We start from the raw sequence: 108,323 nt of genomic DNA, 5'->3' as shown, positions 1-108,323 counted from the left end.
AACCTTACAGGTATTGAAATTTTACAAAACATAGTTTTCGCAAATGTTAAGTAAATAGTTACAATGCTAATATTTTACCGCTATGTCTGTTTCACATTTTCATCACCTAATTATAACATCTAATCTTGCCTCTGGTATTTTATAAAGAGAGAAAATTAATAGAGAGTAGTGTTGAGTTTGGCTTACTGAGTTTATTCAGCCTCTACGGAAAATTAATCTCACACCATGATGCGTAGTTATACTACACTGAACAAAAATATAAATGCAACACTTTTGTTTTTGCTCCCATTTTTCATGAGCTGAAACATTTTCTACATACACAAAGGACCCATCAAATATTGTTCACAAATCTGTCTTAATCTGTGTTAGTGAGAACTTCTTGTTTGCCATGAACATCCATGCCACCTCACAGGTGTGGCTTGTCAAGGTGCTGATTAGACAGCATGAATATGGCACAGGTGTATGGGGTGCCGTTTGTAAAGTGAAACATGCTGAAATTAATGGCAACATTTTTCCACATCTAGCTCAAAACCTTACAAAAACATGTTTTTTCAAGTCATTTTTTACAATATTTAGTAAAATGTTTGTAACTTTTCAAATTTAACCACAATTTTACATGTTAAATCTAAATGTTAAATCTAAATAATATATTTAAATCTAAATCTAAATGTTAAATCTAAATAATATATTTAAATCTAAATCTAAATGTTAAATGTTAAATCTAAATGTTAAATGTTAAATCTAAATGTTACAGGAAACTAAATATTTAGCTAACATGCAAATTAATTGTACGGATCAACGGAAATGCCAAAATGAAAGCTTTACGAAAACCTCCGGTGCAAAAGTGTGCTGGTAGTAGTCAGATTGTGTCTGCTCTCCCCGGATGGTCACTTCTCACCGCCATGAGCGGCTTCACTTCTTGCCTACCAGCCCTTGCAGGTTTTCGTAAAGCTTTCATTTTGGTATTTCCATTGATCCGTACAATTAATTTGCATGTTAGCTAAATATTTAGTTTCCTGTAACATTTAGATTTAACATTTAGATTTAAATATAATATTTAGATTTAACATTTAACATTTAGGTTTAACATTTAACATTTAGATTTAATATTTTACATTTAGATTTAAATATAATATTTAGGTTTAACATTTACATTTAGATTTCAATTTAATATTTAGATTTAACATTTAACATTTAGATTTAAATATAATATTTAGATTTAACATTTACATTTAGATTTAAATATAATATTTAGATTTAGCATTTAGATTTAACATTTAACATTTAGTTTGAGCTAAATGTGGAAAAATGTTGCTGTTAATTTCAGCATGTTTCACTTTACAAACGGCGCCCCATACAGGTGTGCCTTAGACCAGCGGTCCCCAACCCAGCGGTCCCTGAGTCGTTTGGTACCGGGCCGCGAGAGTTGAGACTCAGGTGTGAAATGTATGGTTCTCAGGGTTTTTATCGGTTTTCAGCGTTATTGTGTTATCGTTTTTATCGTTAACTCGGTTTTCCTGGGTCTTTTCACGTGTGTTATGAATAAATTTTCTTTTTTTCGGTACCGGTACTAGTTTTATTTTGTTGTATTTATCCGTGACACCTTAAAGGCCGGTCCGTGAAAATAATGTATGTGGCACGGCCTCTCTGTGTGAGGATCTAAACGTATTCTACGCTAGATTCGACACAGCGAACACCATGAGACCGGACAGTGTGCTCACCGCGGATGACGTCAGTGCGCACACTGTGTCTGAGGAGGATGTGCGGAAGTGCTTCAGGAAGGTGAACGCACGCAAAGCTACTGGTCCGGACGGGATTCCCGGCCACGTCCTCAAGTCATGCGCGGCTCAGCTGGCTGGAGTGTTCACGCACATCTTCAACCTTTCCCTCTCTCTGTCTGTAGTCCTAGCCTGCTTCAAAATGGCCACCGTCGTCCCTGTACCCAAATCCTCCACCATCTCCTCACTGAACGACTGGCGACCTGTAGCCCTGACCCCCATCATAAGCAAATGCTTCGAGAAGCTGGTCAGGGACTTCATCCGCTCTGCACTACCCGACTCACTGGACCCTCTACAGTTTGCATACCGCCACAACAGGTCCACTGATGATGCCATAGCCCTGACACTACACACTGCCCTGTCACACCTGGAGAAGAGAGACACGTATGTGAGGATGCTGTTTGTAGATTACAGCTCAGCATTCAATACCATCGTTCCCTCGAAGCTGGACAGGAAACTGCAGGATCTAGGACTGAGCAGCTCCCTCTGCAGCTGGATCCTTAGCTTCCTGTCTGACAGACGCCAGGTGGTCAGACTGGGCAGCATCACCTCATCCCCCGTCACACTGAACACTGGTGCTCCACAGGGGTGTGTACTGAGCCCTCTCCTGTACTCACTCTACACCTACGACTGCACGGCCACTGACAACTCCAACATCATTGTGAAGTTTGCGGACGACACTACAGTGGTGGGTCTTATCACCAACAGTGATGAGACGGCTTACAGGGAGGAGGTCAGCGCCCTGACCCACTGGTGTCAAGACAACCATCTCACCCTCAACGTCGCAAAGACAAAGGAGTTGATAGTGGACTTCCGGAGGTGCAGAGAAGTACACACCCCCATCACCATCAACGGCGCTGCTGTGGAGAGTGAGCAGCTTCCGGTTCCTTGGTGTACACCTGGCTGAGGATCTTACGTGGTCAGTACACACAAACAAAACAGTGAAGAAGGCGCAGCAGCGCCTCTTCTTTCTCAGGAGACTGAAAAGATTCGGCATGAGCCCCCGCATCCTCAGGACCTTCTATCACTGTGCCATTGAGAGCATCCTCACTGGATGCATCACCACCTGGTATGGCAACAGCACCGCCTACAACTGCAAAGCTCTCCAGCGAGTAGTGCAGTGCTCTGAACGGATAATTGGAGGCGAGCTTCCCTCCCTCCAAGACATCTACAGGAAGCGGTGCCTGAGGAAAGCGGGGAGGATCATCAAGGACTCCAGTCACCCCAGCCATAAACTGTTCAGACTGCTTCCATCAGGAAGGAGGTTCTGCAGCATCCGGTCCCATACCAGCAGACTGAGAGACAGCTTTTTCCATCAGGCCATCAGACTGCTGAACACGTCATAGACACCTCAGCTTCACTACTGGAACTTTAACATTATGCACTCCATACTGTACAGTAACGCCACTGTTTGCACATGTCTCAACTCTGTATATTTTATTTTATATATTTTATTTATTGTTTATTTAATTTGTAAAATATGTGTACACACACACACACACACACACACACACACACGTAGAAAAAATATTTAGTATACACATCCAGAAATGCATACACTATTATATATTGTACATATATTTATTAGTTTCAGATGTAGCCATTCTTGTATTTTGCTTGTTTACATTATTGTATTTTGCACAACTCTGTTGCTTGTGAAGCTCGCACACAAGAATTTCACTCACATGTGCTGTACCACTGTACCTGCACATGTGATGTGACAATAAAAGTGATTTGATTTGATTTGATAAACCGGTCCGTGGCGCAAAAAAGGTTGGGGACCGCTGCCTTAGACTGCCCACAATAAAAGGCCACTCTGAAATATGCAGTTTGATCACACAGCACAATGCTGCAGATGTCGCAAAACCAGTCAGTATCTGGTGTGACCACCATTTGCCTCACAAGGTGCAACACATCTAATGGAGATGTGTTGCACCTTGTGAGGTAAATGGTGTGCAATGGGCATAGAGTTGATCAGGTTGTTGATTGTGTGCTGTGGAACGTAGGTCCACTCCTCTTCAATACTTGTGCAAAGTTGCTGAATATTGGGAGGAACTGGAACACACTGTCATATACGCCGAGCGTCCCAAACATGCTCAATGGGTGACATGTCTGGTGAGTATGCTGGCCATGCAAGTATGGGATGTTTTCAGCTTCCAAGGAATTGTGTGCATATTCTTGCAATATGGGGCCATGCATTATCATGCTTTAACGTGAGGTTATGGTCATGGATAAATGGCACAACAATGGTCTCAAGGATCTCGACACGGTATCTCTGTGCATTCAAAATGCCAACAATAAAATGCACTCATGTTCATTGTCCATAACCCCATCACCACCATGGGCCACTATTTTCCATGGCTGTATAAGAACAAGCATCTAGCCATGCAGTCTGCCTGTGCAACATTCTGCTTACCCAGTCAGAAATACTGTCATTGCATCCATTCAAATATTATTTTAAATGTCATTTCTGTCAGTGTCAAACCTTTAAAACGGTATAATTGTTGATTGTAACAGAACTTAAGCATACGGGAAGTATGCTTAAGTTCTGTTCAGTTTGTTTCTCTCCTCACCCATGACAGGCTGTTCCTGCAGGTGAACTCCCAGGTGGAGATGTAGATTGGGCAGGTGTTACCTCTGGCTGCACACAAACATTTTACAGTTCTTGTTATTATTAAAATAGATACATAAACACATAAATCACTTAAAAGATACAACAGAGTAAATAAAAGCCTACATTCAGTGTTTCCCCCCATGATGTAGAGTGCCTTAAGCTTTTTTGGCAAGGAAGGGTCCAACTGCACTGTGACAGCCAGGTTAGTGAGGGGGGCAGTGGCTACGAGGATCACCTGAAGGCAGAAGACAGAGTTGTGTTGATAACTGGTGTGCTCTTGTTATTTATGACATAATTATAACATTATAACATATGCATCTTCTTTTTTTAAATAAAAATGTGTTGAGACAATTTTTCAGTCGGAGAAATTTGTGCTTTACTAAGATGAAAGTTTATATAGAATTTTTCGTGTGCATATGTAAAGAGGAAGCAAATGTACCATCAATGAAGGCAGCTTACTATTGGTCAGGTGATGTGATTTCATGTGTTAGAGTTCAATTAATTTGAACGCCACATCACCATTACACCATTTTAAGAAAATGGAAACGTCAAGGCACCTCTATTGACACAATGTTGTCACTGAACCAAGCCACAAAACATTTACAGAATATGAGTCTGATAGATGCATTTAGATAATAAAGCCATTCCACTTCCCCAGACAGGTTTGACAAAGCCATCTAACAGCAGATCCAAGCCTAGAGCATCTGGATCCGGGACATCCCCCAGCCCGTCTTTCCCATGGTAATCACCCGCATGCTATTTGCGGGCCAGCAGAGGCTTTGAGCAGCCACGATACACTGGAATCTGTATTGTAGGTTGCATTTAATAGCAGGTCATCCAGCATGCAACCATGCAGTCAGATCTGTCACCATATCCATGTATAAGGCTCTCCCACACTCTGCTCAAAACTTACATCCAGCCTATTGCAGATTTTCAGGACACGCAGCGTGTTCTTGAGGACGTTCTCCAGGGGTGTATTGCCATGGCAGCAGGTGATCCCCAAAATCTCCACATCAGGGTTGGCGAGGGCCACCATGATGGCCATAGCGTCATCCACCCCAGTGTCCACATCAATGATGAGTTTCTTCTTCATCCTGTGTTTTTCTTTTCACATTGTCATAAGCTTTTACTTGTAGAACAACCTTATGTTTATAGTAATTCCAAAATATGAACATGAAAAACCAATGAAAGACTCCTTCAACGGGTTTTACGGCCAAGGTACGAGAATATACTTTAGATCCCTTTTACAGCTTTGCCTTTAGGCTAGTTTTCAGTGCTATAATGTATGCACTATTCAGTGTTCAGAATTGCATTCTAATGTTACCCTAAGTTGACCTGAAGTAACAATAAAATGTATAATGCTCACCTGGTGAATGGATTCTGACAGATGTTTACAGCTTACTGATATGAGCCACTGCAGCTGAATGCTGTGATCTGAAGAGTGGATAGAATTACTTAGAGAGAGGCTGCATTAGCTTTTGGCTAACTCTGCCCAGTGGGAGGTGGGAATTCCTTCATAACCTCTGCGGTGTAGAGCCCTTAAATTGTAATTCCGCCTCTCATGAGAAGGAAGAAAAAACTTGAAGATCATAATTGATGTATCTGTGCTTGCCAAGTATTTGGGAAGCCAATTACTCTCACTTTATAGAAACTTGTGTCTTGACTCTAGAATAATGTTTAACTCACCGACTGTAAGATACTCAGGTCCTGTGGCTGCAAAATAAGTGAAGGTCATTACCCCTCTATCACCATTCTTGACTGTTGACATGAGTTATTTGTGCTGATATGTTTGGATTGTTTTTTATTTGACTCTGTGCATAATGGCCAAACGTCTCCAATCTGGTTCCATCTGTGCAGAGCACATTGTTCAAGAAGAAACGTAAGCTATGCTGCCATGCTCTTTTTAGAGAAAAGGTTTTTTTTCTCGTAATCCTTCTATAAAAGACAATTGTTTGGTTGTTTTCTAATTATACTGTCATGAAGTTTAACATTCAACATACTAACTGAGGCCTGTAGAATCTGAGATGTAGCTCCTGGCGCTTAACAGTGTTTTTGAGGATTGCACAGTTTGACCAAAATCTTTTACATCTTGTGAGACAGGTTTGGGCTTGGTGACGCTAGCCCTGACCCGAGCCTAATTCACAGCATTCAGGAGGTCTATGGAGTTAAGAGCAACAATGTTAGCAGCAGCTAACATCTGCTTCTGGCACTCCTCTTTTAGTGATATTATGGAGTTCTGCTGGGCCAGTCACATCTTATTGATCAGCTCTGCTAAATCCCTGATGAGTGGTCTCTTTGTGCCCTCAATCTAAGATGGAGAGGAAAGAAGATCAGATCATGTGAAGCAAACTGAACAAATTATGAAGAGTGAAAAGGTGATCAATTATGTTTATATATGGTGAAATTATATCCAAGCCCTTTTATAAAAAACTTTATATATGAAGTTTCTTATAATACTAATGAGGTCGATATTTAGATATAGAGCGATTAAAAGAAATAAAAGAAACACTTTGAAAACACGTCAGATTTCATTGGCCAAAGGTAATCCAGGACCGCACATGTGCCGCCCAGGTGGGGAGGTAGGTGGGAATGGTTGAATTTGGCGCCTCTACCCCCCACTCATCTCTCCTTAACCAGACTCACCAGAGAATTGGTTTTAGCTTCTTTCCACGCTTTAAGAAGGTTAAGGTGATATATTTGGGTGGCTCCTCCCCTGTCCGACCGTACCACTTCATAGTCTACGTCCCTCACTCGCCCTGTGACCATGAAGGGTTCTTGCCACTTTGCAAGTAACTTTGCGCTGAAAAAAAGTTAGCAATACAAGCATCTTCCGGTGAAAATTGTCTATGAATAGCACCTCTGTTGTGCTGCTGTCATTCCTGGGCCTGGAGCAAATTCTCTCGTGATTACCTCCCCAACATGTGCAGCTTTGCTGTCAGGCCCAGAACCTATTGAATCTAATTATTAGGTGGGCTCAGACCTTCCTCCCAGTTTTCTTTATTCAAGTCCAACAAGCCTCGTGGCTTCCTGTTGAACAACAACTCAAAGTGAGAAAATTCCGTGGAGGCATGGGGCACCTCCTACACTGCAAACAACAGAGGGTCTAACCAGAGATCCCAATTGCATTCATCCTCATGAGTGGAGGACTGGACTTTAAAGTCTTATTCAGCCGCTCCACCAATCCATCAATCTCAAGGTGGTAGATGCTGGTCTGAACAGATTAATGCCCAGTAATTTGTATAGCTCTTTCAGTGTGTGGGACATGAATAAAGTTCTCCGGTCAGTCAGTATATCTTTCAGGATGCCGATGTGGGAGATGACCTGAAAAGTGCCTGCGCCGCACTCTTTGCAGAAATGGTGCGCAGCAGCACTGCCTCTGGATATCCGCATAATATGCCGCATAATCGACTAGAACAAATACAAAGTGATATCCTTGTGCACTCTGATAAAATGGCCCGATAAGGTCCATGTCAGTGAACTCAAACGGGACCTCCATTAACAGCAATAGGCATAAAGGCACTTTTGGAATGGCTGGCTGGTTCAACAGCTCACACCACAGACACATAAGCCCACATGCTTGGCCATGAAAACTGGACCATTATTCACCGTGGGGTTATAGTGAGCGACCTGGAAAATCAATTCCCAGCAGCTTTTAGGCACCAGCAACTTGGTGTGCTCTTTTTCAAAGAGAAAAAAATCAGTTTTTATTTCTTGTTATGAACCAAACTCACGCATTCAGCATGCATAGAAACATTCTATTTGAGTGCATTGGTCAACATTTTCTTTAACTTTTCCAAGTCAACTTTCTTCATGATGATGGCCTTATGGTCTTTCTTCAGCTTCTGGATGTAGTCCACCACCATCATGCCTCGGGTGTAGGTCCCCTCTAACTCCACTGCCACCGCAACCTGAAGGAGAAACACAAGAAACTGTTAAACAATACTTGAAATTTTACTTAACCTGATAAAAATCAGGAGTTGCTTACCTCTTCGCTCTCAGTTATCAATGTATCATCGATGGCAGCAGCTAAGGCATAGACGTCACAGGAATTGAAACCAGTTCCTGCAGTAATCTCCTTCTGATAGTCAGCTGATTGGGCTTTCTGTCAAATCAGTACATCAGAGGTATTTAGACATTTTGTGATTATCAGTGTAGGGACTAGGGATGGGTATCGAAACCCGGTTCTTGTTGAGAACCGGTTCAAACTGTTTCAATTCCTTGGAATTGTTTGCCATTTTTGCAAATGATTCCCTTATCGATTCCAGTCGCCCCGAATGACGTCACCACGTTGCGGAGCGTCATTTACCTGGCAGAAAACATGGCGCCTAAGCGGCTCAAATGCTCAAAAGTTTGGTCATACTTTACGAGAACGGATGACAACAGGGCAACTTGCAATACTTGTAAAGTAGAATTTCATTTAAGGGAGGAAACACTACGAATATGCAAAAGCATTTGCTCACAAAACACGCGATGACCTTAAATGAATGTCGTGTTTTTAATTCCGCTCCGGACTCGTGAATCTCAACCCAGCAGCAGCGGTAACGTTTCCACGTCCTCTCCCGTTAATGCGGCAGGTAAATAATCAACTAACAGTGCATATTATGTTAGCACGATCTGCCTTATTACAAAACCTGCCATTACTGTGGTGGCTCAGATGCTGGCAGTTCTCACTGCAGTCTACCGGTAGCGTCTCCTTTCAGGCCAGGATAGACGAATGTCACCGAGCAGTGACTAAGTTTGTGGTAAAAGGCTTGCACCCATTTGCCACAGCAGATGCCCCCGATTTTCGGTAAGTGAATGTGTTTAATTGTAGGCAGGAACATTACTGGGAATTCTTGTGTAATTGCTACAGAATAATTTGTTATACTTTGTTATTGCTACAGAAGAATATTTATTTTATTATTTTACATTTACAATTTTTTTTCCTGGGGACCCTGTGACACCCCATGGAAGAGCCATAGGCTGTGGATCTCTTAAGATCTCACTGTTGGGTTTGTAAGGCCATGTTACTCCTAAATTTCTATCTTGTTCAAAGAGAAGATATAAAACAAAGTTCTAAGCTAATCGACCTTAGTGTTCTCCTTTTTTTAAAAATAAGAATCGATTAGAGAATCGATAAAGAATCGAATCGTTAAACAGAATTGAAAATGGAATCGGAATGGTGAAAATCTTATCAACACCCATCCCTAGTAGGGACTAACACGTTATTAAGTAACGCGTTACAGTAACTACGTTATTATTGTGGTAACGAGCATGGTAACTAGTTATTATGCCAAAATCAGGAACGCGTTAATCGTTACTGGGATTTAGATAGGGTCGTTATTCGTTACTTCTTGCGGTGGCTATCGTGGAGCTTCAACAGATTCAGTAACATTAGCAAGTGGTGGAGGCCAGCAGGTGGTTGAGGGAAAGGGGAGGCAAGAGGAGCAGAGACCCGAGGTGGCCGCCGGTCCGAGTGTCAGGTGAAATGACCTTCAGGTAAGAAGTTATGACCTGCAGTCTATCTGGGTCAGATATAAACCAAGTTAAGGTGGAGTTTATTTTAGTTATGCTGACTTTTTTGTACTGGGTACTAGCTAGCATGACGGAGTTTCTATACAGCTGGGGGGTGCTATGATGTTGATGTTGAACTTTATTTTGTTCATAAGGTTAATTATTAGAGTTTCCACCCGTCCCTAGTAGGCTAGAATCATGGCGGCGGTCAACGACGGTCCAGGCGTGGGATTTCTCTCGTGGAAATATGCACATTATTTTTTCCTTTCTATTGGTACGTGGCACAGTGCACTTGTGGCAAGTAAGCAAGCTAGAGGACTGACAATCTTGCTGGGTATCCAGTTACGGAAGCAACACATTAACAAGAGAATTCTGAGTAAAACCAAAGTTACTTTCCCTAGTAACTAGTTACTTTGAAAGTAACGAGTAACTTGAAGTAACTGAGTTACTTTTGAACTAGTAATGTAACTAAGTTACTAATTTAAAGTAACTTACCCAACACTGGTGATTATCTGTAAGCCAGTGGAGGACCAAGGTCTAAACAAAAAAAGTTGCCACTAGAGGGCTTCAACCAACACCTGTAGACTCCTCTTTTCACACTCTGTGGTTACCCTTGTATAGTTGAGAGACCTTGGGGAGTATAATGCAAAACCTTTGGTCTTGTTAGCTTATTAACACCATTTAAATGTCAGTTTAGAATTTGGAAGTGGACGTCCTGGCACGTCAATCTGGCTATGTGCCACAAGCCAGTAGAGTAACCCAGATTTCTTGGAGTCACTGGTTGGGTTGAAGAGTGTTACATCTAGGGACTTAATTGCTCTGCTGGGGGATTTAACCACTTATTTGGAGAGCAGTGTGACCTGGATGGGTGGAAGGCTGTACCAGCCAGGAGTGCATGGAAGATAAAAATTGAATGAGAATTTTGGTCAGGTTCAAAGCGAACCATCAGACAACTCAAGAGGGGTAAGTTGTGCTCTTCTCACACTGTATACAATGGTAGTTTGGTTTCCTATGGTGTTGATCAATGTTCCCTCTAAGCTGCGTGCGTGCGCAATTGCGCACTGCTGGCACAGTCTCTGCGCACAGAAAATCTGTGTTGCACACAGAAAAAAAATCTAACCTGAATTGAAATTAAAATTAATACTTTAACATTTCTGTTTTGCAGGGTTAGTCAGTAAGTGACTGGCTGCTCCCGTATGGGATTAGAACGATGCCACCTTATCCCATAGTCCAGCCAATAATGCCATTCACATTCGTATATACGCAGCTAATCAACGTGGTTGACAGGCTTATACGTGTCAACCATAAGCCTGTGGTTGCGTCCTTATGCGCGTCCTTATGCGCCAACACCGGTGTTTTAGCTAGCAAAGAGGCGTGGCTGATGTGGAGGGAAGCCACGTTAATGACAACGTGTACAACCATTGGAGATGTGAGCAGAACAGACAGAACAATTGACGGAAAAAGTGTGGACTTTATACCAGTTTTTAAATTGTGTTGATCGGCCACGTAAAACCAGAGTTATGATAAAAAATATATGTAATGTTTGGTTTTCTTCCTGAATACTGTCGTTGTTTATATTTACTGCGGGAAGAAACGGTGTTTTATAAGGAAAACGCTGGAAAGCCTGTGAGCAAAAACAAAACCAAAAACCCACCACCCTTTCCTATTGGTGGAAAAATGTACCATGTCAACCAATCAAAAAATTATATGGCAACAGATGTTTAGGAAGGGGGGAGGTTTTAGGAGTGACGTGTTTTGAGATGTGAGAGATTTGCGATGTTTAGGGCAAATCTTGTATAGTTAGTGTGTAGTGTAGTCAGTAGTTTTGTTGTGTGTGTCAGAACAATGAGGCGACTGCTGAATGTTACAGGTGTTACAGGAGTGATACATCTCCTGTTGTCAGGCCTGCAGGTATCAGGCTGTTGTTCTCGTTTATCTCATAGTGGACAGAGATAATTTTTTGGAGTGGCACACTAATTTGTGTGGCATCAGATTTGATGCAGAACAGCTGATTGTTCTGTAAATAGTTTGAAATGTATATTTAAAAAAACGCCCTGGCTGCATTTTTAGGTAAACAGCTGCAAAAAACTTAGTTTTTTGCATAATCCAGTAACTATTTTGAAGAAGTAACTATATAATTAATTGCCCAACGTTGGTCATTATATACTGTATTTTGCAGACAGAGAGTTACAGGACTCTCTCCCAGACCACAGACTCATACTCATAATACAAGTCAGAGCTTTAAAAAAAAATCATAAAATAGAAAGTTGTGTTTTCAAAATTGGAGTTCAAGTTCTTTTTACTTCCAACAGTGTTAACATGCTACACAAGTCATGAACAAGATTCTTTTTTAATTTTCATTGTAAGTGGGTTAAAGCACTTAATTAAAAGTAGTCTAACATAAATGTAAATGCTGTAATTTGATTATTTTAATAAACCATGTAATTTGGATGGATTCGATGCTGGCGTGACCACAGTGCACACGTCTGCTGTTGCTCACAGTGGTCCAAGGGACGCTCAGGAGGTTTGTGTGTTCGCTCAGACACGTGAAAAATTAGAGGGAACATTGGTGGTGATCGTAGGAAAATCTATGCTTCTCTGTTCAGGCTTCTGCCCCACAACCTGAATCAGGAGAGTGACCTTTCTGATGTGAGAATTACACCACTCCCTGTGAGAAAAGCTGCAATCATTCAATCATTTTATCAGTGCGACAGTTTTTGTTTCTTATGTATTATGCTTCTCCCCCCTTTCAGCAAATTATAAATTAAAGAACAAGGATGTGTAACGACATGTATGTAAGTGTCATAACATTCTTTTGGCAGCACAGTGTGTTGAAGCCTGGCATTATTGTGTCACAGCACTAAGATCCTGCTTAGACAAGTTAATCTGGGAGGAGTGGCAGTTTAGCTCACTGGGCTGAGCTGGTGAACACATGACACGATACCAGTCTGAGGTTTAGTTTGATCCGAGGCTCTCTTGGCCTGTCTTCCCCCACTCTCTTTCTGCTGTTCTGTCTCATTTTTCCCATGGCCTATCTAATAAAGGTGAAAAAACTTCAAAATTGTTTAACAGAAATTCCTCATCATTCGCAGCACCTGGGGATCCAGTGCTTCTTGCAACATATTTTCTTGCAAAAATGTATTAAGATATAAATTTGTCACACTTTCTGGGGATGGGATTCTAATTATTGTAATAATATCATTTGCACACTCTTACCATCCTTGAAAGACTTGAAATCTTTTTCATGAAGTCTGCTTTCTGTGTAGATTCGGCAAGCCAGGTGTCACAGAAAGACTACAGGAGGAAAAATTGAGGGTGCAAATTTAAATCACTGTGAAATTATCAGTCAAGCCAAAAACAGCATTATTACAAATATTCAAATATTATTCTAAATGTAATTTCAGTTAGTGTAAAGCCATACAGCTTGCTGTACAACTTGTCTGTTTCCTTACCCACGGAAGGCTGTTCCTGCAGGTGAACTCCCATGTAGCCATGTAGGTTGGGCAGGTGTAGCGGTCCAACACGATGTAAGCCGCCTCTGGGTCGGCTACAAAGTTAAACTCTCCACACACTGTGGTGTTACCTCTGGCTGCACACAGACATTATTAATGCAATTCTTGTTATTATTAATATAGAAAAAAAATCATAAATCAGAGAATAAGTACATCAGAGTAAATAAAAGCCTACATTCAGTGTTTCCCCCCATGATGTAGAGCGCCTTCAGCTTTTTTGGCAAGGAAGGGTCCAACTGCACTGCGACAGCCAGATTAGTGAGGGGGGCAGTGGCTACGAGGATCACCTGAAGGCAGAAGACTAATTTGTGTTGATGACTGGAATGCTCTTGTTATTCATAACATAGCTTTGGGATGAACAAAACCCCTACAAATAAAGGTTTTTTATCTAGAAATTTACTTTTTTAGTGAAATTCAATAGATCATTTACATAGAGTAAACCTTTATGTTTACCTTTTTTTAAAATAAATAAACCATTTCAAGAAAATCCCAAATTCAAGGCACATGTAGTGAAACAATGTTGTCATTGAGTTGTGTTTTAGATACATAAAACTTAATAACAACTGAACTGAAATGAGCAAATCCGCTCTAGAAACTAAGCCGAACTAAACTGAATTAAAAACAAAAATTAAAATAAATAAAGAGAATCCAAAAACTATAATAATTCTGGTATGCATAGAATACATGCATACACAGAAAAATTTTGCTCTTAAATTTTATTTACAGTACATTAGCAACATGTTTAACAAAGCACTCACCTCTCCAGCATTGTCTTTCACAAGCTTGATCATGGCCTGCACAGCTTTCTTCTTCTGCAGCAGATCCAAGCCTGGAGCATCTGGATCCGGGACATCCCCCAGCCCGTCTTTCCCGTGGTAATCACCCGCATGCTGTTTGCGGGCCAGCAGAGGCTTTGAGCAGCCACGATACACTGGAATCTGTATTGTAGGTTGCATTTAATAGCAGGTCATCCAGCATGCAACCATGCAGTCAGATCTGTCACCATATCCATGTATAAGACTCTCCCACACTCTGCTCAAAACTTACATCCAGCCTATTGCAGACTTTCAGGACACGCAGCGTGTTCTTGAGGACGTTCTCCAGGGGTGTGTTGCCATGGCAGCAGGTGATCCCCAAAATCTCCACATCAGGGTTGGCGAGGGCCACCATGATGGCCATAGCGTCATCCACCCCAGTGTCCACATCAATGATGAGCTTCTTCTTCATCCTGTGTTCAACCACAGCATTAAAAACCTGAAGAGATATTGTTTCTAATAATGCAAACTTCATTCCTCTAATATGATCTGGAACCACGTATCCCTCCATTTTTTTAACAGCTTTTCTAACTGGAGCCTATCTGAGCTGTCAGAGGGAGGGAAACAGGGTACACTCTGCACGGACCACCAGTCTATCTATCACACAGAGAGAGAGAAAACTACAAAAATGAAAAAAAAAATGAAACACAGCGTTTTTTTTATTGATATTTAGATACTTTTTACAGCATCACCTTTAGGAGGGTTTCCAATGTTTAAATGCATATGCAGTAATTAGTGTTCAGAATTAAATTCTTATGGTATTCTAAGGTTCATTCTAAAGTAAAATTACTTAAATGTAAAATACTCACCTGGTGAATGGATTCTGTTTACAGCTTAATGATATAAGCGTCCGCAGCTGAATGCGTAAACTGAACATTGGGCAGAATTATATAGGGAGGTGTTGCATAAACACATGGCTAACTCCACCTCAGGGGATTTTCTCTAGGTGTTATAAATCTACCCCAAACTTGGGTTTGTCCGCCTTTTTGTTGTCTTTTGTAAAATGAAATAACTGCATGCTCTTTTTGGAAAGAACAACATTTAATAATAATATAGAGGGGACGGGGGTTCAAACTGTGTAATAACTAGAATTGTCTGACATTGTTAAAATAATATTGTTCAGCTACAGGTGTCTAGAATTAAAGGGGCTACTGAAGGCTTTTCAGTTAAAACAAATACACTTTAAAAAAGAAAAACAAACCATTCAGTTTCTCTATCTTAAGATAAACTCTTGATCTAGAAAGTGGACAATAGAAATAATTAATTACATAATTACATTCTTGAAGGATTTTCATTAAACCCAAATATGGTAGAAATGTATTGAAAAGAAGGAATTTTATAGCCATCTTAAAACAGCTACTCTAGAGAAACCTGCATCCAGCCAGTGCACAGATTTTTAATGTGTAACCTGTATCCAGTGCCGTCAAATAATGGATGTCTTTATCCTCTGTAAGAAGACTTTTATTTTGAAAGAAACACCTTTAGTGCATGTGTTCATTTTCTCATATGATTTGTGACTAAACAATTTGCATCTAATGTAATTCACGTTTCTGCAGACGTGCTTGCAGCATGGTTAATTTAAATAAGACATTTCTTTTATAAAGTCTGCATACAGTTTACACGTGAAGACGGTAGAATTTTATAAAGAGGATAAGCTGGATAAGCTCTTGGCTAACTCCGAAATTCCTTTATAACCTCTCCGCTATAGAGTTTAAGGGTATTCGTGACTTCACAAAGCCTCTTTAAGGCTTCACTTGCTTAAAAAGCAAATTTCTTTCCTCTCATGAGAAAGAAAAGTGAAACGAAATCAGATTTGATGTGTCTGCTTGGCAAGCCTGTGACATTACCTTTGTGGAAACTTGTGTTAAAGACGAATCTGCTGCAGGGCTGAAACATTGGTTGTGAAAAGATCTATTATCTTATGATTAAAGGGTATGTCAAAGCTCTGCATTCTTAACAATTGACTTAATCAGGTAGCATATATCACCTCTGTACTGTGTTTGCAACATACCTTGCTGTTATTGTAGTCGGCTTAACTAGTTTAATGAAACTATTAAGTCAGAAATTCTACATATGTGGTGTGAGATGTGTTGATCATGCAAACATGTGTTAAACTTTTTGACTGCATGATGATAACCTCAGTTTTTACTGGCTTGCAGAAGTTGGTATCAAAGCCTTATTTCCCTTGGAAATGACAATAGACATTCATGAAAGTTTTCACGTCACTCTGTTTGACTTTATCTGTCTCTCACATTATTGCAGAGGAATTTTGGTCCACTGCTATGTACAGCATTGCTTTATTTCATTTATGTTTGCAGGCATTTGTGTTGAGGTCTGTACTTTCACTTTAACACTGTAAAAACCTTGACTGTTCTCTGTTTTCAGCCATTCTGTGGTAGATTTGCTGCAATGCATGGGATCACTGTTGAATGACCCAGCTTTAAGCCAAACTTCAGCTGTTGGACAGATCTAGAATACTTTGATATACAGAAGAGTTCATGTTTAACTCAGTGACTGAAAAACACCAAGGTCCTGCGGCTGCAAAGCAAAGTCCCAATCATTACCCCTACACCACAGTACTTGACAGTTGGTATGAGGTGTTTGGGGTGATTTGGCTTGACTGGTTTCTGTAAAACATTTTGTTGTGCATTATGGTCAGACCCTCTCCGTGAATCACTACCTTATTGTGGTGGAGGAGTTTGTGTGTCCCAGGGATCCCAGGGGCTATGTTGTCTGGGGGCTTTAGCCCACTGGTAGGGTCTCCCATGGCAAATTGGTCCTGGGTGAGGGACCAGACAAAGAGCGATTCAGAAGACCCTTATGAAGAGAACATCGAGGGAACAGTTTACCCTGCCTGGGATAGGATTACCGGGGCCCCGTGCTGGAGCCAGGCCCGGGGAGGGTGCCCGAGGGCGAGCGTCTGGTGGCCGGGCCTTAGTTCATTGGGCCCGACCGGGCACAGCCCGAAGAGGAGACATGGGCCCATCGTCCCGCAGGCCCACCACCCGCAGGAGGCGCCATAGGGGTCGGGTGCATTGTGTGCCGGGTGGCGGCCAGGAGCGGAGGCCCTTGCGGACTGATCCCTGGCTGCCAAGACTGGCAATAGGGACATGGAATGTTGGAATGCTGGAAGGTGCTCTGTTGTCCTGCTGGGAGACTTCAATGCTCACGTGGGTAACGACAGCGAGACCTGGAGGGGCGTGATTAGGAGGAACAGCCTCCCTGATCTGAACCTGAGCGGTGTTTTGTTATTGGACTTCTGTGCAAATCACAGTTTGGCCATAATGAACACCTTGTTCGAACATAAGAGTGTCCATAAGTGCACGTGGCACCAGGACGCTCTAGGCCGCAGGTCGATGATCGATTTTGTAATCGTACCACCAGACCTGCGACCATATGTTCTGGACACTCGGGTAAAGAGAGGGGCTGAGCTGTCAACTGATCACCACCTGGTGGTGAGTTGGATCAGATGGTGGGGGAGGACGCTGGACAGACCCAGTGCACCTAAATGCGTAGTGAGGGTGTGCTGGGAACGTCTAGCAGAGGCCCCAGTCCGCGAGATCTTCAACGCACACCTCCGGCAGAGCTTCAACAGCATTCCGAGGGAGACTGGGGACATTGAGTCCGAATGGACCATGTTCAGCGTCTCCATTGCCGAAGCTGCTGCATTGAGCTTCGGCCGCAAGGTGGTTGGTGCCTGCCGTGGTAGTAATCCCCGAACCAAATGGTGGACACCAGAGGTGAAGGGAGCCACCAGGCTGAAGAAGGAGTCCTATCGGGCTTGGTTAGCCTGTGGGACTCCGGAGGCAGCCGACAGGTATCGACAGGCCAAGCGGAATGTGGCTCGGGCAGTGGCTGAAGCAAAAACTCGGGTGTGGGAGGAGTTCGGAGAGGCCATGGAAAAAGACTTTTAGACTGCCTCGAAGAGATTCTGGCAAACCGTCAGGCGTCTCAGGAGGGGAAAGCGGTGCTCTAACTGCACTGTGTACAGTGCTGGCGGAGCGCTGCTGACGTCGACTGAGAAAATTGTCGGGCGGTAGAAGGAATACTTCGAGGACCTCCTTAATCCTACTGACACATCTTCCGAGGAGGAAGCAGAGTCTGGGGATGAGGGCAATGACCCGCCAATTTCCAGGGGCGAGGTCACTGAGGCAGTTAAACAACTCCTTGGTGGCAGAGCCCCTGGTGTTGATGAGGTCCGCCCCGAGTTCCTGATGGCTCTGGACGTTGTAGGGCTGTCCTGGTTGGCATGCCTCTACAATGTTGCGTGGAGATCAGGGGCAGTACCCGTGGACTGGCAGACCTGGGTGGTGGTCCCCATCTTTAAGAAGGCAGACCGGAGGGTGTGTTCCAACTACAGGGGGATCACACTCCTCAGCCTCCCTGGAAAGGTCTATGCCAGGGTGCTGGAAAGGAGACTTCGTCCGCTAGTCAAACCTCGGATACAGGAGGAACAATGCAGTTTTCGTCCTGGTTGCGGAACACTGGACCAGCTCTTTATCCTCTCAAGGATACTTGAGGGTGCATGGGAGTTTGCCCAACCAGTCTACATGTGTTTTGTGGACTTGGAGAAGGCATTCGACCGTGTCCTTCGTGGGTGTCCTGGGTGTGGTGTTCCGGGCATGTCCCACCAGGAGGAGGCCCCGGGGCAGACCCAGGACACGCTGGAGAGATTACATCTCTCGGCTGGCCTGGGAACGCCTTGGTGTTCCCCCGGATAAGCTGGAGGAGGTGGCTCGGGAGAGGGAGGTCTGGGCCTCTCTGCTTAGGCTGCTGCCCCCGCGACCCGGCCTCGGATAAAGCGGATGAAGCTGGATGGATGGATGGATTATGGTCAGACATCTCCACTTTGGTCTCTTCTGTTTAAAGGATATTGTTCCAGAGAGTTGTAACTTGTTCAGATGAAACTTTACAAACCTGACATTTTCTTTTCCTGGCAGCCTTTCCACCAACAAGATAATTATGGCAACACTTGGCTGCTTCTTAGCCTCTGAGTTACTGTGGGATAAGCTTAGTTTTTCACAAATCAGATTCCTGTGAAAACCTTCTTTTTCAAAAGTCCGTGTAAAGACATTGTTAATTCTGGTCAGAGGTTTATATACACTCATCATGGCCACCAGTGTAATTTTAAGCTTTTAATGATTTCTTTGAACTGTTCTTTTTCCAGTGTGTAATGATTGTACAGCCATGTCTTTATATAAATAAATCAAATATATACAGAAAACCCCACCACTAATATTTGATTGTCCCTAAGCAAAAGCTTCCAAAAGCATCTAACCAAAATCTTTTGGTAGCCATCTACAAGTTCCTGGCATAATTCTGCCTTCAAGAATTTGGTAGTAGTTCTCCTTCTTCATTATTCTGTCCACTTACAAATGTAACAGTACCACTGGGAGCAAAACTCCCACAAAGCATGATGCTACCACCACCATGCTTGACACCTGGGACAGTGTTCTTATGTTTGAAAGCCTCACCTTTACTACCCCAAAACATACCTCTTGTAAATGTGTCAAAACAGCTCAATCTTTGACTGGTCTGACCATAAAGCTTTTCTCCAGAAGGTATTTGGCTTGTCCATCTGGTAAACTGGAAATTGCAGCTGAGCTCAAAGGTGTTGATTTGGAGCAGGAGCTTCTTTCTTTATTGGCACCCTCTCAGTCAATAATGTTGCAAAACACTGTGGACAGTGCTGCTAGTGTTCCAGCAATTTCCAATTCATGGCAGGTTTGAGCCTTAGTGGTCCCTGGGCAGACCTAACGAATTTCCTGAGGGTGATGGTTTGGGACTTCCTCCAGACCTTGGCAAATTGGTCAAACTTGTGGAAATCTACATATCTGGGACTCTGATAATTGTTCAGTCCAGTGAATTTTGTGTAATAAATCATTTTTTATGCTAGCAAGAGTCAGGATAACTAAGGCAAGTTAAGAAAAGTTAATAGGCCTTGGACTTGTCAAGTTAATAAAACTTGACAAGTACAAAATTTCAGCACTACTTATTAAAAGATTTGGATGAGTGCGTGTCAGCCTACAAAAAAGTAAGGAAATTTGTCTATTATCTCTAAGTTGTAATGATGCTTCTTGGCATTAAATCTTATACCACTGAAAAGCCCCAATTTCCCCTATAGTGGTACCAAGTTTGTCTAGGAAATGTATTTTGGGGTTGAGTAGAGTTGAATATGTGGGTTACACCTAATAAAAACTCTGAAAGGTTCTCACTACTGAAAACCAAGCTGTTTCAGGTGAAAAGGAAGCCGTTTAAACTGAATAGGAAGGTGTTTTGGGTGAACAGGACAGTGACCAGTGAGAACACATTTCAAAATACAGATAACATTACATTAATGTCTGCTCAACAGCCTGAAAGTGAAATATATTAGTCTTAAAAGAGACCATCAGAACTCTTTAAAATGTGACAGCCATGGAGCATCAACCTGCTGTAAGTATAAGTGTGGATGTGCTGAATAGTCACACTTTGGCATCTGGACATCAGACACCAGAAACAAGAAATCCCAATAGAGTTTGTGTATAATCATCTAGCACTCCCTCTTGTCTAAAATTGTCTGGATTTTTGTTTTGAAAGACTCAATACATTGCAGGGCACAAGTGAAACATTTTTACGACATCCTCTTCATTGCCTCTTATCTCAAAGAATGCATGTGAAAAATTCAGGGTATCAGATAAAATTTCATTGTAGTTGAGGTACCGTCACACAGTCCTCTTTTCAGATTGTAGGTGCAGCTAGCATGGTGCAACTTAGCATGGCCAGGAGGTCTAGACTTGTTGCTATCCTACAACAGTGTTCGGATGGTCACTACCAAGGCCAAAAAATTGTTCTCTTATGCTGCTAACAAGCTGTTGAGTAGACATCAGCGTGGTTTTCGCGGTATTGAAATGTACTGTTTGTTTTTCTCAACTTCCTGTTCAACTGAAATCTTCTCAGTTTTCATTAGTGTGTGTGTGTGTGTGTGTGTGTGTGAAAGTGTTTTAGTAATGTGTGTGAAATATTCAGTAGAGTGTGTGAGAGCGTTTCAGTAACAACGTCCCTAAAGCCCACTCATAAAATCTTCCCTGTCAATGCCAAACAGCTTGTTCTGCTATCGACACCTGTTTCGTGTCATTTGTTGGATTTCACGATTAAAGTCTGGAGAAACAACACATATTAACATTTTAACAATTTATTCACATTACAAACAGGAAAAATAAAAAGTTTTAAACTGTTTTGTCAAAAACAGTATTTCTAGTTGGCCACTTTCCTTAGAAGCAACAATATAGTCTTCTTTTTTCTTTACTGTGAACGACTGTGAATAAATGCAGTTCAAGTCTGTACAGCCCACCCAAGGCTGCCCGAGGTTGTCATTGCACAATAACAGCTATGCAAATTACCTGCTAGAGAGTTTACCCCACAGCCATTTAACAGGACTGATGTTAAAAGTACAATATTCAAGGGTGTGCTGATGGCTTGCTGCGGTAACCACATGAGCACATGAACAAACTTTAGTACATCATTTCAGTGTAGTTTTTTACCTTTCAGATGTATTGTTGTCAAACTGCTGGGCGGGTAGCCAGCGTGGACAAGCAAGTTTGTGACTGGGATAACTCCAGAACGAGGCGATGTAGGTTTTTCAAATTGATACCAAAATTTAAATAAAATAAAATTTTTTGAATGACTTCAAACTGAAGTGATCTGGACCTAAAGATCAAGGTCACAGGTGTGAATGCAATAACTTGAGAACAAAGCAACAGAATTTTTACATTAATACCACAGGTGTATCATGTATCATTAATTTATATCATAAAATGACCACTGCAACACAGAAAGGTCATAATTTTTAATAGTAAAAATATAGAATAAACACTACAAATATTATTAATACATTCAGCGTTTCAGTTCAGTTGTTTAAGCGCATATACAAATACAGTATGACATCTTTCATTAGCTGATACACCCCTGTCCCCTCGGGACAGAGCTGCACCATAAGGACATAGCCTCCACATGTCCTCAAGAAAAGAACTGATCCTTTCATAACTAAAGCCAAATTTCAAGTTCGTTTGATCAGCAGGGAACCTATGTGTCTTCCCCAGAATCTTCTTCATCTTCTGAGTCATGTTTAGGCTTGGCAAGGTTGGCCCTGACTCGAGCCTGGTCCACAGCATCCAGGAGGTTTTTGGAGTCAAGAGCAAGAGTGTGAGCAGCAGCTAACATCTGCTTCTGGCACTCCTCCTTTAGTGATGTTATGGAGTTCTGCTGGGCCAGTCGCATCTTATTGATCAGCTCTGCCAAATCCTTGTTCAGCAGTTTCTTCGTGCCCTCAATCTAGGATGGACCAGAAGGAAGATCAGATCATACAGACAACAGGAGGTAAAAAAAAGTATAAAGACTGAAAAGATGATCTAGTATGCTTATATATGGCATAAAGTGTCAAATGGTAATAATCTCTATATTGACACACATAGAAGCCAAAAAGCCTTTTTGCACTGAGTATTTAACGTTGTTTCACAACATAACTTCTGTTTATGTGAATCTTCAAAGAAAATCCCTCTGCATCTGGTCTGCTGGCTGATATGCATACACTGTCACAAAACATAAGGCAGACAATATTTGAAACCTACCTCTGAGGTGACAGAGGAGTGCAGAGAGGGCAGGATCTCATCAACACTTTGAATCAGGGTCCGGAGAGAGATACCCACTGCCTGCAGGTGGATGATGGAGAAAAGCGAAGATGAATGGAGTGAGAGATGTGGAAGTAAGGACGAGGAAGGATAAAATGATCAATTACTCAAATACAAACAGTCTTCCTTGTTTTAAAAGCTGGAACTCATGTTTAGTTGTGTAAACTCTCCATTACGTGATAGTGAGCTTTATGTGTGCATGAGCTAAAACAACAGCGCCCTCTACTGTCAGTGGCTCAAACTATTCCTGAAAAAAGGTCCGTGTATCGTACAGTTACAGCACTAATGATGGACATGATGAGTTTGGGAGTTGTCTCCAATGTTCCCTCTAATTTTTCACGTGTCTGAGCGAACACACAAACGCCCTGAGCGGTCCCTTGGACAGCAGCAGACGTTTGCACTGTGGTCACACCAGCATCGAATCCATCCAAGTTACATGGTTTATTAAAATAATCAAATTACAGCATTTACATTTATGTTAGACCACTTTAAATTAACTGCTTTAGCCCACTTACAATGAAAATTAAAAAGACTTAAAAATTAAAATAAGTTAAACTTTGTTTTTATTTTCTGTAAAGCTCTGACTTGTATTATGAGTCTGAGTCTGTGGTCTGGGAGAGAGTCCTGTAACTCTCTGTCTGCAAAATACAGTATATAATGACCAACGTTGGGCAATTAATTATATAGTTACTTCTTCAAAAAAGTTACTGGATTATGCAAAAAACTACGTTTTTTGCAGCTGTTTACCTAAAAATGAAGCCAAGGTAGAGCTGGGCGATATATCGAGTTTTTTAAAAATATCGATATATTTTTATACGAGATATAAGATGTGACCATATCCTTTATATCGATATAGTCTATGTTACGTTATAATTATACTTGCAGAGCCGCAAGTTTGCCTTTCTTTCGTCCACTTTCGTCTTTACGCAACGTTACTCGGCCTCGCCTCTCCTTCACTGAACACAACTCCCCCTCCTCCCCCATCGCTTCACCTGCAGGAAGCGACAAGATGGACACGGCAAATCTCCGTTAACGAGTTACTGCGCATCGCCCCGTGCGTGGGGCTGGACGGCGTCAACGTGTTAGCTAGCTAACCACGCTAACGAGCTAACCACGCTAACGCCATGCAGCCCAGAGGTGCTGCACGGACTAAAATCCTTTCATTTTCTCAAAAGTTGACAGCGCGCCTTATGTATGAATTCTGGTTGTGCTTGATGGCCGCGAACCGATTTTATGTGGAACACAGCGCTCAGCAATCTGTCAAAAAATGTTTTAGTACGACTTTGGTAAGCTACGGAGCTGCACCGCTTGATGGATTGTCGGAGCATTACGGCTGAGCCTCGCGGAGTGATACGTACTGTGCTTCAACGTAATATTACCTTACTGTGTATAAGGACCATAAATGGCACCTGTTAAGAGACGTGGTTGCGAAGCGGATTACAAACTCCAGGCTGTCAGTCACGCAGTACAAGTTGGGAACAGAGCAGCTGTGAAATCTGTCTTTGTTATAGTGCTCGTCTTTTACTTTACATTTTGACTGCACATTTGTGAGCTTTTTGTTATGCACAAAAACAACATTGTTTTCTTTTATTTATGGAGCATTATTATTTAATAAATGCTCATAATTTATTTTTGAGTAAATTTTATGTACATCTGCTCTATGTTAATAAAAGTGCCTGTGTCACATCTGGGACACAGCTTTGACTAAGAACTCTCTTTTTGTTCTTACTTTATGGCTTTAAAAAAAGATATATCGAGATATATATCTTATATCGCCATCCAGCTAAAAAATATCGAGATATGAATTTTGGGTCATATCGCCCAGCCCAAGGTGTTTTTTTTAATATACATTTCAAACTATTTACAGAACAATCAGCTGTTCTGCATCAAATCTGATGTCACAAAAATTATTTGTGCCACTCCAAAAAATAATTTCTGTCCACTATGAGATAAAGGAGAACAACAGCCTGGTACCTGCAGGCCTGACAGCAGGAGATGTATCACTCCTGTAACACCTGTAATATTCAGCAGTCGCCTCATTGTTCTGACACACACAACAAAACTACTCACTACACTACACACTAACTACACAAGATTTGCGCTAAATGTCGCAAATCTCTCACATCTCAAAACACCGCCGTCACTCCTAAAACTTCCCCGTTCCTAAACATCTGTTACCATATATAGTTTTTTGATTGGTCGACATGGTACATTTTTCCACCAATAGGAAGGGGGGGGGGGGGGGGGGGTTGGTGTTGTTTTTGCTGATAGGCGGAGAGTGACGCACTCTCGCAGTTTTTACTGTTTCTTCCCGCTAGTGATGGGATTTCCGGCTCTTTTTAGAGAACCGGCTCTTTCGGCTCCGAACAGGCTCTTCAGGTTGTTTTGTTGCTTTAATTAATTTATTATTAACAATAATATAAAATTATGCACAAAAGGAATTTATTTATATATGTATATATATAAATATATTCGGTGGCCCCTAGAGACAAAGCACGTACAAACTCCAAAACACACTAGCATTAACTGAACTTCCAAAACAGAGCTACTTAGATCACTTAAATTACACAATTGAAAGCATATGTGTATTGTTTGTGTATTTATACACAAGCACTCATATATATTTAAATAATTTTAAAAAATGTTCATTTACCTGTTACTACCACACACCAAATCTGGTCGTTGGTACTTGCTGGCTTGTGTAGCCTCTAGGTAACAAAAGTTCAACACTGCCCCTAGCATCCTGGAGCACTTCTGTTGTATTTTGTACGTGTTTTGAGTTTTTACGTGTTTTGCAGTTTTTATGCGAGAGAGAGGGTGAGAGAAAGAAAAAAAACCCCACGGCTCGCGTCGTTCACATCAAAGATCCGGCTCTAAGAGCCGACCGACACATCACTACTTCCCGCAGTAAATATAAACAACGACAGTATTCAGGAAGAAAACCAAACATTGCATATATTTTTATCATAACTCTGGTTTTACGTGGCCGATCAACACAATTTAAAAACTGGTATAAAGTCCACACTTTTTCCGTCAATTGTTCCGTCTGTCCTGCTCACATCTCCAATGGTTGTACACGTTGTCATTAACGTGGCTTCACTCCACATCAGCCCGCTTTGCTAGCTAAAACACCGGTGTCGGCGCATAAGGACACTGTCATAGCCTGTCAACGACGTTGATTTACTGCGTGTATACGAATGTGAATCGCATCATTGGCTGGACTATGGGATAAGGTGGCATCGTTCTATTCCCATACGGGAGCAGCCAGTCACTTACTGACTAACACTGAAAAACAGGAATGTTAAAGTTTTAGTTTTAATTTCAATTCAGGTTAGATTTTTTTGTGCGCAACACAGATTTTCTGTGCGCAGAGACCATGCCAGCAGTGCGCAATTGCGCACGCGCGCAGCTTAGAGGGAACATTGGTTGTCTCATTGTTGCCCCTCTAGTGCACCTGTTGTTAATTTTAATAACACTACAAATGTCCCATGTTTTAAATGCTGGAACTTATGTTTAGTTGTATAAACTCTCCTACACCTGATAGAAAGCTTTATGTCTGCTTGAGCTAAACCAATGGCGCCCTCTGCTGTCAGTACTGTGTGCTCTGAAAAAAGGTGATCCTCAGTGTATCATAGATACTAACATAGACCTACCTTGACAGCATTGGGATACTCAGAAGCCGGCAGTGTGTTGACATCATTCTTCAGCTGGACCACCTGTTTCACCATCGCCATGACGCTGGTGTAAACCTGATCACCTGATCGGTCCAGCTCAGCTGTGGGACGAGGCTGCAGCAGTACAAGAAAGCTCTTACTGACACGTAGCTTCATTTAAGCTTTAAAATGTCCACATTTAAACCTTTTCAACCCTTTCTTAACTATTTTCGATGAAAACTTTATTGTGCACTTTTACCTGTGCAGCTGGCATTGGAGGTTTCTGTGGAGGACCTGAAACACAGAAGAGAATCTAATAAATCAAAGCCATGTATCAGACTAGTAATGCCAACAGCACAGGATTTTGCACACTCCATGAACAGCTGATGCTTAACAATTTAAAAAAAAAAAAGGATTATAAATGTTGGAGTAAATTTGAAAGGTACTAATTAGTTAATTAATTAATTAATTTTGTACGTTACACTGCAGTTAAGAAAAGTGTATGTACGCTGAAGACACCTAAAAATTTAAAGTGGACTCACCGTTTTTTGAGCTGTTGTGAGGAAGCTGCAAATAACAGAGAAACAGTGACACAGATACTCTTTATCAACTTAACAGTATTCCAGAAAATCTGAAGCATTTAGGAATCATGGTAACTCCGCCAGGAAGTGGGAAATCACTTAAAGTTGCACAGTGGGTTTACTCACTGCTGAGGTGGTTGCATAGCTATAGCTAGTACTGTAATGACTCAAACACTGCAGAGCTCCAAATCTCCTCTGGTATTAACATCAGCACAAAAACTGTGCATCAGGAGCTTCACGGCATGGGTTTGCATGGCCGAGCAGCTGTATTTTCAACTGGGTTTCTGCCTCGCGCTGATCAAAGCATGATTTGCACAAGAGGAAAAGAAGAAGAAAGTACCTCGATCTGTGTATCTCGTCCCACAACAGGACCCTACAGGAAAACACATTTAAAAAGAAGCTTTAGTGCTTTATGTGTAATCAATTATAGTCCCATGAAATAATATCAGACATGTATCACTTCATTTTGTTACACTGCTAAACTCCTGTGGTTCAAACCTGGCTGCATTATGTGTGTGTTTGTGTGTGTGATCTCTCACCAGATGTTTCTCTTCCTGCTCCAGCCACTTTTTGTCCATCATCATTTCTCTTCTTTGTCTTTCCAAAGTTTCTTCCACTCTCTCTTTCTCCCATGCTGGGATGCTATCCTTTGGAGGTACCTACACATGCACAAACACACACACAGACACACACACGTCCTTGACATGTTACTAATTTTATTATACAGCGCAGATAGCTATTTAAAACCTCATGTGTTTTTTGTAACTTTTTCTCAGTTGCTTATGTAAAACAGTTTTTCCCCTTCAATGATTTTGTCACGTGTTCTGTTTCCTCCACTATATCCTCCAGTCATCCAATTTTAACCCCTTTAGCAGAAGCGCTTCCACCGACGAACGTGACTCTAAGCAATATGAAAAGATCAATAATGCAATTGCTGATAAGAAGCGGTTTTGTGAAGGTAAAATTTCAAAACTGTATTAACATTCACTGAATATGTGTTTCCTGGGTAAGGGGACGCGCGCAGCTGATTCTGAATTTAGACACTAATATACATGTATGTGTACACTATTGTATATCTGTGTGTGTAAGTGTGTTTAGATACCTGTATGTGTGAGCCTTGGGGAAGGGTGCTGCCTGCTGATCTGGAAGGCTAAGAGAAAGAAAGAGGACAATATGTAGGTTAAAACATTTACATAATTCATTCTGCACATAACTTTAAACTGCATACACATGAAAAAAGACATTTTAAAAATCACAATAAGCGTATAGAAAAGATAAATGGTTGAAAATTGCTTGTGAAAAAGAAAGTGATCTGTGTGAGTTAATGAAAGACTGGATTTTCCCCATTTACTTCCACACTATCTCCAGCTTTCTAGGAACCTGAATATGAAGGAACTAGCATGTAGCATCTGCAGATGCAGCTTCATTTATGAGACCAAAGTGAAAAGTTTGACACATTTAATAAGCAGAAACTCTGGTGTATTTCACTTTCAAGATGCGTTGTAACGCAACAAAAATATATGTGTGTGCAGTGCTGTGCAAGTCTTGAGCCACCTTTGGTACCTTTGGTGGAGGCTCCGTGTGGTTGGGATCAAATGCTATCGAGTTGGACCGTGGTTTGTTTCGCCTCTCATCTTTCTCCAGCTCCACCTCCATTCTGTGGACGTCACTATTAAACACAGGCATCATCAGTTTATATAACTTTGAATAGTGGGATCAGTTCTTCTGCATGTACTGGGGGTCATGTGTTCAGTTAGGTGAGTGTGCACCTGAGGGAGCAGGCAAGCTGGCCAAAGCTGGGACGGCCACTGGGCTCATAGGCCCAGCAGCGGGTAAGCAGCGAGTAGATGATGGGCGGGCAGAGCTGCGGTTTGTGGAGTCGAACGCCCGCTTCCAGCTGGGTGATCACCTGCCCGTTCTCCAACCAGAAGAACGGCTGCTGGGCCATTGAGAAGATCTCCCACACACAAACAGCTGGTTGAACACACACACACACACACACACACACACACACACACACACACACACACACACACACACACACACACACGATTAGCTATATTAAAAATAATCTATGTTTATCTATTCACACTGAGACTGGCACTTACACTTTCATCACGCAAATGCGGTTTATAAATACATCAGCAGATTTGTCTCTAAGATGATTCCCAACTAAACTATTATTTCAGACATGAAACTTGATTTAAGCTTGAACATCAGATTTTAGAGAGACACACTCATGATGTTTAGACACTTTTAATTTTGTTTCAAATCAAACAAGGTGATTTGAAACAAAATTAATAATTTTATATCATGCTTTTTCCTGTGACCTGACTGTAAAAAATGGGAAAAACAATTTAATTTCTATAGTAGATATTTTAAAAACAGGAGCGTTATTGTCATCATTTATCTGCTACTTAATTACTTTGGTGCAGTATAAATTTCAGTGGCAGGGAGGGGTCTTTATTAATCAGAAAAGCTGTAAAATTTATGAAAATGCATGTGAAAATTTATGCATTCTGTCACATTTTTCAAGCTGTCCATTGGCCCAGATTGGAGTCTTTGCCCAACCAAATCTGGTGCCCGCGTATGTTTGACATCTCTGCATCACATGAACAAAAGTACTGAGCATGTCTTCAGTCCCATAGGTGTGGGGCTGCAATTATTCACTGAGAGACTTGATTACTAAAAAAATCCCTAATGTAAATTCTTTACTGTGATGCTTTGTTAAACCACGACTATGCAGCACTCAGCTGCCACTGACCACTGCACAGTTGTGAGCCTTTCACCTAAATTTGTGACTAAAACCAGTACAAATGTATTTAGGAGCACGCGTGTGAATAAAATGTCTTACACCATTAAGCTCAAGCAGCCCCTACTTATCTCAACAAAAAGACTCATGAGAAACAACAGCAGCAGTGAAGATGACGCTGTAATAGAATAAAGAGGAGTCTGTATACGCACACTGTTACCGGAGCTGTAGCTGTTACTGGCAAGCTCAGGAAATGTCCAAAACTGCAGCGCTTGTTACTAGTAACATGCTATGGGGCGCCGTTTGTAAAGTGAAACATGCTGAAATTAACGGCAACATTTTTCCACATTTAGCTCAAAACGAGTCCTTTTTTACAACATTTAGTAAAATATTTGTAACTTTTCATAGTTAAAACACAATTTTAAATGTTAAATCTAAATGTTAAGTCGAAATATTATATTTAAATCTAAATCTAAATGTTAATTCTAAATGTTAAATTTAACATTTAACATTTAGATTTAACATTTAACATTTAGATTTAAATATAATATTTAGATTTAACATTTAACATTTAGATTTAACATTTAACATTTAACATTTAGATTTAACATTTAACATTTAGATTTAAATATAATATTTAGATTTAACATTTAACATTTAGATTTAACATTTAACATTTAACATTTAGATTTAACATTTAACATTTAACATTTAGATTTAAATATAATATTTAGATTTAATATTTAACATTTGATGAAAAGTTACAAACATTTTACTAAATGTTGTAAAAAATTACTTGAAAAAACATGTTTTTGTAAGGTTTTGAGCTAAATGTGAAAAAATGTTGACGTTAATTTCAGCATGTTTCACTTTAAAAATGGCGCCCCATAATATGCAGCATGCATACTAAATTATATTCAATTCTAGGCTTTAGTAACATTAGTTTACAGCAAACATACGGTCCGGGGCCAGAATGTGGGACATTGGACAGCTTTGGAAAATGTGAAGAAGTGCATAGATTTTTACCTTTAAGTTTTACAGCTTTTCTTCTTACTGATTGATTTGTATTATTGTACGGTCTTTATGTCCCATATAAAGCACCTCAATCTACATCTATTTAATTAATTGGTAGATAAACGATGAAAAACACATTCCTATTTTGACACCATTTACTACAGGAATTACAGTTTTTTTTAACAAGGAGCATTTTCTTTTTTTGGTGATTTTACGATTCATAACGTAGTTTCAGTGGTCTGGTATGGCCCACTTATGGGCTTTTTGTAGCCCACAATGTAAAATGATGATGGCTGGTTCACTTGTTTCACTGATTTACAAATGATTAATATAAAACATTCTTCCCGTTAGCTCGAAGCTAACGGGAGGTCGAGATCTACTACAGCCGGGAGGAACACCGCTTTCCCGGCACATCGTGCCTCGACCTCCCGGTCAGCTTCGAGCCAGCGTCCGAAGAATGCGGCTAAAAGTTTTGCGAGATCTCGCAAAAGTTTTGCGAGATCCCGAGTTTGTTTTGCGAGATCCCGAGATAGTTTTGCGAGATCTCGCAAAAGTCCGTCTTAATTTTTTTTCTCCCATGTCCCCTGCGGGGCTCCGTAGTATTGTATTGTATTGATAATATTTTAATATTTTAAAAAAATATTTTTCAAAAATGTGTACATGTTCCAGGAAAGTCTGAGCCTCTGACTTGGGTTTTTTAGGTGGGTCACTTAAATATTATTAACAATAATTACTGACAGCTGCAAACACCAGCACGCCTGTTTTCGGCAGCAGGAAGCGTTGCATCAAAGTGCTCACTTCTGAGGAAGTTGATATGCTCACTTTTCTTCATTGTAGCTGCCACATGCTCTTTCAAAGGCTTACAGACAAACATACTCAATCACATTTTCACACTTGCTCATATGCACACACACGCACACAGACACACATACTTAAGCTGGGCATACACTGTGCGATTTTTTCAGTCGCGCGATTCCGCTCCTGCTCAAACTGGGTCTGCAGGGTCTCACACTATACGGCCCGATGCTCTGATGCGACCTGAGTGCTCACACTGTGCGTCCATAAAAATGAAGGTTATAACAGAAAATCTGTCGCTCACTCACCCTCTCTGTCTTTCACTCACACAGACACACACACACACACCACCATCAACTTTGCTAAATTGCTAACGAAAAACATTGATCAAGCAGCTGTGATTGAGCAGCAGTGTAAATCCAACTATTGTCACGGTTGTTGTGGTTGTGATGATTTTGTGAGGCCACATCGAAAAGGTTCGGCTGAGCTTTCCAAAGTTCTACAAGTGCCTCCATCGCTTGTGTCCAGATCACACGCTGCACTGCCGTGCTCACCGACGTTTATGTGTTTGCGCGTGCGCAGTGTGAGCAGCTGCGGTGACACCCTCCTCCCGACCAAGCGATTGATGATTGAGAGCTGGTCGTGAGGTGTTAATCGCTTCTCGTTACCCCACGTATACTACATGATGCACGACGTACGATGAAGGCCAAAATCGGGCCGATCACCAAAACGGTCGCACGACTGAAAAATCGGCTCAAAATGGGCCAAAAATCGCACAGTGTAAGCCTAGCATAAGAAAGCCTTCTCAGAGGACTTAAACCCATTTAATTTATGACTTATTTTAGGTTGGAAACCTATGAGCTGTTTTTAAAGACCTGCCTCTTTCTCTTTTGAATACTTGGTTTTAGTAGTTAATAAGACATAAGTATTTGTTGGGTATTACTCAATTAATTAATGGAATAATCGGTAGAACACTTGATCACTAAAATCGATAGCTGTAGCCCAACATAGGTGTGTAAAATCAGGCACAGTCTGCTTTTACAGAAATCAATCTGCATCTTTATGAACTCAGTTCATGAAATTTCTTCCCCCCTCGATATTTCATGACCAGCTGTAAGAGGTATTACTGCAAAGAGAAAGCATTTGGGAACCACAGTAACTCAGGCATGAAGCGGCAGACCACATTATGTTGCACAGATGGGTCGCTGAGTGCTGAGGTGGGTTATCTTTAAAAACTCCCAACGTTTGGCTGACTCACTAGCTGCAGAGCCTCACATGCCTCAAGATGCCAAAACAACAGCTCCTGTGAAACGGCTGTTGTTGTGATTTGGCTCTAAATTTAAAAAAAAAAAATTGAAGTGGACTCCTCAAGCATTAACATCAGCCCAAAAACTGTGTGCTATGAGAGATGGAAGGACTAAATAACATGGTTCACATCAGTCTACAGCCTGAGGAATTACAAATCAACTGAGTGAAAACCTCAAGCTGTACCGCGGTGAAACTAACTTTAAGCACTACTTGTTTCTGTTCCTGGTTTAATAAAAGCCTGTATTGTGTTCAGACCTACATGTGTAACTGAGAGAATGAATTTTTTTGTTGTTGTTTTTTCTCACCGAACATCCAGACATCACTGGCTGTGGTGAAACGTCTAAAGTTGATGGATTCTGGCGCCATCCATTTGATTGGTAAACGACTCACTGAAGCTGCACACAGAGGAGAAATTGAGATTCAATAAGTTAATGGGTGCAGTTAAACGGGCAAAGCAAAAACATGACATTTATTTTGACTTCTACAAACATTCGAAACTTGTCGATGTGTGCACCTTTATAATACTCTTGGTCGTCTACGTAGCGAGAGAGGCCGAAGTCACCAAGTTTGACGCATTCTGGAGACGCCACCAAGATGTTTCTCACCGCTATGTCTCTATGGCCCGCAGACAGACAGACAGAGAAAATAGAAACCACAAGATGACGCGAAGAATAAAGAAACATCACACCAAAAGAAATCAGCATGCAAACCATTTTCACTTAATATCTGCACAACATGCAGAGAGGCTTTAAAGTTTCTGCAAAATAAAAATGTTTTTATTCAGTCCTGCTGAGCTTCTTTCTTAAAATACACTGCAGGTAATGAAAGCACACTACTTGTGGAAAATGTGCTACCTGTGCACCATGTTGAGACCTTCTAGGTAAGCCAAAGCTTTGCATATCTGTAGACAGTAGAGGACAAGCGTCGCTGTGCTCAGGCTGTACTGGTTCTCTATGAGGTAGTTCCCCAACTGTGAGCGAAACAAGGCACAGTTGCAAGTCACGGTTTAGGTTGTGATACTTTAGGTTTACCATTAGAATAAAAACACAAAAACATACCTCTCCGTGTTCATAGAGCTCCATGACAATCCAGACAGGATCGGCCTCAATGACTCCAATCAGACGCACGATGTGGGGGTGATCCAGATTTTTCATCAAGTCTTTAACAGAGAGAATTCAGACTTTATTAATGTAGAGACAGACAGAGATTACATGCAGCAATGGTTCTTGGTTATATTATGGCTTTTTGTTTATAGATAACAAAAGCCATACTAGCCCCAAAGTCCTGCTTACAATTTTTTTAGCATTACTCCAGCCTAGGCAGACAGACAACTACACAGATTAACCTAAACCTACTGACTGCATGGCTTCAGAGAGAACACCGGGAGCATGCGATCTCCTCACAGAAAGGCCCCAGGCAGGTGGTGGATTCAAACCCAGGACCTCCCCACTATGAGGCAATGGTGCTAACCATCACACCACTGTGCCTAACCTAAGCTCTTTATCTAAAAATACATTTGACTTCTGCTTTTCGTGCAAGTCTTGTTCATACTTTATGAGGAAGATTATAATTATTTTCTTCAGAAGCAAAATCGATAGTTCTCCCCTCTCTTTTCTAAGCCCCTCCTATCAGATGAGCACGGGCAATTGCTCATGTTTGATAGGCTTAAAAATAAAACATGTTCAACTTTACTTTACAGAGGAGAGCCATCATGTGGCATCCCCTAAAAGACCCCACAGCTCTTTAATTGAATGTTATTATATATTTTACTGTCATACAGTTTTCACCCAAAAGTGCATGTTTGATTAACTCTAAAAACCTGATTCCAGAGGAGTTTCTGTTGCTCATTTTGTTTTAACACCCACTGCATGCCCAGCAAAGAAACGTGCGGCTAGCTGGTGAATTTGCAGCTAGTGAAGCGTGATGAGTGCAACAGGACAAGGTTGAGACCAAAACGAGTGCTACATAGAAATGCAAATGTGAATGCTGGATTAAACAAAGAAAATAAGAAGAGTGTTGCTGATGATCATGGAAGAAGAAGCAGGGCATTTCTGGGGGAAAAGCGTAACAAAAATGTCGGCTATTTCGTCCTGTGACCATGAAATTTCAAAATGTAACGCTTGATTTAAACAGTTTAACCATCAGCAAAGGTCCGGACCTCAGGAATGTTTTGTCTATCTCAGAACAGAAAACATCAAAGTTTGTTACGTCTCAAGCTTTGATGTTTTTGCAATGGATGATAAAACCTGCGGCTTCCAGACTCCCACATTTAGCCGTCGGAGTTATTACATGAAACCACAAGCAGACAACAGGAAGTTCACTACATCAGCCTCGTTACTGGTGCAAAAACCTTCAAATGATCTAAACTAGCACATTTCACTCTTGGCTTCTCACACTTTACTCATTACTTCTTTAAGCAAAAATTAGCCAACACTTTCATTTTCAAGTGTATAAGAACCCACCCATATAAGACCCAACTTGGCCCTAAAGTGCTTTTTTTGTATAAATTCCTACGTGCTGCAGTTGCGTCACAAACCCCTGCACATGCTGGCTGACATGTGTAGTGCAAAAGAAAAGGAAACAATCACTGCAGCTGCAATGCACTCACCGGCTTCACTGAGAAACTTTTCCTTTACATCAGCCGAACAGTCCTTACATGTTTTGATGGCCACTCGGATCCTCTCCCCTGTCTGCAGACAAACACACACGCACAGTGGTTTACATTTGCAAACCTTTTTCATATTTTCAGCTTTGGGTTTGATGGATATTTGTGGGATGTTCTTATCAAGCATGTCTGAGCCTTAGCATGAGGCTAGTTAGTCAACACAACAGATGGACTCACTGGGCTTTTATAAACTCCATCGTGAACCTCTCCAAAGAATCCCTCGCCCAGGATCCGTCCCACAACGAAATCCTCCTTGGAGATCTTGTGCCTTTCTGCACACAGAAACAAAGGCACAGGTTGAGAAAACTCCACGTTTCCCTCTTTTAAAAGGTAGGTGATATGCTGTAAATGTAAAGCTGTTCAAACAAGACAAGACAACAAAACAAAAAAACAAAAAGAAAAGCCTACACACAACAGGATGTGTGGTTTGCCAATATTTGTACTTCCTTCCTTTACATGTTACTGGGACACGTTTACATCCTCTGTGTCACACTTTGCAGCAGTATGTTCATTTTCTGAGTCATATAAAGTGAAACTACAATGTGAGCTGTGATAACAGCTCATGCATATAATTTGATGTAAATATTAATAATAATAACCTTAATTTAATTGCAAAATTTTCTCCAACCCAGGCACTTTTTGTTACTTACCCACATCTCCTGGATATTTAAAGGAACATAGCAAACAAGTATAAAAGAAAAAAAAAGGAAAAGCTACCTTTGTTTTTAGTAGTGCACCAAGAAAACAAGTAAATAAGATCTAAATGCCCTAAATTATTTATCAGTCAATGTACTTCTATAAATATATAAAGCCCTGATATCTGTGTTTAATAGTGACATCCAAAGTATGGAGGTGGAACTGGACATGGATAAGAGGTGAAACAGACCATGTTACAACTCGAAAGTATTTGACACCAGCCACAGAGAGCCTGCACCAAAGGTACCGCATACACGCCACTACAAGTACCCAGAAGGTGTAAACTCCTCACTGCAGCTGTCATCTAATAAACTCCCTGCGTAGGTGTAAACCAAAATAAATATACAGTACTATGTAAAAGTCTTGCCAAAAATATACCACCAGGAAAATAGGTGCAGCTATTTATTGAAACATCTGCGCACCTATATAAAAATACTGTAAGTCAAAAACAGAGTTTGTACAATTCCAATTCAATATTTGGTATGACCACCTTTATTCTTCATCATAGTCTAAAGGCAGCTTTACCATTGGCAGTGTGTTTGAGATCACTGACATGCTGAAAAATGAAGCAGTTGTCGACCAGTTGCTTTTCAGATAGTATTTCATAGTGGATCAAAATTTGATGGTACTTGTTGACACCAGCTGGCCAATGAACCAAGACCATTTCTGATGAGGCTCCAGCGAACACATCGATCAACCCATCAATAGCCAGATGCATCTCCCACACCTGCCATTTATTCTTTTTATCCTCCATTTGTCCAGTTTCTTCAGATTTTTTAAGGACACGCTGCACACAATGTTGAGAAATCCCAAGCTTTCATCTTACAGCTCTTTGGGGATCACCTCACTGGTTCATAAATATTATTTGTATGTCTGCCATCCATCCATCCATCCATCCATCCATCCATCCATCCATCCATCCATCCATCCATCCATCTATCCATCTTCATCCGCTTTATCCGAGGCCGGGTCGCGGGGGCAGCAGCCTAAGCAAAGAGGCCCAGACCTCCCTCTCCCCAGCCACCTCCTCCAGCTTATCCGGGGGAATACCAAGGCGTTCCCAGGCCAGCCGAGAGATATCATCTCTCCAGCGTGTCCTGGGTCTGCCCCGGGGCCTCCTCCCGGTGGGACATACCTGGAACACCTCACCCAGGAGGTGCCCAGGGGGCATCCTTGTCAGATGCCCGAACCACCTCAGCTGGCTCCTTTCGATGTGGAGCAGCAGCTGCTCTACTCTGAGCCCCTCCCGGTGCCTGTCTGCCAAACTGTGTTATCTAAAAAATTTTTAATAGATTCAACTAAAGAAATTGGTTCTTTGCCAAGTTATTATGTGAAAACAGAACACTGGCTCATCCCTTGAGTTAGGTGCCTTTTTATGTTTGAATGATTCATAAGTTTGAAGTACCTTAACAACAAAGAAGCAAACAAAAACCCCAAACCAAGTTATAGAACTGGTATAGAGCAGTCAATGTCCAAGGAAAAACATTAAAAGACTTTCAGGAAGCTCAAGGTTACGTTAAAAAAACCTAAAAAAAAAACAAAACTAGATTCAGTCTTTTTGGAAGGGAAATATACAGAAATGAGGGCGGCTCAAGACTTTTGCACAGTACTGTATAATTTTGGTTAAACCCGGGGAAGTTTTTACATGTACATTTTTAACTTTCCACTTACTCACTTTGAATACTCCAGCTTTTCTTAGTTTGCTGTTTTGCAACAGTGTTTTAACATTTTCATTCTTTCTCAATAAGGAAGAGAGCAGCAGGGGATTATATAACAAAATCCCCACAACTGGCCATCGCAATAACACAAACACCTTAACTGACAGATGGTTTTGGCTCATTGGTAGCGATACAATCTGCGTGAGCTTCAGGATCAATTTTGATTTAAAGTAAAATGCTACTCACCACTAATGTCAGCTCCGTCTTCAGGGATTTCAGCATAAATATCAGAATCTAAAGTTAAACGAATAAAAGAAAAACACATTATTAGTATACATACATACATTGCTTTTAAAGTTAAAAGTAAAATTCTAGAGGCTGGATTAGTACTTACTGAAACCTTTACTGTGAGCACTGGAACCAGCACTGGAAGAAGAAGAGAGAAAAATGTTTCTTTCTTTCTGTAACATTTTGTATACAAGCAAACGTTTCAGCAAACATCTGTGACATATCAGCTGTGAGCGGTAGACATATGAAAAAATGAACACAGAGGAGGAAGATCTTAAAATAAACTACACCCACATACGTTATGCTTCTACTAAATTATCCCCACCGAGGGAAAACAATGTGTCACCTTTAATAACATTTAAAAAAAACCCACAACTTTCCAAATTGACTCATCACGCTCACCATTTTGGGATGTCAGGAAGTTTCATTCGCGTATCTCTCCCTGTAAGAGTCAGATATCTGGTTAAGGCATAGGTGGCAGGAATAGGCAATTAAAGGTTCTTTCCACAGTCTCATGCTCTGTTATACTAAACCTTACTGCAATAAGTGGGAAAAACATGGCTTAATTTTATTTTTTAATGTCAAATGTAATATCAAATTCATGGAAAGTGAGAGCCAAGAGGCCAAAAGTAAGTGCCAGGATTAAGCAGGATGAGTGGGTTACATGGAAATGTCACATGTTATCATGTAAAAAAAAAAAGAAAAAAAGAGTGCAATAGACTGGCACTCTGTCCAAACTATACCCGACCTGTCAATCTATGATAGCTTGGACGTACTTGAGCCCTCCCACAACTCTTAGCTAGATAAGTGGTTAAGAAGATGGGTGGAAAGGCATTCCTTCCCCCTGGAATGAGCTGCAGAATGAATATCTCGTAAAGTCTCCAGTATGCATGTGATACCAGCTTATGCAACTCCATTATACAGCTGTTTTTCTGGCCAGGACACACTTGTAAAAGACATTTTTTAATCTCAAGACCCTTACTTTTTGCATGGATGGACATTGCTTTTACCTTTGTTGGGGCTGACAATAAGTGAACGTTCAGCGCCTTCCAGTCGGCAGTAGCCATCAATCAGGTCAGCCAGGTTTTCTGCTACTGCCAGGGAGGAGGTGTTCACTGACAGCGGCTGGAGGGTGGAAGATACATGATATTTAATCTGCACTAAGAACTAAAAAACACTGGGTGCATTAAGATATAGTTAATGCGACTTCTACAACACAACTACTGTTTGTAAAAGCAGTGTGATTTAAAAAAAAAAAAATCCAGATCATAAACCCTATCACTCTCCCCCGGTGATGGGGACAATGATACCTACTGTACTTCAAAATTTCATCAGTTCTTTTTCATTACTTCCCTGGAAGTCTTTGACGATTTGACGCCTCCAGGGAACTGATGAAAAAGGTAGAAATGAAACAAAACACAGCAGTTAAACAAATCAGGAAGTTCAGTGCTACCTGTTTGGCTCCCTCAATGTGCGCTTTGAGCAGAGCTCGCCCATCACTCTCTGCAGTACAGGAGATGCTGCGGACCTGAGAGAACTTGGCCAAACAGATGGGCTGAAAAGATTTAAAAGATTTAGACAATATATTTATATATAAATAGACACACACACACACACACACACACACACACACACACACACACACACACACACACACACACACACACACACACACACACACACACACACACACCATGACAGATTTGTTTTAAGAGATCAAACAAAAATTAATAGAAGTAAGAGAAAGTTCAAACTCACCGTTGAGTTCTCAGTGTGCTGACTAATCCCATCAGGGTCAATAACTAAGTCTATTGTTAAGCTCCAGCCTTGCTACAGAGACACAAAGCACACACATTAATAATTTTGAAACCTCTCTGAGAAGAGAAGAGATCCCATTTTTGTGAACACAAAGAAATGAAAAACATAAATATATAAAGCACTGCACTGCGTTTTATCTTCAAACAAAACAAGTTTTTACTGTTAGAATTCAGTCACCACTTGTTTTATTCAGTGCCAGTATACGTGACAACCAGTGCACACATCAAATACACACCACTAGTTGGCAGGCGAAGCTTTCCTGTGTGAAGCACCAGCACTGAGACAGAGTGGTGAAGAACTTCGCCATGCACTGGTCCTGATTCAGAGCCGAGTAGCCCTGAAATGTCTGCTGGATCATGCGACGCAGCTGCTTGGGCTGATACACAGATGCAGATGGAGACAATCAGGCACATTTTATTTCATCCTGTAACTTTAGGCAGAAATTGTATCGAAATGTTCTGGCTCCATACCTTCATGCTGTCAATGAGCTCTTTGGGGAAGAAGAGGTCGAGTCCTATCTCCTTCCTAATGGAGGAATAAAGGGAAGTCAGACAGCTATAATGAAACAAAAACTTGATGCAACCCCGCATCTCTCTAGTTTAGAACAATATGTAATGTGAAACTTTCACTTTTAGAAATATGCACTTTATGTAGCTTTTTGTGTTAACCGGAGACTGTATCTGGTCATTTTTACTCTTCCTTTTCATTCACCTTTCACCACATATCCACATATCATTTCTCAGAAATAGAAAGCCCTTCTATTTCTGAGAAATGCTGATTAAATAGGTGGCGCAGGCCTATTTAAAAAAAAACAACTAACAAAAACAATAAAGTGGTACACACGCATGTACCACAAAGGCATGAAAGGCCTGAGGTAAAAGGTAAACAGGCAGTAGCATGAGAAGTAGGAAGGTTATGCATGCTAAACTTACTCCAGAAATTCAAAGTTCGACTTTTTCTCCAATCCGTTTGGATTCATGTCTTTGCAGAACCTCCTGTAAGTAGTAACAGTACCATTCATCAGTTTTCCATGAAAGTATGCACAATTATTGCCCAGTTTTTCTTTTGTCCATGAGATGTTACCTGATTTCCAGACAGCCAAGCTGTAGAGCCATTCCATCGCTTACTTTTGAGGCATACTGCTGCATATAATCACTTCGTACCTGAGGGTAAACGTGTAAACCTAAATTAAACCGCTAAGACGAAGGTGCAAAAACACTGACAATTTTACTGACCTGCTGGTAAAAGTAGAGCATGGTGGTTCTGTCATCTTGGAATTTTTTCATAAAGTCTGATGGGATGTATCTGATCCTCAAGTCATATCTGAATAAATAAAGATCACAGTTCACGGTCATAAACTTTATATTATTTTTGAGATATCACAAATAGCAATAATGTCAGCTGGTTATTTGTGAGATATCAGATTCCTGGCTTAGTATCGATACTTTTGTTAGATTTAGATAGACAGAGTACACTTTATTTGAATATTTTCAGTGTGGGATGCTTAGCTCAGTGGGTGCACAGGCGACCAAATGCTGTATGGCTGGAGAGGCCTGCCTTCAAGTCTGACCTGTGGACTTTTGCCACTTGTCTTCCCCTCTCTCTCTCCCCACTTTCCTGTCTCTCTAAGCTGTCCCTATCCAAAAAAGGCTAAAAAAAAATATCTTTACTGTATTTTAAGATTGTACATACCAAGCACATTTCTTTAATGATTAATCATATGAATAAATAAAGTTTTGATTTTATACATTTCAGCTGCATTTTACTCAAAAATATCGCTTCATGTTTGCCGAAGAATCCTTTTTTTGTGTTTTTGAGTGTACCGCCCAGTCAAAACCAGTCAAAACAAAATATTCAGCGATGTGACAGGTTTACCAACCTCCACTCAGCTTCTAGGTGCTGTTGCTCGTAGCGGTGGGTGAGCTCAGCCACAGTGAGATCAGGGTGCAGCCAGTGTATCTCTGAGGATTTGAGGTGTTTGAGAAGGAGGCCGTAGCATTGGGTGTATTTTATCTCTGGACCAACGCAGCCGCTGGACAGCACCGTGCTGATCAGATTCTGGGATTGAAATAATTACAGAGAAGCATATTGAATTTTAGCTTTCCAGTATAAGCTTGATATCAACTTTACAACGCGTGCTGTGTCATGTGAATAAATTCCGTTCTGATGTAGGTTTAGAGAACTCAAGCGAAGGCTAAATGCCAGCGCAAGGCTTGTTTATCAGTGTGTGCATCCTGTTATTAGAAATCCAAAACAGACTTCCTTGTTGTCTTAGAAGAAGGTATGAAGAATACATCTGAGTGCAGTGATGCCAATAAAGTCAGGAAAACTTAGAGAAGAGTAGCTGAAAGCAGGGCGGCAGAACATTATTAAAGCATTTCAGTCTATCTGATAAGCACAGCAGAGTAAAGCTTTTATAGTTTTAGAGTAGAGTATGAAGTAAGAGTAAAAAAAGGTCTACCTTGACAGTCCATCCCTCCTCACAGCGGATGAGTTTGAAGTTCTTGCCCAGGTTGGGGCTGTTGCTGAGGAAACACACTTTGATGATCTTCACCTGGGAGAGGACATCCCTGTGGACACCCGCTGTTGGAGACAGGTCCGAGGAATCTGACTGGCTGGTCAGAGACATGCTCCTCCAGGAAAGGGTGCTGGTGTCTCCCGACATCACGCACTCACTCGACACACACACAGACACACAAACAGCTACTGCACTTAGACATCCATGACTGTCCAAGTTTTCAGTCTGCTGCTTCTTTCTCCCTCACACAGAAAACAGGTAGGGGCGCATTGAAGCTGGGGACATGTAAGAGATCACCGTGTTGTTAGACTTAAAGAGCTTTCATGTGTCAGTAAATGGCTTAAATTCTGCTGCGATGTCTCTGTACTCACCAGTCTTGCACAAGCTTCACGTACGGCTCAATGTTCATGCGGCCTTTGAAAAACGAAGACTATTCAAACCCAGCGACAGAGCGCACACCTATTACTTTGTAAAGCAAAGGTTTGTGTTGTTTGTGTTCTTCTGGAGATTAAAAGAGCAGACCTATAAGAAGTTGTCTGCTGAACAAGAATCATATCAGTTCGCGAAAGAGGAAACAGCACTGACGAGCCAATGAGGAAGTTGAAGTGCAACTACAGAAAAACTGACAGGACTGATGAAACCACTGTGTCACCCCCCATCTTACATGCAATGGCACAGTCCACAACCGCAAGTCACTGCTGTGCAAAAGTGGCATAGCCCACGGGACATTTGCTTCCTCTTCAAAAAGTCAGCAAAAGTACCTCGCAGGTGAAATTGGAAAGTGTGGCCTGATTACTAAACAGGCGATATGTAAAAGGAACAACTTGCATGAATTTTAAATCTAGACACATATGTAGATATGGCTACCAATTCTTTTTTCCTCCACTTGTTAAGCAAGCTAAAAATAGAAAAAGCATCTATCTCAAGGGATAAATCAGCAAAAGAACCATTTTCAATTGTTTTTTTAGGAACTTTTCTGGTGACAGCCTGTCACAAAAACACATAACTCCTTCCCATTTCTTTGGTTGAATATATGAAAAGATACAAAGATACAAAAAAGATGATCCCCACATATCTTAGCATGGTGTGCAGTGTATCCTTGAAAAATGTGAGGAAACTGGACAAGTGGAGGACAAAAGAAGAAATGGCAGGCTTAAATACTCTATTCAGCAGATCAACAGTATCTGAAAGTCGTGTCCTTAAGAAACGGGAAAAAGTCAGACAAAGACCTGACAAAGAAGCACATAGCAAAGCACAGAGTGGAACACTATCAGTCGCAGATTGGTCTCCCCAGAGTCTGTGACTCAACATTGAAGCAATGTGGGATTATCTTGATAGAGAACAGAAGATAAGCAGCCAACATCCAAAGAAGAGCTTGGGATGTCCTTCAAGAAGCCTGGATAACTATTCCTGAAGACTACTTAAAGCAATGTCAGATTAGACTATGCTGAAGAATAAAGGTGGTTGTACAAACAGTCTTTTTGCCTTATATATTGTACTTCCATATATGTTTTCACATATTTTAATAAATAGGGGCACCAACTTTTGATTTTTCTGCAAAATATAAAGAAATTAAATATAGCTCAAGACTTTTGCACAGCCCTGTATGTAGAAGTGCTCACAGCCCCAGCTGTATTTTGGGGCTACAAAAAGGGCCAGTGTAAGATAAATAAGGATTTTATTTTTTTTAACTATGAATCATTCAAAGCTACTGTAATAGAATCAGTGTTAGAATGAACAGAATACGTCCCTTTAAACTGCTTAAATCACCAGCTTGACTTTAGGGACAAAAAAACTTGGATAACCGTGATGGTGTCTTAATGTTTTATCTAGCACCATCAAAAGGTCATCATTTCTGTGAGCAGTAATTAAGCTTAAACTGCACTATGTTTAGTGTCAGCATATCTGAACCTGCTGTAAGTCACCATTTTAGCATAGGTTTTTATTGAACTTCTAACTTACTGTGGAGTACACTAAGAGCTGTCCACCTTAAAATGACCAAAAGTACATCTGACAGTTTTGTATATCTCATCCTGTTATAAGAGGTTCAGCTTATCTATGGAGTTCTCTTGTTTTACATAACAAAAATGTTTGTCCTAAATAGAGGATTTATTTAAAGATGCAACTGGACAGTTTGCAAATGTGTTTAGAGGCAAGGCGTACCCTGTGGTGGCCATGATGGAAAATTCTTTAGCCTCCTGGTTTCAGGTTCTACCTCAGTGGTTTTGCTTTACCTCTGTTGACTTTGAGAATGAATTAGGTGGTTCTCTAAATGAGTATATGGACGTGTGTGGGTTGGATCACATATGCATATGGAATATGTACATGCAAGTACGAGTGTAACCTTTTTGCATTTTCTAGCAGACGCCAACACAAAGTACACAAAGTACACAAGAAAATGTACATTTGTCTGACATTGTCTTATAATACTTCTTGAAAAGCTACATAAAGTGCATATTTCTGCCCGATGTTGACTGGTTGACATTAACTATTTGCCTATCTATTGGTATCTGCATTTACAGCAGTTGAAAAAAGATAACGTGTTATGAGTGTTGACTTTGCATAGTTTATTCACCAACTTCTCTTTTGGCAGTGTTACAAAAACAACAAGCAGCTGCTTATCCAAGCAGAGTTGGACAGAGCGGATGAGGTAATAAATAATAAAGTGATAAGTTTGAGTGATACCTCGGGAACACTTAAGAAATTTGGCACGGTGAATTTACTATAACTCCAAGCAGTGTCTTAAGTAGGCCCAGGTCAGACTGCTGACATTTGTGTTTGCTCTTGATTCTAAGTGATATCTTAGATAGCGGATACACTCAATATGGTCATCTCAAGCACAGAAGCCCCGCCCACCTGCTGTTTAAGCCTTCTGTTTGCCAGAGACAGCCAATCAGCTTAAAGGCAGAGTAGGCGGTGCTAGTTCTACAGTTTTTTGATGTGAAATCATCTCCACAGTGAACTGCACAACAACCTGAAAATCACACCCAACCGATTGGAGAGATGGATCTGTGGATGTAGACAACATCTTCCAAAAGATATCAGTTGGCGTTTTGTTGGTGATGAAGCTCGCCATGTTGTACCAGGTTAACCTTTATCAGGTGATTTTTATGATATTCCAACTATTCAACTTGCATTTGTTTCCCTACTTGTTTGATTTTGATTTTCTTCTTTAGTCTGTTAATTACTTAATCAGTAGAAATGCCTTCTATCTGTACAGCAGCCAAGCCAAAGGAATATGCCAAGTGGAATTTGACTGTAGGCCAGCAGCTTTAAGAACATCATGCACTGAATAGTCTCACAATATGGAGTAATTTACATAATCTACATTTTTAAATTATGTATTTGAACATAATTTATAACATATTTATAAAAATAGGGGGATGGAAGATGGAAGATTCAGTTACTTTTTTCAGACTGGGTGTGTCGTGCTCAGCATCTGTGCCTGTGTTTTCTCCTCTGCAGACTCAGAAGCAGTAAGTCAGCATGCTGACTATCAGCTCTGGCCTGGCTGGTCACTGAGATCTGGGGTTTACTTTATGGAGGATGGTAGCTAGTGGCATTCTGCTCAGACCCTGCGTGGGACTCATAATAACAGATGAAATGAAGGCTTGTGCAGCAACAAAATAAAATTCAAATGAATCGAAGACATGCGAGTTGTAAATATCATCAGCTACTGGCAGCGGCAGAAAAAAGTCACACATTGAAGCAACTTAAAGCTTTTGGAATATATAAATTCTTAGTGTGACATCCTGTTTAGCGTGATCTGTCAATTTTCTTTTTCACACCCAACATGACCCAGCCCAGTTTGCTTTGAAGTCTAAGATCAGTGCATTTGTGTCACACTTTTCTAGAGGTGCAGTCATTTAACATTTTACATTTATTTGAAACAATTAGTTATCGATCATTAAACTACAAGATGCTGTTTTTGCAGATGAAAACGCAGAGATGCAGTCAGATAAAGTTGTGGGATATTAATCTGGCTTTGGTGTTAATGAAACTAACAAGAGGTGCACTAGAAGGGCAACAATGAGACAACCCTCAAAACAGGAATGGTTTTACAGATATTTTTTCCCTCCACATCTTTTCTGACTGTTTTTTCCACTAGTTTTTTATCTGACTAAGGCCAGTGTCACTACTGGTAGCATGAGGTGATGTGGTAGAGCAGGTCATCTACAGGTTTTAGCCCTGGCTGTTCCAGCCTGTATGTCAAATATCCTTGGTCAAGATACTAACCTCAAGTTCCTCTCTGAACACTTAAGCAAAGAAAAAAGTGCTTGTATGAATGGGTGAATGAAGCATGTTATATAAAGCCTTTTGAGTGCTCAGTTAAAAGAGAAAAGCACTATAAGAACCAGTCATTTACCATTTACCTGGTCCCAACAGAGGTTGCACAGGTAGTCCAACTCCTCTAGGATGGCACATCAATATGTCCCATTGCCACAAGGTTTGCTATGTCTCCAAGAAAATAGAGGAGTTTCCAGGAGACAGTTACTGTGGGAGAGCTAACCAGGGCCGTAGAAGGTCATGAACCCATCAGCAGGACCGGTATCTGCTCCTTTGTGCAAGGAGGAACAGGACGAGCACTGCCAGAGCTACAAAATGACCTCCAGCAGGACGTTGGTGTGAATGTCTCTGACCAAACAATCAGACTTCATGAGTGTGGCCTGAGGGCCTGGTGTTCTCTAGTAGGCTTTGTGCTCCCAGCCCAGCACCGTGGAGCCCGACTGGGACTTACCATCGAATACCAGAACTGGAAGGACCACCACTGGTGCCCTGTGATTCACCCTAAGCACATCTGACAGACGTGAAAGGATCTGAAGAAGCTGTGGAGAATGTTACGCTGTCTGTAACATCATTCAGCATGACCAGTTTGGTGGTAAGTCAGTGATGGTCCGTGGGGGGCATATCCATATAGCGACATAACTAAATCCAACAGAACACCTCTGGGACATTATGTTTCCATCCAATCGTCCAGGAAACCATCAGTCATCTCATTAAGAGCAGGCTCTGATGTTAGCAGGGATGCATACAAGCATGTGGGGGCCATACAAACTACTGCGTGCCTTGTGCAAATGTTCCTTTAATTGCTATGAGCCGTGTACGTTTGGCGTTTGTAATGTGTATGTGTGACCCAGGTTGAAAGCAGCTTTCACTTTGTCTAACGTTATGTTTGGGATTATATTTACCAAAAGTTTAGGCGTTTGTTTATTAGTGCTGTTTGTAGGTGAGTCTCCTGAAAATTTCATGGAGTTGCTATGCATATGCAACATTTCCAAATGGATTTTTCCTGTAGTAATTTGTATTGTGTTCATAATTAATCTAAAGTGAACACTTGTTACTTAATTATGCTATGAATCAATTTTCTTCTGTATATTATTTTTATCTATCTTATCTAATAGCCTCTCTGGGCTTAAAGTAGAATAGGGTTTGGACACAGCGGTCCTTCCTGGTTTGCAACACGGGGTCATTTGTAATGAGGAGGCACTGAGGTTGAAAATGAAGCTATTGTAAAACTTTTAAACTTTAAATACAAATGCAAACAGTTTAGCACAATTAGCTGTCAAACGTTTGACAGCTTTCTGTTTGAGTTTTACAAGATACTCATTAATTCATGCATAATTCCTCCAAAGAGTCAGATAGCTATGTGACAATATAATTACATTTTCCTATGCCATTGTGTTTTAAAGCCACCGTGTAGCTGCTGTTATTGCAGGAATTTAGATTCTATTGTTTATTTATAAACAAACAGCAGTTAGGAATCAGAAATAACCCATGAACCATGCTGTCCGGCAGGAGGCGACAGAGTCCAGTTTAGCGCAGTTAATGGGAAAGGGTTTTCCCAGTCGAGTTATGGTTCATTACTGACTGATGAGCATTACAGTTTTTTCTGATTGCTTAAGCACATTTTTTGTAACTATTGGCTAATTTTGCAAAACTCTTCACACAAATAAGAAAACCTGTCACCCAATCATCAAAACATTGTAGTTCTCTTGCAAAAGCAAACACAGCTAGATTAACTCTTCACACCTTCGTAAAAATGGTGTTTCCGTATCAAACAGTACACACAAGCCATCATCTACTAAGCACACAATGCGCCAACTGCACACTGATGGTATGAATACAAAACACATCTGGCTTTTGCTTTCTCTGTGCACAAGGTAGGCTATGTCAGTTTGAGCTCATACTTCTGTCATAGATCCATAAGCATAGAGGGATCCAAACTTCAAGTACTGGTGTTTATTCAAACACATCAAAACAAACACAAGTGTTTATTTCCAAGTATAGGATTATTTGCAATCGCCATAATGACTATATGGGTTACTTGGTCTGCAGTGAACATGCTTCCTCTGCCCCCAGCATCTGGTCATCTAGCAATTCTGTAAAGTAACAATTTCAGTATTTTTACATCAATGGTATTGGTGTGTTTCTCATTGGCATATGGCAGTGCTACAAATCTTTGTGCGAAGTGACTGTACTAACCGATTCTCATTTCAAGATGTCCTTATGGTACTTGCTACAGTGTAGCGGCTCGAGTTAGGCTGGACCCGTTGGCCAGCTACCCTCAGGGTCATTCCACGGTTGATTACATGGTCCACTATTGTAGCTCTGATGTCATCAGCAATTCTATTTCTTACTCTTCCTACCCTTCCTCTCCCCCCTCCTCATCTTCCTCTCCCCCCTCCTCGTCTTCCTCTTGCTCCTCCTTGTCCTTGTCGTCCTCTTCATCCTACTTCTTCACCTCCACGTCCTCTTCCTCGGCCTCCTCTACTTCTCACTCTTTCTGCTCCCTCCATTGTACTCCGCACACACAGCTTACCTGTATTATAGTGCTTAGGCTGATTGCAAAGTGAACTAATTATCTAAAAAAGTTTTCACATGTGAAAGTGTGCCAGACAGTTGGCAAATTAGTGTTAATGATAGCCATACATGTGTATACTTTTGCTAGGAGTGTGTTGGAAATTTGGTAATTGAGTGTTGTGCAGTGAATTGTGCCTACAGTTGTGCAAAGTGTGTGTTACAAAATTGCAAACTGAGTGCAAAGCAGTTTTTGTGCTTTTAGTTTTGCAAACTCAGTGAGTGGTTTTGCTATAAGTCTGAATAGTTTTAGAGATTGTGCTACAGGAATCACAGTTAGGGTTTAAGCATTCAGAAAAAACTGTAAGTGCATTTCCTTAACTGCTAACTGATGACAGTCAAGCCTCTTACAAAATTGTCGCTGTAAAAGCCAGCTAGTCATTTAAGGCCATACAATGAAGACACAATATTTTATGAGTACGTTACCGCGTGGATAAATCACCACATCTGCACGTATCTGTCAACAACGCGGGGAATCTGCTCTGTGTGCTTTAATTAGCCTGTTAGTCATCCTGTGACGTGCAGCTGTCAAAACACTGGAGGAGGGTAAAGGTTAAAACGGAAGTCAGGAGAGTTTACCTTCAAAATAAAGGGTACACCAAGAAAAAAAAATAATTAAAAAATTTCTGTCTAGCAGGTAAATTAAGACAGCTTGGCCCTTAACATCAGTGATTAAAATAGATTTATTTCCACTTTCTGATTTGTTTACTAAAACAAAATGACAGCATTTATGACATCTTTTTGGGTGTAAATATAAAGAAAATATAAAGTAAATTTACACCCATCCTTTATGTATTCTGTCTTAGTCCATCCATCCATTTTCTTCCACTTATCCGGGGCCCGGTCGCGGGGGCAGCACCCTAAGCAGAGAAGCCCAGGCCTCCCTCTCCCCAGCCACCTCCTCCAGCTTGTCCGGGGGAACACCACGGCGTTCCCAGGCCAGCTGAGAGATATAATCTCTCTAGCGTGTCCTGGGTCTGCCTCCTCCCAGTCGGACATGCCTGGAAAACCTCGCCCAGGAGGCGCCCAGGGGGCATCCTTGCCAGATGCCCAAACCACCTCAACTGGCTCCTTTTGATGTGGAGGAGCAGTGGCTCTACTCTGAGCCCCTCCCGAATGGCCGAACTTCTCACCCTATCTCTAAGGGAGAGGCCAGCCACCCTTCAGAGGAAGCCCATTTCTGCCGCTTGTATTCGCGATCTTGTTCTTTCGGTCACTACCCACAGCTCGCAACCATAGGTGAGGGTAGGGGCGTAGATCGACTGGTAAATTGAGAGCTTCGCTTTTACACTCAGCTCGCTCTTCACCACAACAGACTGGTATAGCGTCCGCGTCACTGCGGCTGCTGCACCAATCGTGAAAAAGACCCCGAGATACTTAAACTCATCCACTTGGGGCAGGGTCTCGTGCCCTGAGTGGGCAAGTTCAAGTTCAAGTTCAAGTTCAAATTTTATTCGCCACATGCAGGTTGCCCTGCAGTGGAATGAACCCGCCCCCTGACCTTACACACACGACACAGACATCACATGGGGATACAAGTCAGTGAACGGTTGCATTACAGAAAACCACTGAAATATACACTACAATGGGAAAGTACAAGAGGAAAAAAGAGACCTCTACTCATGCTGGGCTCCTATGGGAGGACACCATGAGAACAGGAAACAAAAAAACTCCTCTGCACAGAAAGCACATAAATGTCCACAGTATAACATTATGGAGCACGTGACCAGCAACAGGGTTGGTAGGGGGTGAGGAGTAATCCTAGACAAACACAGCAGCCATCCTGCCCAACACGTTCTCACTCCCAAAGCGTGACATTTTACGCTAGGTGACAAATCGTCAACATATTACGTTTTCGGCTACCCACCACGTTCCTAAATGACGACCTCGGAAAAAAAGAGGAAATATGAGAACCCTCTGGACTCCATCTACACATGTTCGCTCTTTTTCTTCAAATCGCTTAGAAACACGCTATTTAACATTATTATAGTCCTGGTTAAGATCAGGAATAAGGTTAGGTTTAGGGCTGGAAAACAGGGCTGGAACGTCTATTACCGCGGGAGCGTCATTGCACTGGATTCCAGCCATAACCCGCCGCGTACCATAAGAACGCCGAAGGTCTCCTTTCGCGTTCCTCAGGAACGCAGCGGGACATGACAAAACGTCGACATGTTATGCCTCGGGAGTGAGAACGGGCTGTCCTGCCACTGCGCCGTCTCTCCAGCCGGTTCCGCTTTCTTAATTCTTCGATAAGCCAGGGCCAAGCCAGCTCCAATCAGCAAGAACCCTGTTATCATGGTTCCAAATAGGTAGATATCTTCAGCGTCCTTGATCGACAGTCCCGCCAGGCACACGATCCTCCATTTCTGCCACCCGTCCATCGTGTACGTCCAGGGTAAGTACCTCCAGGGCACTCGGGCTCTCCCGAGCCCAGAGTTCTCGTTGAGAAAAGGGTGTCAATAGCATTCAGAGACCAGTTGATCAAATCCATAATTCTCTTTAGGTTTTAGAGAACAGACTGTGAGAGAGTGTTCCAGGGAAAAGTAATACAAAAAACACAAGACAAGACAAGGACACAAGAAGCTAAGCAGGGAAGATAAGGGAAAGGAGGAGAGGAGAAACGTGCGGCCGCCTTTGCCAAGAACCAAACGAAAAGTCACTCCACCATGGAAAAGACCATGGCCTCATTCTGTCTTAGTGCTTTCTCTAATTAAACAACAGACTTGACACTTTACTGTGTCCTCTAAACTGAATTTTCAGTGGTACTATACAGAAATGCTGCTTTAGCAATACCACATGCACACTATTATGTCAGCCAGCTCAGCCTGTGTCTTGTTGCCAAATATCGACAGTAAATTAAATTTTGTAAATAAAAAAGTATAAATCAAACATGAATTCTAAAAAAAATGTTTGAATTCTTTTGTGTTGACTGTCAATTGTATTTTTTTATTACCTATAGAATTTTTAAACAACAGATACTGACCCTAAGTGCAAAGAGTCCAGCTTTCCCCCAAAAATCGATTCCTCGAAAAGTTATGAAACACTGAGCTCCCCTAAATAAGCTGCTTTTATAGATTAAAAGTATCGGGATCAGTATCGGTATAAGCAATACTGGCCCTGTAGTTACTTTGTATCAGATTCATTTTGTTGTTGTTGCGTTAGACTTTTAATTTGTAAACCATTAAAGGAAGTTGCTTCTTGGAGCAGCTGGTTTGACAATAATGCCGCTGCTACAGTTGTGTTTGAGCAAAGGTGATGCCAACATCCGCTGAAGGAGAGTCAGAGCGCAGACAATGAGGGGCTGTTAGAGGAAGGAAAAGCGGTATTTCTCACTTCCACCTTATTTTTTCTATAGCAGGAAAAAACAGCGCAGAGGATCCAGCCAGTGCGCGCTGATTGTAGTGTTCAAAACAAGGCGGGGCTGACGCCGCCGTCTGATTTTGGACAAACCACAAGTAGGTTAGCGCAGACACTAACAGGGGAGAGTGCTGCTGCTACCCCCCGCCGCTGCTTTTGTTGTTTTTTATGACATCTGAAAGTCAAGCATGAATTCAGCCGAACAGACGGTAACGTGGCTCATAACGCTCGGAGTCCTGGAGTCTCCCAAGAAAAGCATCTCGGATCCAGAGGCTTTCCTCCAGGCGTCCCTGCAGGATGGAGCGGTGCTGTGCAGGCTGCTGGAGCGACTCAGACCCGGGACGGTGGACAAAGTAAGTAAATGCAAGGGGAGAAAGAGGTACAACTGACTAATAATAACCCAGTGAAATCGATATAATATGGGGAAGCAAAAGAAAGGAAAACTGTGTTAAAAGTGTTCATGATAAGAGCTTCATGATAAATATTACATGAGACCAATTAAGCTTCATCCTGCGGAATTAAATATCCCTGGATGTGTAGGGTTTAAAAATAACAATCTTAAAAAACAAAAACAAAAAAACCCCCCACCCCAATCACTTTGCAGAATATAAGATTTTTTTCTCTTACATTTTTTTTTTAGTTGATTGTGAGGAAAATCTAAAATCAGTTCTTGCTACTTGAAAATACGACAATTTGATACTCACCACTGCAGTACAGGCTTCTTTTTTCCCCTCAAGTGTTATTTTCATTTCACAATTAAAAAAATATTCATGTCTATGGGAATATAAAAGCAGGAGGCAGCTTGTGAAGTTATATGTAAATGTGACCCGACTTCTGCATTAATAATATAATATTTTACTGAAACGCACCTAATACCAGCAGAAATACTTCTAACTGCCAATTATACTTAATGCACGATACTTATATCATCATTATTCAACTATGACACTACATGTGTTTTGCTTCATAGGAAGTCAGAGCCAGTTCTAGAGTTTAGGAAGCTTACTGCTTTAATGTACAGGCTTATCAGCTCATCACACACACACACACACACACACACACACACACACACACACACACACACACGCACACACACAGTGGACCATGAACCAGTCAACGTCATATCCTACTTATCCAACCAAAGTAACCTGCGCACAGGGAGGGAGTCGTCCTATCAAAATAAAGGCACGAACCATGTCATTATCTACGGCTTGTTGCTCATTAGCATTATTATTATTATTTTTCTTATTTAGGAGGATAGCTCATAGCTAGTTGTCTTCGGTGAAGACTATGCGCTTATTTTAAGTTAGAATGTTGTTTTTTTTATTTCTGTTAAGCACATTTTGTGATAAGTAGTGTATGATGATAACATTAAAACCCGATGAACTAGCTGAAAAATTACATTATAGTACAAGCTCTGTGTATTTGTTGGCTACTTTCTTATTATTGTTTAACGAAAGCAGGCAGTTAAAGGTATGAAAATAATGCTTTTACTCTGAAAGTTAAACCCGGAAGTTTGACTGATTACCCGAGCTGGCTTGATCCTGGAAAGCAGCAAGTGCATAGGCAGCAAACGGCTGGAATAAGATTGTTTTCAAGCGGACGAAACCTTAGACACCTTCAGGAACTCTTCTGTGTCTATTATGAGTTGACAATTTGGGCTAATTTGGTGTTGTTGTGTTTTTTTCTTCGTGCACAGTTTTTCCAGGAGCCGAGGGGCGACAGCGAGTGTCAGAGGAACATAACCGAGTTTGTTAAAGGCTGCGGGGCTTTCGGTGTGGAGGTGAGTTAATGCACCCGTAATGTGCCCATTAACTGCGGGAAGCCTCGGGTGCAGCGTGTCCTGTGGTTTCACAGAGAGTTTCATTGTTTGAATGGACCCTCTTTTTTTTTTTTACTTAAAAAATGCATTTGTTATAGTAGCTGCTAATGGCACGAGACAGTACTCACGAGCTGAAAGTGTGTCGTTAATGAGTGAATACCTGTGGCTATTTCTCCTCGAGGAAGCATTAAAACACAACGACACAATTGTGTTCACTTGTTTTAATTCAATTCGTTAATTACATATTTATAAACACTGAAAAACACTGGAAGAAGGTGACCTCATAAGAAATAGATCCTAATGGAAGCCCTTTTCAGCTTTATTAATGCTTACTAAAGCTTTGTACATACCTATATGAGCCATTTTGGGGTATTCAGACACTTTTAAGCTTTATTACTGTATAATAATCTGTAAATATGAGGCTTTATATCATCAGGTGTGCGGTTTATGTGATGTTCATGTGGTCCAGGCAAACTTGGGAATGATTTTTCATAAAAATAAACTCGAAAGTTATAGTTTTTACTAGTTAGTCATTGATAAAGTCTTTAGCAAACGCCTACATGCGTGGTGCTTTATATAAAAGTTGCACAGTTTTGCTTTTATTTAGACAAGGTGGGCGTATCCTCATATGATACACTCCTCTACCCATGCTGAAAAGCACCAGCTGTGGTGTTGACTGTGAGGAGCAGAGCCAGTAAAAGTAGGCCAAAATGAGTTGATTTTCAGTCTGTCTCAAAGATGTTTCGAGCCCACAGGCTTGTATGGCTGTTGCTGCCTGTAGACCATTTGTAGTTATGGAAACAAGAAGCAGAGATAAGCGTGGATGCTCTGTTTTCATTTCTGACTTGGCAGCAGTATTCAGACTGCACAACAGATCAATAATTGGGTATGTTTGTTTTCAGGATGACTATAGTCCAGACTAAAGATGCACCAAATGTGAAATTCTGGGCCCATACTAGGGTCTAAAATAAAAAGAGCTGATGCTAGGAGTGATCCATTTTTATGTTTTTTTATTTATTTGTCATTTTTCTTATCACTTGTTTATTCTTTGCTTCCACGTGGGACACAACAGCTAAACACAGGCCATCACCACAGGTTAATATCCTTTATAATGACAGAGAATGACATCAATGTCTGTCGGTTATATTGGTGCGTTGCTGGTCGATACCATTGAGCTGTGGGTGATCCCATTTGGAATAAGAGAAAAACACAGGTAGTTAATGTGTGACTTGATCATTACCATAGTTCTCATTTGGGGCGTGCTTTAAGTCAAAGGGAGTGTGTTGTTGGAGGTGGAGCAGACTTTTCTGCTGATCTGAATGCTGTTTCAACTACTGCCGTTAATATTTGGGAATGAATAAGCAGTTGTTTGGCAAAGAAAGGGTTAAGTATGAAGCTGGATATTGAATTTGTTATAAAATGCTGTGCTAAAAATATCCATACCGCTCTCAGTGTTCAGAATCGCATATTAGGATGTGTGCTTCTGTCTGTGTTTGCACAACGGCAGGCCCAGGAGCCAGGTTATATCCTGGCTCACAGTGAGTGTGAAGAGAAAGCTAGTAAATAGTGTATGATGTGACACACACACACCCATGTACACACTATTGATCTTAGCCGTGGAAAAAGCCATGGGGTCATAATTGAGAAGAGTAGATTACGCAACACAAGAGTCAAGGTTCTAGACGTGTAGCGTGGTTTCGCTCAGGACTTGGAAAACAACTGTGGGCTTTTAGAAGAGGAATGGAAGGAGCATGAAAAGATGAAATGAAGGAGAGTAAAAGAGTGGGCTGATGTAATGCTGCACGCCAGGCAGCCCGAGCCAGTGGGTTTTCCAATCAGCTTGATTAGAGGCATGCCAGCCATGTTGCTGGAAGCCAAGGTCTCCATTACTAGCAGTCTGACTGACATCAGCATTGTAATTCTCTCAGACAGTCCTCGGGACAAGAAGAGGGCGAGCCAGACTGTGTGTGTCCAGCACAAGAGGATTAGAGAGCGGGCAATAAGTGCCGGCTTGAGCGTGGACGAACGCTGAACGTGATTAAGAAGAGCTGCACAGTTAATAAAAACCCCCCCAAAAAACAGTCGTGATCATAGATTGGCGTCTGCTGTTAATTAAACTTGACCAGGGTGGGACAGTGATCCTGTGCATTTTGAGTGCCTTCGCTGCAACAGTAGATCAAGTGCTGCCTATAATCAGGTAAGCTGTTTGACCTATGACAGGTGTTTGTTGTAAGTGAGTTGTGACGGTAGGTGCTCGTCTACAGATGCAGGCGAGAAAATCTACAGGGCAAAGTGTAAGACAAGCATATTGCATGCTTGATTTTTTTTTTTTAAGGATTGTCTGAATTTGTAATTGTAGTACATTTTTTCTTTCAGCCTAATATGCTTCAGTGGAGCTAAAGTAATCCTAGCCTAAATCTTAGGACTCTGGTTGGACAGAAGTAAGAACATTTGTCAGTAACTGCCAAATGTAACACGTAGGATGTCTGTGTCAAATGCATTTTCCTTCATTAGTTAAAGTGCTTTTTTTGTGTCAGGTGTCAGATTGATCAGGGGCCTGCATTAAACTGCTAAAATGTGTTCACATGCAGCTGTAGCACTGTTGCTAAGTCTCATTTTGTGTCTTGGGCCAGTGCCAGTAGGAGAGGTGAACGTGTGAATTAACTTTTGGGTCCACGCTGCTCTTGACTACCAGTCAAGCTTGTATGCATAAATCAAACCAGAGCACTTTCCGAAAAAGGCAACATAAAAGGACAGTGTGGTTTTATTTATTAGATCAAAGCGACTCAGTCTGCGCAGAAACAGAGAATGAAGATTACAGATGTTCTTTCTTTTTAAATAGCTCTATTTTCCAAAGCTGACTTTTATGCCTCAGTATCGCCCCACCTTCACGGCTTGGGAATTTAGAAGTCATTCAGTGTGTGTGGTGTACACAAGATTAGGAGCCTCACAAGTATGTTGATTATGGTTTTGTGTGTCTGTGTGTAATGTGGAGATTAATGAGGGGGGGGGGGGGCTCAGACTTTAAGTAATCCTGGTCCAGACTGTAGTTGGAGTAGGGATGTAAGCCCCCCACTAACTACTTGTGTTTCTTAATTTTTTAGGCAGACATACTTCTTCATTATGTACATTTACAATTATTGAAGTGAACCAAATAGGAAGAAGATATTTTCTTGTAGTCTTGTTTTTTGTTGCCCTTTGTTTTTCAAACCCCTTTTATTTGCTTCCACATTTCTATGTGAGATACATGCACAGCTATTTCAGGAAGGCAGTTTGTGTGATTCTTGATGTCATGCTCTATGAATTTATTATGAATGTGTATTTTCCCCACTTTACGTCAAACCTCTCTATGGTTTATTGCTGTTCTAAAATTCCCTTCATATTCTTTATTTGGTTTTCTCTCCTTGAAGCCTTTCGAGGTCAATGACCTGCTGCAGGGACTGAACTTCTCTAAGGTGCTAAACTCCTTGGTTGCCCTCAACAAAGCTACTGAAGGTAAGATCACTGTGTGTGTGTGAGAGCAGTATTTATTCCATCTCTGCAAACATTTGGACTTTTTTGGAGCATCTTCCTGTTTGGCCACCACATGAATTTAAGATGTATTCAGTTGCATCATGCATTTGCAGATTTGAGTGTTTCTGGGGACACCGTATGTGTGGCACACTCCTCAACCTCAAGGATCAAGTCCTTTGACTCTCTGAACACTCAGAGTCGCTCCTTGAAACTGCTGCAGCCTCAGTACCGCAGCCTGGTGAGTAACCACGTCAAAGATAAGAACGGTAATAACAGCAAACAAACAGCAACAGGGTTAGAAATATTATTGTGTTGTGAAAAAGTTTAATCCTCTAAAGTCCCCTGAAGGTGGTGCCTGCCTGAACACGACTAATAAATAACAGCTTTCTGTTTTCACGTTGTTTTCCGCTCCTCTCGTTCACAGGACATGTCAGAGGGCAGTGGGTGTGGCCAGCTGTTGGTCAGGGCACGCTTCCCCTTCCAGCAGACCAATGAGGACGAACTGTCTTTCTCCAAGGGTGACCTCATTATTGTGACCAGGCAGGAGGAGGGGGGCTGGTGGGAAGGCACGCTGAAGGACAAGACTGGGTGGTTCCCCAGTAACTATGTACGGGAGCTGAAAGGAAATGGTGGGTTAAACTATTACTGCTTCAGATGTTGTGCACCACTGAGGAGAAATAACTCCTTATTGCTTTGGTCACAGAGGACAGTTTGATACCTTTCTGCACATGGGCCTCATGTTAAGATGTTTGACTTTACATATTCCCATCTTCAAGCCTGTCAGCAGATTTAGAGCAGCTTGCTTATAAAATATTTTGAACATTTTGCTTCCATCATGCACGATATGAGCCATTAATATTATATGACAGTTTCAAGTTTTAAAATGCAGTAAAATAAACATTGGAATTGAAAAAAAAACACTGCTAATATCAATTTAAAGTGAGGGTTGTTTCCCCCAAAGCAGCAGCAAAGACACACAACCAGATACACACAAACAGACTTCCTGCATGTCTGTTCTTACTGATTATAACTTCCTGACCTCTTTTAGTTGAATGATTTCTCAAGGACTGGACAAGATATCCTTGGCACGTACTGTAATTGAGATTTATTTCATATGTCATATTTCTTTTTGGGTTTGTTTGTTTTGTTCAGAAATTCCCCTCATTCCTTGCCGTTCTTTAACATAGTTGCATAGTTAGGTTTCTTCACCCTGGAATTCAACAATAATCAACATATATGAGCTTTTTCTGCCTTTATTTTAATACTAACATGGTGTTTCTTTTTTTGACATCTTAGGTTAAATTTGTTGGTTAGTTTTGTTGCTTTTGGGGGAGGAAAGGCAGGACAGAAGGAAGAAAGCTTTGCAATAACACAAAGAAAGGAAGTTCCAGAACTGCTGTATAAAAAGAAACTTCCTGACTTTAACATCACAGCAGAAAACTTCAACCGTGATAACAGCACTCTGAGGAATGGCAGTAAATCCAAATGTCCAGTGGGAGTTGTTTGATGTGTGAGATAGCAGGCTTATACTTGTGATTGCTGTGCCTGTTTGTAGAGTCAACAGCGATGACATAAAGCAGTCTTTTTGAGAGCAATGAACCAAGATCTAGGAAAGTGTCTTTCATAGCTTCCTTAGGTTGCTCTTTAGTTTCTGTAGTCTGTCGGGTGAGTTTAAAAAGTGCATTAAGGCGACCATTATCTGGAACATACTTTTGTGCTGTTGTCGCTCGTCTTGCCTTACTTTGCAGTGTCTACAAATAGTGAAGAGAAGAATACGAGAAGGTTTCTGTTATGGGCCACCCAGGGCTGTAATAACAGTGGCCTGGACAATGAAATGACATGACATTGTCGAGTCAATGAGTTATAGCATTCAATCACTGGTTGACCTACATACTGGATCAGCCACAACATTGTCCTGCAGTTGGAGAATGTTGGAGCTTTCATCCCAAAAAAATTGTTTCTATGTGACATTTTCTGAGGGAGATTTTCTGGGTGCTCTTGTGCAGCGACTGTTGATCTTTTTTTACTAGATGAGACGTTCGGTATCAGTGCGCCACAGTGAAAGGAAGATTTATTGCTTTAGTTGCTGTGTGAGCGATCAGAACTGTTACTTTTTGGTTGTTGACCTTTGCCTTTTGATCAAGTTTGTCTTAAATTATTAGAAAGAAAACTGTAGGGAGTTAAGTTGGTAAAGTAAAACACACAGTGACTTAAGAATGTGTTGTGTTGTTATATGAGCACATCACTTTTATTTTTATTTGACAAAATTTGTATGTCGCTTGTATTTTGTTTTTATCTCTATTTTAAAGCCAGTGACCCTCTTTCTCCATTTTTTTTTCTTTTGTTGATATTTTTAGACAAAACGTTAGACAAGCCAAAGTCTGGGACGCTCAAAAGTCCGCCTAAAGGCTTTGATACCACTATCATCAACAAGACCTATTACAATGTGGTAAGTATCACAATCTTAAGAAATTCTATTTGTGTGTGAGTGTTTGCTCACCTACATTGTGCCAATGGATGGATTTCTTAAGTGTGTGGGCTTTTGTGGACTGTTGCAATCTGTTCTTTTCCACACATCTATTTAATGATTGTGTAGCATGTAATTGTGGAGCTTGCATAGCACCCCTACGTGTGTCATCCTTGTGTGTACGTGCATGTGTGTGTGTGTGAGTGTGGCGCAGATGTAATGTAGGTTATTTCTTCCATTCCACTGGTTTCTGGGGCAGCCTTGCCTCAGGGTTGGCTACTGCTGATGCTTGCGTGAGTGTTTGTGAGTGTTTCAATAATGCAACAAGCTGCAAAACCTCACAAGACTATCCATCATTGGGTGGTTTACCTGAGTGTGTCTCACACACACACGCACACACAGACGTGCCTGAAGTCAAAGCTGTTCCTAAAAAAGAAATTCAAAAACACGAAGACATAGATAAAAGTTATTGTGTTTTTTCTCATAAAAGGATCCCCCAAAGCCTTAGAACAGAAGCTTTTAAAGTAGAAGATGCATGCTTTTCATCTGTTTGTGTGCTTTTTCATGATTGGTTGCACACTGGCATTGTCTCCATCTCCTCTTATAGATCATTTTTAAATAAAAAAAATATAATATATAAAATAATATATACAAAAATATAATTTACAGTTGCTTAAAATGCTGGTAAACATATACTGGCTCCTGGCCTGAGGGGAGACACAGCGCTGTCTTATCTGTCACCGTGCAATTCATTAACCTCATTACTGTGAGGTTTCTGATGTCATGGCGAGATTAGCCAGTTAGCCTGCGGAGTCAGACCCTTGGAAAGCTAATCGAGCCAGGACAACACTACAGTTCCCGAAGGCTCCAGTGACTTTCCCTGTTAGTTTGTGGCAAATGCACTTCCCACTGAAAAGCTGTTTCCTTATAAACTCATATAACGCTGTACAATTATCCAAAACCTGAAGATAGACGTTTACAGTGATAGGAAACTCAATGGCCTGGCACTTTTTCACTCTTTCACTCTTTTCTTTTATATTTTAATAGTATCACTTAACATAAGTAATGGAAAATGTTGTGTGTGTGTGTGTGTGTGTGTGATGGCTTTTTCAGGTCCTACAGAACATCCTGGAAGCAGAGACTGAATATTCAAGGGAGTTACAGAGTCTCTTGGGTTCATACCTTCGCCCACTTCATCCCACAGACAGGTAGAGTTATTTTTACACCTTTCGTTGTTTTATTCAACAGAGTCAGATTTTAGAGGGGGAGGAAACGCACACAGGCATATCTATTACACTGTCGTAAATCTAAATTGAATATGTATACACATATATCTAATATTTACACACACATATGACAGAATATATTATTTGCTGTCCCTGTACATTCTGGAGCCAGGCATACTGTTATTATATATTTCAGGTAGATCCACATCAGACATGTACTTTAAATTACAGTGCCTTTACCTTGAATACATTTTCCTTAATATACTTTTTCTGTATTATCCTTATAGGGTATAAATGTTTGAAATTACAAGTCAGGTTTTAACAGTACTTGGCTGAATATAATTCATGAAATAGTTGGATCGATCTGACAGGTTATCTGTATATCTGTCTGTATATACACAGTGTGGTGTGTCACACTTGTGTGTTAGATATTTTCTGACACACCATCAGAGTTAATGCTCTGCTCTCTCCTCTCTTCTGCAGACTCAGCAGTGTTGACATCGGTCACATTCAGGCAAACCTGGAAGACATTTCAACCTTTCAGCAAATGCTGGTTCAGTCTTTGGAAGAGCACACCAAGTCAGTATATATTTATTTTCTTAGTCTTTACTGTGCATGTAATATTTTTGAGTTTTGACTGATGACCTGTGATAGACTGGATGGATGCATGGACGGAGTTTGGACTGACTGGTCAGTTTGTTAGTGACAGACATTTCTTTCTTCTCTGAACCTTGCTTGCTTTACTGAATAAAGTTTGACTGCTGTATTTGCAGGTTGTTAATTACACATGTAGTATATGTTTTTCTGAACTTTGGCTATCATATAACTTCTCTATAGCCTTTCTAAAACATGCACAATACTCAGATGAACTTCCCATGTTCACATCCTGTTGCACTAAGATTACTCAGACCAGCAGCTGTCCTGAATGGACCTTCATGTTGGCGATTATTGTAACAACAGCGACATCTATTGGTCATATGAAGTCATACAACCGGTTTTTCCAGTTTGGACAAGTACACAATGATGATAATGATTTTTTGGGGGGTAATAAAAATCTTAAACCTGATGAACAACAGCAGCTGAGCCTGTGTTTCATTCGTATAGATGACGATTGGTTGTGTGTCACTAAATGATCTCTTTAACAGAAGACATTATAGTTTTAAAGTTTGGTCTTGAAATGTTGTTTTCCCATCAGTTTTCACTTCTGTTTTATGTTAAGGCTGAAGGCTGGCTAACACCCATAATTACCACAGAGTGAAACTTTTATCTTTATGTGCAGCAAGTATACTAGGATTCTGCTTTTATCCAGACTGGTATTGTCATGTCATTTGTGTGTGTAGACTTCCTGAGAGCCAGCAGAGGATTGGAGGGTTCTTCCTGGGCCTGATCCCCCAGATGAAGAAAATCTATTTGACCTACTGCTCTAATCACCCTTCTGCTGTCAATGTACTGACACAACACAGGTACTGTCTGATCATTTTAATCCACAGAAAAAAACTTTCTATCCCGAAAGAGTAAGCTCATGTGCTGTATTTTGTATATTTTGTCTGTGTGTGTGTATCACAGTGAGGAGCTGAAAGAGTACATGGAGTCAAAAGGAGCACCCCCCCCTGGGATCTTGGCACTGACCACTAGCCTAAGTAAACCCTTCATCAGACTGGATAGATACCCAACCCTGCTGAAAGAACTGGACAGACATATGGAAGTAAGCTTGAATTGCTCCCTGTCTTTCTGCATCTCTGCTAGTATACTCAAGTCCTGCAAACTTTAATTGAATCATTTTATCGAATGATGATAACTGGGGCAGAGAATGTTGACAAGAGGGAAAAAGGTTATTTGTTTTCATGTGCTTAAATCTTGAATCTTGTCTGTTTTTTAGGACCAACACCCTGACAGAGCTGATCTACAGGCTTCTATGACAGCCTTTAAAAACCTCTCTGTAAGACACATGCTTATCAGTCCTTAAACATTAAGCTAGTCAAACGTAATGTGCATGCTAATGTAGCCCAGAAATGAGGGGTACAAAGTGTATCAAACTACTCTACCTGCAGAAAGTAACCCATAAGAGGCGACTAATGGTGTCTTATGTTACATTTTTTGAGTTTGAGTGTAATTTTATGACCTGTTTTTTGTACATTTAACCTCTGTTTCACTGTATCAATCAGAAATGATGTCACGGAGCTTTTGAATGCCTGTTCTGTGTTTCTGTGTCCTCAGGCTCAGTGTAAGGAAATCAGGAAGAAGAAGGAACTGGTGTTGCAGATTTTAACAGAGCCGATCAGAAACTGGGAGGGAGATGATATCCGAACTCTTGGCCCTGTCCTTCACATGTCCCAGGCCGCAGTTCACTCACAGAACTGTCCGGTACTTATCACGACCTGCAAGAGCTTAACAACACACAGAACCTGTTGTTGTCTTTCTGAAATGAAAGGCATACTCACAGGCCAGCTACTGATTAGCCAGAAAAACCTGAGCATACTTGTTAAACTTAGCGTTTACACAAACTGTGCCGTGTGAATGTACCAGAAATTTATATTCACTCCCACAATGAACACCATTCAGTTCACAGTTCAATTCAATTTTATTTATACAGCACTTGGCACTTTTATAGTGCAAGGTAAACCCCTGCAATAATCCAATAAAACATCCTATTTTTCAGGAGTCAAATGAATGCTACCTCCTTCTCTTCCATCACACTCTGCTCATGGTCTCTGCCAGCCTGAGAATGAGTGGATTCATCTATCAGGTATGGCACACTTGATTTGATCGCTGTAATTTCCACAGTAATGTTCCTGTCACTAACATGCATGTATTTCTTTGAGGTGTCAAACATTACTAGCTTATCTGGTGCACTGATGAACACTGTTTCTGCAGGGGCGGATACCATTATCAGGAATGCTTATTTCCAGGATAGAGGATGGAGAAAACTTGAAGAATGCTTTTGAAATATCTGGTCAGCCCCTTTCTTCATTTACTACAAGACATTTCAGCTTAGCTCTTTTATAGAATCTCACTTGATTTCAGCATCTTTACACTCATGGCCTGTTTCAAATATGGGGTTTCACAGACAGTTTGCTCCTGATGATCTCATATTTACATTAGGCAGGAACACTGGGAGTCCGGGCATTTTCGCCAAAACTCTGAGATTCAGGGATTGTTTTTGCATAAATTCATTAATAATAAGAACCCAGAAGATACACTCCTTGCAGGACATGCTGAAAAGCATAAAGTGATTACTGTTGCAGTTTAACCCTCAAGTATAATTTGCTTTTTTGAGGACATATTTAAAAATTTAACATGTATACAAACTATCTTCACAAAATATTTTAGAAAATTCAGAATTTTTTTTATTATGTTTTACCTACACTTCTGCTTTTTTGTGAAACAATATTATTCCAAAGACTATGGAAATTAAACTACTGAGAGATCTATCCAGAACAACTATCAGGACACCCATGAATGAGTCAGCCAAGTCTGGTATTGTAATTGTTAGAATCCTGCACAGGAGTTGGTTGCAAGTTTGCAGTCCAAGAAAACAAAAACACTTCTACAGAAAAGACAGCTTCAAGCTAGACTGAAATATGCTAAAGACGACCTGGAGAAGTCGTCACACAGTCGTTCACACTGGAACTGCGTCCTTTGGTCAGATGAGACAAAACTAGGGCTCTAGGGCAGAGACGTTGCTTATGTTTGGAGAAAGCAGGAAGAGGTGTACAACCCAAAGGCCAAACAGTGGTGGGAGTATTATGCTGTGAGAATGCTTCAGTGCATCTGCTGCTGAGAATCTCGTCAATATGGAAGGAATCATGAAGAACGACGGATTTGTGAAGATTCTGAAAGAAACCCTCAAGAAAGCAAAACTGAGTCTGGTTCTTCGCTTTGTCATCCAACACGCCTCCCGCCAGAAACCCAAAATGAATGTTACAGACTGGCCTGCACAAAGCCTTGATTTGAACTGATCTGTATATAGTAAAAAATAGTCAGTTTTGCTTATGGATAAAAAGTAAGGGCTGTCGTACAAAACACAAGTAGCACATTCAGCATAATTTGGAAAATATAAGAATGACTGACTGGGGAGAGGAAGGTCAGGTTTCTTTTGTATTTGTATGATGTGTGTGCTTGTCTGCAATATTAACATCTTCCACTTTGTGTGGGTCATTGTGCAGGCAGCCAGGGTGAGCGCATCCAGGTAGCATGTAACAGTCAGCACGATCTGCAGGAATGGCTGGACCTTCTCACTAAACACACCCACGCTCCGGCTGCATCCACACACAAGACTCTGTCTGTCTGTCACACAGTAAGTCGGCACATTTTCTACAAAATAAATGAATTACAGCTCATCCACGTCATTTCCTTCTAATTTCCTCTCCTCTGATTCCTCCTCTTTTTCCACTTCACCCACCTCCTCCCAGCTGCCCTCTCACCCTGTCACTCCCTCTAGAAACTCGGAGTCTCGTGGAGGGAGCAGTGTGAGCACTTACCACACCCTTCCCCATGTCTCCTTGCATGGAATGGGAATCAGCAGCCCTATGTGGGGACCCCTGGAGCCACCGAGTACCCCCAAACCCTGGAGCTTAAGCTGCCTTCGCCCTGCTCCTCCACTCCGGCCCTCTGCTGCTCTCTGCTACAAGGAGGTGCTCGATTTTATAGTTTATTACAGAATAGATATTGCTTTTGGTGTCCTTTTTTTGCAAACATTTTTCTAAATTCACTTCTGTTGTATTGCGTGATATAATCCAAGACTTGACTGAAAAAGTGAAATCTGAATTTTATTTTTTATCTTTTTTTGAAGGACATGAGTAGGAGTCCTAAGAATGTGAAGAAGCTCCTCCCGAAGAGGAAGCCAGAGAGGAAACCATCAGAAGAGGACTTCACTGTCAGAAAAAGTAAGAACAGAAACTTGAACTTTCAACTATAAAATGTTGCCATGGGGACTTCTATTACTTCATAGCAACATAACTAATAATATTATTAGTAGTGAATCTAAATTTCTTCAGTTGCTTCTATTAGATAATGTTTAAGTACTATAATCTTTAATCTGTCAGAGTCACGCATTTTGCTAAACTTCCAGCTGGACAGCAGTGTAACACTGAATAAAACTGGAATAGTTTTTGAAGTGTCTTAGACTCAAGAAAGTAACTCGTCCATTGTGACAGCCCATTAAGTACATTTCTATCAGATTTTATGAATGGAAGGAGTTCTCTCTAAGAGAGTAAACCAGCATATTCATTTCATTAGCAGAAACCCAGTTTTTAATAAAAACAATGCATAGTCCTCACCTCTGCTGAAATCCAAATTGTGTAGATTTTCTTTGGTGATCACTTTAACTTTGATATGTGGTTGAAGTTGGAGTCAGCCTTTATTGAATCTTTTAGAAAGCTGTACAGTGAAGAAATGTCCACCAGAGGGCGTGTAGGTGCAGTCTCATCAGCTCAGTTCCCTGGTCTGCCCTTGTCTCTCAGGTACAGCAGCTCTAGAGGAGGATGCTCAGATACTCAAAGTCATTGAAGCTTATTGTACCAGTGCCAAGACACGACAGACTCTTAACTCCAGTGAGTACGCACACATCCATCAGCGCAACATATGTAAACGCATCATGCGTAGAACTACATAGTTGCTGTGTCTTATTGGAAACCATTGTTTGTTTTCTGCTTTTGGCTCTAACGGTTTTTTCTCTCTTCTCCTTTTATGTCTTACCTCACTTCCTCTGTTTTCCTCATGCTCCAATTATTGTATTAACTGTTAACATACACATTGTGCTACTGGGTTTTATTAACATCATCCATTTATTTTGTTAATTTTGTCATCACTATGTTTATATTTTTTATCCCATACAACCTGGTTTTCTGGTTTTATAAATTATCGGTTACACTTTCACTTTGGTTTATATTCCTTCCTTCATCCCCCAAACATTCAATTTGGTTTTTCAAATGCCGTCCATTGCTGGTTCTGTAAAGCCTGGCAAGGAACTGACCTCATGCACAACCACGTACTCGCTGACAACAGCCTCACAGTGGCTGGCTTGCCTGGCAACCCTCCGTGTTCTGACCAATCAGAGGACTCGGATTATGACAGTATCTGGACTGCCCATAGTTACAGGACTGCCTCATTTTCCCGTAAGATATCGATGTTGCAAACCCCGACATGATGCTGAACCAGCTGGTTTACATAGTGATCGATATGTACAGTGTTGTGGAAAAGTATTTGCCCACTTCCTGATTTCCAGGTTTTTGCATATTTGTCACACTTACGTTTCATATCATAAAACACATTTTAGACAAAGATAATCCGAGTAGCTACAAAATGCAGTTTTTAAATGGTAAAATTTTTTTTATTCAAACCCTTCTTGGCCCTGTGTCCAAAACGAATTGCCCCGTAAAAACTGATTGTTTCCCCTCTTGGTAGAAAGGACTACAATCCAGCATTTGTGATAACTGGAAATTGGTCTTTTACATCAGTGTGGAGGAATCTTGGCCCACTCGTCTTTGTAGATTCATGTTAATTCAGCCACACTGGAGGGTTTCAAGCATGTACTGCCTCTTTAAGGTCATGGCAAAGCATCTCAATCGGATTTAAGTTTAGATTTTTTGTGTTTACTTTCATTATCTGTGTCTAATATTACAATTTGTTTGATAATCAGAAATATTTAAATGTGACAAATATGGACAACACTAAGAAATCAGGAAGGGGGCAGATATTTCTTCAAAGCATTTTATATATTAGTGTAGTGATTCAAACCTTCCCCTTGCTGTCCGTATACCTGTGTACTGTGTGTCTGTGCTGTATAATATGTACACAGTAGTTATCTCTGTGTATTACCCTGTGTGTATTCTCATTAGCATACAGCAGTCTGCTAATATACCTGATAGTAAAGTATGTTTATTGCTGTTTGAAATGTATACAAACAAAACAAGCAAGTAGACAAGTACAGTAACATAATAACTGGTGATACGTTCATGACAACCATACAGATTGCCTTTCACTGCAGGTTTAACCTCCTAAGACCTGAACTCTTCTATGGCATGCATTTTTAATTTCTCTTTGATATTTGGGCATATTATGACCCAGTGAATGTAAAAACAAGGAATCACCAGATTATCTTTTTTTTTTTATCTGATTTTTGTTTCTAAGAAAAATGAGAGCCACATATGAGGATATTCTTTTTAGATTTCGATAAAACAGAGACAGTATAATGTCCTCGTAAGTGGATATCACTCCCTTGTAGAGCAAAATTTAGTATTTTGGACTCTAGACAACCCAAAATGTGACGTCCACATATGTGTATGCCAAGTCCTAGGAGATTAAGTGCATATAGCCTCAGTCAGGCTCCAGGTAAAATGAAACAGATTTCTCAGTGTGCACTTATGGAACAGACGTCTGTCAGAGGTTTGTGTTTGAAAGTGCCACATTTCATTATCTTATATCTGCCAGCAGTGAAGGTAATATTATATCATTTGCTTGCTTGTAGTTTGTAAGGCATCACCTGTTAAAGCCTCTGATATTGTTCTTTGAACTGTATGTTTACAAGTTGAAATGATAAGAGGTTTGTGCATTTGTCACACAGGTTATATTTTTTATAATAACCTGACTGTTGTCGATGTCGAATCAGGTTCCAGTAGGAAGGACGTCCAGGTGTTGTTCCCAGAAGAGGAGAAGATTATAGTGGAGGAAACAAGGAGCAATGGACAGACTGTAGTAGAGGAGAGGTGAGAGACAAAGATGTTTTTTTTAATGTTTGCTATAATGCTTACATACAGAAAACTGATACTGCCTTTGTCATCCCTGTGGGCATGCAGTTATTATGGCAATAAATAAAAAGAAACGTTTTAAAAATCGAAGGCATAAATATGCTTAATGAAAGTGGAGGATACTAAACAGAATCTCAAAGTATATAAATCCTACATCAACACTCATGCAGAGACTTAAACATGTGAAACTGTGCATATTCAGTCAGTGCTGGTGAAGCTAAATAAATAAGAACTGTTTTCTGTGCCTGCAGGAGTCTGGTGGACACTGTGTACAGCCTCAGAGACGAAGTCCAGGAACTCAAACAGGTCTGTCTCCAGTTCTTTTAGAAACAAAGTTATTGCTGCCAAGATCTTCTTACTGTAACCAGTTTATTGCTCGTGTTTTACATAAAAGGTTCAAAATTAGGTCCAAGAACACAGATGGTCTCCAAGAAGTTGCTGGCAGTGTGTTTGAATGCATGCCTGCATGTTTAATTAAGGACACATGCTGTACTGGCAGATCCTTTATCCTGATACAAATAAAAGAAATTAGGGTTTTGGTTCTACTGACAGAATTACTGCAGATCATTAATACTTTGGAGTATTTTTGTAGTAGCTACAAAGTAGGGATGGAGGCTGTTTCTAAACAGAGATCAGGTCCTGAATGAGTAAAAATATACTTAGTGTGGAGCACAGCGCAGTGTCATGGGTTTTTTACTTTGGTTTCAAGACAAAAGTTCCATATTGGTGTAACGGAGCAGCTGAAAGAAGCCTTTTCTGTGCATCGATGCTATTTATGACCTAGATCACTGTGGTGGCTTTGACCTGACCTTTTCTCTGCCTGTTTCTGCCTTTGCAGGTTCACTTTATTTTTGGCGATGAATTTGATATCTATTGTCTCTCTTTTGATTTATTTTCATCTATTTTTTTCTCCTTATCCTTTCACCCTTCCTCCAGGACAACAAGAGGATGAAGAGGACGCTAGAAGAGGAACAGCGGGCAAGGAAAGAGCTGGAGAGGATTGTGAGGAGAGTTCTGAAGAACATGAACGACCCGACCTGGGACGAAACAAACCTCTGAGATTTGTGTCAGACACTGAAGGATGAGATTAGTTCCTGACTTTTTAATGACTTGGAAATCATTGAACCTGTGTGGACAACAAGCTGCTCATAGTTAATTCCACTGCAGCATGTCTCCATTTCCACTAGCTTTGACCTTCACAGTGACCTGTGTGCCAAACTGTGGACCAATGTAAAACACCTGCCAGCTGTTGGCAAAGCTGTCCCAACTGACCTTAAAGCTGTGAAGCCATACTAGCCTGCAGGCGAGCTGATTAGCCATCTTTGAAACACTGACACGAGAATCAAGACTTTTTTTTTTCCTGTACTTGTGTACTTCTCTCTCATTCCTTTTTAGTGCAACATTTCACAATTGCTAGGAAATTATTTTACTGACTGGCCTTGGGCATGAACACTAGCTCTACATGGGCATATATATTTCACAGATATTTGAGCTGTGTGGACGAAACTCCTCCTTGAAACTTGAATTTTATTCCCACACTCCACATTTTATTTCTCATTTTCTGATTTTAATATAATCACTTTGGTTCACTGATTTCTGAACTTAAAAAAACTACAAACTTTTTAAATGCAATCTAAGTCTACCAGCACTTATAAGAGACCTCACAGGTTTTACGGGATTAAATTGCATTTTTAGTGTCGTGTTAATACAAAAATGATCCATATAAGTGCATAGCCTTACTGATATTTGCTTGGACCTACTGTGTCAGTTTATCCACCTCTGGGTTTAGACAATTGTGCTTAAACTTGTCAAATAATAAACAAGAAATCATAGAAAAGGGTAGTTGCTGAAAATAAATCAACAGTAGTTAATGTCAAAAGGTTTCTCAGGAATTAAGATGACCATCAGGGAGTTCCAGATTCACATCCATTTCAAATTTCACATCCAAAGCAATATCTCAAAAAAATTGATTTGAAATTGTAATGCAGGGTTACTCATTTTTTTTGTAATGATAAAATAAAAGGAAAAAGTGAGATGATAGCATTGAAGTAAAGAAACAGCATTTTGCTCCTGATCAATCTTATGGTTGTGAAATTAATAAAATGTATAAGCTACCTTTAAAAACACATCTTAACTTGTGGCAACACATTATTTATCATATGTACACTGTAAAATAAAAGTAATAAAAATGTCAGGGAACAGTCCAGAGTGTAGGAAATAGTCTAACCCTAAAAACCCCCAATGTAATTCAAAATATCAACAGAAACCATGTAACAATATGAACACTAAGAAAACAATTAGGTTTTTATTTTATTCCACATAAGCGCCGGTACACTAAAACGATGCTCAGAAAAGCTCCCACATTCGTTTTCATGCAGTTCTAACAATTTTTTCAGAGGTAAACGAAACACTCAGAGTGACGGATCTGCACTCCTTCTTTATCAATACCAAAGGCAAAGCAATACAACACTGGAAAATCTTTTTTATGATGTCAGTACGCAACTTATTGTACAATGTTTTTTTTTATATATATACATATATATGTTTGATGTTATGTTTTTATTCTGGCTTTGATTTGTAACACTCGTTGTTTTCTACTTGACCTCGTCGATCACGCTAAAGGTGATTTGTACAGAAAAGCTACGCTTTTCTCGTGCCATTGGGAGAAAAAAATCTTTTGTTAAAGCTTTTATCTTTAAAACTTCACTTACAAATGACATATTACTGAAACCAGAACCACATTAATGTAAGCTATGTAATACAGTATGCCATTTTTTGGCGCTAGCTAATGTATTTAACTGAACGTGATTAATGTAAATGCATTGTGTGTTCAGATGTTATAGCAGTGAAGACGATTACAGTAGTTACTGTGACAACAATCACCCCCCCCCCCCCCCCCCCCCCCTATTTATTTCACCCATTTCTCTGAGTGAATAAAATATTGAACCAATCGTGGATCTCAGTCTCCATAATAAGTTCTATCATTGATTGTGATTGATTGGTGTTTCTTTGCCTGTTGTGCGCTGATGTTTTTCTGCTGTTCGCATTTTGATGAATGCCTTCCTGTGTAAGGCCAGCACCACATTAATATTTCTTTTGTTGAACAGTTTTATGTTTTTTAGGAGCCCCATGCTGGGCATGTTGTGACATCTTCCTAACACAGTTATACTACAGTAAGGGACAGATGATCAAAAAGGAAAGATGGTTTAAACTAAATTATAAATATAGCATCATTTCATAATAAGGTCTTCAAAAACCTAAAACATAAATGTGAAACTCCATCCATCCATCCATCCATCTTCTTCCGCTTTATCCGGGGGCAGCAGCCTAAGCAGAGAAGCCCAGACCTCCCTCTCCCCAACCAACCCTCTCCAGCTTATCCGGGGGAACACCAAGGCGTTCCCAGGCCAGCCAAGAGATATAATCTCTCCAGCATGTCCTGCGTCTGCCCCGGGGCCTCCTCCCAGAGGGACATGCCCGGAACCCCTCACCCAGGAGGCATCCTTGTCAGATGCCCGAACCACCTCAGCTGGCTACTTTCGATGTAGAGGAGCAGCAGCTCTACTCTGAGCCCCTCACGGATGGCTGAGCTTCTCACCCTATCTCTAAGGGAGAGGTCAGCCACCCTTCGGAGGAAGCTCATTTCCGCCACTTGTATCTGCGATCTTGTTCTTTCGGTCACTACCCACAGCTCGTGGCCATAGGTGAGGGTAGGGATGTAGATCGACCGGTAAATTGAGATCTTCGCTTTTTCACTCAGCTCCCTCTTCACCAGTGTTGGTCAAGTTACTTGAAAAAAGTAATCAGTAACTAATTACTGATTACTTCCCCAAAAAGTAATCCCGTTACTTTACTGATTACTTATTTTCAAAATAATTAATTACTTAGTTACTTAGTTACTTTTTAAAAACACGATTTACAACCTGAATAGGTGATAAAGCTTTCTTTCAGCTTTCTTTCAGCCCAATTCTACTTTTCTGCATAATCCATCATACAAAATGTAATCAAATGGAAAAGTCTCTTTTTTTAACTTGTTTTATCAGTTTTAATCTTTTAACTTTATGCATCAAGCAAAAATTAAATTATATGCAACATTCTCTGACTTGAATAAATTAGTTTAACATTTAAACCTATTTTCTGCACATTCCAGCACATAAAATAAATTTTTTTTGTGTTTACACTCAGTCTTTCAAATAGATGCAAGTAAAACACAGCAGAAAATAAAGTCAAAGACTCAGCGGTCCTGTTGCTCTATTTTCACCTGTAAAGCAGGACTTGGGTAGGCGGAGGTTTACCCTGGTGCAGGTGTGCCGCGGTCAGTTGAAGAATCCCAGAGTTTCTCTGTGAATTTCCCATTACATCGTAGCGCACTCGGTGCTTACTCGGAAGTTTAGAGGTTTTTTTCGCTGTAAAAAGAAGTTTTCTTCCCACGCACAACGGACACTAATGTTTTTGTCACTTTTTATGGAATCAAACTCAAAGTAAGGTCAGTACTTCCACGCTTTAAAAGCTGCACGCTCATACTCTCTCCCGCACTCATATGAGTGCCTGGTTCTCTCCTATCTCAAGACCCTCATGGCCACCTCCTGGACCCCCTGCAGTTTGCATATAGAGCCAACAGGTCTGTAGACGACGCCATCAACATGGCCCTACACTTCATCCTGCAGCATCTGGACTCCCCAGGAACCTACGCCAGGATCCTGTTTGTGGACTTCAGCTCTGCCTTCAACACCATCCTTCCAGACCATCTCCGAGGCAAGCTTTCCCAGATGAATGTGCCTGATCCCATCTGCCGGTGGATCACTGACTTCCTGACGGACAGGAAGCAGCATGTGAGGCTGGGAAAGAATGTCTCGGACTCCCGGACCATCAGCACCGGCTCCCCTCAGGGCTGTGTTCTTTCTCCTCTGCTCTTCTCCCTGTACACCAACTGCTGCACCTCCACCCACCAGTCTGTCAAGCTAATCAAGTTTGCAGATGACACCACCGTTATTGGGCTCATCTCGGACGGGGACGAGTCTGCCTACAGGAGGGAGGTTGAACGTCTGGTGTCCTGGTGCAGCCACAACAACCTGGTGCTGAATGCCCAGAAGACAGTGGAGATTATTGTGGACTTCAGGAAGCACACAGCCCCACTCCCCCCCATCATCCTGACTGACACCCCCATCACCTCTGTGGACTCATTCCGCTTCCTGGGTACCACATTCACCCAGGACCTGAAGTGGGAGCCCACCATCACCTCCGTCATCAAGAAAGCCCAGCAGAGGATGTACTTCCTGAGGCAGCTGAAGAAATTCAACCTGCCAACACGGACGATGATGCAGTTCTACACTGCAATCATCGAGTCCATCCTCACCTCCTCCATCACCGTGTGGTACGCTGGAGCCACTATCAGGGACAAACAGAGACTGCAGCGTGTTGTGCGCTCTGCTGAGAAGGTGATTGGCTGCAGACTCCCATCTCTGCAGGACCTGTACACCTCCAGGACACTGCGGCGTGCAGCCCGGATCTCAGCCGACCCTTCTCACCCTGGACACAGTCTGTTTGACCTGCTCCCCTCAGGCAGGAGGCTCCGGTCCATTCGCACCAGAACCTCTCGCCATAAGAACAGTTTCTTCCCCTCTGCTGTTGGTCACATGAACATGAACAATAACCATATGACTGTCCCCGCCACTAACACATGACCCTACGCTGTGTCACTGCATCATTTCATGTTTGGCACTGATCACCACCTGCACTCATGTATATATCTTTCTACGTAGCACTCATAATTCTTATTCTCATGTATATATCTCATGTATATCCCATGCACATATCTTTCTACATAGCACTTTTAATTCTTATTCTTACTTTTATTTTTTTCATGTCTATTTAAGTGCTATTTATGACACTATGTTTGCACTGAAGCACCGCAGCAATTTCCTAATGTTGTAAACCTCAACATCTGGCAATAAACCCCATTCTGATTCTGATTCTGATTCTGATATGATCCATTGTTGATCTGCACACAGCTGTTGTCACGAATGTCGCACTCGCTTACATCACTGTCATGAGACATTCTCGCAAAAAACTCACGGTTTTAGTAACGCAGTAACGCAGCGTTCCTACGGGAAAGTAACGGTAATCTAATTACCGTTTTTGCAATAGTAATCCCTTACTTTACTTGTTACTTGAAAAAAGTAATCAGATTACAGTAACGCGTTACTGCCCATCTCTGCTCTTCACCACGGCGGACCGGTACAGCGTCCGCGTCACTGCGGCCGCAGCACCAATCCGTCTGTCCAATCTCCCGCTCCCTTCTCCCATCACTCGTGAACAAGACCCCGAGATACTTGAACTCCTCCACTTGGGGCAGGAACTCATCACCGACCCGGAGTGGGCACTCCACCCTTTTCCGGCTGAGAACCATGGCCTCAGATTTGGAGGTGCTGATCCTCATTCCCGCTGCTTCACACTTGGCTGCGAACCGTTCCAGTGCGAGCTGGAGGCCATCGCCCGATGAAGCCAACAGAACCACATCATCCGCAAAAAGCAAAGATGAGATTCTGAGGCTACCGAAGTTAAAGTCCTCCGCCACTTGGCTGCGCCTAGAAATCCTGTCCATAAAAATTATGAACAGAATCGGTGACAAAGGGTAGCGCTGGCGGAGCCCATCACCCACTGGGAACGAGTCCGACTTATTGCCGGCAATGTGAACCAAGCTCTTGCAACAGCTGTATAGGGATCGAATGGCCCGTAGCAATGGGCCACACACCCCATACTCCTGCAGCACCTCCCACAGGACACCCCGAGGGACACGGTCGAATGCCTTCTCCAAGTCCACAAAACACATGTAGACTGGTTGGGCAAACTCCCATGCACCCTCAAGTATCGTCGAGAGGATAAAGAGCTGGTCCAGTGTTCCGTGACCAGAACGAAAACCGCATTGTTCCACCTGTATCTGAGGTTCGACTAGCAGACAAACTCTCCTTTCCAGCACCCTGGCATAGACTTTCCCAGGGAGGCTGAGGAGTGTGATCCCCAGTAGTTGGAACACACCCTCCAGCCCCCTTCTTAAAGATGGAGACCACCACCCCAGTCTGCCAGTCCAGGCGTACTGCCCCTGATCTCCACACAACATTGTAGAGGCATGTCAACCAGGACAGCCCTACAATGTCCAGAGCCTTCAGGAACTCGGGGCGGATGTCATCCACACCAGGGGCTCTGCCACCAAGGAGTTGTTTAACTGCCTCAGTGACCTTGCCCCCGGAAATTGGCGGGTAATCCCCTTCATCCAAAGACTCTGCTTCCTCCTCGGAAGACGTGTCAGTGGGATTAAGGAGGTCCTCGAAGTATTCCTTCCACCGCCCGACAATTTTCTCAGTCGACGTCAGCAGCGCTATACCAGATCTATACTTTTTCCATGGCCTCTCCGAACTCCTCCCAAACTCGAGTTTTTGCTTCAGCCACTGCCCGAGCCACATTCCACTTGGCCTGTCGATACCTGTCAGCTGCCTCCGAAGTCCCACAGGCTAACCAAGCCCGATAGGACTCCTTTTTCAGCTTGGTGGCTCCCTTCACCTCTGGTGTCCACCATTTGGTTCGGGGATTACCACCATGACAGGCACCAACCACCTTGCGGCCAGAGCTCAATGGAGCAGCTTCGGCAATGGAGATTGTCCATTCGGACTCAATGTCCCCAGTCTCCCTCGGAATGCTGTTGAAGCTCTGCCAGAGGTGTGTGTTGAAGATCTCGCGGACTGGGACCTCTGCTAGGCATTCCCAGCACACCCTCACTATGCATTTAGGTGCACTGGGTCTGTCCAGCGTCCTCCCCCGCCACCTGATCCAACTCACCACCAGGTGGTGATCAGTTGACAGCTCAGCCCCTCTCTTTACCTGAGTATCCAGAACATATGGTCGCAGGTCTGGTGATACGATTACAAAATCCATCATCGACCTGTGGCCTAGAGCGTCCTGGTGCCACGTGCACTTATGGACACTCTTATGTTCGAACAAGGTGTTCGTTATGGCCAAACTGTGATTTGCACAGAAGTCCAATAGCAAAACTATCGGGTTCAGCTCAGGGAGGCCGTTCCTCCTAATCACGCCCCTCCAGGTCTTGCTGTCGTTACCCACATGAGCATTGATGTCTCCCAGTAGGACAACAGGTGGAGGACCTTCCAGCACAGATGACAGTCAGGACCCGTTTCCCGACCCTAAGGCGCAGGGAACAAACCCTCTCATCCACCGGGAAGAACCCCAACGTACCGGCAGAAAGCCGAGGGGATATTAGAATACCCACCCCAGCCCACCGCCTCTCACCAGGGGCAACTCCAGACTGAGACAGAGTCCAGCCCCTCTCCAGGAGACTGGTTCCAGAGCCCAACTATATCTAGCCGGTACCTCTCAACCTCACGCACTAACTCCTGTGTGCTTAGGAAAAGAGAGATTAATTTATTCCATAAAATATCACAGATTGCACCGCTCAGTACATCCGGCCACACGAGGAAAAATCTGACTTTTTAACATAAATCTCAGGGCAAAATTACGCCTTTAAACTGATTATTAGTTTTTCTTTATTTTCCCCTGAGTTATTGGTTCTGCTATTAGTTAGCCAATATGTAACATGCTAATGCTAATTAGCTAAAGCTATAGTAAGTCTTGACTGCAACCAACCCACCTACTCACCCAATGAAGTCACATTCTGTACTGACACAAGATGCCACTAAACATGTTTTAAAAACTTAAGCACTTATTTCCTAAATCTATCTACACAATGTTACATCTATGTCTGTGCGCTGCTAAACACTAAGTCACTCTGTGAAAATAGATTATCATACAACAAGATGCTGTGATTATTTACACTATCACAGACCATGAGACAGAGCTATGGTTCTAGGGCAAGATGCTATGGCATTTACGCTAAAGCTAGATATCAGGAAAAGAGATCCAAGTGTGGGGACACAGCGACAGGGAAAACTGGAGGTGACCGGGAGAGGTGATCAGAGATATTGCAACAGAGGAGAAATAATGCAGGAAGTAATCCAGCACAGACAGGTTGGTAAATATCTCACTTGTTTACTAAAAATGCAGCCACTGCATCTGGCATTTTTTTTTGGTACAACCATTTTAAAATGCTAGTATAACGAAAATGAGAGAACAGTCAGATGTCACAATAAGATGACAAAATTTGTTTGTCCTCCACAAGACGGAGGAGAAAGACTGTAAATAACCCTGAATGCCTTTCCTTGCACCTTATTTTGGCACTCATTCCTGTTTTCTACTACCAACTTCCTGTCCGTGTGTAGAAGCTTTTATTTTGATGGGACGATTTCCTGTAAAACTGTTTTTGGCGCAGTTTTCAGCAGCAGTCGCGGGAGTTTAGAAAAGTGATGGCTTAACGGAGCCTATGGTGATTTCTTTTGTCATTAGCAGCCCCCTTGATAGAGGCACAAGGTATGGTTATGATGTAAATAAGGAGACGTTTAGATGTTTTTGTGACAGTCGCTACATTTGTTAAATGTTACGTTGAAACGAACTTCATGTTATAAGGTTTACGATTGTAAGAGTGTGGATTATTTTGCTTACACGCTGTTTCTATGTATACATCCCCAGCTCTTATGGTGAGATTGATGGTTTACTGCCATTAAACCTTCAAAACGTCATCAGTAAAGTGTCATCCTTCATTCGGGGGGGTTCGCTACAGTAAGAGCTTACCTCCGGGAGCAGTAAGAGCTTACCTCCGGGAGCAGTAAGAGCTTGCCTCCGGGAGCAGCGAGAGAGAGAGCTTCCTGCGATCGGAACGGTAACGGCACGGCATGGAGCAGCAAGCTACAGCAGCGGTCCGGTAACAAGCAATTGCTCTCAAAATGGAAAATATAGAAGGAGGTCAGTTAAACGAAAAGGAACAACGAAAGGAATTAACATGCGAAGCTGATGAAACAGCTAATGAAACGTTCCCAAGGCGGTCAGAACGGCCCAGTGCGCCCACAGAGAAAATGCTCTTATATCAAAGAGATGAACAGAATAAAAGAGAGAAGAAACTGCTAACCATTTATGAACATTGGAAAAGTCAGGTCAGAGTATACAGAGAAGACCTGAAAATTGATTTATCAGATTCACGGTTAGCAGAAATGGCTGATGATATTGAAAGGACAGTAAATGATATGACAAGAGCATACAGTGAATATAGAGAGCGTAATGAACCATCCCATGTCATAAGGCGCAAAATGGACTCTTGTGAATCAGTGACAAAGGACATTATGAAAATCATATCTGAGCGTTTAGCAGCTATAGACGAGCATGATGCAGATAGAGAAAGGCAGCACCTCCATCAGCTCTTAGCATATGAACATGCTAAGTCCATATTTGGTACTGCATCACAGTCAAGTTACCAATCTGAAGCAAGCATTGCAGCCAAAATAATTGATGCTGTTGCAGAATTAGCTGCAAAAGAAGCTCAGTATAAAATCACACAAGAGGAAATAAAACAAAAACAAAAAATAAGAGAAATGAAAGAGAAACACAGGAGGGAATTGGATGCACAAAGGTCTGAACTAGAGTGTTTACAAGCAGAAAAGGAAAGGCAAGCAGCACATGCAAAATTAGAGATTTATGACAAAGAGTTTAAAGTTGATATGGACAGTCAGCTAATGTTACAGAGCAATGGGATGTCTGTTATCAACCAAAGCTTTGCACAACCAGCCTCAGAGCTCTCTACAGGTTCATATCACCCACATGTGGAACAATATGCATCCATCCCTGTCAATAATCCTCTACAACAACTGCACTCACAAATTGTCACTCCATCGCCTCCCACAGACATATTGCAGCTGGCTAAAGCTATTCAAGACAGCATAGCAGTAAGCAGAATTCCAGTGCCTGTGCCCATCGTGTTCAGCGGAGATCCCATCACCTACATCGAATGGAAGGCTTCCTTCATCTCACTGGTGGGCCACAAAGGTATATCTCCAGCTGAAAAACTGCATTTGTTAAAAAGGTATATCACTGGTCCTGCTCTTAAGTGTCTTGAGGGCACGTTCTACCGCAGTGATGAAGAGGCATACAAAGATGCATGGAAAAGACTTGACCAACGCTACGGTCAGCCATTTGTTGTTCAAAAGGCATTCAGAGACAAACTGTCAAAGTGGCCTAAAATCCACTCAAAAGATGCAGAAGGTCTACAGGCCTTTTCTGATTTTCTCACAACTTGTCTGCAGGCAACACCACATGTAAAGGGCTTAGAGATACTAAGTGACTGTGAGGAAAACCAAAAGTTATTGCATAAGATTCCAGAATGGCTTGCAACGCGTTGGAATCGTCAAGTCACAGTTGCTCTCATGAAAGGCAAAGATTTTCCCTCTTTCAAGGATTTTGCAGAGTTTGTAGCACTCGAGGCAGAAATTGCATGTAATCCTGTGACTTCTTCATATGCACTCTATTCATGCAGCTCATCCTTGGAGAAAAGATACGTAAGGGAGACCAAACCAAACAGATCTGTGACTCAAGTCTTCACTACACAAGCCACAGTACAAGGAGAAAAAACTAAGTCAAATGACACAAGGTTAAAGGTGGCCTGCATGTTCTGCAAAGATGAAAGTCATCAGTTGTCAAAGTGCCCAAGCTTCTCAGAGAAGTCACTAGACCACAAACGGACATTTGTGAAGGAAAATAAACTGTGCTACGGGTGCTTAAAGGTGGGCCACAATGCCAGAGACTGTCGTCATCGCCACAAATGTGACACTTGCAAAGGACGACACCCCACCTGTTTGCACAATGAGAGTCACATGGCAAATGAAAGGCCTCAGAGCTCTACAAACGTCGCTTCAACCACAGAAAATGATACCATGGCAGCCACAGCTCTGAATGTTACTAAGGTGGGTCAATCAGGTAGTACCTCCATGATTGTTCCTGTGTGGGTTTCCACTACTCAGAGTCCATCTAAAGAGCAGCTTGTGTACGCTTTATTAGACACACAAAGTGACAACACATTTGTCAGTGAGGAGATAACTAACCAGTTACAAGCAGCATCCCATCCAGTTAAGCTAAAACTAACCACGATGCTGGGAGTTCACATGACAGTCAAAAGTCAGAGAGTAGCAGGGTTACGTGTGAGAGGTTATAATTCAGATGTTCACATTGACCTTCCACCCTCCTACACAAAGGACTACATCCCATTTAACTATGACAACATACCCACAAATGAAACTGCAAGGCAATGGCCCCATCTGTCAGAGATCGCTGATCAGATACCCCCTCTCCTGAGTTGTGATGTTGGACTACTCATTGGATTTAACTGTCCCAGAACTCTAGCTCCAAAACAGGTTCTACTCGGAAAAGACAATGAGCCATTTGCCATACAGACAGACCTAGGGTGGAGCATTGTTGGTGGCTCATCAGAGTCAAATGAAACTGAAACAAGTCTGTGCCATAGGGTCATGGTAAAGGAAATGCCTGCTGTAACACCAATGGACATGATCAATGTTCTTGAATCAGATTTCAAGGACACAAAGGCATGTGACAAAACGGTCTCACAAGAGGATCTCGTTTTTCTGGAAAAACTTAAGGAAGGGATAAAGAAAAATGAACAAGGATACTGTGAGATGCCTCTTCCATTCAAGCAAAGGCCAAACTTACCAGACAACAAAAGGCTTGCAGAGATCAGACTGGAACACTTAAGGAGAAGGTTGAACAAGGATGAGAACTACAAAAATGATTATGTTGCATACATGAATGACATAATTGAAAGAGGAGACGTGGAAGAAGTACACAACGAAGGAACACAAGGTGAACAATGGTACATCCCCCATCATGGGATTTACCACCCCAAAAAGCCCACAAAACTGCGTGTCGTATTTGACTGTTCAGCCAAACACAATGGAACAAGTCTCAATGATCATCTCCTCCAAGGGCCAGACTTAATAAACAATCTGACTGGCATTCTCTTGAGATTCCGGCAACATCCTATTGCCTTAATGTGCGATACAGAAAAGATGTTCCACCAGTTCCACGTCAGTGAGAGGGACCAGGACTATCTACGTTTCCTCTGGTGGAAAAACGGTGATGCAAGCACACAACCTCAAACATACAGAATGAAGGTACACCTTTTTGGTGCGTCATCATCTCCAGGCTGTGCAAATTATGGACTGAAGTACTTAGCCAAAGAGCACTGCCACTCGCACCCAGCAGGTTCACAGTTCATTGAGAAAGACTTTTATGTCGATGATGGAGTTACGAGCACAAACACAGTGAAAGAAGCAATGCAGTTGGCACAAGAAGCCAGAGAAATCTGCCACAAAGGTAACCTGCGTCTCCACAAGTTTGTTTCTAACAATCACACTGTTTTGCAAAGTATACCTGCATCAGAGTGTGCTGTAAACATTAACATAAGAGACTTGACATTCAAAGACATGCCTCAAGAAAGAGCACTAGGCATCCAGTGGAGCATTGAAAAGGACTGTTTCAAATTTGACAACACACTGAAAGTCCAGCCAGCCACATGCAGAGGTATTCTATCCACTGTCGCGTCAATCTACGACCCACTTGGATTTTTAGCGCCATATGTGCTGAATGGAAAGAAAATCTTGCAAGAAATGTGTCAGCATGGTGTCGGGTGGGACGACCCCATACCTAATGCACTCAAGCCAAGGTGGGTGAGTTGGCAAAGTGACTTTGTAAATCTAGACAAGCTAAACATACCTCGCTGTTACCTGCCTGCTAACTTTGGTGAAACTAAAGAAATAGAGTTGCACCACTTTTCGGATGCAAGCTCAAGTGGTTATGGACAATGTAGCTATCTGAGGGCAAAGAACGCTAAAGGTGAAGTTCACTGCTCTCTGGTAATAGCAAAGGATCGAGTTTCTCCAACTAAACTGACCACAATCCCCAGACTTGAACTAACAGCAGCTGTAGTTTCAGTCTCAGTCAGCAACATGTTACGGGAAGAACTGTGTTATGGTGCAAAGGAGTACTTCTGGACTGATTCAAAGGTGGTGCTGGGCTACATAAACAATGATGCACGTCGTTTCCACACCTTTGTAGCTAACAGGGTTCAGAGGATCAGGGAAAGTACAAGCCCTCAGCAGTGGTTTTACGTGCCATCAGAACTGAATCCAGCTGACGGTGCTTCGAGAGGTGTAACTGTCAATGAGTTAATAAGTCTATCTGGTTCACTGGCCCCTCCTTTTTGTGGAAAAATGAACTGCCCACAGCACAACCTGTCGAGCTGGATCTGACCATAGGAGATCCAGAAGTCAGAAAAGTACAGACAATGTTAACCAAAGTCACAGACACTGTAAGTCTTGCTGAATGTCTAAGTAAGTTCTCCTCCTGGTCCAAAGCAATTAAGGCTGTAGCACGTCTCATAAGAAGGGCTAGACACATCAAGTCAAATGCATCAGCTACAGTGAGTGAGCAGAAAAATGCTGAACTTGTGATCATTCGACATGTACAAAGTCAAGCGTATGAACAGGAAATAAAACAGCTGAAGAAAGGAGAACAGCTCCCACATCATAACAAACTGTTTAAATTGGACATTTTCATGGATACAGATGGTCTCCTCAAGGTGGGAGGGAGACTCCAGCATGCAACGAGTGACACCTTCAAACACCCGATCGTGATCCCAAAAGAACATTGTGCAGCCAAACTCATAATATCTCACTGTCATGACAAAGTAAAACACCAAGGAAAGGGATTCACCATAAATGAAATCCGATCCAGTGGCTACTGGATTCCTGGAATGAGTAAAACAGTTGCCTCATTCATCCGACAATGTGTGATCTGCCGCAGACTCCACAAAGCTCCAGAGGGTCAGAGGATGAGTGACCTACCTCCACATCGCTTAGAGCCCTCTCCTCCCTTCACACACTGCGGCATGGACTGTTTTGGTCCATTCGTGACAACAGAGGGAAGAAAACAACACAAACGGTATGGACTCCTACTTACTTGCTTTTGTTCTCGTGCCATTCACATCGAGTTCTTAGAGGACTTGTCTACTGATGCATTTATTAATGCATTAAGATGTTTCGTTTCAATCAGAGGTGAAGTTCGACACATCCAATGTGACCAGGGAACGAACTTTGTTGGTGCTCAGAATGAGTTTAACCCTTTAAGACCTACCATAGAACCAAGTCCGCCAGAGCTTATATTATATTTTTACATGCTGTGGAGCCATTTTTGGGAGCATTTCAAGTTGCTATACATCAATACAACCATTATAGCCCAAACTTTAATAATATGTCTGCATTAGGTGCATAGTAATTACATAAATTGCAAAAAAGTGCAATAAACTACAAAAAAATTGAAAATCGTTTTTGTTTTTTTAACATATATTTCTAGTTAGAGAAATTTAAGAGGCTCATCCCCCAAAACTGTAAATACAAAAAAGTTGCACAAACTAGTTTCCCACCACAGGAAATTTATTTTGAGTGTCTTCATAGTTTTATTTTTGAAATACACCAATTTTTATATACTGCAGGAAAAACGAAAATAAATATTATAGTGCAAATTTGCAAAATAACAGCATATGCATCAAAATAAACTATTTCCAGCAGTGCAATATGAGTCCTAAGCATCCCAGAAACGACACAGAAAGTCATAAACTCAAACATAACTTTTTAAAACACAAGTATAGGCTCATAAGGCCCCGATCGTAAAAAACTACATTTCCGCAAAATGACGTCACTTCCGGTTTCGGGCAGGTCATGCGGTCATGTGATAGTTCGCCTGATGGACGTAGGAAGTGTTACAAACAGCTGATCGGATCGGCGAAGCGTGTTTCTGGAATATTATGTTTTTGTTGCTGCAAGTGATTTTTATGCAGTTTTTGCAAAGCTATATGTGGAAGGAAACCGTGACCTAGGACAAGCTGATGGCATAAGATGTAAGTACAACTCCTCCGGTTTCATATGCAAAAAAAATGATTGCGCTAGCTTACGTGGTTGCAGAGCTACTGGGATTTAAAAATAGTTACGCAAAACAGAGCGTGCCCGCTCCGATCGGCTGTAAAGGGTTAAAGCAGCTTTAAATTAGCTAGACACTCAGAGACTAAATACATACTTGACTGAAAAACAATGTGACTTTGTGATGAACGCACCCCATGCTAGTCATACAGGGGGAGTGTGGGAATGTCAGATAAAGACTGTCAGAAGTGTGCTGAATACCACTCTGTCACTGGCTCATGACAGACTCAATGATGCTTCATTACGGACGTTATTCTATGAAGCCATGGCTATAGTCAATAGCAGACCTCTGACTATAGATAACTTGAACAGCCCCAACAGCCTAGAACCGCTCACGCCCAATCATCTGCTGCACATGAAATCCAATGCACCGTTGCCCCCACCTGGTGCCTTTTCAAATGAGGACCTGTACAGCAAGAAGAGGTGGCGCCGCGTGCAGTTCCTTGCAGAGCAGTTCTGGAGCCGCTGGAGACGAGAATACATTCACAACATCATTTCAAGGCAAAAGTGGCACTCACCAAAGAGGAATCTAAAAATAGGTGATGTTGTGTTGGAAATGGATGAACTGGCACCCAGAGGGGAATGGAGACTTGCAAGAGTTGTAGAGACTGTCAGTGGAAAAGATGGACTTGTGCGAAGGGTAAAGATCTCACTTGGAGAAAAGAGACTCAATAATAAAGGTCAACGCTCTTCTAAACTATCAGTTGTTGAGCGTCCAGTACAAAAACTTGTATTGTTGTTAGAAAGTTCCTAAGGTAACTCCTACATGGGTTATTTTGTTTGGGAAAATGATTCATTTTGGTTCTTATGTAAACCAATTATTCGTAATTTTGGTGGGAGTGTAAATAACCCTGAATGCCTTTCCTTGCACCTTATTTTGGCACTCATTCCTGTTTTCTACTACCAACTTCCTGTCCGTGTGTAGAAGCTTTTATTTTGATGGGACAATTTCCTGTAAAACTGTTTTTGGCGCAGTTTTCAGCAGCAGTCGCGGGAGTTTAGAAAAGTGATGGCTTAACGGAGCCTATGGTGATTTCTTTTGTCATTAGCAGCCCCCTTGATAGAGGCACAAGGTATGGTTATGATGTAAATAAGGAGACGTTTAGATGTTTTTGTGACAGTCGCTACATTTGTTAAATGTTACGTTGAAACGAACTTCATGTTATAAGGTTTACGATTGTAAGAGTGTGGATTATTTTGCTTACACGCTGTTTCTATGTATACATCCCCAGCTCTTATGGTGAGATTGATGGTTTACTGCCATTAAACCTTCAAAACGTCATCAGTAAAGTGTCATCCTTCATTCGGGGGGGTTCGCTACAAAGACCACACCAACATCACTCCTCTGGTTTCCATCTGGAGACAGTGTTCACATTGCATTCTGTGGCTGCTGTCAGCAGCAGTTATGCAGTTTAAGGTAATTTCATGGTTTTAAGTTGCAATAATACAATATGGTAAAATACTTTATTTTTAATAAATCTGATTTAATGTACACATTGTTGGGTTTAAAACACACATTTAAAGGTTCTACAAAATGTTTCCAGGGTGGAACCAACCAATCGTCAACCCTAAACAACCAGTCTGTAGTTTAGAGTTGACGATATTTTCAGTTACACGCTACATTTGGTAAAGGGCAGCATGCTTTCCTCTCTCAGTTGGTGGTAGAGAGTTGCAGACACATGCAGTTGTCATGAATCACTGTGTGGCAGGCAGGAGTTGGACCCAAGATGCAGGCAGACTCGAGGGATGAACTCAAAAAACTCAAAAAACTCAGCTTTATTTGCTGACAGGGGAAAAGCATAGTTCTGTATCGAGGCTTCGAAGCGTGTGTTGAGTAATTGAGGGGGCGTTTCCGCGACGCGCGTATCGAGGCTTGCTTCATTTATGGGAGGAGCTGAAAATGATGACGTCCGAAGCCTCGCTGCCCGGCTGTACCACGTGACTGGTTCATAAAGCGGTTCGAACTTTGCCGCGAGCTATGACAGCGATACAAACCCCTCAGACTTCAATCAAAATGTAGGTGTTTGATGGAGAGTTGCGGTTAGTGAGAGTTTGGAGACAGTTTGGAGGTTTATGAGAGTGAGGAGAGAAAGTCAGGAGAGAATGGAGGCAGCTAAGAAGAGGATGTCCTCCCCTGTGTGGGAACATTTTGATTTTATTCCTCCCAACAAGGTATGTAAATTTCTACAGAAGATGTATTTTCATAACACTGATGGTGCAATACAATTTATGTTACGCGGCTTTACTTTTGTACAAGGTGAAGTGTTTGCTATGTGCCAGGGAGCTGGGATATAACAACAACACCTCATCCATGCTTAGGCACTACAGAGCTTTGCATGAGAATAAGGGGAACAGCGATTGTGGAGCAAGACCAGGTGAGCTATCAAATGCCATGATAATATAGCATGCAGTAATGTTACTAAATGATATAACAATATTATACAGCTGTAATAAGTTACGTGTGTGATATTTATATTTGTGCTTTGTCTTTATTGTCTTTCCTCAGGAGAACAATCTCAAATAGATGAAGACCTGGTTAGCATGGTGATTGAGGACTCCCAGCCATTTAGCATTGTGGAGGAAAGGATTCAAAAGATTTGTTAAATCATTAAATCCTAGCTATGTTCTCCCCACTAAAGGTTATAAAAGCAGTGAATATTTAGTTTTTACTGAATAAAATATGGGCAGGACTGAGGCCTCAGTGTGTAGCTGTCCATACCTCAACATTAAAGAGCACAACCACTGTCCACACCTAACCACACCTCACCTCACAGTAAATGATCATTTCCATTTTAAGCATTTCCAAATAATCATTTTCCATACTGCCAGTATAAATATACACAGTATACTGCCATCACTACAATATACATGTTTTACACACTCCTTTTGTTGTTGACATTTACAGGCTGTGTGCAAAAGGCCACACTCTTCAAATTCATGCCAACTAATATTTTTACGTCCAGTAGGTGTCCTGCTAGAGCAAATGAAGCTTCAAGAAGCTTTGTGCTGGGGTGAACCAATTGGATGAAAAGCTTCAGTGCTTCATGAAGCTTCATCTGCCCATCACTACCCATCACTAGAAAAGCATACTAAACTAAGAAAATATAAACTCACACTTTACAGAGAGGCACACGAGGGAAAAACACCGCTTGAGGGACAACACAACACTGACTCAGAGAAACACGGGGTTTAAATACACTGGGAAGTAACGAGGGGGATGAGACACAGAAGGAGGGCACAGCTGGGAGAAATCAGAACTGATGAGACAAGGAAGCAAAGCTGGACACATTCACATAAGACACGGACCTTCAAAGTAAAACAGGAAGTATAACACATAGGTGCTGTCTCCACTTGACATGGTGGAGACAGCACCTAAGAAATACAGACATAAACCATAAGGCAGAGGACTCTAAGAACCAAAATACACACAGGGAAATACTAAGCTTGGAACACAAGAAACTAGACTCGAGGGAGTAACAAAAGACCAACCATGAGAACATAATTCACAATACAGAGTGACAGTGGCGTGTCCAGCGGGGTGGCCTTGGGGGGCACAGGCCACCCCCCCAACCAGACTGGCCACCCCAGGTGCCACCCCGAAGCTAAAACAATAAAATTTAATGAAATATCAAATGTACGATTATGGCTTTACAGTGAAGCTCAGATGTCCGAGGGTAAGTGAATGCAGCACTGGCTCCTGCACTATGAGCATCATGTTAGCAAAGGTAGGAGAGCCAAGCACTAAAGACGGCACCACAGAAAACATTTTTTCAGCGAAAGATTAACAAGTTAACATAGCTGGACTAGCCATCGGACATTTGCACAGTGGGCTGATGACTTATTTTTTTTATTTTTTTTGTAATGGCATGAACAATGAGAGGTGGTGGATTGGCCAGATGCTGGCCGATGTGTAAAAATAACTCAGTTGTTTGGTGGTGGCTATGGGGGAGCTTCCACAGAGGCAACAGATGGATGAGGGAAGGGGAGGCAGGAGGAGCAGAGACCCGAGGCAGCCGCCGGTTCGAGTATCAGGTGAACTGAACTTGAGGTAAGAAGTTATGACCTGCAGTCTATCTGGGTCAGATATAAACCAAGTTTAGGTGGAGTTTATTTTCGTTGTGCTGACTTTTTACAGTCAGTTACAATAGAGCTGGGCGATATGAGATTTTTTCATATCACGATATGTTTTTTTCATTTCAGTCGATAACGATATCTAACACGATATAAGCCAAATAACTATATTTGTAAGATTTAAATGTGCCATTGCTCACAAGTAAAATGTGAAATAATCAGCAGCTTGTTTTTATTTAAATATTTATTTCCCATAATAAGTTCAACAGGGTAGATGTACTTAAGGAACATGAGACTTTTTCAGATAAATAAAGGCAAATATTGCAAACTACACAAAAGGCAGCCGCTAAAGCGTTTAAGTTTCAAAATAGAACAAACGAAGCAGACTACTAAATTGTCAAATCCACTTAGAAACAAAATATTAATTCTAAAAATAAATCTTAGTTTGTTTTACAGAAGAACAGACAAAACTGACTAACTTTTGTCAATATCAAATAAACTGAGAACTAAAAGGAAATTCTCAATCTCTCCTTGTTGTATAGCTGAGCTTTTCAAACAGTTTTTAACAGTTACTTTAGTCTGACAAAAGCCGAATGACGAATTAGCGCTTCCATTCAGAGACTGAGGCTACGTCCACACGTACACGTACACGTGTGGAAAATCTCAGTTTTTGAAAACTGAGATTTTCCGTTTTCGTTTTAAAAAATAATCCCGTCCACACATAAAGGCAGAAATGAAGGAAAACGCTGCTATGAACATGCCAAAGCAGCAGGTGGCGCTAGATTCCTAACCGTGCAGAAATGTTGGCCAATCAGAAGTCTAGAAGCCTCGGTGGGAAAAAGTAAACAAAGCTGGGGCATAGAAGCAGAACCGAGTCGTATGTGTGGAGGGACAGTAACTGTGTGTATATGTAAGCATTTAAACACTGCAGAGAGTAGAATTAACAGTAACAGTATTGTAGAAATTCATTTCACCGAAACAATAACGTGGCGCACAGTGTGACGCATGCACCAGTTTATTGTATTTCCAGACTTGTTTTCGGCACAATTTACAGTGCACGCTACTCTGTTTTTTGTCAGACTTGAAATAGCCGAAATACCTTCACACTACGGAACTTCTATGGCTCTTCCGTTCGACAATCTCTCCGGCATTGGAACCATCATCTGTTTTCTCTTCGGTCACGCTCGGTTGATTTTTCTAGTCGGCACACTCATTTCCTCCATTACGCGCTGGCTCCATTACCCGCTGGCTGCTTCCCAAACAAACACACGTGCGGCTTGGCACTTGTGCTGTACGTAACAAGTCACGCGACGTGACGCTGCGGCTGTGATTGGTTCGGCTCTGCGCTACTTAATTTGGATTGGCTGACCTTTTTTTTTTTTTTTTTTTTTTTTTTTTTAAAGAGGACAAGAGCGGCGAGGTCTATCGCGATAGCTTAATTTCTCTATCGAGTAAAAGTTATATCGCGATACATATCGTTATCGTTCTATCGCCCAGCTCTAAGTTACAATAACTCGTACTGCGTGAGCTAGCATGACGGAGTTTCTATACAGCTGTTCGGTTGCTATGATGTTACTGATAGTGAACTTTATTTTATTCATAAGGTTAGTTAGTAGAGTTGCCAACGGCTCCTTAAAAAGTGGAATGGTCCCTCATTCAGAGAAAATATTACGGGTTTCGTATTGAGCTGAGAAGAGACGCAGTTTGTCCCGTACTTTAGCTAGAATGGGAAAAGACACAAAGATGGAGTTATTCTGTCTATACGCTGCACAGCTGCCTCTTCTCTTATCCCCCCCCTCCCTCTTCTGTTGCTACTTTAATCATGAAACTGATCAATGATCAGCCGATCGTCTCTCTTGTTTATTTATTGCCCACTTTGCGCCAGAAACAGGAAACCAGCGGATGTCGCGCTAAACAACAGCAGCACGTTTAAGCTTGATCAGCTGTTGTTAGAATTTATTTAATATTAATTTCTAGTATCAGTTGATATTTGCTGGAGCCACAGCTGTAAAGCTGCTGGTCATGATATCGGTTTGGATATGTGGTGAGAGGGAAACATGAAGATGAAACCAGGAGATGTCCTTACTGAATCATCAGAGCAGAACAGTGATGGAGAAACAGGTTTACCTTTTAGGTGACATGAATGAGTTGAAGGGAAGTTATGAACTCTTTCTGAGAGACAAATAACACCAGGATCCTTTTTCTAAGTAGCTGACAGCTGGTAACTGTGCAGGGGCGGATCTAGCAAAGTGTTGCCAGGGGGCCAGGTAGGGCATTAACAATGTAAAATAAGAACAACAATAATAATAAAGATGAAGTAACAAGTTTTTAGTTTTTTTGTTTATTCCAAATGATCATCCAGATGTCTGTGACATGTGATGACAAACACCATAATGGAAGGCCTTAGTCATCACATGCTTAAACTCATCATATATTTTTTGCATATGCTGAACAGGCAGTCAGACATGCTGTAACTGTGGGGTAGAAAACAGCATGAACACCATACGGCAGGGGTCTCAAACTCCAGTCCTCGAGGACATGGAAAAGTTGCATGACACTGGCCCTTGAGGACTGGAGTTTGAGACCCCTGTCATACGGAATATGACAGGTGTGGTTGAACTGCATGAAGACTCTGAAGTTTCTCTTCTCTTCTGGCAGGACAGGAATGTAGCCTTGTCCTGTGAGCCACTGTAAGGATGTACTTAGAGTAGAACTGGACTGTCACCGGCCTCAGGCTCTTCACCCTTTTCAAAGACAAAGCAGTCATTTAGATAAAATATTAGATATTGTTTACCTGTAGATGCACAAAGTAAATTTTGAAATGTAATTATTGTCAAGAGTGAACAAGCACTGATAGTGTAATCTACAGCTGTGGCCAAACGTTTAGAGAATGAGAAGTGTTGTTTGCTTATTTACAAAGTTTGCTGTTTCAGTGATAGTTGAATATCACATTATATCACTTCAAACAGAGGTGATCCAGTAATGCTGCACTAATGAATTAGACTAACTATTCACTTTAGCTAAAGTTATTAAGTTAGCTAAAGAGTTGGGATGCTGTGTAAGACATAAATAAAGCTAAAATACAAAGGTTTGGACAGCGTTTTGCATGTTTCCCTACTGTAGGGGTCTCTGCAAGCATACAGAGGGGCACTCTGAGAGGGTACAAGATGACAACTTTGGAATTCTACTAGAAACAGTCGATCATATTTGTTTGTCAAAGCTGAATTCAGGGCAAACTACGCTAAATTAGCGTTTTTAGCTAGCAGCTACAATAAGCATAAAAGTTACCTTACGGCTATCATTTGTTAACATGACGCTTGTTCTTATACATGTAATATATTTATTACCAACCTGAGAGTTTATCCGCTGGTCATTCAACATGATGAATGACTTCTGAAGTCTTAATTCAGCTCAAGATGCTGTAGATTCCCGTCAGTAACACTTTCGGTCCGCTAGTAAAACGTAGTTCTATTAATCTGCGCTTGAACCGGAACCGGATGTAAGTTCCAAAAAACTGAATTTTGGAACTGAAATTGAATTGTAGAACTGAAACTGAATGGTGAGAAGTGAAACTGAAATTATTCGAGAGCTGAATTTTTAAAGGATAAAATGCAGTTTCAAAGCAAATCAATTCATTTTCAAAATATAAAATTCAATTTCAATTTAGTGATGATCATTTTCAAACCATAAATTCAATTTCAAATTAGACTAATTCAAATTCAGTTTTCAAAAGCATTTATTCAAGTTACAATTCAGATTCAATCTGAGCAATTCAAATTCAAATTGAACTTATTCAAATTCAGTTTCTGATGGCACAGATTTCTGCCCATACACCGGGCATTTGCCCGGTGGGCCGATGGTGATTTTTCGTTTTTATGGGCCGATGTTTTTTTTGTTTTTTTTCCCCGTAACAGTATAAACACTGAAAGGTGGTGGATTGGCCAGATGCTGGGAGATGTGTAAAAATAACTCAATTGTTTGGTGGTGGCTATTGCGGAGCTTCCACAGATTCAGTAACATTAGGAAGTGGTGGAGGCCAGCAGATGCAACCCGCTGGCAGGTGGATGACGGAAAGGCAGGAGGAGCAGAGGCCCGAGGCGGTGAACTGAACTTCAGGTAAGAAGTTATGACCTGCAGTCTATCTGGGTCAGATATAAACCAAGTTTAGGTGCAGTTTATTTTCGTTGTGCTGACTTTTTACAGTCAGTTACAATAACTGGTACTGCGTGAGCTAGCATGACGGAGTTTCTATACAGCTGTTCGGTTGCTATGATGTTACTGATAGTGTCAGGGTCCTTGGGACTGAGTGGCCCAGGGTCCCTGAGCAGTTATGTATTATATTATTATTATTATTGTTGTGTATTTTGGTGTTGCTCCCCCTTCCCTGTGCTTGTGTATATGTGTGTGTGGGTGGCTGAGCACTTGTTTATAGGCGGCGTCAGGCCTGGAGGGTGTGGCCCTGCAAGGGGACTGGCCACACCCGAAGCCACACACCTGCTGCTGATCAGGCCTCGTCGGGGGAGCTACTTAAGAGAGTCTTGGAGCTCCCACCGACGCGGGATCATTGCATGAGACTCCACGTTAGTCTTCTGTTCAGTTAAGTTAGTGTGCGTGTATGCCCGCAGTTGTATGTGTCCTGACGGCTGCGTCTATTGTTTCCCGCAGGAGGAGCGTGGAAGACACGAGAGCAGCGAGCACCGGGGGGTGCTGACACGGGAGCGGAGAGCACAAAGACACGGACTATTCACGGAGAGACACAACACGGGAGTCTGGGAAAACACGGGGATTTATTGTTACTTTGTTGCACACTGTAAATAAATACACTGTTTATACATAGAGCACCGTGCCTGGGTCCTCCTTCACCAAACATCCCCATGGTCTGCCAGCCAGATCGTGACAGATAGTAAACTTTATTTTATTCATAAGGTTAGTTAGTAGAGTTGCCAACGGCTCCTTAAAAAGTGGAATGGTCCCTCATTCAGAGAAAATATTACGTGTTTTGTACTGAGCTGAGAAGAGACACAGTTTGTCCCGTACTTTAGCTAGAATGGGAAAAGACAAAAAGCTGGAGTTATTCTGTTTTTACGCTGCACAGCTGCCTCTTCTCTTATCCCCCCCCCTCTTCTGTTGCTACTTTAATCATGAAACTGATCAATGATCAGCTGATCGGCTTTTGTCTGTTGTTTTTTTATCTCCCACTTTGCGCCAGAAACAGGAAACCAGCGGATGTCACGCTAAACAACAGCAGCACGTTTAAGCTTGATCAGCTGTTGTTAGAATTTATTTAATATTAATTTCTAGTATCAGTTGATGTTTGCTGGAGCCACAGCTGTAAAGCTGCTGGTCATGATATCGGTTTGGATATGTGGTGAGAGGGAAACATGAAGATGAAACCAGGAGATGTCCTTACTGAATCATCAGAGCTGAACAGTGATGGAGAAACAGGTTTACCTTTTAGGTGACAGGAATGAGTTGAAGGGAAGTTATGAACTGTTTCTGAGAGACAAATAACACCAAGATCCTTTTTTTATGTAGCTGACAGCTGGTAACTGTGCAGGGGCGGGTCTAGCAAAGTGTTGCCAGGGGCCAGGTAGGGCATTAACAGGGAGAGGGGGGCACAAGGAAATACTTTTCTTTCTTATTCTTATTTAAAATGTCTCGCTTTTAAATACAGCTTCATCTTTGAACTAAAAACCAGCTTGAAACCATGGCTCTCACTCGAACCCCGAAACAACCTCCAAAGAAAGGAAGTCAAGCACTCATCTGCCCCGGTGGCCTAATGGATAAGGCACTGGCCTCCTAAGCCAGGGATTGTGGGTTCGAGTCCCATCTGGGGTGCTGTCCAGCAGAGTGGCGCAGTGGAAGCGTGCTGGGCCCATAACCCAGAGGTCGATGGATTGAAACCATTCTCTGCTATATGTTTTGGATGGCCTGATTCTCTGAACTGTGTCCAAAAACAGACGACAGTCAGGTCCTGTTCCCCCCAAAAATGCAGACAAGTAACCCTGTAGTACAGGCACCGAGTGAGTCAGTCATGTACGATAACTGCCCCCGATCACCAAAGGCCACTTCTTATGTCTACATAGAGCCTAGCACAGCGATTCCAACTCCAGTCCTGGAGAACTACTTTTTTTCTTTAGCTTTTAGACGCATCCTTGTTCTGACACACCTGAATCAAATGAATGGCTTGTTGTCAGGCCTTTGCCAAACTTGATGCCATGCTGAAGAGCTAATTCAGGCATTTGATCCAGCTGTGTTTGAGCACGTCACACATGCTCCTGCTACTCCCCCTCTTTTAGTGGAACTAGATTCAGTGATTCAAATCGTTGATACTCTCTGGTCTTCATGTGGTTTCACAAGTCTCAACAGACAACATAAACGCCCCCAAATAAAGTGGAGCAATAAGTACAGCGTGTTGGCTGGCCAGAGTTCTGGACACTGAGTTGCCCAGAGTGTAATTTATTTTCTCAGCGTTTCTCAAATGTTCTTAAATACAGCTTCATCTTTGAACTAAAAACCAGCTTGAAACCATGGCTCTCACTCGAACCCCGAAACAACCTCCAAAGAAAGGAAGTCAAGCACTCATCTTCCCCAGTGGCCTAATGGATAAGGCACTGGCCTCCTAAGCCAGGGATTGTGGGTTCGAGTCCCATCTGGGGTGCTGTCCAGCAGAGTGGCGCAGCGGAAGCGTGCTGGGCCCATAACCCAGAGGTCGATGGATCGAAACCATCCTCTGCTATGTGTTTTGGATGGCCCGATTCTCTGAACTGTGTCCAAAAACAGACGACGCTCAGGTCCTGTTCCCCAAAAATGCAGACAAGTAACCCTGTAGTACAGGCACCGAATGAGTCAGTCATGTACCATAACTGCCCCCGATCACCAAAGGCAACTCCTTATGTGTACATAGAGCCTAGCACAGGGACTCCAACTCCAGTCCTGGAGAACTACTTTTTTTCTTTAGCTTTTAGACGCATCCTTGTTCTGACACACAGAATCAGAATCAGAAACTTTATTGTCATTGTCATGAGAACAACGAAATTAAGAATGGTCCCCGATCATTGCATCATCCCTAGCAATATCAAAATATAAATAAAACAATAAAATTCAATAAATAAAATAGATAGAATACTTAAAATACTAATAAGATATAACAGTAAAACATTCACATACATTCCCACACACATGCTTCAGACCGTGCATAGATTAACACAAGAGTGGCGTGATGGACATTTTTTTGTAGTATTCAGATGTGTTATTGCAGTTGGATAACAGCTGTGTTTGAGTCTATTAGTCCTTGCTCTGATTGCCCTGTACCGTCTGCCTGAGGGCAACAGTTCGAACAGGGAGTGGCCAGGATGTGAGGTGTCTTTTATGATGTTTTGGGCCTTTTTAAAACAGTGGGCGTTGTGTAGAACTTCCAGTGTGGGGAGAGGGCAGCCAGTGATCTTTTGGGCGGTGTTACAGTTTTTCTCGATTGCTAAAACACATTTCTTGAAACTACGCCTCATATCCTCACAACAGTAAACACAAATCCATAACATCTCACTCAATTTCCCAAACATCCTATTTCCAGGTCAAAATGAAGCTCTACATCCAAAACTATTCACTCCTGCTGAAAAACCAAACTTTGCCCTCAGACATCAAACACAAGCCCTCAAAAACACACACACCACAACAGAGTTTTGCACACTGGTACAATTAATTCAAAACAATAGTTCCAAAACAAATAGGTTGCTTATGGTTCTCCCCTTCAAAACCCTTGTCACATGATAAACACAAAAGACGCAACCAATGTATGTACAGTGGCACATTGTCATTCATGTACTATACAGTACAACACACACCAGAAACATTATCCCACCTCAGCATCTTGTCTTTGGTCTGGGTCAGGCCAGAGAATCTCATCCACATCACAGGCTATATTGGCCCCAGCCAGGCAGCGGGGGTAAAATCCTCTTGCATGCCTGATCCACCCCTGTCATGCATCTACTGATATGTCTAGGCAGGCCTCTTCCATGGCCTGAAGGAGGTGAACACGGACATAAGGTTCTCGGTCATACACTTTCCACCGCCATGCCGAAAATAACTCCTCTATCGGGTTTAGAAAGGGAGAGTATGCAGGCAGAAAGATATTAGAAAACCTTGGGTAAACCAGTCACGAACCAGAGCAGCGCGATGGAAGCTGACGTTATCCCACACAACAACGTAGTGAGGCTGCTCTGGCTGTGCTGGTTCCCTGTAGTCCAGCTGGAACATATGTTGTCTTAAACCATCAAGAAAAGCAAGGAGAAGCATAGTGTTATAGGGTCCTAGTACGGCATGGCGGTGGAGTACCCCTCGTTGGCTGATGGCTGCGCACATAGTGACATTCCCCCCACGCTGACCAGGGACATTTGCAATAGCCCGATGGCCAATTATGTTCCTCCCCCTTTTCCTTCTTTTGGTCAGGTTAAAACCTGCCTCATCCACAAAGATTATTTCATGGGGAACAGGCCGTCCTTCAATCTCAAAGATTCTCTGCAAAACACATAACACAGTAGAGTCAATCGGTACCCTGAACCACAGTTCAAGAGTGCTGAAATGGCAGCATAAACTGCCATGCTGTGATGGTACACAATACTTTATACAGTATCAAAACTCATACCTGAACATATTCCACACGTTGGTTTTTCACTCTGTCAGAGTTTCGTTCGAAAGGGACTCGGTATGCCTGTTTCATCCGGAATTGATTCTTTCGGAGGATGCGGTCAATTGTGGAGAGGCTGATGGCATTTATGCCTCGAAAAAGATGATCATCCTCAATCACTCTCCTTTGAATCTCTTGCAGGCGGATTACATTATTTGCAATTACCATGTTTACAAGTTCCCTCTCTTGCTCCTCCGACAAAAGCCTTAACCTGCCTCCACCAGGTGGTCGTCTCTGTGTCCTACAAAAATAGAAGCACTCATTACTGTAACTGTCACACATTCATTTTACAGGCAAATAATGGAAACATACTGAAACTCAAGACACATAAGTTCAGTAACTTAAACGTTACTGTACAAAGCAGTCTTACTGCAAGTACACCTACCTGTTTTCCTCCCTGAAGGTTCTGATGATGGAGGCAACAGTGAAGCGACTCAAATTTGGTTGTACTCGTTGCCCAGCCTCCCTCATAGTCATCCCATGGACAAGGACATGGTCAACTAAAGTGGCTCGAATTTCATCCGAGACTGACTGTCTTCTTGCCCTTGCTCTTCCCCTTCCTTGTCGCCGTCGTTCTCCACCTCCACCTCCTTCACCACGTCCTCCTCCTCCTCCACCTCTCCCTCCTCCTCCACCACCTTCCTGTTGTCCTAGACCACCTCCTCCTCCTCTTCCACCACGTCCTCCTCTTTCACCACACCCTCCTCTTTCACCATGTCCTCTTCCTCCACCACGTCCTCCTCCTTCACCACACCCTCCTCTTTCACCATGTCCTCTTCCTCCACCACGTCCTCCTCCTTCACCACGTCCTCCTCCTTCACCACGTCCTCTTTCTCCACCACGTCCTCTTCCTTTGCATCTCTTTGGATCCATTGTTTCAAACCTGAATGAGCTGACTTTGGCCCTTTTATCTATCCATCGCAGGTTCTGATTGGTGTGTGCTAAATTTTGACTCCTAGTGTTTCCACCTGGTTAATTGTGTGCTAATTGAGCTCAAGCTATGCTGACTTAAGTTAACATTATTGCATGCTAGTGCTTTCTAAATGACTACATGGTGTAAGCACTGTAAAATGTAGGGATTTGTGTGTAGAGTTTTGCAGTAACAGTTCACCAAATTTGAGTCATGTGTCAAAGCAGGGAATAGTGTTTATAGTTCAGGGAAATGGGTGAGCTTTTTGAACAATAGCGTTACGGTTTTGAAATTTTAGTTTAGAGGCCTGGTTATAGTGTTTAAGCAATCGAGAAAAACTGTAATGATCCCTTGGAGTGCTTTCCTCTGAGCCCCTGTGCAGCTAGTGTACCAGATGCATATGCAGTAAGTTAGAACACTCTCAATGGTGGCTCTGTAGAAGGACACCAGCAGTCTCTGTGTGATGTTATTCCTCCTGAGAATTCTCAGGAAGTACAGTCTCTGTTGGGCCTTTTTCAGCAGCTCGGAGGTGTTCACACTCCAGGAAAGGTTCTCCTCTATATTGACTCCCAGGAAGCGGAAGCTTGCCACCCTTTCTACACAGTCCCCATTTATGAATAGTGGTTGGATCTCTGCCTTTTTCCTTCTGAAGTCTATTATGAGTTCTTTGGTTTTTGAAGTGTTGAGGAGGAGGTTATTGGCCTTACACCATGACGTCAGCTGCTCCACCTCGTCTCTGTACGTAGACTCGTCTCCCTTGGAAATGAGCCCCACCACTGTGGTGTCATCTGCAAATTTCACAAATATGTTGCTGTGGTGGCGAGGAGTGCAGTCGTGTATGTAGAGAGAGTAGAGCAGTGGACTGAGCACACAGCCCTGGGGTGAGCCAGTGCTGAGACTCAGGGCTGAGGATGTGTGATGGCCAACTCTGACTCTCTGTCTACGGCCCGAGAGGAAGCTATTGATCCACATGCAGGTGCTGTATGGAAGCCCCAGGTCTTGTAGCTTGGCCACCAGTTTGTGTGGAAGGATGGTGTTAAAAGCTGAGCAGTAATCCACGAAGAGCATCCGCACATAGCTACCATGCTCTTCCAGGTGAGTTAATGCAGCATGGAGTGCTGTGGCTACAGCGTCTTCCGTGGATCGGTTTGCTCTGTAGGCAAACTGGTGTGGATCCAGGCTGCGGGGCAGGGCTGCTGTGATGTGTCTGCGGACCAGCTTCTCAAAGCATTTCATTACCACTGGGGTGAGTGCCACCGGTCTGTAGTCATTCAGGCCGGTGATGTGGGGCTTCTTAGGCAAGGGGACTATGGTGGAGGACTTCAGGCAGAGTGGGACAGTCGCCTGTGCGAGGGATTTGTTGAAAATCCTGGTGAAGATCCCAGCCAGCTGTCCTGCACAATCCCTCAATATTCGACCTGGCACACCATCAGGACCCGCCGCCTTCCTCGGGTTAACAGCCTGCAGCATGCGCCTCACCTCGTGCTCTTCCAGGGTGAGGGTGGTGCTGCTATGGGTGGCGTGTTGCTGCTGTGGCTCCAATACCTCCGGTACCCTGGTCTCAAAGCGGGCAAAGAAGATATTCAGCTCCTCTGCCAGCTCCAGGTCACCGTCCGCAGCTCCGGGATTGATCTTATAGTTGGTTAAGTGCTGGATGCCTTGCCACACCTGCCGGCTGGTATTACTCTTCAAATGGTCCTCGATCCTCCTCCTATAGTCCCCCTTTGCCTCTCTGATGCCTCTCTTCAGGTTGGATCGGGCTGTGGTGTAGTAATCCCTGTTGCCAGACCTGAACGCAATGTTCCTCTCCTTCAGCAGCTGCCTGACCTCCCGGGTCATCCAGGGCTTTTGGTTGGGATAAGCCCGGATCCGTTTGACTGCTGTAACAGTGTCTATGCAGTGTTTTATATAGCAGAGGACACCGTCTGTGAACATTTCCAAGTCCTGATGTTCAAAGATATCCCAGTTAGTCCTGTCAAAACAGTCCTGCAGCTGCTGAGAGGCACCCTCTGGCCATATGGTAATATTCTTTGTGATGGTAAGAGCAGTTTTCTTGAGGGGGGCATATGCAGGGATTAGAAACAGTGACAAGTGGTCAGACTGACCCAGATGTGGCAAAGGTCTGGCCCTCTAGCCCATTTTGATGTTGGAATAAACTTTGTCCAGAATCTTGTCACCCCTAGTGGCACACTTGACGTGCTGGTGGAATTTGGGGATTGCTCTTTTTAAGTCTGCGTGATTGAAGTCCCCTGCTACGATATGTACAGCGTCAGGGTAAGTGCTCTGTTTATTATTGATGTTTGTATGCAGGAGTGCGATCGCAGAGTTAGCATTAGCATCTGGTGGTATGTAAACAGCTGTTATTATGACAACGGTGAACTCCCTAGGTAGGTAGATGGGCCTGCATTTAACAGTCAGATATTCAATGTCCGGTGAACAGTGACGGTCTATTATCACTGTGTTGGTACACCAGCTGTTGTTCACATACATACAGAGCCCCCCTCCTTTGCGCTTACCGGAGTCCACTGTTCGGTCATGTCGCTGTGTGGTATAGCCTGCTAGCTCAATAGCAGAGTCTGGAATGGATTGATGTAGCCAGGATTCAGTGATAAGAAGGATGCATGAGTCTTTGATGAAGTTATTTGCTGCTATTTGCAATCTCAATTCGTCCAACTTGTTCGCGAGGGATCTGGCATTTGTGATGAATAGGCTGGGGAGCGGTGGTTTGAGTGGCTGCCTCCGTAGCCTGGCTAGCGCGCCGGCCCTGCAGCCTCGCCGTCTCCTTCTCTCTCGACGCCGCCTGCGCCTCCACCCCGAAGGGATAACAATCCATGGGGAGCCCGGACTCCTCGCTATTTCCACCGGTATCTTGTGTAAGCGGACAAATTTGCTAGTCACGCTCTCGCGGTAGCTTACTCCAATCTTGAGGAGATCATGTCGGCTATAGATGTTATTCGCTTGGCTGGTAGAACACAAAAACAAACATAAGGCGTACAAAATTATCCAAACATAGCATCGATCGGTAGAACACTGAGCTGCTGCAACTACGTGCGCCGCCATCTTGAAAGCCTGTTAACCACCTCAAATGAATGGCTTGTTGTCAGGCCTTTGCCAAACTTGATGCCATGCTGAAGAGCTAATTCAGGCATTTGATCCAGCTGTGTTTGAGCACGTCACACATGCTCCTGCTACTCCCCCTCTTTTAGTGGAACTAGATTCAGTGATTCAAATCGTTGGTACTCTCTGGTCTTCATGTGGTTTCACAAGTCTCAACAGACAACATAAACGCCCCCAAATAAAGTGGAGCAATAAGTACAGCGTGTTGGCTGGCCATAGTTCTGGACACTGAGTTGCCCAGAGTGTAATTTATTTTCTCAGCGTTTCTCAAATGTTCTTAAATACAGCTTCATCTTTGAACTAAAAACCAGCTTGAAACCATGGCTCTCACTCGAACCCCGAAACAACCTCCAAAGAAAGGAAGTCAAGCGCTCATCTGCCCCGGTGTCCTAATGGATAAGGCACTGGCCTCCTAAGCCAGGGATTGTGGGTTCGAGTCCCATCTGGGGTGCTGTCCAGCAGAGTGGCGCAGCGGAAGCGTGCTGGGCCCATAACCCAGAGGTCGATGGATCGAAACCATCCTCTGCTATGTGTTTTGGATGGCCCGATTCTCTGAACTGTGTCCAAAAACAGACGACACTCAGGTCCTGGGCCCTGTTTCAGGAAGCCGGTTTAGAAAACTCAGAGTGAAAAACGATACGCAGGGTTGAGTAACCCCGAACTGTCCAACTCGGAATATTCGGTTTCAGAAAGGCTGATAACAATTAGTTCAGTCAACGCGGAGTTGCTTTAACCCCAAGTGAAGCGCGCGGACGAGGATACATAAAGCCCTGATAAGCGGAGCACAGATTAAGCGAGTCACCATGGAGACGGAGGGAAAGAAGGCGTGATCAATGTATTTTACAGCGCTTGAGGCCGAAATTCTGATGGCAGTATATGCCGATAACACGCAAATTCCGCGGAAAAAAGTAACACAGCCACAGCTGCGAAAGACAGGGAGCATGTATGGCAAAACATAGCCGACAGAGTCAATGCGTGAGTGTTAATATAAACATTGATCTAGGGATTTCCACCCATTTAACACGTTATTTTATCATATGTTATTTTATTTGTTATTTTATACATTTTATTTTGTGATGTGATGTGAGCGCAGGTGCAACCCAACAGGCCCCAAACGTTCCTGGCAGCAAGTAAAAATGAAATATAAAAATATAGTCCAAACAGGTGAGGTGTAATTGTATTATGAGCCATAGTGCTTGGTCTGTTTGTCCCATGTAAATCAATTGCAGTTAGAGGCTACATTAATTTTCTTTCTGTAAGCACTTATTGAAATTATCTGAGCACATTACAAGTACATATTTGCTTACTCTGTATGCTCAAATGTGGCCCGTTATAGCCAACAGAAAAAAAGCGGAGGCCCGAAAAACAGGTGGGGGTCCTCCACCACCACCACTCACAGAGGCTGAGCAGTTGGCCCTCAGCCAAAACAGTGGGCGCCCTGTGGCCGAAGGCATCTCTGCGGGGACATCCTCTGAGTCAATAACCCCGCAAGACACAAGTGCCTACATAGGGGGTAAATTCAAAATAATACATGATGTGCATACATCCTTTCTCCACAGTCACCTTTGCAGTGCTACTCATTCATTTGATAAACTCTTTACCATAATGGATTATTTTGTAGTGAAGTTATGTTCCGACTGATTTTGCCTTCCCTCAGGCTTGGTTGTCTTTGAGAGCATAATGACAATGAAGTGTAAGGTGATTGGTATGTTTGTTAATTGCCATTTGGTCCCTTGTAAGTTATAAGTGACCTGTATAAACCTCATATTCTATCAGTTGATGGTGGTGGTGTACTGCATCTGGTGCAGCCTCCTGTTGAGCCAGACCAACATGCAGTTGTGAGTAATACTCCACAGATTATATGAGTTTACAGTAGAACAGCAATGTTGTTTATTTCTTTACTACAGGAAAATAATGAAGAAACATTGACAGCTGTTACAGAGGAGGAAGCAACAGAGACACTTTATGAGGTGTACATCTTTTAATACTTTGTGTACAGGAAACACAGGTGACCAATAAAGCCAGTTGAACAAAAAATCTGTTTATTCTTCTTTCAACATGTTGAGGTGATGGGTCAAAAGAAATGATTGTGACATATGGTGTCTCTGACTGCACTTCCATCTTGTATGTCCGTGGGAGGGTCAGGATGTTCATGGTTTGGATCACTGCTGATGTTTGGTTCAGAAGGACAGTGTTCTCCTCTAATTGTGGCAATGTTGTGAAGAATCACACATGCCACAATAATGTCACATGCCCTTTCTGGGGTGACCCTGAGTCTTTGCAGGCACTGGAACCGGGCCTTAAGCATTCCGATAGTCATTTCAATTCTGGCTCTTGTCCTGCAATTAGCCAGATTATATCGCTGCTGTGGGCCCGGTTCAGGGTCAGGGTAAGGGGTAAGCAAATAGGGTAAACATGGATACCCCCTATCACCAAGCAAGTAGCCAGTGAACTCTCCTAAGACAGAAGGATACACTTCAGTTCAAATGTCCCTGAAGCAATTGGTCTTTATATATTTTAAAGTATTCTCAACTCACCATGTCCAAATTTTGTGCTCAGTGTACATTCACGGAATATTTGTGAGTCATGGACAGAGCCTGGCCACTTGGCTTCCACATTTGTGATAATGTTGGCAGCATCACATATGATCTTCACAGTGCAGAGAACACAAATTAGCATCCATTACTATAATGAAATAATTTGTTAGTTTGAAATGCTACAGGGAACTATGTACCTGTACATTAATGCTGTGGAAAGACTTCCTATTCACATAGTCTCCTTCATTTACTAAAGGAGCAATGACTGGAATGTGAGTGCCATCTATACAGCCAATCACGCCTGGGAACCCTGAAAATAAATGTAAAATTTAAGTAGTAGTTCAAGTATCACCACACCATAAATTAAGTTTTGGTCATCCTGATACCTGCAATTTTGTGGCATCCCTCTTTGATAAATCTTGTGGGTCTATGACCGGGGAACACCACAAACGTGTACAGGAGACGTTTCAGTGCAACTGTAACATTCCTGACTGCCCGACAGACGGTAGCCTTGGAAACGTGCTCAGCATCACCAATATTATACAGAAAGCTCCCGTTTGCAAAAAAACGAAGCGCAATACAAATAATATGTACAGAACTGAGAGCATGTCCGCGATGTGTCACATGCGTAATATATGGCCTGAGGATGTTATTCAAATAACTTATAGATTGTGCTGAGAAACGGTAACGTTCGCACAGGAAATCATCAGGAAATGATAAAATGTCCAAACGCGCTCTGATCACTCTCTCCCGGCGGAGAGCTCTGCGGAGAATTTGGGCTTCACGATCTACTGGCTCTTCAAGGAAGGGACACGCCATGTCCGACACTTCCTACTGTCAGGTTTCCGACAAAGGGGCGGAGACAGTCAGGGTTAGTTGTAGTAAACCTGCTAGGGGGCAGGTTAGCTTCACGGCGTGTGTCGTCATAGTGACTCACTCAGGCTTCAGCTGAACTCGCTTTGTGAAACCGAAAACCCAGAGTTTTCGTTAACTCAGGGTATACTTACTCAGTTTTTCCACTAAACCGGCTTCCTGAAACAGGGCCCTGTTCCCCAAAAATGCAGACAAGTAACCCTGTAGTACAGGCACCGAGTGAGTCAGTCATGTACCATAACTGCCCCCGATCACCAAAGGCGACTCCTTATGTGTACATAGAGCCTAGCACAGGGACTCCAACTCCAGTCCTGGAGAACTACTTTTTTTCTTTAGCTTTTAGACGCATCCTTGTTCTGACACACCTGAATCAAATGAATGGCTTGTTGTCAGGCCTTTGTCAAACTTGATGCCATGCTGAAGAGCTAATTCAGGCATTTGATCCAGCTGTGTTTGAGCACGTCACACATGCTCCTGCTACTCCCCCTCTTTTAGTGGAACTAGATTCAGTGATTCAAATCGTTGGTACTCTCTGGTCTTCATGTGTTTTCACAAGTCTCAACAGACAACATAAACGCCCCCAAATAAAGTGGAGCAATAAGTACAGCGTGTTGGCTGGCCAGCGTTCTGGACACTGAGTTGCCCAGAGTGTAATTTATTTTCTCAGCGTTTCTCAAATGTTCTTAAATACAGCTTCATCTTTGAACTAAAAACCAGCTTGAAACCATGGCTCTCACTCGAACCCCGAAACAACCTCCAAAGAAAGGAAGTCAAGGAATCATCTGCCCCGGTGGCCTAATGGATAAGGCACTGGCCTCCTAAGCCAGGGATTGTGGGTTCGAGTCCCATCTGGGGTGCTGTCCAGCAGAGTGGCGCAGCGGAAGCGTGCTGGGCCCATAACCCAGAGGTCGATGGATCGAAACCATCCTCTGCTATGTGTTTTGGATGGCCCGATTCTCTGAACTGTGTCCAAAAACAGACGACAGTCAGGTCCTTTTCCCCAAAAACGCAGACAAGTTACCCTGTAGTACAGGCACCGAGTGAGTCAGTCATGTATGATAACTGCGCCCGATCACCAAAGGCGACTCCTTATGTGTACATAGAGCCTAGCAACAGGGACTCCAACGCCAGTCCTGGAGAACTACTTTTTTTCTTTAGCTTTTAGATGCATCCTTGTTCTGACACACCTGAATCAAATGAATGGCTTGTTGTCAGGCCTTTGCCAAACTTGATGCCATGCTGAAGAGCTAATTCAAGCATTTGATCCAGCTGTGTTTGAGCACGTCACACATTCTTCTGCTACTCCCCCTCTTTTAGTGGAACTAAAAGTAATTAAAAGAACAGAACTGTAGATAAATAAACATACCTTTATCCTGTCAGCTAGATACTTGTCATGCTTAATGGCAAAAATGTTGCGTTTTTCATTTCTCAAATGGTAATGGTGTTATATGTTTGATGGACATGAGCTTTATGAATTTCAAACTAAAGTATTAATTAAATTACTAAAAAAAATAAATAAAAAAGAAACCAATGCTCCTCTTGCATTCTTGTTAATAACTGCAATATATTAATCACTTTCTACTAAACTGGCCCTTTTGATTACTGCACTAACAAACATTTCCAGTCCCCGTACCTTAATACTAAACCTAAAACCAATCAATGACATGAGCCTGATGTTAACAGGTAGATTACCTCAGTTGATGGATCTGATTGGTGCAACATCTACCGAGTCAATAGTGCCTGTTAAAAAAAAAACCAAAAAAAAAAAAGTCTGGTATAAGATAGAGCTGGGCGATAGAACGATAACGATATGTATCGCGATATAACTTTTACTCGATAGAGAAATTAAGCTATCGCGATAGACCTCGCCGCTCTTGTCCTCTTAAAAAAAAAAAAAAAAAAAAAAGGTCAGCCGATCCAAATTCAGTAGCGCAGAGCTGAACCAATCACAGCCGCAGCGTCACGTCGCGTGACTTGTTACGTACAGCACAAGTGCCAAGCCGCACGTGTGTTTGTTTGGGAAGCAGCCAGCGGGTAATGGAGCCAGCGCATAATGGAGGAAATGAGTGTGCCGACTAGAAAAATCAACCGAGCGTGACCGAAGAGAAAACAGATGATGGTTCCAATGCCGGAGAGATTGTCGAACGGAAGAGCCAAAGAGGTTCCGTAGTGTGAAGGTATTTCGGCTATTTCAAGTCTGACAAAAAACAGAGTAGCGTGCACTGTAAATTGTGCTGAAAGCAAGTCTGGAAATACAATAAACTGGTGCATGCGTCACACTGTGCGCCGCGTTATTGTTTCGGTGAAATGAATTTCTACAATACTGTTACTGTTAATTCTACTCTCTGCAGTGTTTAAATGCTTACACATACACACAGTTACTGTCCCTCCACACATACGACTCAGTTCTGCTTCTATGCCGCAGCTTTGTTTACTTTTTCCCACCGAGGCTTCTAGACTTCTGATTGGCCAACATTTCTGCACGGTTAGGAATCTAGCGCCACCTGCTGCTTTGGCATGTTCATAGCAGCGTTTTCCTTCATTTCTGCCTTTATGTGTGGACGGGATTATTT

General features: G+C 42.1%; 5 protein-coding genes and 7 non-coding genes across 14 annotated transcripts; 8 read left to right on the top strand and 4 right to left on the bottom strand.

Moving 5' to 3' along the window:
* Positions 1-4,330: 4,330 nt before the first annotated feature.
* Positions 4,331-5,824, bottom strand: LOC147302489 (uncharacterized). Its single transcript, XM_086283582.1, has 4 exons — positions 5,759-5,824; positions 5,306-5,496; positions 4,516-4,627; positions 4,331-4,419 (listed from the first exon to the last, which is right to left on the bottom strand). The coding sequence occupies exons 2-4, from the start codon at positions 5,483-5,485 to the stop codon at positions 4,331-4,333; spliced, it is 381 nt and encodes a 126-aa protein (XP_086139708.1). The 5' UTR covers positions 5,486-5,496; positions 5,759-5,824.
* Positions 5,825-8,077: 2,253 nt separating this feature from the next.
* Positions 8,078-15,089, bottom strand: LOC147302488 (inosine-uridine preferring nucleoside hydrolase-like). Its single transcript, XM_086282657.1, has 8 exons — positions 15,022-15,089; positions 14,445-14,625; positions 14,156-14,335; positions 13,573-13,684; positions 13,338-13,474; positions 13,102-13,179; positions 8,378-8,494; positions 8,078-8,300 (listed from the first exon to the last, which is right to left on the bottom strand). Exons 1-8 carry the CDS (start codon positions 15,087-15,089, stop codon positions 8,148-8,150), a joined length of 1,026 nt encoding a protein of 341 aa, XP_086138783.1. The 3' UTR covers positions 8,078-8,147.
* Positions 15,090-22,022: 6,933 nt separating this feature from the next.
* LOC147302487 (protein-tyrosine kinase 2-beta-like) lies at positions 22,023-43,189 on the bottom strand. Its single transcript, XM_086283262.1, has 30 exons — positions 42,996-43,189; positions 42,568-42,899; positions 41,986-42,164; positions 41,342-41,429; positions 41,190-41,269; positions 41,039-41,101; positions 40,577-40,631; positions 40,342-40,482; positions 40,047-40,118; positions 39,742-39,843; positions 39,299-39,413; positions 38,691-38,730; positions 38,395-38,426; positions 38,247-38,294; positions 35,824-35,918; positions 35,590-35,671; positions 34,040-34,140; positions 33,836-33,951; positions 33,496-33,596; positions 33,287-33,376; positions 28,882-29,086; positions 28,676-28,781; positions 28,215-28,262; positions 27,652-27,771; positions 27,453-27,485; positions 27,074-27,098; positions 26,791-26,825; positions 26,532-26,666; positions 22,819-22,899; positions 22,023-22,522 (listed from the first exon to the last, which is right to left on the bottom strand). Exons 2-30 carry the CDS (start codon positions 42,769-42,771, stop codon positions 22,274-22,276), a joined length of 2,841 nt encoding a protein of 946 aa, XP_086139388.1. The 5' UTR covers positions 42,772-42,899; positions 42,996-43,189; the 3' UTR covers positions 22,023-22,273.
* Positions 43,190-52,174: 8,985 nt separating this feature from the next.
* LOC147302486 (rho guanine nucleotide exchange factor 7-like) lies at positions 52,175-72,528 on the top strand. Of its 3 annotated transcripts, XM_086282440.1 has the most exons (22): positions 52,175-53,192; positions 54,539-54,622; positions 58,072-58,156; positions 58,288-58,412; positions 58,599-58,803; positions 60,532-60,623; positions 61,755-61,849; positions 62,351-62,446; positions 63,208-63,330; positions 63,434-63,572; positions 63,747-63,806; positions 64,085-64,231; positions 64,527-64,613; positions 64,742-64,820; positions 66,034-66,164; positions 66,280-66,501; positions 66,660-66,753; positions 67,330-67,419; positions 67,825-67,983; positions 69,477-69,573; positions 69,867-69,921; positions 70,552-72,528. In XM_086282440.1, exons 1-22 carry the CDS (start codon positions 53,028-53,030, stop codon positions 70,672-70,674), a joined length of 2,553 nt encoding a protein of 850 aa, XP_086138566.1. In that variant the 5' UTR covers positions 52,175-53,027; the 3' UTR covers positions 70,675-72,528. The 3 variants fall into 3 exon arrangements, with proteins under 3 accessions (XP_086138566.1, XP_086138567.1, XP_086138568.1); XM_086282441.1 differs by lacking the exon at positions 67,825-67,983 and having other exon boundaries at positions 52,176-53,192; XM_086282442.1 differs by lacking the exons at positions 52,175-53,192; positions 54,539-54,622 and adding an exon at positions 56,818-56,858.
* A 22,864-nt stretch (positions 72,529-95,392) lies between these two features.
* Positions 95,393-95,465, top strand: trnar-ccu (transfer RNA arginine (anticodon CCU)). Its single transcript has one exon. It is a non-coding gene; the product is annotated as a tRNA-Arg (tRNA).
* Positions 95,466-96,215: 750 nt separating this feature from the next.
* Positions 96,216-96,288, top strand: trnar-ccu (transfer RNA arginine (anticodon CCU)). The gene has a single exon. It is a non-coding gene; the product is annotated as a tRNA-Arg (tRNA).
* A 6-nt stretch (positions 96,289-96,294) lies between these two features.
* Positions 96,295-96,366, top strand: trnam-cau (transfer RNA methionine (anticodon CAU)). The gene has a single exon. It is a non-coding gene; the product is annotated as a tRNA-Met (tRNA).
* Positions 96,367-97,283: 917 nt separating this feature from the next.
* LOC147302482 (uncharacterized) lies at positions 97,284-99,548 on the bottom strand. Its single transcript, XM_086282836.1, has 3 exons — positions 98,699-99,548; positions 98,272-98,554; positions 97,284-98,144 (listed from the first exon to the last, which is right to left on the bottom strand). The coding sequence occupies exons 1-3, from the start codon at positions 99,184-99,186 to the stop codon at positions 97,728-97,730; spliced, it is 1,188 nt and encodes a 395-aa protein (XP_086138962.1). The 5' UTR covers positions 99,187-99,548; the 3' UTR covers positions 97,284-97,727.
* A 3,170-nt stretch (positions 99,549-102,718) lies between these two features.
* On the top strand, positions 102,719-102,791 carry trnar-ccu (transfer RNA arginine (anticodon CCU)). Its single transcript has one exon. It is a non-coding gene; the product is annotated as a tRNA-Arg (tRNA).
* Positions 102,792-102,797: 6 nt separating this feature from the next.
* On the top strand, positions 102,798-102,869 carry trnam-cau (transfer RNA methionine (anticodon CAU)). The gene has a single exon. It is a non-coding gene; the product is annotated as a tRNA-Met (tRNA).
* Positions 102,870-106,534: 3,665 nt separating this feature from the next.
* On the top strand, positions 106,535-106,607 carry trnar-ccu (transfer RNA arginine (anticodon CCU)). Its single transcript has one exon. It is a non-coding gene; the product is annotated as a tRNA-Arg (tRNA).
* Positions 106,608-106,613: 6 nt separating this feature from the next.
* Positions 106,614-106,685, top strand: trnam-cau (transfer RNA methionine (anticodon CAU)). Its single transcript has one exon. It is a non-coding gene; the product is annotated as a tRNA-Met (tRNA).
* Positions 106,686-108,323: the final 1,638 nt, after the last annotated feature.

This window comes from Aulonocara sp. 'chitande type north' Nkhata Bay, linkage group LG23 (assembly GCF_057382095.1).
Source record: "Aulonocara sp. 'chitande type north' Nkhata Bay isolate Kocher_YH1m ecotype deep benthic linkage group LG23, A_spYH_male_GT1.1, whole genome shotgun sequence".
Lineage (NCBI taxonomy): Eukaryota > Metazoa > Chordata > Actinopteri > Cichliformes > Cichlidae > Aulonocara > Aulonocara sp. 'chitande type north' Nkhata Bay.
The sequence above is the reverse complement of the archived record's forward strand: the minus strand, read 5'-3'. Positions and strand labels throughout refer to the sequence as shown.

What these genes read in the sequence shown, in the direction of transcription:
- LOC147302482 (XM_086282836.1), bottom strand. Translation starts at nt 99,186, where the DNA reads ATGGATCCAAAGAGATGCAAAGGAAGAGGACGTGGTGGAGAAAGAGGA. An exon ending in ACCTTCAGGGAGGAAAACAG is followed by an intron (nt 98,555 to 98,698) that starts GTAGGTGTACTT and finishes CTATTTTTGTAG; the next exon opens with GACACAGAGACGACCACCTG. An exon ending in AACGTGTGGAATATGTTCAG is followed by an intron (nt 98,145 to 98,271) that starts GTATGAGTTTTG and finishes TGTGTTTTGCAG; the next exon opens with AGAATCTTTGAGATTGAAGG.
- LOC147302489 (XM_086283582.1), bottom strand. Translation starts at nt 5,485, where the DNA reads ATGAAGAAGAAACTCATCATTGATGTGGACACTGGGGTGGATGACGCT. An exon ending in AAATCTGCAATAGGCTGGAT is followed by an intron (nt 4,628 to 5,305) that starts GTAAGTTTTGAG and finishes TTCTGCCTTCAG; the next exon opens with GTGATCCTCGTAGCCACTGC. An exon ending in CATGGGGGGAAACACTGAAT is followed by an intron (nt 4,420 to 4,515) that starts GTAGGCTTTTAT and finishes GTTTGTGTGCAG; the next exon opens with CCAGAGGTAACACCTGCCCA.
- LOC147302486 (XM_086282440.1), top strand. Translation starts at nt 53,028, where the DNA reads ATGAATTCAGCCGAACAGACGGTAACGTGGCTCATAACGCTCGGAGTC. An exon ending in AGCCTCAGTACCGCAGCCTG is followed by an intron (nt 58,413 to 58,598) that starts GTGAGTAACCAC and finishes TCTCGTTCACAG; the next exon opens with GACATGTCAGAGGGCAGTGG. An exon ending in CAGACTGTAGTAGAGGAGAG is followed by an intron (nt 69,574 to 69,866) that starts GTGAGAGACAAA and finishes CTGTGCCTGCAG; the next exon opens with GAGTCTGGTGGACACTGTGT.
- LOC147302487 (XM_086283262.1), bottom strand. Translation starts at nt 42,771, where the DNA reads ATGTCGGGAGACACCAGCACCCTTTCCTGGAGGAGCATGTCTCTGACC. An exon ending in TGCTCTACTTTTACCAGCAG is followed by an intron (nt 41,270 to 41,341) that starts GTCAGTAAAATT and finishes GTTTACCCTCAG; the next exon opens with GTACGAAGTGATTATATGCA. An exon ending in TATTGTCAGCCCCAACAAAG is followed by an intron (nt 38,731 to 39,298) that starts GTAAAAGCAATG and finishes TGACTCTTACAG; the next exon opens with GGAGAGATACGCGAATGAAA.
- LOC147302488 (XM_086282657.1), bottom strand. Translation starts at nt 15,089, where the DNA reads ATGTTCAGTTTACGCATTCAGCTGCGGACGCTTATATCATTAAGCTGT. An exon ending in AAGTCTGCAATAGGCTGGAT is followed by an intron (nt 14,336 to 14,444) that starts GTAAGTTTTGAG and finishes CCTACAATACAG; the next exon opens with ATTCCAGTGTATCGTGGCTG. An exon ending in GCAGGAACAGCCTTCCGTGG is followed by an intron (nt 13,180 to 13,337) that starts GTAAGGAAACAG and finishes TTCCTCCTGTAG; the next exon opens with TCTTTCTGTGACACCTGGCT.